General features: G+C 34.8%; 1 protein-coding gene across 1 annotated transcript; it reads left to right on the top strand.

The window, feature by feature from the left end:
• Positions 1-60581: 60581 nt before the first annotated feature.
• Positions 60582-128081, top strand: JAK2 (Janus kinase 2). Its single transcript, XM_044656661.1, has 22 exons — positions 60582-60671; positions 62346-62463; positions 64308-64453; positions 70786-71107; positions 72030-72149; positions 86905-87062; positions 87885-87996; positions 90828-91014; positions 92712-92839; positions 95324-95458; positions 98230-98317; positions 103402-103529; positions 105610-105748; positions 107654-107805; positions 107963-108113; positions 108976-109112; positions 118339-118528; positions 120613-120737; positions 122692-122864; positions 125721-125838; positions 126398-126511; positions 126784-128081. Exons 1-22 carry the CDS (start codon positions 60583-60585, stop codon positions 126889-126891), a joined length of 3138 nt encoding a protein of 1045 aa, XP_044512596.1. The 5' UTR covers position 60582; the 3' UTR covers positions 126892-128081.
• The last annotated feature ends 16098 nt before the right edge of the window (positions 128082-144179 follow it).

Raw genomic sequence — 144179 nt, 5'->3', positions numbered from 1 at the left:
CAGCTCCACCAACAGTGTATTCATGTACCTCTCTACTTGCTTTCCCTCGAGCAATTATTCTTTTTTTCTTTTTTTGGGTCATCTTTGATGATAGAATAGGTATGAAGTGTAATCTCAGAGTTCTTTAAATTTGCTTTTCTCTTATAGTGATTTGGTTTATCTTGTTTTCATGTCTTTTGATAGCTTGCTTTTCTTCTTTTCAGAAACTGCCTATTCATATTTTAACCATTTATTTGTCTATTTGGGAATGGCTCTTGTTCCCATATACTTGAATAATGTGTTAGTGGATATATATATATATATATATATGTGTATATACATATACATATATATATGTATGTGTGTATCTTGGATTTAGGACTTTTATCAGAGAAATCAAATACAAAAATGTTTTCCCCAGTTAACTATTTCCTTTCTAATTTTTAATGCATTGATTTTACTTTACAAAAGCCTTTTCCATTTTCTGTAACCAAAGTTGTCCATTTTATTTTCTTTGGCCCTCTCAATTCCTTGTTTGGTCATAAACTTTCCATTTGGAAAGGTATTTCCTTTTCCAACCTTCTAATTTATTTGGGGTGTGGCTTTTTATTCTTAGGCCATATATTCAATTAGGGCCTATGGAAGAGATGATAGTCCAAATCTAATTTCTGTCAGGTTGATTTTCAGTTTTTCTTATAAATTTTTGTTGAATAGAGTTTTCCAGTAGTTTGTTCTTTGGGTTTACCAACCACTATTCTACTATGCTCACATGCTTTAGAATATTCTGTTCCTGATCTGTACCACTGATTAGATTTGCCATCTAATGAGAACCTCTAGTACAATCAATTTATTTTTATTCTTATAAAACTTTCTAACATACTTTATTAACAAGAAATTAGAAATAGATAGCAGGATCTTTCATGAACCTTTTCTCTAGAAAAATAAGTACTTTTTCCCTCTTACTTTAAAGAGGGAAGTACCAAAATGTACACCATTTCCCATGGAGTTATGGAAAGTCTATATTATGTTATATAAATGTTATGTTATATATGTTATATAAAGAGAAAAGTTATATAAAGAGAAAAGTCCAATCAATCAGTTAATCAATAATTATTTATTAGGCACCTACCATATATGTTCCAGGAACTGTGCTGAAAAGCTGAAAATATGGTGACAAAAGTGATACAACACTTGCTCTCAAGAGGCTTGCATTTTCCTAGGAGAGACACTATATACATACATACATACATACATACATATATGTAAATACAGGGGTTTTAGGGAGAAAGATCCAATCTTCTGGGGGGGATCAGGAAAGACCACCATGGTGGGGGGAGCAGTATAGGAGACAATGCTTGAGCTGAACATTGAAGGAGGAGATTTAGGAGACAAAGTTGAGTAGGGAATGCATTCCACATATGGAAGAGGAATGGGAGACTCTATCCTAGGATCTCTTCTCTCTAGTTTCTCTTTAGTGAGCTGATCAATTCTTGTGAATTCAATTTTTTCTTAGATCTTGATATTCAGCTCTAATCTCTTTTTTACAACATCATTCATGTTATATAGCTCCATCTGAATGCCTCATAAGCATCTCAAAATCATGGATATTCAAAATGGAACTCATTATCTTCCTCTATTCTAAAACCAACCCCTTTGCTAAACTTTCCTATTGTTTTTTACTCCTTGTGCCTAGCATAGTGTCCTGTACACAGCAGATGCTTAGTACTTATTGGATTGGAAGTTTCCCTCTTGTACATTTAGATTTCATTAAATTTCTTGCTCAATGCCATGACTTATAAAGGAATAAAAAACAAACTTGCACCTATTAAAGTTTCATCAGTCCTACAATCGAACATAAGGGACTTCTCTACTAGCAGCAATGCAAGGATCCAGGGCAAGGCTGAAGGACTTATGAGAAAGAAAACTAGCCACATTCAGGGGAAGATCTATGGGAGTAAAAACACAGAAGAAAAACAACTGCTTGAACACGTGGGCTGATGGGGATATTATTGGGGATGTAGACACTAAATGATAACTCTAGTCCATCCATCAATAAATGGAATTAGGTCTTAATCAATGATACATGTAAAACCCAGTGGATTTGTGCGTCAGCTACAGGGGGGAAAGGGGGGGTTTGGGGGAGAGGGAAAGAACATGAAAAATGTAACTATGGGAAAATATTCAAAATAAAATTAAAATAAAAAAAGTTTCACCAGTCCTACCCACACTTAGGAATGCCTGAATATTGATATAACTGATGCAGCAGTGAATATCTAGAGTATGACTACTTGAACATCCTTCTCTTCTCTGGATTAGTCTTTCAATTTTCTCACCTATACCTAGGCTTTTTTTTTTTTTATTTGTTTGGTATTGATATAAACTAATTTTCACTCTTTGCATTTTCAGCCAGGAAGACTTGGGTTCAAGTCCTGTCTTCCACACAGACTGACCTATGTGAGCCTAGGCATGCCACTTAATCTATCAATGCAACTCTCTAAGATTATATATTACAGAAAATGTCCCGAGTTGCATGGCTGGAGTTTTCCCAAGTGAGAGTTTCTCGTACTAATGAAATCACAGGTCTAGTCCTTGATAGTTATACTTTCAATAGAAGGCTGTGAAATTTTGCTAATTTCCCTTGTTGTTTAACTTTTGGAGACTATATTTCTTCTGTTCTACTTTTTGGGCAGTGGAAAGGCATATGCGCATATTGGAACTGAAATAATAATTAGTTTTTTATTGTAATTAGAAAATTTGTTATGTATGCAGACATGGGGTACAGCTTGTACAAAGACTGGAGGACTGGAGATGGAATATTATGCACAGAGAACATCAAATAAGTCAATCTGGCTGGAATGTAAAGTGCATGAAGAAAGTTATTATTGCATAATAAACCTGGAACAGCTGTGAAGGCCATGAAAGGTCAAACAGAAGAGCTATAATTTTATCGTAGTGAAAAGAGGGAGCCAAAGGAGTTTCTTGAGTAGAAGAGCATCATGATCAGCTCTGTGCTTGAGGAATATCACTTTAGCAGTTGTATGGCAGATGGATTGGAGAGGAAAGGGACTGGAGGCAAGAGCACAACTTTCTTTAGACAGTTGATGTGGGAGATGATTTCAAGGTAGACAAGATAGACTAAATCTACACACACACACACACACACACACACACACACACACACACACACACACACACACACACGGGAGTTTCTATCTAACCTCTCCCTCTCCCTGTCCAACTCCCTCTCCTTCCAACCTTCCTTCCCTCCCTCCTCCTCCCCCCCAGAGATTGAGATGAAAGAGGGAGAAAAGTAGTAAGAACAGAACCTTAGGGTTGTTGATCAGGATCAGGATGTTGATCCAACAGAGGAACTTGAGAAGGAAAGCCCAGAGAAGTTGGGGAAGAATTAAGAGTCTACAGGGTCACAAAAACATGGGAAAGAGAACTCCATCAACAGTGTGAAACACAGCTGAATCATGAGGACTAGAAAAGGCCATTGGATTTGGTAATTGAGATCACTGGTCACTTTGAAAGTTTAAGGGTTGGTTAGAAGAAAGTCCTGGGACTTAGAACGAGAAAGGTTAATAGGGATTAATAATACTGAATTAATATCATGTTTATATAATACTTTAAGTTTGTAAAGAACTTTATATACATTGTTTGTTTGATCTTTACAGCAACTCTATGAAGTTGGTGCTATGAATTCCCCCATTTTACAGACAAGAAAATTGTGACTCAGAAAAATTAAGTGATTTGCCCAGGGTCACATTAACTGAGCTGAATTTGAACTCGGGTTCTCCTCTTGACTCCAAGTCTCTAGTTCCTAGTTCCGACCCCGTCGCGCCATCTAGCAGCCTATCTAGTATGGAACAAGGCTGAGATTCAAACATGTCTCTAACTTGCTTTGTTTTACAAAGCAAGTATTAATGCATCCCAGCTTGAAGCATTTGTGTGCATCTCTAAGTGCTTAATAAATGCCTGTTAACTGATGCAACTTCTACTAGAGAAGCCTATTTCGATGTTTGTCAGGAAGCACTGTTATCCGATTGTTGCTGTTGTGTAATGAACAGCGTCTGACCACTGGGGATGGCAGAAGCTACCTTCATTATTTTCCAGCCAATTTTCCAGGGTTTCACAGTCCCTCACTCTCCCGCCTCCCTCTTCCCTTCCCCCACCCGCGCCTACACTCTGGTGCCGATCTGGAGGTGGCTAAATGATATGAAGAGCTCTTTGCACCCTGGCAGGAAAATACATGTGCCTGCTTGTATCCCTGGCACAAAGTACCCTTTGCTCCCCTTACTGCCAAGATGCCTAGGGTGGGGAAGCGCAAGGGAGAGGCCGCTGGCACAAGATGGCACTGTGTGGAAGTGAAAGCAACAGGACCAGAAGTAAGAAACAAGTGGGAGGGAAAAGGAAGGGAGGAAGTCTCCCCTGTAGTCGCAGCTGGATCTCCTCCTGTGCCAGGTGACGCCCCGCGCTTCCCCAGCCTACTCGACGCCTTGCTTTTCCTCTCTCGGCTGCAGGGAGAGGGTGGAAACACAACTAGAGAGGAACAAATGAATGCCTACCACACCATAGCTCTATACCAGGCCCAATTTCCTCCTTCCCCCCCCTCCTCCTCCTCCTAGCGTTCTTGCTGCCAACTTGGGGTGGCTGGAAACTACGCTTCCTTCTAGCTCTCCCCTCCCCCAGCTTCTAAGGCCAGAGCTAGCTGGTCTCGCTCCTTCTCTTTCCCAACGAGCGGGCCAGGAAATCCCGGTTTGCTTTTCTCGAGCTTTTTGGTCGGCCTATCTGTTTGTCTGATAGACACGCGTCCAGCATCCGGCTGCTCTTCTACCCTCTCCCTCTCGTTTCCCGCGTCTCTGCTTCCCCAATCCTTCCCTTGTTCGTGAGGTCCTCCTGTTTTACTTTGGAACCCCATTTGCCCACACCCTCCTTTCCCTCCCGCAGTCTTCTCCCAGCCACCCTAGCTAGCGCTACGCCGAACTCCAGAGCCCAGGCGAACTCGCCCATTAGCTGTCCCTAGACGCGCACGCGCGAGCTCTTACGGGAGCGAGCCCGGCTGAGGTGGGAGGGAGGTGGGGGAGGCACGCGCGCGTCCGCCTGCTCACTGCCTCTCTCTTTCGCTTCTCTCTCGGTCGGCCCTCGCTCCTGGAAGCGGAGGCAGGAGTTCTTAGCGCGGCGCTGGAGAAGCTGGGGGGAGAGGAGGACGAGGAGGAAGAGGAAGAGTCTGAAGAGGGGTGGAGGTGACGACGGCGATGGGCTCCCTTCTTCCTGCTGCGCTCGCCTGAGAGGGAGCTCGAAAGAAGGACTTAGCCTGCGTTGTGGCGAGGGAACGAGGAGCGGACTGGGAGCGGCCTCAGCTGAGGGCGCCCGTCCGCCTGGACCCTTAGGCGCCGGGCTCGGGAGGCGCGTCTGGCCCTCTCCCCCTCACCCTCCCGCCTCCTCCGCTCAGGCTCTAGGTCCGTCCAGCCTGGGAACGGGGACACGAGCTGGGACAGGCCTGGGGTGAGGGGGGGGGGGCGGGGTGGACGGCGCCAGGCTTGTAGCTGCTGTCCCTGGAGCGGGACAGAACCAGGGGATGTGACTGGGGCCAACAGAGAGAGAGAGAGAGGTGGACCCCACCACAGCTGTCCCAACCCCAGGAACTCCCTCTGCCAAGCTCCCTAGGAGGGGAGGGGTCGGCCAGCCCCTCCCCTCCCTCCGCTCCTCTCCCCTAGGTCTTTCCTTCCTGCCCTACCTCCCTTTCTCGGAGGACCCAGTGACAGGCGGACCCACGGAAACGGACAGCCAGCTGGAGACTGCGGGTGAGTAAGCGGCCTCCCACGGGGGAACCGTATACCCCTGGTTGGCCACCCCTTCCCCCACCCTGTCAGGTCTTGTCGACCCCATCCTGGGGCTGATTTTCCAGTGACAGAGTAGGGGAAGAATTTTTCCTCTATTCTTCGGATCCCCACCTTGCTGTCTTTATGACCACAGTTAACTTCTGACCCCGGGGGTGGGGTGGTGGTGATGGTGGTGGAATAAAATCTTGTTACCCAGATGAAAACCTAGGGTATTCTTTATTTCTTTTTCTTTTTTTCTTTTTTTAAACTTACTGCATCCCTATTTGCATTCTGCTTCTTACTTCCTTACCTGCGTTTTTCTCTTTCTTTTTTTTTTGGGGGGGGGCAGTAAGTATTTTAAAATATGGAAACAGTTGGGAAATTGTCAGTTATCATACCTAGTGTTCTTCTGTAGTAACTGTTGCTTCTTTGTTTAGGATCCAGAATTAGAGAGAAAGAAAGAGATGTGAACTGTTTCTCTTGGGCAGAGGAGGCCCTTCCCTCTTTTTTTTTTACCCAAGACGGTATGTATAAACTTAACTGTGGGTGTCCTTTGAATTTACAGCATATGTTTAAAATGTAGACAGAGATAGTTGTGTCGTAAGGTAGTAGAAGCAACAGTTGCTTTCTAAGTAGAAATATGCTTTTGCTCTGAGCTTTGGAAAATTATTTTGTCTAGACTTTTATTATTGCCTTTCCATCCCTTTTGAAACATTTACTGCTGGTTTTTACAAGTATAGGTTTAGAGAGAAAAGCAAATGTTTTCTCCTATCTTTCCCTCCCAAACTCTGAGGCTTTATAAATTTGCAGGGTTATCTTGCAGAGTGGAATGTTTTCAAGAAAGGAAAGATAATTATTTGCAAACATGTTCATCTTGCTTCTATTGAGGTTTCTTGTTGTTATTAGAAGACTTTTTGATGATTTTGTCCCATTTTGTTTGGTTGGTTGTATTTTTAAAGACAGGGGTGTATTTACTCTTAGGTTCTTTCTCTTCCCCTATGCTAGCTGGTTACTAAGCTGTCAGGCTCCTAGGCATCATTTATTTTGTTTGGGAGGGTGGGCTTTGTAGGGGAGGTAGAATATGGAAAAAGGAAGTTGGAAGTGAGTGGGTAAAAGCCACTAATGAGGATCACTTGTGGTTTTAGAATTGTTTTTATAGACAAGTTGATTGTCCAGTCAATAAGTTTTCTAATGTGACACCTTAGTATTTTGTGTTTCTTCTAGTTCCATTTCTAAAATTTAAACTCGGTTGTACAATGACTTTGGTGAAGTCATATTGGAGAGCTTCAGTTTGCAGGCCTACTTAAAATTAGAAAAGTTTGTTCAGCTTTCTAAGTTCATTATATGTATTTGCATTTATAGGCAAACAAAATATCTTTTTTATAGACAATATGATCATCCACTGTTATGGTGATATGCAGTTTTGGGGAAAATAGATCAGAGTATAATTACTTAATTCTCTTTTTACTTCGTTTCAGTGGTATTTCCCCTGGTGGTGTTGAAGGATGGGCTGTGCATAAAAGGAGATGTAAAAGAGACTTGGTGGGGGTAGTTAAGTGGCACAGTGGATAGAGCATCAGGTCTGGAGTCTGGAGGAGCTGGGTTCAAATATGACCATAGACGTCTATTTCCTAGCTCTGTGACCCTGTGCAAGTCACTTAAACCCCATTTGACCTTGTATCTTAAAGTTGTTATCAAGACAAAAAGTAAGGGTTTTAAAAAAAGAGACCCATTGAATGACAGGATAATTTAAGGTGAAGAACTATTAGGCATTATTTCTTTTTCCCTGGGGAGTGGAAGGGAAAGAGACTTTTAGGTTTCAACTTTTTGAGGAGTTTTAATAAATACTTTAAAAAATTGACTGTTATCTCATTAGTATAAGGAACTCTCCATAAAGAAATCCTTCTACTTTCTCTGAACCTTACAATCTTAGTGAGTTGCCTGGAACATAGAGAGGTTGTGACTTGTTCAAGGTTGCACAGCCAATTTGTATCAAAGATTAAACTTGAACTCAGGATTTCTTGATACTGAGATTAACTCTATAAAGTGCTTGCTTGGTTGTATAATTGAGTAGAAGAGTAAGGATTATTTTGAAGCTCAGATACCCTTTTCAAAATGATTAATGTAAATAAAAGCAAAAGTACTGCATAAATATAAGTTATTAGTATTATCCCCTAGGGTCATTACTTTCTTCAGCCACTCAGCCTTGTACCTTTATGATGTGACAGTTGAAATGAACCTACCTTCACAACTTATCTTTTCCTACTCTCTTATACAAGTTCTCCATTTCAATCAAATTGTTTTATTCATTGACCCCCCAAATGCTTCTTCCATACTAGGAAGAACAGTGAAGGCAGTTTAGGACTAAATTGTGAAGAACTTTGAATGCCAGTCTTTGTAATTTGATCTTTATATTATAGGCTCTGGGAAACCATTGAAAGCTTTTTTAGTGGGGGAATAAGATAATAAAAATGTCTTAGGGAGATTGATTTTATACTGGTGCTAGGTATGAGGTAAGATTTCAAGGAGCAGTGATATGGAGACAGTTATTTAGGTAATGAGGATCAAACCAAGATCATGGAAATAGGAATTTAAAAAGGGAAAAGATTTAAGAGATAATTACAAAGGAAGAAGATGAGATGGAGAGGAGGTATCAGTGGTTGAAACTTAAGATTTTGACCCTGAGAACAGCATCATATTCATAGTGTCCTACTCAGTAAATTTTTGAATAAATAAATATACTTTTTGACAGGATTAAGGAGATTAAGGCCAGTTGGAGGAAGATTTAGTTGAATTTAAGAGAAGTTATGTTTTAAGTGATAATGAGATATCCAGTGGAAACTTATAGTAGGCAATTGGAGATATGCAACTATAGAGTTAAGGAGAGAGATTTAAGGCTAGAGATAGAACATAAGATGAGAAAGCTATAAAATTTGAAGAATAAATGATAGAAAGAGAAGATAGATAAGTGGATGGCTGAAGCATCTAGTTCAGTGATCGAAAATCTTTGACACACATGCCAAAAAGGACACACAGAGCCCTCTCTGTGGGCATGCCTGTAGTCACCCTCCAGAGTTCGTTACTAGAAAACCAGAGGGACTCAGAGCGCAGCTGTTCCCCTTCCCCTTTCCATGTGCCTGAAGACATTCCTCACTTCACCCACACCTCTGCCCAGCAGCCCAGTGCTTCCTCTCTCCCCTGTCTGGGATAAGGTATTAGGGCTCACATGCTGCTTGAGAGTGTGGTGCAATGGCAGCCTGTTGAGTCAACAGTGAAGATGATTCCTGTGGTGGGGTTGAAGAGGAGCTAGGTTTGAGGGAAGTATATATGGCATATAGCTCACAGGAGAGCAGAGTGCTGGGGTCACTCCTCTCCTCTAGACATGCTCCTCTCATCACCCGCCCCTCTGCCCAGCAGCCCAATGGAATTGTTTCCTCCCTCCTTCTGGGGTAAGCTGGGGGGTGTGGGGCTGGAGAGGGGCATTATGTCAGGGGTGGGGTGGAGGGAACAGGCACAGTACTTCATCTGTGGGTGGGTGGTGTGGGTATGAGGCCAAGCACTCCATCTCTAAAAGTTCACCATCACTGGTCTAGTTGGTACCCTTGCGATATTAGGAATAATCTAAGAAAGCCTCCAGCATGTTGAATGTAGTGAAATTTTGGGAGGACATGGATGAGAGGTGCATGTGAATGGATAGGCATGGATTGATGGATTACAATCTGCATTGTTTCAGGGAACTCTTAAGATCAATGAGATCACAAATTCATTTGAATATCGAGAGTACCTTAGAGACCATCTAGTCCAGACTTCATTTTGCTACAGATGACTTAGTCATGGGAAATGTTTATACTTAAGGAGTAAGGGGAGGAAAATGTGCAAGGGAAGAAGAGAGATAGCTGCTGAGTGAAGAGCCAGGAAAGTATGATGTCAGGAAAATCAAGAAAAGAAAGAAAAATCAATAATATGTTAAAGGAGAGACCTAAGGAAAGGAATACTGAGAATAAACTATGGCATAACCTGTGTTCAAGGTTTTCTATTCAAGTTATTAATGATGAAATTTTCAGGCATAGTGAAAGTGAGGCATTTTTGATCCAAGCTATTTGATTTTTTTATTTTAATCATTTAATCATCCTAAAAATCATATTATGTCCTACTCACTATGTTTATTGCCATTATGTATGTGTATTGCTGTATGTTCAGGTGACAGCAACTTAAGGTTTTGCAGCAACTTAAGCATTTGTCTCACAGGGGAAATCTAAAGAAAATTATTAAGTCTTACTTGTTGAAAAGCAAAGGAGACCAATGGTAGGCCACTATATAAATCTGAAGCAGAGTAAATTGTCAGTAAGTTTATGGGTCTGGAGATGTAGAAAGATGAAATGTGACATTGCCTTTTTTTGGGTGCTTGTATTACCTATTAACAACCAGGAAAGAATATGATTTGGTGGAATATCTTCCACCTACCATTGGTTTTCCTTGATTATTTTTTTCTTCCCCTAATTACATCCTTTTCCTTATACCTCTTGCTATAAATCTTTCGGATTAGAGAATTCATTGTTATAAAGACGTTTAGGGTATTTTATTTTCATAATGGAAAATATGAAGTCATCAGGTAATACTTGATCAAATAAATAGAGGCAACATGACATGGCAGGAGGAGCACTGAACTAGGAATCAGAAAACCTGGAACTTAGGACATATTCTGCTACTAACTAACCATGTGACTATAGGCAAATTATTCTACTCCTTTGGGCCTCAGTGTCCTCACATATAGAAGTTGAACTAAATGATTTCTAAAGAAGTTTAATACTTAAAATTTTTTTTTCATGAACTTGACAAATGTCAAACTTGGACATTTCCATATAAAAAGAAGTCTAGAAACAGAAGATTATATATGAAGTCAAGAATATGACCTTAAAGCTTGCTTTTAAAAGCATATTACATTTTAAATAGCAGTACTAACACTATAAAAATAATTACAGTTATGTACCATCATTCATGCTGAGGAGAAAATGGTAGAGAAATTCTATGAAGAATTGAATAAGATTTTCAAAATAAGACCAACATATGTTCCAAGAACTTGGTGACTTCAGTGTAAAGGTAGAAAAAAGTGAGAATGGGGAGAAATATATAGAAAAGTATGATTCAGGAGAAAGAAATGAGAGAAACTAAAGACTTATAGATTATATAGAAGCCTGAGACCTTTATATTATGAATATTTAAAAAAAAGAATTGGTAGGTGCTGTATATCATGATGCGCTAAATAACATCACAAAGAATGAAATTGACTATATTTTAACAATCTGGAAAAGATTTCTTATGGACATGGAAGTTATTCCATGGAGTCATCAGAGCTAGGATTGGGATTTATAATAAACAAGAACAAAAACTAGTATTAGAGAAAATATAGTATATAATTAAGATTTAACCCTGAATTATTTAAACAAGATATTGAAAATAAAAAATTGGAAATGGACAGCTGAATTGACATTGACACAGATTATAATAATTTATCTAAAACTTAAACCACTGTAAATTAATTGCTACAACAAGGAAACCAAAAGAACCTAGAAAGCACCTTAGCCAACAAATATTTGACTTATCAGCTGGGAAGAAACAGTTACCAGAAACAATACTTGGTAAGACTATAACAGTGGTTCCCAAACATTTTTGGCCTACTGCCCCCTTTCCAGAAAAAATATTACTTAGCCCCCTGGAAATTAATTTTAAGAAAATTTTAATAGCAATTAATAGGAAAGATAAATGCACCTGTGGCCATCACTGCCCCCCTGGATCACTACACACCTACCTACCAGGGGGTGGTGGCATCCACTTTGGGAATTACTGGACTATAATCTTGTCAGTAAACTCTTACTACAAATGATAATGGATAATTATGAGCAATGTAATCTCATAAATTGGAAAGAAATAGAAGATAAGGATAGTCTACCAAATGGTTGGCAAGATATACAGCTAAGCAAAATCATTCCAGGGGCATTCCATGATGAAAATGGAGAGGACTACAAAGAGAAGAAAAATGGAAAAGACTTGCAAAAATTATTGTGACAAACATCAAAGATAATGGGACCACCATACTTGTACGCTATAGAGCAGTGATGGGCAAACTATTGCCCGTGGGCCAGATGAGGCCCCCTGAAATGTTCTATCCAGCTGCACAACATTATTCCTAATCTGATGAATTCAATGAGTAGGATACAATACAATGAAACTTCGAAAGAGTTGCCTTAGAAACAGACTGACAGATGAGCACATCCTTTGACCCCTTCTTTAGAAAGTTTGCCTATCATTGCTATAGAGTATAATAGTCTCTGAAGTGCTTATAAGAGAGCAAAAATGACCATAAAGATAGAAAAAGCAGTTGAATTGGATCAAATAGAGAGGAAATCTTTGTGGAGGTAAGGAATCGAGGAATTGATTGACAAGGTACCCAAAGGTACAGAAGAAACCAAAGGCATGGAAAAAATTTCAGACCTAACTGACACACCAAAAAAAAGGTGACTGAAAAAATGTTAACTACAGATCCATTTGCCAACTTTATCTATATGTTATTGAGAGACATCCTCCACAAAGGTATTAGTGGGGAACAAGCAGGCTTTTGCAAACAATATGCAACTGTGAACCACAACTTTACCATCTCACAATTGCCCTGAAAGATATAGTGGATATAAGATTCAATTGTGCTTTATTGTTTACTGATTATAAAAAAAAAGTTGGCATGGTTGAACCAGTGCTGCTTTGTGGACACTTTTACAACTAGGTGTCTCCCATCCAAATATCAAATTCATTCCAGATTACTTGGAGGACTTAAAAACAAAAATAACTTGTGACTTCATTGATATATGGAATTCGAAATGAGGAAATTCCCTCTACCAGTGAAGGCCAAAATCTGCTGAGAGGTTCCTGTCTTTCTCACTTTCAAATAGCCAGTATGTATCAGAGGCAGAATTGGAACCTAGATCTTCCTAGTTGAGGATGGCACTCTACCTCTGATGCTATGCTTCAAGCATTCATCTGAGTATTAATTGATAAAACTTATTTTAATGTTTTTGCATTTAATTACTTTTTAGTTGAAAATAAAAGATCATGTTAAAAATAACTATTGAATTGTCTGTATGAAGAAGTGTTTCTAAAGAAATGAAATTGCATGGTGTTTAATTTCATGATACTTTATTGCATATTACCCTAATATTTCAAAGACCTTTTTATCCATTCTGATTTGTATCCTCATGATAAATCATATTTCATGTAAGTAATATTGTTTCTTTTGAAAAATTTCTAGTAATTTATTTGTTTGTTGGTTATATTAAAATTCTCAGATATCTCCTTTCTTCCCTTCACCTCACTAGAGAAGATATCACTTGACAAAAATAAGTATATATAAACTATGTCTTTTGAATTTCTGTTTATTAGTTCGTATTCTGGAGGTAGACATATACAAGTTACTCTTCAAACATTAGTTCTGTAGCTCTATATAATGTTCATTTAGTTCCATTCATTTTTTAAAAGTTTTCATAATTTCATGTAGGTTTTTATGCTTTAAAAAATAACTTGTTTATCATTTCTTATAGCACAGTAGTATTCCATCACAATCATATGCCACAACTTCAACCATTCACCAGTTGATGGACATCCCCTCAGTTTCCAGTTCCTTGTCACCAAAAAGCGAGCCGCTATAAATATTTTGGAACATACAGGTTAATTTTCTTTTTCTCTGATCTCCTTAGAAAACAGACCCAAAGTGGTACCTACTGGATCTAAGGGTATACACAATTTTATAACTCTCTGGGTGTATTCCAGATTGCTTTCCAAAATGGTTGAATCAGTTTACAGTTCCACCAACAGTGTATTAGTGTTCCCATTTTTCTATATCCCCTCTAACATTTATCATTTTCCCCTTTTATTGAATAATATTATTTCTATCTTGTTTAAATGATTTAGAATAATAGAATTTTAGTATTAGAAGGAACTCTAAAGAACAAGTTTACACAATTCATCAGTGACTACAATGAGATTAGAATCCAATTCTTCTGAATCTGAGGCAGTGGGTTTTTGGGATAATAACTGCTTCCAAATATTATTTAAAAAAAACAACAACAACAAACCCTTACCTTCTGTCTTGGAATCAATACTGAGTATCAGTTACAAGGCAGAAGAATGATAAGGGGTAGGCAATTGGGGATAAGTGACTTACCCAGGGTCACACAGCTAAGAAGTGTCTGAGGTCAGATTTGAACCCAAGACCTTCCGTCTCCAGACCTGGCTCTTTATCCACTGAGCCACCTAGCTGTTCCTCCAAATATGAGTCTTAAACTCAATAGAAAAACTTGCAGTATGATAAGCTTTTTATTCCAAATTAATGGGAAAATTCCAGCAATATAATTTGTTGCCTTGAATTCCCAATAAGAGGTGGTTTTGTTTTTTTTTTGCAAAATTTTATTTTTTTTGCAAAGTTTATCAGAATTGTTATTAGAAGCAGATACATTAGGTGATTTTTAAAAATCAATTAATTTATTTAGAATATTTTTCCATGGTTCCATGATTGATTTTTAATCTCCTCTTCCCTCCCTCCTCCCAGAGCTGACAAGCAGTTCCACTGGGTTTTACATGTATTCTTGTTCAAAACCTATTTCCATTTTATTCATATTTGTAGTAGAGTGATCTTCTAATGGCAAAACCCCAATCATATACCCATTGAACCACGTGACCAATCATATGTTTTTCTTCTGCATTTCTGCTCCCACAGTTCTTTCTCTAGATGTGGATAGCATTCTTTCTCTTAAGTTCCTTTGGATTGTCCTGGGTCATTGCATTGCTGCTAGTAGAAAAGTCTTATATTTGTTATATTTGATTGTATCACAGTGTATCAGTCTCTGTACAATGTTCTCCTGGTTCTGCTACTTTCACTCTGCATCGGTTCCTGGAGGTCTTTCCAGTTCACATGGAATTCCTCCAGTTCATTATTCCTTTCAACACAATAGTATTCCAAGGTTATTGTGTTTTTTTTTTTAATAGGTCATTTTATTTCAATAGCAAGCTTCTTCTAGAGTGTTTAAAATACTAGATTTACAAAAATTTGTCTTATGTAGGCCTAACTTTTAGAAAAAGTTGCCAATACTTGTTATCTTTGTTTTTCCTTTTTTAACCTCATGTTTTAGCCCAAAACTGTTTTCTTTTAAGTTTATGAGTGATCCTTTCCTTGTTAAATATGATGGCTTTCTTATGGTCCTTATCCTTGATCTCTCTTTAACATTTGATGCTATTGGCCACCTCTGTCTCTGCCCCCTCTCCCAATTCCTTCAAACCTATCCTTTTGACAGATTTATTTATAGTCAGTGAGGGCAATATCATTCTTTCACTTGCCAAGTTTTCAACCTTATCATCCTCTTTCATCCACCCCCATCTTCTAATCAGTTATCCATAACTGATCGAATCAACCTCCACCTATTATATTTCACATATAGTTTTTATTCTTCCTGCATATGGCCACAACTCAAATTTAGCTTTTCAACACCTCTTGCTTAGACTTTTACAGTGCCACTTAACTATATTCCAGGCTTCTAATATTGACTTCCCAATCCATTTTCCATACAGCTGCCAAAATAATTTTCTTATGGTGTATCTCATTCTTCTTCCTTATTATGTATATACAGTTCAGGGTAACTAAAAGGCCTCAAACCTGTCACTGAGTTTGGAGGTTGTCTGCCCCAGTCATATAAGAACTTTCCCCAGCAGAAGGCGCAGATGAGAACAGATCGTTCTAGTGATCACTAGGGTGGTGGAAACGTGATATGGAGCACTAAGAGTTTAGATAGACATCAATGAAGCCAGGGTCATCCACTGCATCCTGAGCCATCACTAGTCATCCTGACTTCTGTCTGAATTTCAATGACTTTGGAAGAGACAGTGAGGCCTATGACTTTGTGGAACTCTGCCTCACTTAAATCCAGTTTAAGCTAGGCAAAAGACACTATTAATGATGTCATTTTTGTCCTCTTCAGTATGAAGGACAACAACAAATTTACAGTTGTCCTTTTGTCCTTCTGTAGTAGAATGTAGGCCTTTGAGGGTGAATACTTTTTGTCTTTGTGTCCCCTGTGTCTAGCATAGTGCCTTACATAGAGGAGTTGCTTAATAAGCACCAATTGGATTAATACTTTCTCATACCTTTAGATAGAACCCAATTTCTTGTGCAATGACATTACTTAAAAATAAAAAAAAAACCTACCAAACCCAAACATGTAGCCTATTAAACTCTCACCAATCCTACCCACACTTAGTGTCAGAATACTGCTGTAACTGATGACAATAAATAGCTATGGCATGAATTTCCAAATATCTATTCTACAGATTGTTGTTTCAACTTTCTTACCTATAATTTAGCTTATTTTAGATAGGACCTAATTTTCATTCTTTGCATTTACAGGAGAAGGCAGGGTGGTATAGTGGACAGAGTTCTAGGAAGACCTGGGTTCAAGTCCTGCTTTTGACACATACTGACCTGTGTGACCCTAGGCAAGTTACTTAACCTATCAGTCCTATAACTTTTTCAAGACTTTTAAGTGGCAGAGAAAGTGCTGAACTGCATTGGTAGAGGTTTCCTCATCCGGGAATTTCTTATACTAATGAAATCACAGTTGAGGAAACTCGTACCAGTGCAGATGGTTCTGCAGCCCCTAGTCTCAATATTTTCAATAGAAGCCTGTAAAATCTTCCTAATTTGCCTTGTTTCACATTTTAAGATCATATTCTTTCTGTTTTTCTTTAAAGAACATATGTGTATTGGAGTTTTAATTGTAACTTTAAATTTAGTTTTGTATTGCAGTGTAAAACTTACTTTTTTAAGAATATATTAAAGTCATTACTTTAACATTTGTTTTGTTGACTAAAGAAATTACTACAATGATATGTAGGAATTGATTTTAAGGGGAAAATGAAAAAACACAACTTTTAGCTCTCCTATTTTTCCTTTCACATTTCATGATTCCTTTTAGATGACTTTTAACTGTGTGCATAAATTAAGTTAACTAGTATTGACACTTACTAAATGTTGTGTGTTGTTTTTATTCACACTTGCAGTTTAATTTTTAGGACTCTTTTTTTACTGACTTACATAAAAAAATTGAAGAATTATGTGTTTTGTTAATAAGCAAATAAAAACTGATGGCTTCCTAATCAGTGCTATTCTAAAATTTCCTTCATTTTTATAATTTGTTTTTCCAGTATTCATACAAAATTCAACTTACATTTCTTATATATAAAAATAGATGTTTTTATTGCTTTTCATGAGAAACTTAACTTTTTATTTGTTTCCCTAGCTTTTTTTCAGCCTCTCATTCACTAATAGAGTATTTTAGCTTCACATTGTTTCTACCCCACTCCTACCCCACCCCACCTCCAGGAGTTACTCATTTTATTTTTTTAAAGGACAATTTTAGAGCTAAAAGAAATATTAGAGGCAAGAATGTGCTGACCAGTGTTTAACAAATGCCCCCCACCTAAGAAAAGGACCAAGATACACTTTTAAGTTTAATCTACATTGTTAATATTTTCTTCATTAATAAATCAAAAGCTGATTGTAGTATTTGCCTATTTAAATGTTTACCCTGAATGCAATTAGAGCTGACTCTAGCACACCCTTGAGTAGAAATTATTTATTCCAACCTTTTCATTTTTCAGATGAAGAAACTGAGACTTAGAGAAGTTAAAGACCTAGGACATTCAGGTAGTAAGTAGCCAAGCCAGAATTTGAACATAGATCATCATTTTACTTAAAGTCAAGTTTTCTTCCCACTGTGCCCTATGAAGGTATCTAGAATACCTTTGCTTCTGTGGGATTATTTAAGAAGCTTTAAAACAACCTTTAACTTAGAATTGAGATATACTGTCGTGTTCATTTTGAAATCTAAGATTGATTTTTACTTAAAATGTTGCCTATTTTATATATCTTTCTAAAAAATCAAGCAGATGGGGCCTTCTAATTTGACTGGAAAATGTAACCTCTGTTTCTTTTCCCTCATCAGAATGACCATCTTTAAAGTTCATTACATCTTTAAGATTTTATGAATTTTCTCTAATGAAAAACTATGAAATACTTGAGACTAAGAAAAAAACAGGCAGGGGAGATAGAGGAATAATACTTAGATTTGGGTAAGAGAATTGAAAGTGTGGCAGTGAATTTAACCTATAGTATGGCAATTTCTCTTACTAGTTCTTAGGATTTAATTTGGTGGTTGTGTTTAATTTTCAACTCCAAATTTATTCAATTAACTTTCAGCAAGAGTTATCAAATTATCAGCTTCAGTATTTAATGAAAAGAAAAATTGTGGACTCTAAATTTGACTGTATATCATTTTAATGCACCATTGCTAACTTTTGAGTCAAGATGTTACCTATCTCTTTTAGGCTTTAAGTCACTTAAAAATTGACAATTGATGCTCATCATTGCCAAGACTTTGCTTGTACTATACCCAGAGAAAGAAATAAACTTAACCACTTCTAAGGCTTTTTAGAATGGGGACCAATGAAAGGTAGAATTTGAGGATGATTTGTCAAGTGTTTGTGTGGTCTAGAACAGTGATGGGCAAACTACAGCCCATGGGCCAGATACAGCCCTCTGAAATGTTCTATCCGGCCCCACAACATTATTCCTAATCTGACGAATACAATGAGTAGGATACAATACAATGAAACTTTGAAAGAGTGGCCTTAGAAATAAACTGACAGATGAGCATTTCCTTTTCTTTGGCCCCCTCTTTAAAATGTTTGCCCATCACTGGTCTAGAAGAAGTCCTATTAGTGGTTTGTGTAAGAGAAAAAAATTAAAATATGAGCTAAGTATCATCAGATATTTTAAACCTAAAAGAAAACGTAGAATGATTATATAATCTGACTCCTTCATTTTACATATGAGGAGGCTAAATTGTAATGGACTTAACCCAACATTATCCATCTAGTCCAGTGATTCCCAAAGTGGGCACCACCGTGCCCTGGTGGGTGCTGCAGTGATCCAGGGGGGCGGTGATGGCCACAGGTGCATTTGGGGGTGGTGAATAAGGGGGGCTGTGATAGTATGTGACAGGGGGCGCTAAGTAATATTTTTTCTGGAAAGGGGGCAGTAGGCCAAAAAAGTTTGGGAACCACTGATCTAGTCAGTAGCAGTCAGATTTAGAACTCGCTATCTTGATTTTCAGGTTCAGTGTTCTTCCTACTATTCCATGCTACATCTTAAGGGAGACTATAGATAGGATCTTTCTGTAATAGAATTCTTCGGGATAAAAAGTATATTCCAGAACAAGTAGGTGACTTAGTTGACTTGGATTGAGAGCCAAGCCCAGAGTTGGAAGGTAGGTCCTGGGTTTAAATTTGGCTTAGGACACTTACTAACTGTGTGACCCTGGGCAAGTCACTTTAAACCAATTGCCTAGCCGTTGGTACTCTTCTGCCTTGGAACCAACCACTAAGGTGGAAGGTAGGGTTTATTTTTATGTATATATTCTTCAGTTTTTCTGTGTTAGATGAATGAATAAGACATTTATTAAGTGTTTACAATATACAAAGCATTGTGATAAATGATAGGGATACAAATAGAAAAGTAAGATAGTTTCTACTTAACCTCAAAGGATTGTTGTGTTGCTCAAATGAGATGTCTATAAGTACTTTGTAAAGCTTAAAGTACTATGTAAATATCAGTTATATTTACAGTAACATGTTTCAAAATTTATAGCTGTTTCCCTAGCACAGTTTCTTAAGCATAGTAGGTACCTAATAAATAAGTTGAATTGGATTATCTGTTTTTTCTCTTGGTAAATTATTGGATTTTCCCAACTAGTTAAATTAGAAGTCTATTTTTCCTCTCAATTATTCTTATTTAATCCAGGATACTAAAAGGGGAGTAATGTGAAATGATGTGGGAAAGGGGAATTTTAAGTACTGAAGCAATGATAATGTATAAAATCACTTAAAGAGAAGCATTTTTCTCATCTAAAAAGTAAACAAAATATAATTTTGATTTAACAAATATTTATGGAACAAGAAATTATGCTAAGCACAGCAAAGATTCAAAGATGAATAAATTGTTGCTCTTACTCTTATGTATCATGGGAGCCTAGTGGGTGGAGGAAAGAGGCAGTTACCTAAGGCAGAAAATGATCATCTCAGCTCTGACATTTATTGCCTAAATCATGGCAAGTCAGTCTATTAACAGCTTTTATTAAGGGCCTATTATGTGTCAGGCCCTGTGCTAAGTGTAGTAAGTCCTTTAGTCTTTTTTTGGCCTCAGTTTCCTCATTGGAAAGTGACAGCTTCATTAGATGAGCATTTGCTCTGTAAATGTTTAATTAAGGGTTTAATATTTGCATGATTCTTTTTTCTGAATATTGAAAGATTTTACTCACTTTACTTTCTTACAAGGCTTTAGTTACCATTGGTACATTAAGGAAACTTTCTTTAGGGAAAAACTCAAAAACATTTAGTGGTTGACATAGTTACAAACAATTGTTCTTAAAACCAAAATTTTTCTTTGGGTAGTGCTTATATGTTAATAGCATACATTTAGTATGATTTAACTATCACTTTCAAAAGCCTCTGGTATAAAAAAACTTTTTTGATCTACTATTTACAAGGAGTTACACAGGATCAAGAATCAAGAATGTCATCAGAAAGATGGGCCACTAGGAAAGGAAGGAAAGCTGTTAAGTACCAAGCGAGGTAATGAATATCTTTCATGAGTCATTGGCATCCATATGAAGTCAGCATATCGAGAGGTTCCTCCCAGCACATTTTATGGATTCTCATGGATAATTTGTGATAGGACATGGATAAGATTTGCATTGGACAAAGAAGATATTTGTAGATGTCATAAAAATCTGCAAAAAAGAGAAACTGAAGCACAAAGTTCTGAGCATGATCAATTTATTAATATGGCTAGCAAATTCCAATAAATTGGATCCTAAACCTCTCAATAGTCAAGGATGCATTTGACAGTAAGAGCAACTCTTTTACAACATTTACACAGTAACCATACAGATACATTTCATTCCTGATTAGTTGGTATTGCTTATATCATTTCCTCACCAAGTAGACCAACATCCCATGGTTAACATCCTTTGGAAAGTATCATGATGGGCAAACATCCTATCACCAGATTGACTCAATTCCCTGCCATGAACAGCAAAAGCTCACAGATGAGAGTTTTGGGGTTTGGACTTTAGCCCATAGGAATAGGGAAGTTAATCTCTTACAAGTTTTACTAATAGGGCCAATATAATTAACTCTGATTTTTATTCGCAAATATTGATTCCAATCAGATATAATTCTTTTTTTTTTTTTTAACCCTTGTACTTCAGTGCATTGTCTCATAGGTGAAAGATTGGTAAGGGTGGGCAATGGGGGTCAAGTGACTTGCCCAGGGTCACACAGCTGGGAAGTGGCTGAGGCCGGGTTTGAACCTAGGACCTCCTGTCTCTAGGCCTGACTCTCACTCCACTGAGCTACCCAGCTGCCCCCCAGATATAATTCTTAACTAACAACTTATCAATTTTCAAGTTTCATAATAGGTAACTGAAGTTACATACTTAAGAGAGTTCAAACTTATACAATGAGAGGAACAACATAATGAACTAATCAATAATACATAGTAAATTAGTTAATTCTTATTAAAATAATACACAATAATATAAAGTATCAATTTTTGATTTCACAAGTTACACTTTGTGCTATTAAGAGGAATACTTACCCTTAGAATAAAAACATTGAGCCTTGAATATGAATAACTCATAAAGTGCTTTAAAATATACAAAAGGTTTTCCTCCCAGCAATCTTGTATGAGAGTGGTGGTACCAAAAATACCACTCCCATTTTATAGTTGATAAATCTAAAGTGAAAGGCAGGTTAAGTGACTTATCTGTCGTCACATTGTTAATAAATGTTGGAAATGGGAAACAAACTCAGGTACTTTGTCCTTAAAATGAGCATTCATGCCCCCTACATAATAATATGTAATTTAAACATGATCAAACATAATTTTTTTATTTAAATATGACAGTGAAAAGTTAATGTGAATATCATGGAAGGGGAAAATGTTCTGGAATTATGAATTTCATTTAAGAGGGAGATGCATTGACTTTTATGTCATTAGAAAATAGTGAAAAGTTTAAAGTAATTTCATCAGAATTGTGAGTAGATTTTATGAATCAGTGATTTCAGAATTTTCAACTACTTCTGCTTATATAATAATTCATGACTATAATACTTAGTAAATAAATTACTTTTTAATAATTATTAAAGTAAAAGTTAAGTTAAAATGTGTTGAATTGATGAACTATTAGGGCATAATTGAGTGAATAAGGAAAAAGGCAAGAAATATAAACAGTGAAAGAAATTATGTCAAGAAGTGATAGAATTCTCACAAATTTATGTGTTTTTTCAGTCTCATCTGTATCTGCCTTTTGGAGGATATGGTGGTATGTCTTATAGAATATTCAAATGAATCTGTGATCTCCCTAATTCAAGATTTCCCTCTAGTAATGCAAACTACAGCCTATCCACAACTGTTCATCCTGTTTGACTTTTGTTCATATCTTATTGGTTTGCCACTGAGACTCTATCTAACCTATTAGAAGTCATCTTTACCTTCTGACATTAGGAAGGAGACAGTGGGATTCTTTGGTTATAACACTTGCCGTCCCTTGCTCTCAATATGTGATTAGCTCATTTTCTCTTTCTGTCATACAGTTGCTTGACAGTATCTTCAGTATCTTTTACTCTTGGTTTTTTAGAGTTTGTATCCTTTATCTTGTTGCCATATGGTGATAGTAGAAGAATGCTGGTATTAAAAAGATGAATCTTTGCTTCCATTGGAAACTAGGAGCTATTTGAGCAGGTTGGCAGTTTCTTGAAGGCAATCTAGACCTCTTTCCTTCTCCTGTTTTAAGTCTGGTCATAAACTTATTTTTTTCCCAGATATGCATACTGATTGACAAGCTCTATAAATTGTGCCATGGCAGTATCCAAATACTTGGTGAAATATTGCCAGCAGATATTTTTCATCCACTTGGTATTTCTTGTCCTAATGATGTTAGCAAACTTTTTTGAATCATAAATATTTTCCAAGTGGCTCTGCAGTTTTCCAGTGCTTAATGCACCAGCACATTATCATTTGCAAATTAGAATATATGGAAGATCTTACCATTGATAGAGAATCCTTCTAAAGTTTTCACTTTGTGCCAGATCTTTTCCATTATAGTGGCAATCACCTTTAGTACAGCATGCATTTCCTTGTTTTATACTTTGTAGATGGCACTAAATAATCAGCAAGCAACTGTGAAGCACCTTCTATAAATCAGGCACCATGCTGGTGTTCAGGATACAAATACAATGATTAAAACAGTCCTTTTTTGGAAAAAATCTTATATTCTAATGGAGAAAGACAATCCAATATACATATAAGTATATACAGACTAAATATAAAAGGACTATAATCCTTTTCCAAACCAACAGATTAGGTAATTATGTGATAGCTTGGGAGGGAGAATGTTAACAGTTGGAGGATCATGAAAGGCTTTGTGCAAAAGGTAATACTTGAGCTGCATCTTGAAAGGAAAGAGGAATTCTTTGAGGTGGCCATGGGAAGGAAGTACATTATTGTCATGGAAGTTTTGCCAATGCAAAGGCTGGAAGAAAAGAAGTGTTAGGGTATTGAGTCTGAGAAAGAGAAGGCCAATTTGATTGGATTTTAGAATCTAGAAAAAAGAGTAGTGATGCCTAATGAGAAGGTATGTCAAGATCAAATTGTAAAGGGCTTTAGAAGGTAAACAGAGGAGTTTATGTTTGATTCTAGAGATATAATAGCCTCTGGAGTTGACTATTATTTTGGAAAGTGAGTAGAGAATGCATTGGAGAAGGGAAGAGACTGGAAACAGGGTGACCAAATTGGAGGTTATTATTATAGTCCAGATGAGAAGTGATGAAACTGTGAAATAGGGTGGTAGCTGTGTTAGTAGATAAAAGGGAATAAATGTAAGAGATGGCATAAAAATAGCATTAACAAAACTTGGCAGCTGATTGGTTAAGTTAGGAAAAGGAGAAGAGAGAGTCAGAGATGGTTCAAAGGTTGAGAACTTGAGTGACTTGGAGAAAAATAGTATCTTTAACAAAATTGGGAAGTTTGAAGGGGGAGGAAGGCTTTGGTCTGTCATTATTCTTTGTACTCAAAGGACCAAAATAACATCACAATGTTGAGGTCAGTGTACATTGAGTCTGACTGTGGCTGATCAGACCAAATGTGAGTTCAGAAGGCTTTACCACAGGTGAGGCACATATTCTGTATAAACATTTGGAGTGTAGATATTTGCAAGTTTGCAAATTTCACATTTCTTTTGAGCTACTACAATTCTGTTTTACTCATAGGGCACAGCTCCTTCTCTGAGGCAGGCATTTCTGTGCTAGATGATCTTGTGCCAGTGTGTCATGTTTTACAATCAGTACCAAACGTTTTCAGAGAAATCTTTAGGGTATTCTTGCATTGTTTCTTCTGACCTCCATGCGAGCACTTGCTTTGTGCCAGTGCTCTGTAAAATAGTCTTAGGCAAATGTATGCATGTTTGGCATTAGAACAACTTGGCCAACCCATCAGAGTTATGCTCTTTGCAGTAGAGTTTGAATGCTTGACAGTTCATCTTGAGAAAGTACCTCAGTGTTTGGTACCTTATCTTGCCAGGTAATCTTCAGAATCTTCCTAAGACAATTCAGCTTGAAGCAATTCAATTTTCTGGCATGGTGTTGGTATACTGTCTTATATTTCATAGCCATACAATAATGAAGTCAGCACAATGACTGTAGACCTTCAGTTTTGTAGACATCCTGATACCTCTTCTCTCCTATATATTCCTTCTGAGCCTCCCAAACATTGAGCTAGCTCTGGCAGTGTTTGTGTCAACCTCCTCATATAAGTGTACATCTCAGGAAAGTATATTACCAAGGTAAGTGAACAACTCCATAGCATTCAGAATTTCTCTTTTTGCTATAACTGATGGTCTCATGTATGGAAGGTATGATATAGGTTGGTGGAGGATCTCTGTTTTTTTTGATGTTGTCAGGCCAAAGTTAGCACAAGTGGCAAAGATGCAATCCATATTCTGTTGCATATCAGATTCAGAGACCATGTTGAGTATGGTCATTTTTGAACAAAAGGTCTCTCACCCACTCTCCCTCCGCTTTTGTTTTGGGGCAGGCCTAGAAGAGGTAATATAGAACAAAATCCTCTAGGAGCAATTCATTCCATTTTATGTGATTCTTCTAAGACTTAACCTTAATTTTCTATTCATGTTTATCCAGATATGCAAATCTTCTTTCTTAATAAGCCCTCTGTGAAAAGGGAATTATACTCTGTTTGTTTTCTTTAATGTAATCAGTCAGAAACTTAAAGATCCTTTAGCATTGATTACAAGTACAGACACACCCTCAGAGAAAGGAAGTTGAAACCAACGAGGCAGGAAATTGATCCCACGTGCTCCCCTGGGCAGTGCCAGACAAGTTAAGAAACTATGATTGGTTCCTGAGATGTGATGTGGGAGAACTAGTGGATGGAGGAAAATGTTTATAAGGTGAGACCCAGCACGAAGTGGGACATTCAGATTCAGATTCACCCTCGCTCTCTGGAGATTTGGATTCCTGCATTGGTGACTCGGTCAGATTCATTCCTGTGCTGGTGGCTCTTGCTGAAAGGACATTTGGATTCCCATTCAGATTCTGGTGGAACAGAGATTCAGATTCTCATTTTTATTCTGGAGGGACTCGGATTTGGACTCTGGAGCTGACTGAAGACTCTTGCTGAGGAGACTTACTCTGAACACTTACTGATGGGACTCTCCAGCTCTTCTGGTTAGAGATTGGACCTCTGTCAGAGGGGTGAGCTGGATCTCATCAGAACAGCACTTATTGTGGTAGTCTAGGCAACCCTCTACCTCCTTCCTTCATTTTCCTCTTTTAACTATCTCTAATTTGCTATAATAAAGCTACTAAAGCTACTAACAGACTCATAATTTAATTGTAATTGTAATTATTAAAGTTTGGCAACCACCCTTTTTAACTATTACAATTTGGCAACCTTTTTTTAACTCTTACACCTCTGTGTATCTACTTAGCAGACGGCCTCCTCTTTGTTTATTAAGAAAAATAGAGATCATCTGTCATAATAAAAAGTTCCTGCTTCTCTCCTATTCCACATCTCAGAAGCATTCTAGACTTTATACTTACTCTCCTTTAATCTTGTCTTTAAGGAATAGTGTTTTCCTTGCCAAAGCAAACCCTTTACTTAAGTCCTTGATCTGTATTCTCTCTAGTTTCTTCCAGGTGGTTTTCCTTTAAAATTTTCCCTTTTTCTCATCTTCATTCTCTTTATCTACTTACTCCTTCCCTATTGAATGTAAAAATGTTTAACACTTCTTTTTAAAATATATATATTTTATTCATTTTAAACTTTTTTTAAAATTCCAAATTCTCTCTTTCCTTCCTATGGAGTAATTAGTTTCCACTTGCCCAATTCAATTTATTTCCTTCAATGAACTTTTGTACCTCTTTTTTCCATTTGGCCAATTCTGAATTTTAAGGAGTTTTTTTCTTCCAATGAATTTTTGTACCTTTTTTTTTTAAACCCTTACCTTCCATCTTGGAATCAATACTGTGTATTGGCTCCAAGGAAGAAGAGTGGTAAGGGCTAGGCAATGGGGGTCAAGTGACTTCCCCAGAGTCACACAGCTGGGAAGTATCTGAGGCCAGATTTGAACCTAGGACCTCCTGTCTCTAGGCCTGGTTCTCAATCCACTGAACCACTCAGATGCCCTTTGTACCTCCTTTTTGACTTAGCCTGTTCTGCTTTTTAGGAAGTACTTTTCTTCAGTGGATTTTTATGACTCTTTTTTCCATTTGGCCAATTTTGTTTTTTAGAACATCATTTTCTTCAATATTTTTAATGCTTCTTTAACCAAGCTTTTAAATCTCTTTTCATAATTTTCTTGCATCACTCCTATTTCTTCCTCTAGTTTTTCCTTTACTTCTCTTATTTCTTTCTTTAACTTTTCTAGGAATTCTTGTTGGGCTTAGTTTCAATTAGCATTTTTCTTTGAGGCTTTGTAGCTGTTTTCACATTGTGAAATTTGAACTTTATGTTTAAGTTGGGCTCTGCTCATCTGGGGATGGGGAGGTACTGTCCTAGGCATTAGGCATTTTTCTGCTGTATTCTCTGACTTAAATCTGGGGGTCTGCAAGTTTTTGGTGCTTCCCGAGGTGGTATGGTCTGGGAAGAGGTATGGTCACAGTTTTCCTGGACTATGCTCTGGACTTTATTCATGAGGGTCCCTTGTTCTCCTGTAGCTGCAAAGTGCTAGTACTCCACTTGGTTTGTGACCAGGGCCCCTGTTCTTTTGCTTCTGCTAGTGCTATACCTCTTTTCTGCTTTGGAACTATGACCAGAGCCTGTGCTCCCTTGTGTGCAACCAAAAGTATACTTCTCTACCCTGGAATTACAACCTAGAACTGCATATGAGCAATCAAGTTGCCAGTCAGCTGTACCCAAAACCTCCAAAGGGTCCCTTGTAATCTCTTTTTGACTAGTTCACTGACCTGCCTATTACCTCTAGCCTGAGAGCTCCTGAAGCTATTGCTGGTACCACCACTGCTGCATGCATATGTTCTGGACAGGCTTGTACCCTGGTATCACAGATCTCTCCTGCTGAATTTCTAAGCTTTCTTAATTCTGTTTAACTTTGGCCTTTTGTAGGCTATACCACTCCAAAATTTGATTTGAGACATTATTTTAAAGTTATTTGTAGGACAATGTTGAAAGAATTCATTTGGGTTGCTACTTCTAATCCTCCATCTTGACTTAGCCAGCTCTTCATTCTAAAAAAAAATGATACTGCCATTCCCTCAAGCTATCATCTTGTATCTCCTATTTCTTTCCCCATCAAACTTTTGGAAGGGTTTTCTACTTTTTTTTACATTACTTCCCCCACACATACACACATACTTCTTTCTTGCTCCTCAATTCCTTGGAATCTAACTTCTGAACTCACAATTTCATTGGAACTACTTTTTCACCAAAGAAAAGATAGAGAGCATTATGGAATGTAAGATGGGTGATTTTAATTGCATCAAATTAAAAAGGTTTTACACAAACAAAACCAATGTAGCCAAGATTAGAATGGAAATAAGAAACTAGAAAAAAATTGCAGCAAGTTTCTCTGATAAAGGACTTATTTTTCCACTATACAGAGAGCTGTGTCAAATTTACAAGAACATAAGTCATTCGCCAATAGTTAAATGATTCAAAATTATAAACGAGCAATTTTTAAATGAAGAAATCAAAGCTATCTAGAGGCATATGAAAAAATGCCCTGAATTACTATTGGTTAGAGATATGCAAATTAAAATAATTCTGAGATATTCCCTTACACCCATCAGGAGTGCATTGAGGGCTGAGCCAAGATGGTGGCTTAGTAGCAGTGAAAGCTGAAACTGCTCTGAGAATCCTTCCAAACCAATCTTTAAAAAGTACCTCAAAATGAGAGGAGTCAAAAACCAACAGAAAAATGAGTAAGGACTCTCTCCTGCTGAACACAACTTGAAAGGTAGGCAGCCACAGGATAAGAGGAAACTGGAAGCAAAACTATACACAGAGGAAGGCTGGCTGACCAACCAGGTGCAGCACCTATTGCACCGGGTTCCAGACCTGGGCATAGGCCAACTTTGGGATACAAGGACCCTAACTACACCAACAACAGAACATTCCACAACCCATACCCACCCCTTGGAGTTCCAGACTGTGGCACCATTTTGCAGTGAGGCTCAGAAGTCTGTAGCACTTGGCCCTTTCAAGTTTCCTGGGTATGGTGAATATTTAGCCCCAGGGAAAAAGAGATCAGTGTTGAGTTCTGCAAGCCAAAAGCAGAGGAGACAGAATCAGCAGCTTTCAGAATTCCCATTCAGCTGGCAAAAAAAGGCTGGGAAAATGAGCAAACAGCAAAAGACCTTACCATAGAAAATTAATATGGTGACAAAGATCAAGGTACTGTGTCATTTAAAATCACTTGGGATACTTGGAACTACATTTCCCGTGATCCCTAATGGGTTTCCTGTTTTGGATGACATATTCAAGGTGAGGGACTGTTTGAAATTAGGGGGAAGTGACTTGGAACTTCCTCTTGAGTTACCTGAGCTGGAGGAGAGAGGAAGGTAAATGGCTGAGGTGAGGTTGGAATAGGTTTTTCTTACAGGTGCGCGGTCAGTTTATCTCTATCAGCATGGCTTTTATTAAAATACTATTCTCCCTTTTGATCTTGGCCCTCATCATTTTTAATCATAACAGTACAGAGTCAATAGGGGAAAATGAGATCCAAGCAACCACATGAAAACTTCAAAGAAAAGTGGAAATTGGTCTCAGGCTCCAGAAGGACTAAAAAAGGAATTAAAAAATCAAATGACAAGTGGAACAAAAATGGGAAAAAGAAATGAAAGTAATGTAAAAAGAAAATAACATTTTAAAAAGCAAAATTGGTCAACTGGAAAAAGGCACAAAAATCCAATGGGAAAAAAAGAATTCCATGAAAAGTAGAATGGACTAAAAGGAAAAGGAGGATCAAAAGGTCATGGAAGAAATTCATTCTTTAAAAATTAGAATTGGGCAAAAGAAGGTAATGACTTCATGAGACATCAAGAAACAATAAAACAAAATCAAAAGAATGAACAAATAGAAGAAAGCATGGCATATCTCATTGAAAAAATAACTGACCTGGAAAATAGAGCCAGGAGAGACAATTTAAAAATTATTAAACTACCTGAAAGTCATGATAAAAAAAGCCTAGACATCATATTATAAGAAATTATCAAAGAAAACTACCCTTATATTTTTGAACAAGAGGGTAAAATAGAAATAGAAAGGATCCACAGATCACCTCATGCAATAAATCCCCAAATAATAAATCCCAAGAATGTTATAGCCAAGTTCAAGAGCTCCCAGGGCCAGGAGAAAATATTGCAAGCAGCCAGAAAGAAACAATTTAAATATCATGGAGCCCCAGCCAGGATTACACATGCCCTGGCAATTTCCCTATTGAAAGACAAGAAGGCTTGGAATATGACATTCCAGAAGGCAAGGGAACTGGGTTTACCAAGAGTCACCTATCCATCAAAATTGACTATATTCTTTCAGGGGAAATATTGGTATTTAATAAAATAGAAGATTTTCAAGTATTTCTGAAGAAAAGACCAGATTTAAACAGAAATTTTGATGTCCAAATGTAAAATACAAAAAGGTAAATAAGAAAAAGAAAAAATTTAAGGGCCTCAATAAAGTCGAATTGTTTATATTCCTGTATGGAAAGATGATATTTGTAACTATTAAAAACTATTATCATTATCATTGTAATTAGAAGAAGTATATTTAGACAGAGGGTATGGTAGTAATTTTATGATATATGTTTATGATAATATGCAAGAAAATTTAGGGATGAAAAAGAGGATTGCAGAAAGAGAAGTAAAATGGGATAAAATATTACATAAAGAGGCATGGGTGGTGGGGAAACTATTACAGTGGAAGGGGAGATGAGGGTGGTGATGAGTAATACTTAAACCTTACTCTCATTGGAATTGACTCAGAGAGGGAAGAACAGCGAGATTCATTGAGGTATTGAGTCCTATCTTACCCCATAGAGAAGTAGTAGGAGAATAAGAAAGGGGGTAGAGGGGAAGGGAGTAATATAAGGAAAGGAAAAGTTGGGAATGTGATTAAAAGCAAAACTGGTGTGATGAGAAAGAGTGAAAGGAGAAAGTGCATGATTAAAAGAGGAAATCAAGATGGAGGGGAATACACAGATGGTTATCATAACTGTGAATGTAAATGGGATGAACTCACCCATAAAATGGAAATGGATGATAGCAGAGTGAATTAAAAACATCAGGGGGCAGCTGGGTAGCTCAGTGGAGTGAGAGTCAGGCCTAGAGACAGGAGGTCCTAGGTTCAAACTTGGCCTCAGCCACTTCCCAGCTGTGTGACCCTGGGCAAGCCACTTGACCCCCATTGCCCACCCTTACCACTCTTCCACCTATGAGACAATACACTAAAATTAAGGGTTTATAAAAAAAAAAACATCACACCCATCAGATTGGCTAATATGACAAAAGAAAATGATGAATGTTGGAAGGGAAGTGTAAAAATAGGGACACTAAAGCTCCATTGTTGGCATTGTAGAACACTGACCCTACAAATCTGTAGAGTAATTGCCCAAAATGTTAGAAAGTTGCGCATACAATTTTACCACTTATTAATGCCACTACTGCATTTATATTTTCAAGAGATCAAAAAAGAAAGGAGATATATATATGTATATATATATATCTCCTTTCCTTTTTGTTTGTGTATATATATATATATATATATACACACAAAAATATTTCCGGCAGCTCTTTTTGTGGTGGCAAAGAATTGTGATGGAATGCTCATCAATTGGGGAATGGTTGAATAAGTTATGGTTTATAATTGTGATAGAATTCTACAGTGTAGTAAAGAAATAATGAGCAAGAAAATCTAACATGCAATACTGTATGATAATCAACTGTGAATGACTTAGTTATTCTTGTTATACAATGATCCAGAACAATTCCAAGGGACTTATGTTGAAAAATGCTATCTACTTCTAGAACTAAAACTTATGGTATATAAACACAAATCAAAGCATTTTTTTTTTTTGCTTTTTATTACTCTTATTTTTTTGGTCTGTGTTTTCTTTTACAATATAGCTAATATAGAACAGTTTTGCATGGCTACACATGTACAATCTATATCAACTTTTTTTACCATCTCAGTTAGAGGAGAGAGAATGGAGAGAGAGTTTTTGGAACTCAAACTTTTTAAAAATGAATATAAAATTTAAAATAATTATTTGTAATTGGAAAAAATAGAATAAAAATTAAATGAGAAAAAGAAACTATTCTCTCCAAGATAATTTTCCCTTATTGCTAAAATCACATTTCTTAAGTCCTCATCCTTAACAAAGAGGTTAATAATCTCTCTATTTTTTTTTTAATTTAAAATTTTTTTATTTTTTAGAAAAATTTTCCATGGTTCCATGATTCATGTTTTTACTTTCCCCTTCACCCCCCCCCCATAGCTGACATGCATTTCCACTGGTTTTAACATGTGTCATCAATCAAGACATATTTCCATATTATTGATAGTTGCATTGGTGTGGTCATTTTGAGTCTACATCTTCAATCATGTCCAAATCAACCCATGTGTTCAAGCAGTTGTTTTTCTTCTGTGTTTCCACTCCTATAGTTCTTCCTCTGAATGTGGAGAGTGTCCTTTTCCATAAATCCCTCAGAATTGTCCTGGGTCATTGCATTGCTACTAGTACAGAAGTCCATTACATCCAATTTTACCACAGTGTATCAGTCTCTGTGTACAATGTTCTTCTGGCTCTGCTCCTTTCACTCTGCATTAATTCCTGGAGGTCATTCCAGTTCACATGGAATTCTTCCAGTTTATTATTCCTTTGAGCCTAATAGTATTCCATCACCAGCATATACCACAATTTGTTCAGCCATTCCCCAATTGGAGGGCATCCCCTCGTTTTCTAGTTTTTGCCACCACAAAAAGCGCGGCTATAAATATTTTTGTACAAGTCTTTTTATCTATGATCTCTTTGGGTTACAAACCCAGCAATGGCATGGTTGGATCGAAGGGCAGGCAGACTCTATCTTTTTGATGTTGCATTCAACCCCCTATTTAAGCATACTTTCTCTTCCTTTAGCTTCTTTCTTGGTTTTCTTTTTTTTTTTTTTTCCTTCTTTTTTTTGTTTCTTTTTCTGGAGCATCATCCTTCAAGCCTTTAAACTGAATTTTTCCGCTTCTCTCTTGGTAATCCCATTAGGCCCCAATACATATATTTATCTCAAAGATTATGCCATACAAGCCTACCCTGGACCAGAAGAGCTTCAATTAACCCTTTAAAGAAGACATAGTTCCCCTAATTAAAACATAAGCTCCTTGAGAATAGGAACTTTTTTTTTTTCATTTTTGTGTGTCCAGAGCTTAGCACTTTACTTGGCACATAGTCGGTGCTTAATAAATCTTTTCCATTCTAATAAGTTGTAAGTATTCTTTCCCTCCTCATATCACCCAGTATTTCTTTATCTTTGTGCTTGTTGTATTCCCTCAATAGAATTTAAGTTTGTTGTTTTGTCTTTGTAATCACAGTGCTCATCATAGTTCTTTCTGTATGCCACTTCCCTTGAAGTTTTTCCCAGGTCTCAAATATTCTGTCCTCATCCTTCCTCACCCTCCCTTGTGACTTGTAGATAGGAATGACATCTGCTGATCCAGAACACCTTCAGCTGATTTTTATATATCTATTTAGATACACAATCCCAGACTCTCTTTCAGCTTTTTAAGTAATGACCAATTGCATGGTGGGCTTCTGGAGACAATCACTTGTTTTCTAAATTCCCTTCTCTCTTCTTTACCCTTTTCTACTTAAAAAATCAAAATAATTAATTCCCCTGCCCCCTCCTAAGACAGACAAAATACAAAAACATTAAAAAAAAACCCAAAGGGTTTCTATCACTTTAAAAATGCAAATTATTGTGCTTGCTTAGGTAGTACATATACTATAAATGCAAATTATTGAAATAGGAACATTGGCCAACTCAACATTTGTTTTTAAAAAATCACTTTGTTTATATTTACTTGAGGACTATTGTCAGTAATAATAATAATAATAACTAGCATTTATATAGTGCTTTAAGTTTAGATAGTACCTTTCAAAATATTATTTAATTTTCCCAGCTACATTGTAAAGTAGATACTATTATTGACCCCATTTTATAGATGAGGAAGCAGGCAGTAATTAAATGACTTGCCCAGATAGGAAATGTCATACAGCTAGGAAGGATCCAAAGCCAGGTTTGAAATTAGGTCTTTCTTATTCCGGGGCCAGGTTTCCATCTATTGTACAACTTAAGCTGCCCCTAAAAAAGGGCTCATATGTTTTAAGGAATTATATAAAAATGAATGATTCATTATTATTTACTCAGGTGAACTTGTGGGTGAAATGAGTGCTTCAAACCTAGGCTCTAAGGCCCCTTTTCAGCTATCTAGTGATTCTGTTTCAAGACCTTAGTACATCTCTGACCTTTTTAGGGTCTTCTGCCTTCTGTGAAATGAAGCTATCAGACACTGAAAGAAAGGAGGTTACTTGTTCTAGGTAAGAGAGACCTGGGGTAGAGATTTTGAGTGAGATAATTGTCTTCAAGTATTTGAACGACTTTCACTAAACATACCGAGTCCTGGAGTTCAGAACAAAGTAATGGAGTGAGAAAAATTCTATGATGGCAGAATTCTATTCCACAAAAGGAAAAAAACTTCATAATATTTAGAGTTGTTCAGAAGTAGAATGGGCAGCGTTGAGCAGTAATGGATTCTACCTCACTCTAGGTTTTGAATGTCCTTTTGCAGGGATATTATATGGAGGATTCTTGAACAAATACAGGTTAGAGACTGGCTTCTGTGGTCTCTTTCAGCTCTGAGATTCTGTGACTCTTTCCTTAATACAAGGACCTTAGCTATAATATTTAGTGATTATCTTAAGCTTCCTATATTTCCTCACCCCATCCCCAACTTAGAAACCTCTTGTTTTATATACTGACATTATGCATGCTATCATTTGTACTTTGCACACAATCCCAACAGTATCTTGGCATTATTACAAGGTACAGTTATTAGTCTGGATGGGTAGCAGAACAAAAATATTTCAGTGGAATATGTTGCAAAAATAAACCATTTTTCTTTGTGTAGTATCTTTTATGTAAAATTCTTTGAATAAACAGCTTTATTAAATTGCACAATGTCCTTGCAAAAGCAGCAAACTTCATTCTTATTTTAAACATGAAGGAATTCAAAGTATGTTTGAAAGAGAGGAATAGAAAAAAAAAGGAATGAATATATCCAAAACAAACATTCAGCACAGGCAATAAACAAAATCTATAAGACCCCATAGTAAGTAAGATATATGCCCCATGCCACCCCCACTCCAAGGATAAGGTCAGAACAAGCAAATATTAATCATACTTGCTTTATTTCTCAATCAACAAACATTTATTAAGTACTTACTATATGCTGGGTAGAAGAGAGTATGATGGTTCCTGTCAAAGAGCTTCTGTGTTCTTCCAGGAGGATACAACATGCATTGATCAATGTACTGATTGAGATACATGTTTATTTATATAAGCACAAGCTTAGGATATCTATAGTCACGGAGTAATTGGAAGTACTAATAACAAGGGGAATCAGCAAAGACCTTTAAGTGGCATTTAAATGGTGTCAGGAATTCTAAGAAACAAAGTGAGAAAGAAGAGACTTCCAGGTAGAGAGAGGGACAAATGGAATGGAGTAGGGGGACTGGGAATGTTGTATGGCTAACAGCAGGCTAGGTTGGCTGGTGCATACAGGAAATGTGGGAATATGATATGTAAATCAGCTTGGGAAAGACAGGCTAGAGCCAATTTGTAGAGGGCTTTAAGTACCCTCCCGAGAAATAGCTTATCCTACATTGTGATTTGGAGGCAGTTTACTGTTGAGAGCATGATAATTTTCTAGGTCATCAGAATGTAATTAATAAAACATAAACTGTAATCTTGGAATATGTTGAAATGAGAAAAGGTGGTGCTATAATGACAAATATTAACAGCAACTTATACTTTATGCTAGAGGCAAAGGATAGACTCTAAACTTTAGAACTTTAAACTTTTTTTTGATTCCCAAAGTGGGCGCCACTGCCCCCTGGTAGGTGCTGCAGCTATCCAGGGGAGCAGTGATGGCCATAGGTGCATTTATCTTTCCTATTAATTGCTATTAAAATTTTAAAAAATAATTTCCAGGGGGCTAAGTAATATTTTTTCTGGAAAGGGGGCAGCAGGCCAAAAAAGTTTGGGAACCACTGCTCTAAAGCTTCTTGAGCAAAGGAGAGACACAGTCAAACTTGTGCTTTAGGAATATTAATTTGGCAACTGTATGGAGGATAGGTTGGACAGGGAGAGGTTGGATGCAGGGAGAACAATGAGGAGGCTATAGTAAAATCTGGTAAAAGGTAAGAGCCTGAACTATTGTGGGAACTTTTTGTGTCAGGAAGAGAACTTCAGATAAAGATATTGAAGAGGTAGAATCAATAAGATGTTGCCACTAATTGGATATGGAGAATGGTTTTTGGTTTAAAACCTGGGGAAGTAGGAAAATAGTGATGTCTTCCACAGAAATTGAGAAATTAGGAGGGGACAGAGGTAGGGAGAAATGTGAGTTTTGTTTTGGTCATGTTGTTTGAAATGTTTATGGGACATTCCATTGGTAAATCAGGCAGTTAGAGATGAAATAGACCTCAGGAAATCAAGAAGATTTAAAAGATATCTGCATAGAGATGATAGTTGAACACAACAGTACTGATAGACTAAAGGAGAAAGAGTAGAAAAAAAGAGGGTAGACAGTGGTTTTGTTTGCAAACACTAGTCTGTTTATTCGTAGTTTACTTCTAATTTTGGAGAGAACAAAATTGTTTTTAAGAGACAGCATGGTATAGTGGACAAAGGTCCAACCTTTAGAATCAGTACAACTTATATTCCAGCCTCTCATCTGACACAAACTGGCTTTGTTAGCTTAGGCAAATAATTTCACCTCTCAGTCCTTCAGGCTTCCCTTTAAAATTTTTAGGTTGTTGTTCAGTCAGTTCAGTTGTTTCTGACTCTTTTGATCCCATTCGAGATTTTCTTATTAGAAAATTATTAGAAATTTATTAGAATTTATTATTAGAAAACCCCCTTATTAGAGGGGTTTGACATTTTCTTCTCCAATTCATTTTACAGATGAGGAAACTGAGGCAAGAAGAAGCAAGTGACTTGCTAGGGTCAGTTGGTTGGTTCTTTTTCTTTGTACTTCAAGAGGACCAAAGTGACATCATTTGGTGATATTCTTTGACTTGTGCATAAATTGTATTTCAGTGAGATGGAGTTGCACAAAGTTGTGGGTCTCATTGTACCTTCCAGTCATTGAAGCCCAGTTACCAGACAAAAATTGAGATATCTGGTGATGGCCTAGGATGAAGTGGATGACCTTGGCTTCTTTGATGTCTAACCAAGCTCTAAGCATTCCATAGTGCTTGTTTCTGCTGCCTTCATGGCACGAATTTGTAAAATTTTTTTCTAATCTACCCCTTCTGCCTGGGGAAGTAGACATCCTTCTATCTCACTTATGGAGTTTGAGGCCTCTGGGTTTCCCACAACCTGGTTTAGATCACCTACTGACATAGTTTACTAGTGTGTGACCACTGGGTATGCTACAGATTCTTGGAACCATAGGGGAAAGCTAGGTGGCAGGTGGACACCAAAGGAAGAAAGTAATCCTAAAAAGGGCTTGGCAAGCCCTCACACCAGAGGTACTAGTCTTTCTTGAACATCCTGTATGCCCTGTGTGCTCAATGACATGCAACTAGTAAGTGTCTGAGACTTGATTTGAACTCGGGTCTTTCTGACTCTAGTCTGGCACTCAATCCATAGTGCCAACTAATTGCCCCCCAAATGTAGAAATACCATTAATTTGCATTAGTAGAAAGTCTTACCTTTTGGGGAGAGAAGAGTTTCCTAACTACAGTCTATGAAATCACCAAAAAAAATCCCAACAAATATCAAGTAGCCAAAAAAACACAATTTGACTTGAATAAACAAATATATTGTTTGAAGGGTGCAGATCATATATAAAGTTAATTTTGTAATATATGGGAGGGTTAGAATTTTAACATTTATTAGTTGCATGATCTTGACAATAATGCCCTTTTAATTTTATTTTAAAATGTTTATTACCAATTACGTTATAATAAATTTCCACACAAGTTTTCCTAAGTTATGTGATTAAACTTATCTCCCTCCTTCCCTTCCTTTTCCTTTCCTGGTGCTGGCAGGAAATTTGATCTGGGTTATACACATATCTATATTGTTCATTTTTTATAAATAAGTAATCTTATAAAACCAAAGCCCCAAAACATAAACCCAAATAAACAATTGAGAAATCATATGCTTTTATCTGAATATTTTATCTTCTATCTGAAAAAGGATCAGCCTTTGTTAAAACTTATAAGAGTCTGCATTGCCTGACTGGGATTATTTACTTATAAGGAATTCTTCTCAAAAGGACCTTATTCGGAAGTACTTTACTTTTGGTACAGTGATGACTCTTTATAGATTGTCAGAATCCAACCAATGTAACATAAACCATAATGTTGCAAATTATAACATGTTATTTGTGTATGTTGAAATGAGGAATAGTAGTGCTATAGTGATAAATATCAGAGGGTGATGAATGGATGGTCTCCGTAAGTTCTATAATTTATTTCTCTAGAATTAGAGACTGTTAAGATCCTTGATGACAGGAACTGGTTGTTTAAAAAAGCTTCTCTTGATGCTTTTTGTTATTACAAGTTATTTCAAGATAATTGTCTTCCTTTGAAACTGAGGAAAATGGTTCAACTAGTCTGCTTACTAGTTGAAGGAGTAAACATAATCCTCCATTTCTCCAAAGAAAGTAGGCCATGATTGGTCATTCTAACTATATGTAATGTTCAGATTTTCTTTGTTGTTATCTTTGTTTACATCACTGTTGTCATTGTGCATATCAATTTTCTGGTTGTGACTACTTACTTGTCTGCATTCTACCACATTCATAAGTCACAATTTGTTCAGTCCTTCTACAGATGATAGACAATTACTTTGTTTCCATTTTTTATCATAAAAAGTGCTGTAAATATTTTAATATAGATTAGAGTCTTTATTTTTGTCTTCAATCTCTTGTTGTATATACCTAGTACTAGGATTTCTGGGTAAAATTATATGAACAATTTAGTCATTTTTCTTGTATGGAATTGTTTTTTTAATTTTTTAAATTTAATTTTAAAAATTTAATAACAATTTTCCACATGGGTTTTCTGAAGCTATATAATCCAAATTGTCTCCTTCCCTTCTTCCCTCCTACCTCCCAGAGTTGGCAAGCAATTCAGTCTGAGTTATACATGTATTATCACACAAAACATGTTTCCATATTTTTCATTTCTGTAAGTGAATAATCTTATAAAACCAAAACCCTAAAACATATACCCAAATAAACAAGTGATAAATCATATGCTTTCATCTGTATTCTTACTCTAACAATTCTTCTGGAGGTGGATTGCATTCTTTTTCATGGGTCCCTCAGGAATTGTTCTGGATCATTGTATTGCTGTTAGTAGAAATCACATTTGATTGTTCCACAGTATTGCTGTTACTGTGTATAATGTTTTCCTGGTTATTCTCATTTCACTCTGCATCAGTTCATGTAGATCTTTCCAGCTCTTTCTGAAATTATCCTGTTCATCATTCCTTATAGCACAATGGTATTCCATCACCATCATTTACCACAATTTGTTCAGCCATTTCCCAACTGAGGGGCATCCCTTTAGTTTCCAATTCTTTGCCACTACAAAGAACAGCTATAAATATTTTTGTACAAACAGGTCCTTTCCCATTTAAAAAAATCTCTTTGGAATACAGACCTAATAGTGGTCTGGATCTATGGAATGCATTCTTTTATAGCCCTTTGGGCATAATGGAATTGGATCTTTATCTATTATGTTCATTTCATTTCAGCTTTCTTCCATCTTAGTTTAGAGAGGATTTGCTAGATGAATCCAAAAATTCTGAAAACAGTAGACTTTTTTTTTTTTTTTTTTTACATTTTCATTTGTAGGAGGGAAGAATTAAGGCCTAATATGAGATGCTTAGGGATAGGAAAACTAACACGAATTAAGAGGGTCCCAATCAGTGGAGGAAGGGTACAACCCAGTTCTTAGTCACTATGTTTTAGTTATAGTGACAATAGGAGGAAGAACAAGATTCAGATTTTGAGACTGCCCTCAAAATTAGCACCCCTGGGTTATCCCAAGTTCTTGTCCCTCCTACGCAATGGACAAGTCACTTAAGTCCTTCATCACTTCCATATCAAGATAGCTAGATGATGCATTTGAAATCCATGACTTTTAAGAAGGAAAGATATTTTCGTTGTTTTTTTTTTCTCCTCAGGAAAATCATTTTTCTTTGTCATGTCATACACAGGTAGGTACTAGGAAATAATTGGTAATCATGGGTCATGAAGATTTCTAGGAAGAAATAGATGTTTCCAAAATGTTTATAAATGTATTTTTTTTAGAATAGGGTCAGCATGACCATAATGTAAGCCAAGTTAAAAAAAAAACCTATAGGATATTTCAAACTATCACTCAGAGCTCTATAGAAATATCCTTTTAAAAGTATAATATACTTTACTCAGTTTTTCTGCCCTTGAAGCTATCCTCTGATTGATATTTTGATGTCCTTGATAGGCAGGCCTACCAGCAAATATACAGATGTGCAAATGATCAACCCTGTTTTGAGGGCAGTTATCTCCCATGATAAATTAATAAAATACTATTTTATTTTATTTTGATTTCTTTTAATAATAATAATAGCATTTATATAGTGCTTACTATGTGCCAGGCACTATGCTAAGTGCATTGTAAATCTTTTTTTAAAAATTTGTTTCTTACAACTCTGTGAAGTAGAGTTGTTATCCTCATTTTATAGTTAAGGAAAGTGAGGCAAACAAGGTTAAATAACTTTCCCAAGGCCACATAACTAGTAAGCATCTGAGGCCAGATTGAAATTCAGGTCTACTTCTCTAGCTACTTCACCTAGCTATTGGTTTATAAATCAGTTTCTTGTAAATTTGGTTAATGTGAATTTCTGAATTTACATAACTGAAGTTCATACCCTTTGGTAATTTTATAGAGGTGTATTAACTCTGAGGCTTACCTTGAAAGATGCAATTGTTTTTACCAGTTTTATGGAAATAAAGATTACAAAATCTAAGAAGCAAAAAGTGACTGTTATAAGCAAATGGTTATGTAAAATTAGGATATGATGATAATGATAAAATCATAAGATTTCATTGAGCTACTCTGACAAAGTAAATTGATGATTTTTTACCAAAATTCTAAACCTGAGACTATGGATAACAATAATGCAACAAAACCTAATCTATGTACCTGGGCATCTATCCTATTTGGTAAAACTCAAAATATAGTAGATTTTTAAAAATAATTAAGCTTTTTTTTTTAAGAAAGGGTATGCAAATCTGTGCTATAAAAAGAATAAACAGTTTACTTCAGATGGGAGCTCCAAAACAAATGAGGTATCAAGGAGAATAAAAGTAAAGCAATTGTATTTTCTAGACCATTCTCCTTTATTTGGAGACTATACCACTCTTATTTGGAGTGATAAAATATAAGAGAATGAAGGGGAAATTATGCAAGTAACTGTGGTCTAAATTTGACAACTCGACTGACTTCATGTACACTAGTTGGATATCTTATAGAAATGGGGTTTTGGCACCAATTCAGAAAGCAGTATTTTTAGATATATGCTATATCCCCAGGAAGTTTCTATGCCAACAACTGATTATAATAATATTGTTGCTCAGTTTGGTCCACACTTTTATAATGAGTTAATTCTAGCTTTATCTTAGTTATTAAAGAAATAATAGCTTTAATATTATAGCAACACTTATTGCTCTTTTTTATAATGATAAGAGAGGAGAAAGAAAGGGAATTTATTACCTCAAGACAGCATAGCTAAATCTAACGATAGAAAAAGGAAACATTATTAGAATGTTGCAAAAAGCTTATTATAGGTCTGGCCTGATGGTTAAGCAATCCTATGACATGCTGTAAAGCTAGCAAGAGATTTTCAGAAGTATATTGATAAATTTCTGATCCATTGTGAGGGAAAAACTTCACAGTTGCTTCTCCTTTGTAATTTAATTAACTTGTAGTTTAAAATTTAAGCAGTCTTTTCTAGTCTGCAGTCTCTTTCATTTGGTTGATAGGAACCCTGAGATAATGTTGATTTTTTGCAAAGAAATTTAAAGATGTATATATGTATGTACATTTATGTATTTGTATATGTCTGAAGTCAGTAAAATCAGATTCATAAAATAAAGTTTAAAATCAGATTCATAAAATGAAGTTTCTCTAGAAGCAAGCTAAGTCTACAGGGAAAAATCCATCAAAGACAAAGGAGTTGTTTTTATGTGATGTAAATATACTTGCAACTTCTTAAGCTGGTAGATTTAGAATTATGTGGGGTCAAAAAAACAAACAAACCCCAGTGCCTATTTTCTGACTGCCATTTTCTCTGGAAGCAGCTTTGCCTTTCTGGTATGTATATAAGGATAAATAGAATACCACTAAACCCAGACTGTAGTATGCCAGATCTCATATCTAAGGTTTATTTTATCATCACATTTTGAAATTATTCTTTATAAAGAATTTTAAAAAATATGTTGAAAAACAGATCCTAATCAATTCACTCTGGTGGATTCCATTAGAGACAGAGTGTTTTCCTGACTCCTAGAAGCAAGAAGCTCAATTTGGACTGTTTGTGGCCTTGTGCAATTTATGTTATGTAATTTTTCTTGGCTGTTTTCCATCCTGGAGTGTTTGATTTCTGTGCTGGAAAGTATTGCAATAGAACTAGTTCAAATATAATTGGCCAGAAGTGAACTTAAAAGAATATTTGTTCGTCTGAACCTCTTATTGAAACAAAATCACAGAACCCAGCCATTGAAAATGATCTTGGAAAACATTTGGTCCAACTCATACCTGTATATGAATAACCTCTACAACTCCCATGAATTGGGGAAGGAGGGAGTGGTCAATAGTAACAAATTGTGAGGACTGAGAAAAGGATACTGTATTGACACCATTCACAGACATTTTATACTACTTCATTCACATGGAATTCATGAAAAATACTGCCTGAGAGCCCATGAGTCAGCATTTCAAAGAATCAGTCTAGAAGCATTTCTTAAAAGCCATTTGTGTTCTTCTAGGGTTATATCTAGCTTTCAAGGATTCAAAGACAAAAAATAGTTCCTGATCTCAAGGAATTTACGTTTTGTAAGGGGAGAGAGCATGTTCTTCACACTAAACTATATGCTAATAGATGCATACACATGCACTCTCTTGTGTATTTCTCTCTCAGCTATGTTTGAAACCTATATCATCTCCAGGTATATCAATTAGCTATTCATATAGTGCCATTCTGACATTGTCTACCATGTGTGATCATGGACAAATCATTTAACCTTTCTCAGCCTCAGTTTATGTGTCTATAAAATGGAGATAATAATACCTGAAGTATTCATCTCATAGGGTGTTTGTGAAGATCAGATGAGATAATGAATATATAACACTGTGGTTTGATTTTGGTAGCAAAATTCCATTTAAAGTTAACAAACTTCTAGAAACAATATGATTTTATTTTTCTTAAGGTGGTTAGGATGTAATGGCAGCTGTTCCCATTTTAATCAGTAGAGGGATTAATTTCCATTTTTTTAACCTTCTACATTTGCCAGATATAGGAAATTATTACTAATTTCCTAAAACTAGAACCATGTTACAAGTGCCTATAAATCTTATTCAATTAATTTTTATTAATATTTCATATCTCTTGTCTTCATAGCATGACATCTGTCATTAAACATTTGCCCCCACCATCCTCTGAATTTAGCATCTTTACCACTGGTTCCATTTTGATCCTAATCATTGATCTTTTTTTAGTTTTAGTTTTTCTTTTCTGATATCTTGAACCTGTCAGCCCTTTTGCCAATTGTTTCTTCCTTTTACTTTGAATCCTAAAGGTTGAGATGAAGGTAAAACTTAATTTAAATTTGAGGAGCAGTTTTCTTCTTGATTTTTAAAAATCACCTATAGCATTTTGTAATATGTTGCTAAGGGACACAGGTTTTATGACATAAGGTGACTTATTTCTCTTTCATTTTATAGGTAGCCTAGGTGGCACATTCCATAAACATAATAGTTCCTACTATCCTTGGGTTGTCGTAAGGACCAAATGAGATAATAATCGTAAAGCTTTTAGCAAATGCCTGGTATATAGTTAGTGGCATATAAGTGTTAGTTATTATTACTATTATTATTAACCTTTCCCTATCTATCATAAAGTGTTTTCTTGGCTTCCCCAATGACTTTGCTAGTATGTATTCAATAGTAATATTACTTAACAACAATAAATAGAATTTCTATAGCACTTTAAAATGTGCAAAACACTTTACGTATTTTTTCCTCACCACAAGCTTGTGGGGTGTTTGCTTTTGTTAATTTAATTTTACAGATTAGGAAACTGCAGCTGAGAAAGACTGAGTGATTTATCTTGGGTCACATAGCTAAGAAGTGTCTGAGGTAGTCTTCTACCTCAGATCATCCTGATTTCAAGTACAGCACCTAGCCACTGTGCCATCTAGCTGGCAAAAATAATACAATACATAATACAAACTAATTTTAATTGAAACAAAACAAGTGACCATTAGATTATCTGTTGTAGTGGGTTATTTGTGACACACTACCTACCACTGGCATTAAAAATTGAGATTTGGTTTATTTGTTTGATATTTCTAATGTAAAATACCAGCTGTATCTTATATTTTTCCCTAGTTTCACCTGTTACATATTAAAATTAGAGCTTATGGAAATGCTGGGTAGTGTAGATGATCTATAATTAAGTCATATTTTTATAAGACAATAATAAAAATTGTTGTATTATAGTATAGACACTAAATGTCATAGGAAATCATAGAAGGGACAAATAATTGTTGATGTGACTGAGAGAAGTTTTATTGAAAAATCACCTTTTCCTGGACTTTGAAGGATTGAGTGGGAAAGAAGAGGCAGCAAATAGACAAGTACAGAAGTGTTCCTGAACATGCATTGAGAACAGTGAAGACACTGGCAGATGGGAATGAGGAGTTTCATATTAAAGAATATCGAGAAGTAAAATTTTATAGATGGATAGCTATAAAATATAGGTAGAATTTGTATAGCAGAAAAAGATAAAAAGTTACACTGTGGCTATAATAATTCTCAAGATTTTGGGGGGTTCTTCAAATAATTTTTAGGGATTCATGTGACACTTCTTCTCCCATCCCTCCTGTCTTCCCATTCTCAATATAGTTTCGAAAACAAAAGTAAAGGAGTTGTCCTGCTTGAAAGTTATCCAAATTTGAGTAGGTTCTGCAGTCATTGTAATTCTATCATTATATCTATCCAAATCTTAACTATCCCATCAGTCAATATAGGTTCATTGTCATCAAAGTTGCTAATGATAGGAAATCTAAGTTCAAATGATTGTATAATCATTTATGACAGTGAAATAACTAATTAGTACCACAGCATGTACCCAGGATATAGTTAGCCATGTAATTCTTTTTTCACATTTTGCAGGAATTTAAGCCTTCTGTTATCCCTTCTTGCTGTTGACTAGTTGCTTTCTTTTTTTGATCATGTTTTTCTCTCTCTGGTGGTTTTGGTTTGACTATTAGATGATGAATTATTTGTCCATGGCATTCCATGATGCAAAGAAAAAAGAAACAATGAAAAAAAATTAAAATTGCTCTATGTAGTTTCCCATCCTGATCATACAGTGGAGGACTGAATGTGAAAAATGTAGAATGTGTAAGAATCACTTTTTAGACCTGTAAACATTAACTGTTGGTTCTCTACTAGTGTGTATGTAGGAATCTAAAAAGTAGTTTGTGCTAAATTGGACTATTTATAAATATTCTTGAGTATATAAAACAATACAGAACTCTAGAGTGGTATATAAATGTCAATTGCTTACTATTATCTTGTTTTCATCTGTTTTTTAAAAATGAGATTCAGCTAGAAATGATCTCAGGACAAATTACTATCTTGCGATCATTTTTTCATATTTAATAATACATTTGTTATATTGGTTTGATCAAACCATAAGCATTTACTGTCTTTCCAATTATGTAGGTAACCTAGTGGATAGAGCACCAGATCTGGAATTAGGAAGATCTGAGTTTAAATCCTGTCTCAGATGTTTGCTAACTGTGACCCCAGGCAAATCACTTAAGCATGTTTGCCTCAGTTTCCTCATCTGTCAGATGACTTAGAGAAGGAAATGATAAACCACTCAAGTATCTTTGCCAATGTTATAATTAAAATTGTTTCAAGAAACGGATTTTGAGGTAAGAATATAAGTTTATTGATTATTTCAAGTTTATTGGTTAGGCCAACATCATAACCAATAAAGTAATATGGGTTCCCATGGCCCACTAGCAACCAGGGAATGACCCAAATTGCGTCAGGTAGTCCAGTAAATAGATTTTTAGGAGCTCATTATTCGGTTGCTCCTTTGAAAATACGAAGATATTTTTAATTGATAACTAATTAAGAGGTGTTCCATCAACCTATTCACCCCTCCTCATCCACACAGGTGGATGGGTCAAGTCCACAGGAAAAGAAACTTTGTCTCCTTTATTTGTTAACTAAATCCTGTTAAAAAGGAAAACATTCTTTGGGATTTCCCAGGACAAAGACAATGCAAAAAGTAGCAGACTAGATAGTTTCTCTGACCCACATATCTGTAATAGGAATATACAGTAATTCTCCTATATACAGGAACTAATATAGTATATGAAAAATAAATTCTCACACCAAGAAAACCATGAATGAGATCCTAAAGAGTCAGACATGACTGAAATGACTGAATAAGTACATCAATTTTTTTCTAAGTTCTATAATTACATTAGTATAGTTTTGGTAGCTGGTCTCCCAAACATTTTCTACATTCTATAGTTCTTTGGAGTGGAATTTCTTTCTCTTTGTCTTCCTTTTGGGTTTGATTGGCAGCATATAGAAAATATGATAGCTTTGCTGTGTGCACACATGTGCATGGGGGCTTAATAACCTGCAGCTTTGCTGATGTTATTGTTTCAATTGATTTTAGTTAAATCTCTAAGGTTTCTTGAATCATCATTTGCAGAATGATAGGTTCCTTTTCATCTTTGGCTATGCTTATCTAATTTTCCTAATATTAAATTAACCCTGCCTTCCTGATATGTATGTGTATCTTTCTCTTTCTCTCTCTAGATATATTATATACATATATAAAAGAAAAACTTAACATAATCATAATACATAATTTAAAAAATATATTGTATAAGTCTGGTAATATTTTTAAAATAATTTGCATAAATATTCATTAGTTAATTGCTAATAATAGCTAAATTATGTATTGTTTACTATGTGCTAGACACTGTGCCAAGCATTTTATGATTATTATCTCATTATTTATCATATAATATATCAGTTATTATTACATTATTATTTCATATATCCCACAGCAACCCCAATGCCTTCATTTTACAGATGAGGCACATTATAATCTATAAAAATTACTCTGAACAAAGGGCTAGAGAAAAAGATAATAACAATTAATTAGAAACTAAATAACTATATCTTAAGGAATGAATAAGTTAAATAACAAATCATAAGAACAATCAACAATTTCATTAAAGAGAACAAGAAGACAACATATCAGAATTTTTGGATGCAATCAAAGCAAGACTTGGGGGGAATTTTTATCTCTAAATGTTTATATCAGTAAAATAGAAGGAAAAAGGCAGATCAGTGAATCAGGTATGCAACTAAAAAAACTAGGAAAAGAACAAATTAAAAATCTCCAATTAAACATAAAGTTAGAAATCCTGAAAATCAAAGGAGAGATTAGTAAAACTGAAAGAAAATCAATGAACTAATAAGACAAGGAGTTGGTTTTATGAAAGAAAAAAAACCATTGGATAATTTGATTTTAAAAAAAGAAAACAAAATTACTAGTATCAAAACAAAAAAAGCAAAGTTCATACCAACAAAGAGGAAAATTAAAACAATTACTAGGGGTTATTTTGCCCATTATATGTCAATAAATATGATAATCTAAGTGAAATAGATGAATAGTTAAAAAAATATAACTTACCCAGATTAAAAGAAGAGGAAATTGAATATTTATACAATTCTATCTCAGAAAAAGAAATTGAACAGAAAAAAAATCCCTAAGGCCATATGGTTTCACAAGTGAATTCTAGCAAATATTTCAAGAATAATTCATTGCAGTACTTATAAACTATTTGGAAAAATAGCTGAGGAAGGAATTCTATCAGATTTCTTTTATGACACAAATGATGGTGTTGATACCTTAACTAGGAAGAGAAAAAAAAGAAAAGTATAGCTCAAAATCCCTAATGAATATTGATGCAAAAATTTTAAACATTTAAACATGAGCAGATGTTATGTGCAATCTAATAGAACTATTAAAAATATAAATGAAGTTTTAGTCAGAGCTGTTCCATGGTTTGCATTTACCAAATATAATCCTTCACTCCAGCCTGTCTTCCAACAAAATATTACCGCACTATATTTGTAGCTCAAAAATTTCACTTTAAAAAAATTAAAATAATCAATTTTTTTTGTAAACAAGAGGTGATTCATGTGTGTTTCACTTTATAACTTAGACTTAAAAAGCAAATATTAAATCCATTTAGCATTCTTCAAAATTTTTAATTTATCCTCAATTAATTTGTCATAATATATTTTTAGAAAATTTTAGAAACTATCAAAAAAGAACCAAATAATTATGAAAACAAAAATTTAGAAAAATTGTTTCACCATGAGTTTAGGAAATAATTTATGTAGAATATATATTTTATTTGCATAACAATTATATGACATTTGTTAGTATAAGTTATAACTTTTATGTTATTCCAATCACCTGCCTAGAATCATGTAAGAATGACTTATAGAATATCTTTTTGTCCTTTAATATTATTTACAATTGCTTTTCTTTTTATAATGAGTTGATTTTTCTCTGGAAACTTGTCAGTAATCTTGTTTTAAATGCATTTAGCTGTTCCATTTGTCTCTAGAAATAATGGAACCATGAAATTTGCTTTTTTAACTTTTTATAAACAAGATTTGTAGAATTGAATTTTCTTTTAAGCCTTAGTTTACTTTTGTATAGCTTAGGCATGTTTTTGTAGGATTCTCTTTTTCTTAAGAGTTGTGTTCATAGAGATAAAATGATCTTTGTTTCACATATTGTGGTCTCAGTTTGCATCTTGGTGCTTCAGATAGCAATTCTCACAGGCCATTGTAGATGTAAGAAGGCAAAATAAACTTAAACCCTAATGAAATGTAATTAGTTCCATTAGGTAAATTCACTATTTTGACAATCAGAGCAGTAAATAGATATTAAAATTTTTTTATTTAATATGATTTTTCAAAAGGTGTTGCAATATCATAAAATAGCTAAGATACCAATAAATTAACTGTTGTTTAAAATACTCAAATTTGCAATGTTTTTGTTTCTTATGAGATTGGTTACCAAAATAGCATTTTTAGGCTTCAGAACACAGTTTCCTTTACACATTAGAAAAGTAAATTGATTATTTTAAATCTTTTCAAAATAAATTTTATGCAAGCTATGTTAATTTTACTTATAAATGCTGACAATTTTGTTGATAATTTTGGAAAATATGTTGATCCAGAGTCTTTTTCAAATTACCTACTTTATCAAAGGAAGAATAATCCATATTTTAAAAAAATAAATATTTACTGAAGATTTACCAAGGGTTGAAATTTTAAATAATATAACTTCAAAATGTTAGTTTTAGTTTCATAGAATAAAAGGAATAGTCCATCACAAGCCTTTTTGAAGTAAATTTTAAGGATGAAAAACATAATTGCATAATCTTTACATCTGAGGAATTTGCAGATATATGTGTCAATAATATCTTTGCTGAATTAAATTATGCTATATTCATTAGACACCCTCTCATACATGTTACATTCCTAAAATGAGATCTATTCAAAGGAGAAGAACTATATAGGCATGCCTTAAAAATAGCACTAATTATAAATGACACTTGTTTTCATATAAACCAGATTTGGGGGGGAAAGTTTGGCTTCTATTTAGAAGAATCTGGCACAATATTTTAAAAAAAACCTTTGCTCTCTGGCATATTTTCCACCAATGTGTTGTAAATATTGTTATGTAGGTAATTTGAGGAAAGGTGTTTGGGATAAGGGAAATTGAAAGGAGGATGTTGGAGACTTGCTAAGTGGGTAATCTCGGTTTCAGGTAGGCTGGGATTAAAGGAGATTCAGGGTATAATAGGACTGAAGTCAGGAGTATAACACAGAAGGGAAACAGAGATCTTTTAGGGAGAAGAGAAATTAAACTAAACAGACAAACACAGCAGGCTTACAGACTGGGACTTAGACTCAAACACAAGCTGAGGGAAATAGACTAGACTGAAATTAACAAACAGGCTTTAGTTAATTTCACAGGAAGGGACTTGTTTTGAAGTAACATCTTCCTTCAAGATGGATGCCTCAGCTTCCCTCTAAGCCCAGAGTATGTTGTCTCTTTCCCTCTTCTTCCCTCTTAATAACTAACAGATAAATTACACTAATAGGGCTGTTGAAACAAAAGGGTTTATTTTCTTTGAAAGGATGTTTGTTAGGAAGGTGGATCAAAGGAAAGCCCTATCAGTTGTCTCAGGAACCTCAGGTGGGGGAAGGGAAGCAAAGATGGAGTCTGAGTAAGGACCTGCCTTTAAACTCAGCTTTACTAAGTACTATTGCTATCTAAAGGGAATAAATGATGACTGACTAACTATAACTAATGCTGTCAATCAGGTAACTTCACAGATTTAACTCCTCTCTAATTACTCTCCTTATTAACTCCACAGACATATAAGGTAAGGGAGGGAAGGCAGGGTGGTATTAGGAAAGGAAGATATAAAGGGTTTATCTAAAATAATAATTTCTTAAGTAAATATATCAAAGCTAGGCTAAATTTCAATATTAAAGCTAGGTAATCAAAGCAGCTCGCTCATTGACCACCTCCCTCTACAGAAGATCCAGTCAACTGCTTTTCCTCAAGATTCTAAACCTCTGACAGCTTTTGGAACTCGGCCAAATCTAGAAAAAAACTATATCCCCCAATTCTGTATACTACAATATCTGTTTAGATATTTACTAAATTGTTGCATTCATAAGTGAATACTGAAGATTGGAGCGGTTTGTTTGCTCCAAAGAAAGCTGAATGTAGTATAATAAAAAAAAATAAATATGCTTTTGGACTTTGAACTTTTAACAATGAAATAAATGCAATGTGACCCAACAGTTTTGAAATTATTAATGCTTGAATTCTTTTACTACCTTTTTTTTTTTAATTTTAAACCCTTAACTTCTGTGTATTGACTTATAGGTGGAAGAGTGGTAAGGGTAGGCAATGGGGGTCAAGTGACTTGCCCAGGGTCACACAGCTGGGAAGTGTCTGAGGCCGGATTTGAACCTAGGACCTCCCGTCTCTAGGCCTGGCTCTCAATCCACTGAGCTACCCAGCTGCCCCTTTTACTACCTTTTAATTTTGTAAAATATTAAATGCTTTGAAAACCTATTATGTTTATAGAACTTTACTGGATTTTATATTCCCTATTTACTTGATATGTTTCTTATCATCTCCCTTCTCCCCTTCTCCTCATCCCCAACAACTATTTTGAATATAATGCCTTACTACTCATCTTTGTGTTTGTCTTTGTGATGTAACATATTGCTTATTAGAAATATAAGTATTGAATTGATTTGAATTATCATTTTTCTAGTTATTGTGCATAGATACACCCTCTTAGCAAGTAATACCTGAAAGATAACTTTAGTATACATGCGTAGCTTTCTTATATCTGCACAGATTGTATTTTGCTGCAGCAAACTAATTTATATTTATAAAAAATAGGAATAGAATTTTGAAATGACTATAAACTTTCACAACTTTCATTTGTTCTGTTTCTTTAGTCTTTTGTGAGCAGATTAGCTGTGTGCATCTATGTTATATTGAATGGTCTAACTTACCAGTTCCAAGAGAAACTTTAGATTCAACAATAAAATTCCTCGTAAAACTCACACAGTTCTGTGCACACAATGGAATCTCAATACTAGATGAATTTTTGAGGAATAACGGAGTTTTGATCTTCTAAGATGTTCTATAAAGACAGGTACTTCTTTAATAAATGTTATAGGATGATAAGATGGCTTAGGCCAAAAGTTTATGCTATTGCCCTTTTGGAGAAAGCTGTATATAATAAAGCCCAGGAACTCCTGTTTTGGATATAGTACTGTTTATGGTAATCTAGATAGTTAAAAAGTAGTTTGTGATTTTCTGGCCAATAATATACATAGTATCGACTTGTTGACAAGCCTTTAAAGGATAGGAAAATAAGTCAGAAAATTAATCTGATTGTTTTTACGTAGTTGTTTTCTTCTTTGTTTATAAGTCAAAAGATTATTTATTATAAAGTTGGATCTTTTGTGTGATGGAATTTAACAGAAAGTTTGAAGTCAAACAGTGCTATTTCTTTTAAATAATTTCACCTCTCAATTGCATAAAAAGAGGAAGAATTGGATGTGTGTATAAGAGTTTTGCTATGATTTTTGATGAGCTATTGGGCCAAGAGAAAATAAACTCCATTTTTTAATTTAAAAATTACTGATATATTTTATATTTTTATATCATCTACATTTCCCAATATTTTCCCCTCTCTCCTTTGTCCTATAGAGCCATCCTATATTAAAAAGGATTTTAAAAAGAGACAGCAAAAGATAGAAACAGTTCAACAAAATACATCAGCAAAGTTTGACATTTTATGTAGTATTGTTCCACATTTATGGCCCTTGACCTCTGCAAGAAAAACAAGAAGGACTTCATATCCCATAGAATGACTATAAATAGCTTATATGGGACCTCTTTAATCACTGATTTCTTTGGGATAGATGCCTAGCACTGATATCTGTGTGTCAAATATAATGTACCTTTTGGCCTTTTCGTCATGTAATTCTAAATAGCATTCTAGAATTTTCTAACCATTTCACAGCCACTCTAACACTGACTGCTGCTTTGTCTTGATTATTACAGATTATGAAACCCATGGAGTGGTCACATTATTCAAATTTGCATGCATATTTCAACTGAGTGTGGAACCAATTACATTTTATATAATTATAACTTTGAATAGTGGAAATATATTCAACTACTCTAAAGGATCAATTATTTATAATTGGGACTTAGCTGCAGTTCCCATATTTTCTCATCTTTGTTCTTTTGCTAGGTGTGAAGTGAAAGATCAGCAGTTCTTTGATTTCTTTTTTTTTCTTATTTTTAGGAATTTTGAGCAGTCATTTAGTCATCAATAACTTTAACTATTTTCTATACGGGAATGGCTTTAAGTGTTATGTATTTGGATATCAGAACTTTAAAAAGATATTTGATACAGAGATTTTTTTGGAAGTCAACCACTTTCCTTCCTTTCTTAGTTATACTATTTCATTCTTGCAAAAGTGTTTCAATTACATGTAATAAAATTATTTTTAGTGTTTGTATCAATCCCGTGTTTGATTAAAAATTCACCCTTTAGTCATCCATAGTTTGAAAAAAATACAAAATATGATCGTTTTCTATTTTTTATAGTGTGACCTTTAATATTCAGATCACATATATAATTTAACTTATTGTGATATATGATGTAGGAGCTCTTTCTAAAGCAGAGGATCTTAACTTTTTTTGTGTTGTGGACTCCTTTGATAGTCCGGTGAAGCCTATGGACTCCTCAGAATAGTTTTAAATGCATAAAATATAATACTAAGTATTTATAAAGGAAACCATACAGTTATTTTTTAATTCATGAATTAAGGTTAAGAACTCTTACCCTAATTTCTGTCAAACTGCTTATCAGTTTTCTCAATAAATTTTGTGAGAAAAGGTTTTCCTGAGTAATTTATGTTCTTGAGTTTATTGAATACTATTCGGCTTTTGAGTTCCATTGTTTCTGATCTTTATTTACTATGTTTCTATTGTGCTACTTTTCTATTTTTTAAACTGCTACTAAATGGGTTTGTGTTATTTCTACTTTACAGTATAATTTGACATCTGAAAGTGCTATTCCCCTGGTATTCCAATTTTATTTCAGTTTCATTTAATATTTTAGGTCTTTTGTTCCTCCAGATAAATATATAGCTTAATACTATGAAATAAATCCCATTGTTGGATTAGTATAATACTGAATCTGTAAATTCATTTAGGTAGTATTGTAATTTTTATATTGACAGAGCCCACCCTTGAAACTTAAATATCCCTCCAGTTATTTGAATTATTCTTTATTTCCTTAAAGAACATTTTATGATTGAACCTATTCAAGTCCTAAGTGACTGAGCCCAAGATTTCAAGCATTTGTTGGTTATTTTGAGTGTGACTTGCTTTTGTCTTATTTCTTCCAAAATTTTAAAAATTGCTATATAGAAATACATTAAGATTTTGAGACTTTATTTTGTATACTGCTACTTTACTGAAATTGTCTCAATTTTTCTCAATCACCTAAGATCTTTTAAAAGTAAATCATCATGTATATGTTATCAGCAAATGTAGATAATATTGTCTATAAATTTTATATTTTTAAATCAGAAATTGATTTTTGGCTCTAATGAGTAACTATGGAAAACAGAATTAACGAGCCATAGAATAAAAGCCAGAAAAGATCTTAGAAACTATTTAGTCCAATCCCTTCTTTATATAGATCAGCAAACTGAAACTCTGAGAAGTTAATTAATCTGAGGTTGTCTGACTGAATTGAGTAGAAGATTCAGGTCACCTGACTAAATCCAGGTTCTTTTTTGTTTTATCTATTATTTTACTGGCATTAAAAAAAAAGAGAATAAAGTATTGCTTGTTATTTCCCAGTCTCTCTCCATTAAACCTTTTCTTTTAACAAAGTAACAAAATATATCTCTTGATCATGCCATGAGAGGTACTAGTGAAGAAATTTACCTTTCTTGATCCAGTCTCAAATGTGTACTATAACAGTTTTATGAGGAGAGTTTTGATTCTTCATTTGCCTTCTCAAGTCAAAATTAATCAATACATCAGTCATAATTATTATCTTCTAAAAAACCCTTACCATCTTTCTTAGAATTGCTAGGCAACTGGGCTCTAGTGACTTAGGGTTACACAGCTATGAAGTATCTGAAGTTAGATTTAAAACCAAGACCTCCCATCTCCAGGCCTGGCTCTCTATCCACTAAGCCACACTTAGCTGCCCCATAATATTAATTAAAAAAAAAAAACTTTAACCTTCTGCCTTAGAATTGATACAAGTATCAGTTTCAAGACAGAATAGTGGTAAGGACTAGGCAGTTAGAGTTATATGACTTGCCCAGGGTAACAGTCTAAAATCGAATTTGAGCCTAGGTCTTCTCAACTTCAGGCCTAATGCTTTATACATTGTGCTATCTAGCTGCCCTGACATCTTTTATTGTCATTTCCTTTGCAGCATTGTGCTTTTTTGTATAAATCTTGCTTCTGCCTATCTTACTCTTCATCACTTTATATCTGTCTTCTAAGTTTCTTCTTAATCTTCATATTTATACTTTCTTATACCAGAACAATATTTAGTTACTTTATATATTTGTCTGTTGAGACAAATGAGTACTCATTGTCTCTAGTTTCTTCAGAGCACAAAAAAGTGCTGATGTAAATGTTTCTGTCTAAATGGGAACTTTCCCTTTCTCTTTGGTCTCCTTTGGGTAAAAGCTTGGAAACGGTAGGTCACTGTGTCTGAAATAGTTATTTTTCTAGTATAGTTCTGCATTTTCTTTCAGAATGTTTGAAATAATTTATGTTTCTTCAAGAGATATTGATATCTCTTTCTTCTCACAGTGATTATAGACATTTATTTTCTTTTTTGCTAATTTTGGGTAATGGGAGATTAAAACTCAGAATTATTTTAATTCATATTTATCTTCTTAGTGATTTGGTACATTTTGTGTGATTTTTGATGATTTGCATTTCTATTGAAAGATCTCTGATGATATTCTTTGATCTATTACAGAAAGGTTCCTGGTTCTATAAATTTATGACAATTCTTTATTTTATATACCAGATTTTAATCAAGGATATTTGATGTTGAGATTTTTATCCAACTGAAAACTTCTCTTCTTGTCTTAGCTGCATTGATTTTATTTGTATAAAAACTTTAATTTTACTTAGACCATATTGGCTACTTTATCTTTTATGATCACTTTTAAATGTAACTATATTCTTTCTGTTTAATACATGACCTTTTGAGCTTTGTGTTTTAAAAGTTTATTCTTTTCCCCTTTTATACCTTTTGGATCAGGAAGAAAGACTGACTTTGAATGTTCTCAAATATCCTCTACTTTTTAAAATTGCTTGCAGACATAGGAAAGAATCCCAACATGAAATTATTTTCCTCCTCTAACCCTCCACAGTTATTGTATAGTTGGAAGTTAGACACAACCAGTCTTTATAATATTTCTTGTATTACTGTTCCATTTATTATTACATTTTTTCCCTATTTTAACATATTTATATCTCTTCATCTAGAAAGTAAGCCCCTTGAGGGTAGGTTAAAGATAAAGTATAGTTGTTCTTCATTAATTCCTCCCAGTGCTTGCTAACTAAGTGTTAATGATTTGATTTTTGACACTAGATTGTCTTCAAGAAGTTTCTGTTTAGCTGTATTAGTTTCATTTGTGATTTTAAATTTTTTCTTATAGGCAAATGCACTAAAGAAAATTCAGCACTGGAATGGCTTGCCTCACCATGACAGAAATGGAGGGATCTGCCACATCTTCTACCCACCAAAATGGAGATATTCCTGGAAATGAGGATACTTTGAAACAGATAGAGCCAGTTCTTCAGGTCTATCTTTACCACTCTCTTGGAAAGACTGAGGGAGATTATCTGCAGTTTCCAATTGGGGAATATATTGCTGAGGAAATTTGTATTGCTGCTTGTAAAGCTTGTGGTAAGTTTAAAAAAGACAGTTGATAGCAACCACCTTAGGTCTTATATTCAAATCCCTGTGATGTTAGGCAAGTCACTTAATCTCTAGGGGGTCTTACTTTCATTTTATAGAAGAAAACTTCCTTACCCCAGATTTGGAGGTGTGCAGGAGAGGGACTGTTAGAACCAGCTATGCTGATAACAGTAAGATGTAGTGACATTTATTAAACATTTCAGCAGCCCTATATTAAATGGCTATATAGGTAACCATATAGTAAAAACAGTCATTACAATACAGAATAGAAAATAATGATAATAGTCCACTTTTATGTAGCTCATTAAGGTTTGCAAAACACTTTTCATATTATCTCATTTGTTCCTCATTACCTTATATAATGATATAAGATAGGTTTAAGTTATACAAAGTCTATGGAAGGAAAGATAATTTTCAACTGAGATTGGGATATGAGGAAAGGGAATCATGAAATTTTATGACAGAGATGGTTATGAGGAACTTTTTGCTGTCATGGAACTGATAGTTCAGGGCTCAGGAAAGGCAATACATATAGAAATAATATCCTCTACAATAGACTTTGGCACTGTAATGAATAAAAGAGGTAGCATTTTATTTTAGAGGTAGTATTCCTTAATTTTAAGTTAATTTGTTAATTGACCACTTAAGAAAATCTAAAATGTCCAGTAGACTCCCTCCACAATCTGAATGTCAATAGGCACCAGCAAGAGCAAGTGGTGCAAAAGAAAGAGAATTCTTCGGGTTCACATTTTATATGCCCCTGTGACTTCACCACTCAGTCTCTCCCCTGGACATCTCAAGACATCTCTGACAGGCAAATAGCCATTGAAGAGGTGGACTTTGAGACTCTAACTCAGTGATTCCCAAAGTGGGCACTACCACCCCCTGGTGGGTGCTGCAGCAATCCAGGGAGGCGGTGATGGCCATAGGTTTATTTATCTTTCCTATTAATTGCTATTAAAATTTAAAAAAATTAATTTCCAGTGGGCTAAGTAATATTTTTTCTGGAAATGGGGCAGTAGGCCAAAAAAGTTTGGGAACCACTGCTCTAACTCCTCCCTCATTCATATACTTCCCCTCCCTACTTAGAAAATATCCAAAAAAAAAAAAAAAGAAAAGAAAATATCCACTTAAATTTACTGTTGAATATTAATGACTTATTCACAAATCTGTATTCAGTTAACCACAATTTATTCTACAATATTCATTACATCATTATTTTGCTTAGTAAACCTGCTCTCTCATCAATGATCTTAATTCCTAACTAATGAAACACAAACTAGAGGATTTTTTGGTAGATTTAATTTGCAGACTTATTTAAAACAAAAATTCTTTTGAGGATGAACTATGGTAAGTATAAAGCTCCCATGAATGCATTAAATACTTTCTCTTCAGGAAAATCTTTAGCAGAAACTTCTGAAGCAGAAAATGCCCCCCAGCAAAGTACACTATTCTCCAATGTGCCCTTTCAGAATAAATAATATATAGAAATAAAGCTCTGATTTGTAGTTTTGAAAACTGCCTGAGGAACTAAATTTTAAGGAGCAGAACATGCAGAGAACCATCTTCTGGACAAATATAGCAAGAGTCTCTATTTTTTTTGAAACATTATTTATCCTAAATTTAACAAACACAAAATAAAACAGCCATGCATAGAACAGAAAAACAGGATGTACATGAAACTGTAGTTCTCTCTTTTGTACCATCTGCTTTTCCTTCTTTCTTTTTTAAAACCCTTACCTTCTGTCAGTATCCATTCTAAGACAGAAGAGGGGCAAGGGGTAGGTAATTGGTGTTAAGTGACTTTCCCAGGAAGTATTTGAAGCCAGATTTTAGCCTAGTATTTCTTTTTAATTATAAAATAGATAGTTTAATCATTTATTATGTGCCAGGCACTATCATCTTGCTTCTTGAGGGTAGGAACTGTTTTTGCATTTCTTTGTATTCTTACAAAAAGTTAGGAAACATAGTACACATAATAAAGGCTTAATAAAGGCTTGCTGACTTGACTCAACTGAATGTAAATATTACTACCTTTAAGTTTTTATTCTAATGGAGAAGACAAAATAATAAAAGAACTAGAAGTGGGTGGGTGGGGATGGAGGGAACAATTTGCAGGAAAGAAGGGAGGGTAAGGAAAAGAGGAGGAGTCTGGTGAGAGTCAAGGCATGGATAGTTACATGTGAGCCACGGTTATCTTTTGGGGCTGCAAGGAGAAAACATGACCCACAAAGTTTTATTTCTAGTTGCCTTTAGATATATGATAAAGCCAACACTATTTCCCTGTCTGTCTTAGGCAAACCAGGATACTTTCCTTCAAGCATTTACCAGCTACTTGTTTATGTCATAGATTTTATTTTTTGACAAGAGTCTTGACATAGATATGTTTTCTTCAGTAGAGTGCTAACTTGTTCATTAGGCAAAGAAGGCATATTGGCTACCAATAAATAAATTAATATTTGTAGATGAACTGCTAAATTTATGTTTCTTAGAACCTTTTGATCTTTTTTATGCCACTTCACAGTCACTTCCAGAATAAGGAGAGTCTCACAAAACTAAAGGCCATTTAATATTTTCACCTGTTTCATGAATCTTCACAATCACAAAGTTGATAACCTAATGTTTAGCTTCTAGTGAGAAACCTCTCTGCATATCTCTGGGCTGGCCCTCAAAAAATATTCTCTTGTTTGAGCCTTATTTAAAGACTTTTTAGAACATACCAGATTTTGTATTCAACTGTCATGGCCTTTGGGAACCCACGGGCATCTCCACCTTTCCTTAATTCAAAGGCAAGTCATTTAACTTCTTAACACTGTAAGATGAGGATAGTAAAACTTCTATTAACCAGCTTCAAAGGATTTCTGTGAGGAAAATGTATTACAATCCTTAAAGGTATAAACAAATTTGTGGTGGTGTTGGTAATTAGTAGTATTTTGTTGAGTTATCTATCATAGTAAGTTAAATAGATATATATGCCTCCCTGTCCTACCCCACCCCCATTATTTATATTTATATTTAGAATAGGCTTTATTTTACCAAGTTACATCAGTTATATACTCACATCTTAAAACATATCACCTCTCATTTTGGAACCTTATTGGAAAAATTAATTACATTGATAATATATATTTAAAGTAATTTGACTATCTACTTATAAAGCAATTTTAATGTACATTAATAATAAGCAAAAATGTTTTTCTATCCAGTTTTTAAATTATATTCTTAAATCTATATGACAGTCATATCTTCCTTGATTGTGATTTTGTGGTTTTGTATTTATATTTCTTAAGTAATTATCCTTCAATATATTGTATCTATTATAGGATTAAGCAGAATTTAAAAGACTATTTTGTTTCTGGATATATTAAGCAGATTATGATTTATGTTAATAAAATGAAGCAATGTTATTCATGTTTTGTCATTATTGTAATTTACTAGTAATTGATTATAAAATATTTTATTGCCTTTTCATATCTTTTCTTATTAAAACAATATGTCCTTCATTCTAGGGGTTTTTTAATTTATATCAAAAACATTGTCACTTGAAGAGAAGAAAAATCAACACCTGACCATTATTTTATCCAATTTTGAATGCAGCCATAGCCAAATCTTTGCTTCCCATTCCTGTGTTTTCACTTATATTCTGTAGAATGCAGGAAACTAATGGTATTTGAAGCAACTCGAGCTGCTATTGACTATCATGCTAGTTTTCTAAAAAAGGAATGTTTGGTATATGCAAATTTCTTGTTGTATGTACATTTCACCAATGCCAATTGGAAATTTAAAATATGTATGCTTTTAAATTTCACATTTATATTTACTAACAGCTTTGATAATTTTTCTGTTTTCGTAGGCATCACACCTGTCTATCATAATATGTTTGCTTTAATGAGTGAAGCTGAGAGGATCTGGTATCCTCCCAATCATGTCTTCCATGTAGATGAGGCAACCAGGTACAACGTACTCTACCGAATAAGGTACTTTTCCAAATAAGGTAGTAAAATATTTTATCTGAGGAAGAGGAGAAAAGGGCAGGTGGATGACATTTTTTCAAGTTAATTACAAAAATTAAGATATTAAAACCAACAGAGGAAAAATCAGAACTTAATCCCCCTTGTGTAAAACAGTAAAAGGTTGGTTAATCAAAATGCTCTAGGAATAAAATTTTGTGGCTAATTGCATTTTGGAAGTGACTAAGAGTTCAACATTTATGGCTGTAATTGTGGAAACACAACCTAGTGAGGACAGTTAATGTTCTTGAAAATTTACGAGATAAAGAACTTTTCTCATTAAAATGTGCTCTTTATATTATAAAACAAAATTCCAAATGGATAGCCCCCCTTCAGAACAAGTAATTTTTTGTCCTTTATTTCTGAGGAAAAGATGGGTTTTTGCAAATATATATATCTTAAATTCAAGTAAGATTCATTACATACCTATTTTACAAAATCTTGCATTTTTAGCTATGACTCCTAGATCTGCATTTTCAGCTGTAGTTTCTATCCTGAGTTTATAGACCCATGTCAACAACTACCTAATGTACTTCTCCACTTGATGTCTTCTAGACATCTCAGTTCAAATTAGCAAGCATTTATTTATGCCTACTTTGCACCAGGAGCTGGGGATTCAGATTTTTTTTTTAAAAAGGAAACACACTGATCTCATCTAGCTTACATTCTTTTGGAGAGTGAGAGGACAGGCAACATGGAATCAATAATTCCATATTGGATTGCCATGTTTAGGAATCTGGCTAGGCACTGGGGACACAAAGACAAACATTAAACAACCCTGGTTTTCATGGAGCTTATATTCTATTTGGAGAGGTGTAATAAATTAGAGTAGTGATGGGCAAATTATGGTCCATGGGCCAGATGCGGCCCCCTGAAATGTTCTATCCAGCTACAGGACATTATTCCTAATCTGACGAATACAATGAGTAGGATACAGTACAATGAAACTTCGAAAGAGTTGCCTTAGAAACAGACTGACAGATGAGCATTTCCTTTCCTTTGGCCCCCTCTTTAAAAAGTTTGTCCATCACTGAACTAGAGAATTCCAGAAGGGAGGAGGTGGTCAGGCAATGAAAATGAAACATAAGTTGTGTTTGTATCAGGAATCTTTTTTTAGGAGCAAAGGTTTGCTCTCTGGAGATGGGAAACCTCTGATGTTTCAGAAGAATAATTTTATTGTTAGATCAGATTAAGTTTTTGATTACTCATTAAAATTGGCTTAATTGTTTCATATTTTGGAGTGAAAAGAAGGCCAGTAGTGAGATATTGAGGAAGGGTTGTGGGGTTAGCAACCACCTTTAAAAGGCTTTTTTGTATTTTTTTTTTCAGTACTGCTAAGTCTGACTGGAAAAAGAGATCGGTGGTATTCATGCTCATAAATGTTTCTCAAGTTTTCTGACTAGATTGACATTTTCTCATTCCTCCCTTCTTCCTGTCAGATATCCTCTTAAAAGACACAGCTTTAAAACTAGGATTAAAATGATCATTATTATTCATAATATATGATCATCTAATCTACTTGTGTCAATTGCTGGCATGGCCATTTATCTTTACAAGATTTAATCCTTCAAAGATTTAGATACTGGGTGTCATTGTATTAGTTGAAAATGAACTTAGTACTATTAATTGTCTTTTTCCTAGGTTTTATTTTCCTCATTGGTATTGTAATGGAAGTAATAGAACTTATCGGTATGGAATATCTCGAGGTTCAGAGGCCCCTCTTCTTGATGATTTTGTCATGTCTTACCTTTTTGCTCAGGTATGCTTTGTTCCCTTTATATTTGTTTTTTTTTTTAAGTTTTTTCTTTTGTATGTTTTTTAATCAGAGCCAATTTCATACAGAAGCAAAACTGATACCTGTCTTGGTCAGCAGGTGCAGAAGAACACATTATTAGGGGTTTTTTGTCTTAAGGCTATAGAAGGTAGAATATAGTTTCATGTATGCTACTAGATTCCTTAAACTGGTCCTGCTTCTAATTTCCTGGTTTCTTTACTTTTTTACCCCAGGACCTCTTAATATACATAGGATATATTTAAGAAGAGTCTCATGAAAGGTGATCTGAATTTTTTATAGGGATCTATAAATTCATGTAGCAGATTCATATAGTTATTTTCTAAATGGTTGGAAGTAAGACAATGAAACATTTTAGGAACTTTGTTTTTTTGCCTAGATAATTCCTTAGACACTTTAAAAATAGATAGTAAAATCTAAGACATAAAATTATGAGTTATATGAAAATTCATGAAAGGCCATGTGGTGGCCATTTCATGTTTTTTGAAAGCTGTGTCTATTACATTTATTAATAATAGCTCAAAGGCTATCTAGCCCAAGACCTTCATTTTATAGATGAAGGAATTGAGGTCCATTGAGGTTAAATGTCAATTAAGGTCATTCATTTAGGTAATGTGAGAGGTGGGATTTTAGCCCAAGTCCTCTGACTCTAGGACCAGTGTTTTTTTTCCTCTACTATCTATTTAGTACTTTTAGCATTTGTGTTTATCTACTGTCTTGAACTAATTCACATATTTTTGTTTAAAGAGATTAACTTTATTTTAGTACCTACTAAACTAGTAGTGTGAATGAAAGCAAAATTAAATAGACTAAGAAAAACTATTAGATTAACTTGGGCTTAATAGTATATTTCTGGCAGATTACCAAAGTGGCACAAGTGAAAAGCCAAGGAGTTAACAAAGATTTACACCCCTTCCCTCAGTTCCAGTGGTTGTCTTTGTTTTAGTTTTTGGTAATGGCTTATAGCAAAGATATTGTTCTTCATGGTTCTTTTCCTGGCAGTTACTGGCAGCTGAGAGACAAGGAAAAGAAAAGAAAACAAGCATTTATAGAAGGCCTACTGTGTGCCAGGCATAGTGTTGAGCTCTTTTTACAAATATCATCTCATTTATTTTTTACAACCACCCCACAGTATAGATGCCATTATTATCCTTGTTTTATAATTGAAGAAACAGGCAAACAGAGGTCAGGTGATTTGCCCAGGGTCCCACAGCAAGGAAATGTCTGACCAGATCTGAGCCTAGGTCTTCCTGCTTCCAAGCCCAGTGCTTTATCTGCTGTGCCACTAGCTGCAGTAGTCAATCAATATTAGACTTACATTCAGATACTGCTTTGAAGCATTTGCAAACTGTGGACCCAGGCAAGTCACCAACTCTCTTCACCTCACCTATAAAATAGGTCTATTCATAATACCTACCACCCAGATTTTGAGGATGAAATGAGAAAATATATGGAAAGAGCAAATCTTAATGCTCTGTATAACTGTTAGAGGCTATTATTCTTTAGAATAGTGCCTTGTACATAGTAGGTATCCATTAAATATTTAGTGAATGCATAGCCATTTCAACATCACAAATGTACAGACTGAAATAAGTTATTTCCATATCTTTTTGTAGAAGCCTAGTTAAAACCAGATGTTTTTCTGCTGAAGTAAAAGACATTTCACTGGAGCTTTATGGCAAAATTTCACAAATCACTGTGACTGATTTTCCCCTCACAGAGGCATAGATTTTGGAAAATGTATTTTAGCTAACAATGTGATGCTGAAACTAATGAAAAAATTTTCCTCTTAACTTCCTATTCACCTTTAGTGGCGGGATGACTTTGTGCATGGATGGATCAAAGTGCCTGTGACTCATGAAACACAGGAAGAATGTCTTGGGATGGCTGTCCTAGATATTATGAGAATAGCTAAAGAAAAGGATCAGACCCCACTGGCTGTCTATAACTCTACCAGGTATTTTTTTTTTTTAGCTCTTCAGTACCATACATAAATAACAACAGTAAAGTTTTTAGTTTTTTAATTCTTATATTTAAGAAGATTTTTAACAATTTTTATGCCTGTACCTATGACCTGTTCTCAGTAACATTTATAACATAGGATATCCTTTAGGAAATCATAAAAAGAACTTAAGTGATTTTTTAAAACTTAGCTAGTTTAATTCTTTAGTTCTCTGTAATTTAATCAATGTAATTACTCCATCAAAATAGTTTGCCACTCCTCTATAACATGGAAGATTTGCTTTAATAAAAAAAATATACAACCTCTGGAACTTGATGGTGAACCTCTTCAGACATTAGAGTAGTTCTCTCTAATTACAAGTATTTAATCCATATTTGAAGCCTTTCTACTTTGGTAAGACCAAACACAACTTATATTTTGTTGACATCGTTTTCAAAAAAGCAATGTTACCAAGAGACATAATTTACATGTATATATTTGTCACATGATGTCTTCCTGGGGCAGGTAGGTGGCTCACTGGATAGAGTGCTAGGCCTGGAGTTGGGGAGACCTGAGTCCAAATCTGGCCTCAAACATTTCCTAGCTATGTGACTCTGGACAAATGGCTTAACCCCAATGCCTAGCCTTTACTACTCTTCTGTCTTAGAAATGATACTTAGTATTAATTCTAAGACAGAAGGAAAGGGTTAAAATTTTTTTTCTCAACAAATGGTGCCTTCTTTAGAGTGAGGAGGGGAGGAAAGGAGCGAGATACCTAGGAATTTTAATATAACAAACAAATTAAGAAGAATAAAGAAAAAAAATCATTGTTACCTCTGTACCTCAAGTGGAAACCAGACTAGTGAAAACATTTTTATTAGATTTTTAAAATAATAAGTCTGCATCAGAGCATTTTTATGTGCTCATTGGATATTTGTTAATCAATTAATATTAGAGCAGCTATACTTTCCTATCAAGCCAGGAAGAACATGAAGAGAGAATTTCTCAAGATGAAATTTTAAATACCCTATATAAGTAGGATATAGCTTATATAAATCTACTTTGAAGCAAGCCCAAGATATGAATGAATAGCTGTTATTATCCTACCCTTATTTTTATTAATGTGACTTTTCTTCTTTCAAGTTTAGAGACCACAGTAAGCTGAAATGACTCATACCTCACAAAGCATAAAAAAATCATATACAGGCTTGAATGAATTTCATTTTATTCCCTGAATATTTGACTTTATAACCTCTATTCCTTCAGTAACATCTTTCTACCATACCCTTTCATTCATAGTTTTCTCCATGTCTATTTGTATTATTTCTTTTTAAGTATTCTTAGGCCTTTTTGATATGTATTGTTTTGATTTGAGAGGGCTAGAAAGCTGCTTTTTCTTTAAAAAAATTCTCATCCAGTGGTGCTTCATTTGTCTAGTTAGTAGTTTATGACTTTCATCCATATTAAAATGTAAATACTCTAGAGATGAATTTTTTTTCTTCATATGAATATGGTATTTGGAACCAGATTTAGATAAGGAGATAGAGAGATTGGCCAAGTACCTTAAGCCTACAAAGAGAGGAATGAAAGGAGTAGTAGAGGAAAGCTTTAGAAGTGGAGGTAGAAGCCATGAGCAACAAGATGGAGGGCTATATGTTTTCTCTGAATTCCAGGACCTCTCAGATGTCTTCACATAATGCATAAATTTTTGTACCAGAAATAAAGCAACTTTATCTGTCTTCATGGCCTAGGATATCCAGAATCCAAAAGAAAGTTTAAAAAAATCTAAAAATGCACAACTAATGCTTGTTAACCCTGAGCTCACTCAGCACCTCTCCCCCCCCCCCCCTTCTATGCTACTAATATAGCAAGACTGAACTAGCAGACCCCTGGAGTCTACCCACAAAACCCACCTCCATGCCCCGGACCTAATTCCTTCTTTCCATTTCCATGGCAACCCCCAGTTACAAGCTGCAGAAGTTTGCTTGGGTTGTGAAAGACAACTAGCACTGTGGCAGACATTCTTATAGCACTAGCATTGTAAAGCTCTGAACTGCTAGTGCCAAGTGCTTGTAGCATCAGCATGGTAGTCTCCTCTGAAATACAAATAATGGCCCAAAGATACCAAACTGGGACAGCATACCAGTATGGGAGAAGGCTGAGATGCTTTAAGATCCAGTCCTTAAGAAAACCACCTTCAGGAAGGGCAGCATCAGAAAGTAAATAGGGGGAAAAAACAAATTATCAAAGATTTCAAGAGGAAAAAAACTCAGAGACCATAAACAGATCAGTCAACAAGGAGAACATTAAAAACAGAAGGAAACATGGCCTTCAGATCTAGTTAACAAGGTCAGACATTTATGAATAAATACTGAGAAACAAAGGAAAATAATTCATTACTTGTTAAGACAAAGGTCCTTGTGGAATGTGAGAACATGGAATCACAACATGCTATTTCTAAATGGTCCAAAAGAGAAATACAAATTATTAGAGCAGATTTTATGTTCTGTTCAGCAAAAACAATAGGCAGAATAGAAAAACTGGAATCTTCAATGGCAAGTCTCACCAAAGAACAGTAGATTGAGAATATAATATTTAGATGTGAAGGACAATATAGATGAAGAGAAGCAAAAAAAGAATATTAGAAGAAAATAATCTCACTATGCACCAAACATACTGATCTTGAAGACAGGATGAGTAGAGACAACCTAAATATCATAGATCTCCCAGAAGAGAGTAAAATGCAAGAAATAATAAAAGAGAGGACTGCCTAGTAATTCTAGACCAAGAGCATATAACAATTGAAAGTATTCACAGATCACATTGGAAGGGAAAAAGAAACCCAAAGCTGCAAGTATCAAGACAAATAATGATTAAACTTAACAATTCACTTCAGAGACAAGTTCTGCAAATGATGCAAGAGGACCTTCAAATATAAAGTAAAGGAAATTTAAATAATGTAAGACTCTTCTACACTCATCAGAAAATATGTGAGGGAATGGAAAATTGCACTTTGAAGAGTAATGGAATTCAGGATGCTACCCAAGGTGACCTATCCTACAAATCTGAGCTTAATCATAAATGAAAAAAGATGGATGTTCAAGAACAAAGAAGTATTTGAAAAATTTTAGGAAAGAAAACTAAAGCTGAAGATATTATTTGTTTCTTAACCATCCTAAGTAACAGGTATGTAGGAAGAATAAATAAATGTAGCCGCCAAAGAAAGCAAGAACAACAGAGTGGCAGTAGAGTGACCAATAAGAAACTTTTCCCTAAAGGTGCAGAAGGAGCGATGAAGGGATGAAGATGGAAATCTGGTGGAGGTAACAGCAAAGAGAGAGGACATTATGAATAGGACCTGGCATTAACCTACCTATAGATGAATCAATGTTTTTATTTTTGTGACACTACATTAAAACATGGAGGGAATGTGAAAGGAAGTATCAATGAGAAGAAAGGAATGAGTAGAAAGGGGAAGATGACTTGCAATCTCAGAAAGAGAAAAGCATAGAGGTAATTGGATGAGAAGTAGGAAGGAAGGGTTGCAAAAGAGGAGAAAGGAAGGAGGCCTTACTTTGGTAGTGAGAGGGAATTATTCAGATGAATGTTCCTTTGGGTGAAGAGAGATTGTCTTTGAAGGGAGATCAGGACCCTGTGCTGGATATGGCCTGAGAGATTTGGTGCTTGAAAAGCCTACTCATTGTACTTTCATAGAAGGGAGTTGGAACTCCTAGTGGGCAATTGGTACCTGGGAGAGTGAGAGAGTATGGCCCCAAGGAGGAGCTTTTGAGGGAAATGTGGAAAAAATGGTAATAAGGGGAGACTATAGATCAGTAGTGGGCTACATAATTGAGGATGTGTTGGGGGAGGAACCCTACAATGAAGTAGTAGTGTTCTTTCTGACACCTAACAATAATGACATTGTTCTGGGAATGAGGAATTATATAATTTTTGGAGTTATATTTTATGTTATACTTGTAGCTAATACAACCTTTACAGATCAAAATACAATAAAAATAACAATTGCTTCAGAAATCACAAACAAAAGATATAAACCCAAATGGAGACTTTATAATGAAATCCCAAGTAACGAGTAGATCAAAGAAAAAAATCTTAGAAACAGTAACTATGGAAAAGAAAATGATAATGATGAAATAACATACTAAAAACTCTGAGATACAGCTAAAGCAGACTTCAGGGGAAAAATTATATCCTTACAACTACAATCATATATATTCACAAACCAATCTAAAATAAACACAAAAGAGGAGATATTAACAATAAGAGGAGAAATGAATACATTTAAAATAAAAAACAGAAATAATACTAAAAGCTGGTTCTTTGAGAAATCTAATGAAGTCATTAATCTTTAGATAATCTGATTAAATAGAAAAGAGCAGAAAATCAATGAAATAGCAAATGAGCAAAGTGAAACCACAACAAAACCAGAAGAAATAAAAAGAATAATCAGAACATATGCCCAGTTATATACTAACAAAATTGGAAATACAAAAGAAATAGAGAATAGAGAAAAAGAAATTTAAAAAACTCAAACCATCAGAAAGTTAGCGTAGAGATCTTGAATAACCCAGTCTCAGAAAAGGAAATAGATCTAGGTGTAAAGGAACTATACAAATACCACAAGGTGGGGAGACCTGGACCTGATGGATTCACAGAATTCTATCAGACTTTTAAAGAACAATTTGTTTCTATACTTAACAAATTATTTTCAAAAATTGAGAAAGAACCTTACCAGAATCCATTTGTGAGACAAATATAGCCCTAATGTCTGAACTAGACTGAACACAGAAAGAAAACTAAAGACCAATATCATTAATAAACATTGACTCAAAAATTTTAAATATAATCCTGTCAAACTGATTACAGTAATTCATTACAAAAATTCTTCATTATAACCAAATAGGTTTTATGTAAAGGATTCAAGGATGGTTCAAAATAGGAAAATAATCAACAGAATTGTCTTAAAAACTAAAGCATCCCCAAATCACATGATCATCTTAATAGATACAAATGTCTTTGACAGAGGATAGCATTCTTTTATGCTAAAAAACTTACAAAATTAAGGCATAGAGGGACTTTTTTTGATACCATCAAACCCATCTATCTACAACCAAAAGCAAACATTGTGTGCCATGGGATTGCAGAACTTTCCCCAGTAAATAAGGGAGTACCTACTCTCTCTACTGTTATTTATTTGATATAACTATAATAGCAATCTCAGTAAGAAAAGAGAAAGAAGTTAAATGCATAAAGATAGATAAAAACAGAGATGAAACTGTGCCTATTTACAGATGATATGATGGTTTGCTTAGAAAATCTATAGAATCAACAGAGATACTAATTGAGGCAATTAGTATTTTCAGCCAAGTTGTAGGTTCCAAAATAGATCCCCAAATATCAATAGCATTTCTATATAGTAATAACACACAAGATATACTAAAATAAAATCCCTTTCCACACAATAACAAAAATGAATAAAATACAATGAGGATTGGCCACCATAGTCCATCAAGAGGCCACAGCCCTCATTTTGAAGACCACAGATGTAGAATAGGAATGTCCATGTTGGCAAGTCTGATTTGGAGAAATATCAAGATGCTTTCATATCCCAACAAGCCATAAGGTTTCTATGTCATTCCCAAAGTAATCTGTCTCTCTTTTCTGACCCTGAGGTATGACATATTTTTTATAATTAAGATACCATTTTAGCCTCCCCTTTTCTTCTCCAAATAAATTATACAAAGTCCTCTTATGTCAACTCTCCATTCTCACTTATGTAAATAAAATTTCAGATTTAGTGAATCCCTTGGTAATCTATATAAGGACTAGATTTTAAGGATCAGGGAGAGAAATGTGGTGGTTACTCTTTATACTAATTGTTAAAAGCATTCATTTTTCTTAATGTGACTATTCACAATGACATTTCTATTGTTTATCCACCTCTCCAGTTAAAATTAATTTGTCCCTGCATGGGTGCAGCAAACAATAGAACAGGAATTGTATGTATTTTGTTGCCATCAGTGAGGAAATATATATTGCATGTTATCATTATAACTTTCTTTGGCAATGCCATTCATCTGGTTTTGGGTCCTCATAGATATTAAACTTATCCACTTAACATAATTTGGTTTTGCAGCTTTTTTTTAATATTAGAAAAATCAAAGTAGAAAAGGATAGTTTCTACTATAAATTTGAGATTATCCTGTGCTTACATTGCAATCTGCATATACATATATGCATTGCTTTGTGTGTAAGACAGCTGTTAGCTATTTCAATTTAGATTTACTAGTCCTAATTAAATATTTCTTGTGTTCTTGTGTCACTAGCTACAAGACCTTTTTACCAAAATGTGTTCGAGCAAAGATCCAAGATTATCATATTTTGACTCGAAAGCGAATAAGGTACAGATTCCGCAGATTTATTCAACAGTTCAGCCAATGCAAAGCTACTGCCAGAAACTTGAAACTTAAATATCTTATAAATCTGGAAACTCTTCAGTCTGCCTTCTACTCAGAACAATTTGAAGTAAAAGAACCTAGCAGAGGTCCTTCAGGTGAGGAGATTTTTGCAACCATTATAATAACTGGAAACGGTGGAATTCAGTGGTCACGAGGGAAACATAAAGACAGTGAGACCCTGACAGAACAGGTAATCCTTAATAATATGTTCCTATTCTTTTATTATTTTAAATTGAATGACAGTGAAAAAAAGTAATTCTGATATTTTAGGCATCTGCATTTCTTACTCAGGTAGACTCCCATTGATGTCAATGGAAGTTTTACTTTAATAAACCTACAACAGCAGGGTCTATTGCTGTGGGGATTTTTTTATTGTTTCAGAATGGTTTTTAATTAGTTGTGTATTACAAAGTACTTGTTTGCTATAATAATTTGGTTATAATTACTTTGAGAAAAAACTCAATTATATTAGGATTGATTAAAACCTTAAATGCAAAAGCATGAACTAGTTACTGTCTTTGGCTCTCTTTTTTTTCATCATTCCTTATTGATGCCAGAAGGGGCAAGAGTTAAACAAAGTAGAATAGAGAAAAAGGGTAAATGAAACCAGACAATTTTTATTTTTAATTTGTTTTATAGGAAAGAGTACTTGTTTAACAACTAGGAGCAATGTAGTTATTTATTAATGTTCCTTGTAGAATTTTTACTTGTTCATATTCTGGCTGCCATTTGTTATTAGAGGATTATAATGAGTAAGAAAGGAGATATCTTATATCTTAATCTCTAATATCTTAATGCTTTGGGAATTAAATTTCTAATTAATGATATCTGTTGATTCTACCTATAGTGCTGACTTGCATTCAGAATGTTGTGCTTAATGGTACAATAAAGTCAGAAAACTTTTTTCCTCAAACAAGAAAGTACATTATAATTTTGAAACTGCTATAGGTTAGAAAAAATATTTACGTTAATGTTGAGGCGATTTCATTTTAACCTCTTCTATTTAATAAAAAAATGAAAGTTGAGATGTTATCATCTTCCTAAGTTCTATTTTTGAATTAGTTCAATAAAATAAACTTAATTTTAAAAGTATCACTCAATGTTAATTGTAGGATTTACAGATGTACTGTGACTTTCCTGATATTATTGATGTCAGCATTAAACAAGCAAATCAAGAAGGTTCAAATGAGAATAGAGTGGTGACTATTCATAAGCAAGATGGCAAGAATTTGGTAAGTGTTATTCTGATAACTTATAATTATATGTTACTTATGTAATTGATTCAGTTAACAAACTAAAAACTATCAGAAAAAGGTAATCATTTGAAGCTTTTTTGAAATATAGATCTATGATCTCATTTAATCTAAGATGTATCCAGTTCAGTAATACTTACTTCATGCTATCAAAATATTTCACATCTTATATAAATGCAAAGCAAAAACAATTTTCGTGGTACCTAGCTCAATACCAGGCACAAATAGGCATTTTAATATCCAAAGAAGAGAAAATATGAACTTATGTGAAACCTCAAACTTTTAATAGTTTTTTTTAAAGTGTATATATATTTTAACAAGGTAGTAATAAAGTATGCATTTACTTATCATTTAAATGTTAAATCTTTGTGGGCTGATACCTCTAATTTAGATCTTCTTACCTGTCCCCATTTGTAACTTATTGTAATGCAGGGTTTTTGCATTGCAGTATTAGCCTAGGCTAAGCTGTCAGTTACCCTGAATGGAATCTTGACGATGACATGTGCCATGGGCAGATGCCAACTGGAAGTTGGGCTGAGACTATAAAAGCCCTTGCAAACCCAAGCCTGGGTTCTGCTTTCCCTTGACTTCACCCTGCTCACCTATTTACCTCTGACCTTCCCCCTTGGGCCCCGGATGGTGAAGGGTGGTGGAATTGTGGGTAGGAAAATAGGATAGTCTAGATCTTAGGACCTTCTTTAAGAGCAACCCAACTACATCTATTTCCTTTACAACTGATTAGCTAGTGAATCAAATTAATTTCTAACCAGAGACCGTTTAGCTCTGGCCGAGGGCAGCCAGCCCTAGGCCTGCCAAGATCTTCTTAGGACCTTAGCCAGCACCAGTCAGCTGACTATAGCAACAGCTTAGTAACACCAAGCCCTCTTATCTTTGGTCATTCCTTCCCCAGTTTCAATAAACCCCTTAGTCTTTAATCTGAGAATCTTGTGATTATTCCTATACCACCAAGGCTAAGGAGATTGGGGAAGAGGAGAGAATACTGAGCAGTTTGAGGTTCAGACTGAGGTTGAACCAAACCTCTATTGCTGGGACAGGAAGTTCAGTCAGCCACTTCCTGCCAGTCTGCCATCATCCAATAAGAGGCAGTTACCCCAGCAGGGATGGGCCACCCACCAGACATCATAAAGGAGCCTAATAGCTAGCAGTGAAGATTCACTGGGCACTTAGCTTCCAGGGTTTGAATTTATACCTATACCAAATTCATTCCCAGCTGAGGAATACTCAACCTTGATAACATCCATCCCAATCACCTGCAAGACTAATTACTGGCTCCAAGGCCCTAGTAGTAACTTTACCACCTGCATAACACTATGCCACTCTTTTTCTAGTTAGTGCCCAGAGTGATCCTCAAGGAGTAGAGGATATAGTATTCTCATGGAAAAATGTTAACAATATATTTTGTATACTTAGTCTTTCATTCCTAAATGTTAAAAAGAAATGAGTTGTTGATATAATATATTTATATCTATATATCTCTCTATCTCCTGGATCTTCTTGAGGATAGATTGTATATATGGATTTCAGAGATAGTATGAATAGAGGAGGGGTTATCTGCCCAGGCCTAGGCTGGCTATAGTTGGTGAGGGAGAAACAAACACTCCTCTCACAATTGTTGTTGATATAATTTATGCCTCTCCTCCCTGACAGGCTTGATTGATTAAGCCTGTTAGTTGTTCCCTTCTAACAGTTTGCCCAGGCAGGGAACCCCTGAGAGATTGGGTGGATGGTTAACCTCTCTAGGTCCCAACCTGAGGTTGGATTAGATGTTGATAAGGGCTATTGATTGGCTATTGGAAATGTTGTTATCTGACTGTGTATTGATCTCCCTTTCCCAAGGGCTTTGGTATAATAACCACTCAGGAAAGGTACTTGTTGGTAAAACACTATATTGAATTTATTGATGGGGTAAGAAAAACAAGGTAACAGGATTGAGGACCTAGGAACCCTATTGCTAATTGATTGGCTATTAATCTAATTATTAATCAAGTCTGGAGATTAATCAAGGCTTGTAGAAACTGTAGGTTCTTCACCCTCTCTCTAACTCTGACCTGACTTGGCCACAGCCAAGCCAGAGATTAGGGAAGGCTATTGATGATGTTGATAGATGAATCAGTATCCTCTTCAGCTCTAATATTAATAGTGTTGATTGATCACTAGCTCTCTCTCAGTAGGATAACAGGTCACAGGTTTCAGGCCTACCCTTTTTCTCTTCACCTCCCTCCTTCCCAAATCCTTGCTCCAAAATGAGCCAACATGACTTGTTCCTTGGGGGTATTTATAGGGCTGGGGCTTTTTGCCCTTGGCTCATGGCACCTGGGAACATTCCAAGCCTCTCAACTGCCTGTGCTGTCATTCAAAGCGGCATTCATCTTGTCCCAGATAATGATTTTAACATAAATAAGGTCACTATGGATTATTCGTTAAACTGAACCTGATATGTTTTGTGTGATAGTCCTAAATATCTTTATACTTCCTGAATGTCTCCACCTAAATGAACTGAACTTCAGACTAGAAATTTCTAAAGTGCAATTAATGCTTTTCCACAGACCAGCTCCCTTACAGGATTCTTTACTTCTGTCATTGGTACAGCCATTCTCCTATTCCCTTGACTTGAAATTTTCCCTTTTCCCTACATTCAGTCATTTACTAAATGTTACTGATTCTTGGTGATATCTCTTAAATTTGTCCTTGTACTTTTCATTTTCACTGGCAGGGCTGCAATCTGGGGCTTCTTTGCTTTACAGTTAGACTATCCATGTAGTCTCCTAAATTATCTCTTTATCTCTAGCCCTCCCTGATTCAGTCTCTCTTATAAGTTCCAACATCATCATCCCCAAATACTGTTTTTTTTTTTTTGTTTTTTTTTTAAACCCTTGTACTTCGGTGTATTGTCTCATAGGTGGAAGATTGGTAAGGGTGGGCAATGGGGGTCAAGTGACTTGCCCAGGGTCACACAGCTGGGAAGTGGCTGAGGCCGAGTTTGAACCTAGGACCTCCTGTCTCTAGGCCTGACTCTCACTCCACTGAGCTACCCAGCTGCCCCCCCAAATACTGTTTTGTCATTCCCTTTTTTCAGAATCCTTAAGCCATTCATTATTTGAACAGGCTTGTTTTTGTTTCCCACTATTCCTCTTTAAGAACCCCACTTTAACCAAATTCTTATGTTCTTTGTTATCTGTACAGTGTTTCCCTTCAGCCTCAGTTGATTGCTGACTCTCCTGACTTTCTAAAGTAACTATTTTTAAAAATCTTTAATTGCCCATAAGGCACTGGATTCATCCCTGTGACAGTTAGAATGTTACTTTGTATGATTATTTGCTTTTTTTAATATCATGCTTACCACTAATACTAGATTATAAACTCCCTGAGGGTAATGGCATTGGGGATGCCTCTTCATTAACACTACACATGGTAACTTTCATAAATTAAAATGATCATATTTCAAAATTGGATTTAATTACACAATTAGTGTAATGAAATAATGCTTGTTGATTGATTAGGAGTGAGGCAACTAGGTGGCATAATGGATCTAGAGTCAGGAATTGTTGAATTCAAATGGGGATTCAAACATTTCATGGCTCTGGGACCCCAAGTAAGTCATTTAACCTCTGCATGAGTTTCTTCATCTGTAAAATGGGGATAATAATAGCACCTACCTCCTAAGGTTGTTTTGAAGAGAGATTGAGATAGTATTTTTAAAGCCCTTTGAAAGTTGTAAATTACTATAGAAATGCTAGCATTTATATCTAATAATGGTATCCTTTCCCTTTTCATTTGGTAAAATAACAAGTGTACTCTTGCCCATAGAGATTAAGCCATAATATATGAAAATGATGAACAAAACTGAACAACATATTGAAAAACACCTAACATGTTAATGTTTGATGTTATCTACCAGTAGACTCTCATGCCTGCAAGGGTACATTATGGTACATTTTTATATCTCTTCTTTGAGGCCAAGTGGTAGTTCCCCACCTTCCCACTCCCATCAGGATTATTACAGTTGTATATTTTATTTGCCTGGCTCTGCTTACTTCACTTTGTATTAGTTCGTGCAGGTCTTTCCATTCTTCTCTATATTCATCATGTTTGTTTCTTACAGCACTATAATATTCCATTACATTCATTTACCACAATTTGTTTAACCATTCCCTCAATAATGGACATCTTCTTTGGTTCCATTTCTTTGCTACCACCAAAAATGCTAACATAAAATATTTTAGCTCATATGGAACCTTTTTTTTGGTAAGTGAACCTCCTTGGTGGTTATGCCTAGAAAAATGAAGTGTCTGAGTTAGAAAGTATTTTAGTCACTTTATTTCCATAATTCCTTATTGCTCTCAAGAAGCATGTAGGAATTAAGTTGACTTGCTTAGAGTTACATAGCTATTAATAGATTAATAGTCAGGCATGGAATTTCAATCTAGGTCTTCTGGACTCTAAGCCCAGCAAATTCTCCACAATACCAGGCTTCCAATTCAACTTTTTATTCAACTGACCTCATGGGAAATGGAGGGGTATATGATAGGGTCAAAGTAGACTATAGTTTATTTCCTGTGAATATCTATATTCAGTGAGTGGCATAAGAAATAGATTATCATGGAAATATATAATAAAAAAACTATGAACTGGTGGTATGGTGAAAACTAGGAATAACAGATAGGTAACCAGAATGATGCTCTCCTATCATCAAAATGCGAGAATATTTAGTGAAAGGCCCCTAACACATGGAGTATTTCTTTTCTGAAAATTTGGTCAAGAATCACACAAGAAATGAAGAGTCATGGATGAGTTTCATTTGAAACTGAAGGAAGGAAAAAATCCTATAATGTTAGGTTATAAAAATAATTTCTAGCAGATCATGGGTTTTAAAATTAGAAGATTGGGATCTCAAATCATTTCATAAATTCAATCACATTGTTCTCAGTGAATGTAAAACTTTTTGTTTACCATTAATAAATAAAATAGTATAAAATATAGCTTATTTCATTGTTTAATAATTTCAATTCAATAATATATTATAATGTACATAATATGTGTGCAATAATCCAAATATATTAGCTTATAAGTAAATATACATATATCATAGGCACGTATTCAATTTACTTTTTCTGATAAAGGTGTGAGATCAAAAAAGGAATGGAGACCACTGATCTGATGGAATTTTCAAAACTCAACAAGTTTAAGACAACTGGGAAAATCATTTTTGAGATGAGGAACTGAGTCTCAGTGAGTTGAGGTGACTTTTAAGAGGTTGTTTGGGATATAGGAAGCAGAGCTGACATTGAGACACTTAGCTTTTGTGAGATAAAAATGAGAAAATGTCTATAAAACCCCTTGAAAGTGCTATGTAAATGCCAATTGTTAATTCTAATGATAATAAATATCTCTGACTTTCTTCATGTCAAAAATTAAGGAGTTAGCTTCATGATCTCTCTAAAGCCCTTTGTAATTCAACTAAATTCAACAAATATTTATAAAAGACTTAATAAATACAAGGCACTAGAGAGAGACAAAGAAAAGGAAGCAATCTATGCCTTCACAGAACTCATCTTATACTATGGAAATTTAATATGTACATAAGTATTAAATATAAAATGTCTGAAGAGAGAATATTAAGAAAAGGCCTTAAGCCAGGCCTCCTCCTGTCCCTGAAAGTCTCACTTTTTTGTCCTAAAATTTTCAGCTTTGATATAAATTATAATCATATAGTTTAGTGCTTTTTCTATTATAAGCTCTTTGTGGAGAAAGATCATGTCTCATTCTTCTCTATATTGCTTTTCTCCCAATTAAGTATTAAGGAGTATAAGGATAGGCTTTATAAGTAAGTGGCATCTGCACTGAATCTTAAAGGAATATAAAAATTTTCAACTCTAAAATTCTGTGATTGTATGAAATAATTACATATAGTTTGTAATTGTAAACTAATTTGTTCATGCAATAGTTGGGAATATTTTGTGAATATAAGTACTAGCTACCATTGATTCTCTGAACCTTTTAGAAAGACAACAAAACATAACCAAATGATTTAATCATGTGTCATAATGAGTGACGTTTTTCTCCTCATTACTGATCTGTAGAACTTCAGGTTTCTTTTTTTCTAACACTTTCCTGTGAAATAAGTGATAGGTCATGCTCAAATGGCAGAAGATTGTAGTTGTACAATTAAAACAACTCTTCCTTCCTGAGCAAAATGGGTACAGCTTTTTAAAAAATAAGTATTTCACAAGACTTAACTGATTCCTCTTAAATATATGTTTTCCTTTTTGAAAAGCATATATTTTGCCCCCTCTTTCTCTAAATTTAGAAAGGCTAAATTGAGGTGAATCTGTGTAGCTAATTTGTCACTAGACAAGTGGTTTGTAAAGCTCTTTCTTTGTTACTACTGAAAATTATTTTTTAGTTCTTTTCTTCTTCTAAGCACAGTTAAACTTATTGTAGGTATCTGCTATTTTCTGTTCTCTGAGCTTACATGGATACTTGGTAAATGCTAATTTTTTGACGCTACAACAATTAACATTTATCTCTTGTCCCTTGGAAGATGTAATAGAAAACCTGATAACATATTTTAGTCCAAAAAGAAATGAAAGAACTGTTATATTTACCAATGTCTTATTTAGTCTTGGAACCTTGTCAAGTTTTGTGAATTTTTCCAGACCACTAGACCAGTATTCTCTAAACAGTTTTGATCATGTGCTCCTTGTTGAACATATACTCCAATATATGTGTAGTTGTTTGGAGATTATGTACCTAGACTACTGTACTTAAATACATTATAAAACATTCAATAGAAACTTAAAAGGAAGAGAAAAAGATAAAATAAATTATATTTTAAAAAATTTTATTAGTAGTACACAAACCTTTGCTCATTAAGAGCAATATGATTTTTTAAAAATCTTGGTTAACATTTTGGGATTCAGCAATTTGAAAATCCGAATCTAAGTTTAGCTTATTTTGACTTATTTTTAATGACTTTTATGGTAAAAAAAGAAAACTCAAAAAATTAAATAGCTCCGGTCAGAAGCACAACATCGACAGAACTTAATCATACTCATTTTTCAATCCCATCCAGCAATAAAATAGATTTTTGTTAAAATTCAGCTAGCAAAATTGCATATTCTCTGATGTCACAGAGAAGTTAATGAAGATGCCCAAATGGGTCTTGGTTTCCTTGGAATGGACAGCCTTCATTTCCTCCTAATGAAGATTGAGGAGTCAGGGAAAGGAGGTAGTCTTGGAATTAGGATTATACATCTTTCTGTTCTGTGTTTAGTTATTTAAGCCCTAGCCCAGTGGCAGCATCAACTTCTCCTGTGTCTATTTTTTTTGCTAACTGCTTGCTCCTGCTCCAGATGCTATACTGTCAGCTATTCTCAGGCTATCCTTACTGAAAATAGCTAAGTCATTCACTATTGGGAGGAAAGAGAAGCCACAACTATCAGCAAAGTGCTCTTGTTGTCTGGAAAGTAGTTTGTAGAAACTAGTATAGACCAACATCGATGTTTCACACTGAATCCTAAGATAAGTCAAAATAGGTACATGCTTTAGACCCAAATGCTAATGCCATAAGCAAATTAAGGGATTATTAGGATTAATTAAACCATAGGGATAATGAGGACCATTTGGAATAATTGGGATTTTAGCAGCTAAGGACAGGGTAAAGAACAGTGAGTAAGGTTTCTTTAACGCCAGACAGGATCTTGGGAAGGGTGCCTGTTGGAATTCTGGGGTAGCCGGAGTCATTTGGTTTCCCAACTGCTGACCTGCACAGCTTGGGGTCACCAGGAGAGTTTTTCCTTAGGAGAAGGCTGGTGTTTCTGTTCTCTGGAACACTGAGAAATAAGTGGCAGGTGAAGGAGGAGAACAGGTTGGAGTTTCTGGAATAAGTTTGTGGAGGTAATCAATAGGAAAGAGAGAGAGAGAGAGACTGTTTTTCCTCTGTGGTGACTGAGAGGGCCAAGCCATTTTGAGGCCTGCTTAGGCCAAAAAGCCTAGCTAGGCCTAGAAGGGCTGGCAATTGGCACAGAGCGTGATTAACCGAACTGGTTTAAAGCTGAAAGAGATCTAAGGAGACAGTAAACTTACTTATATAAGAAAGAGAGAGGCAGCTTTTTTCCCCTCTATGTGACTGCAGAGTGGGCAGGGCCTTTGAGGCCTACCAAAGGCCCAGAAGCCTTACTAGGCCAAGAAAGTACTGACAGTTGGGGGAGTGATCTGAAGGCATACAAGGAGGCAGTGAATTTATATATATATATATATATTTTTTTAGAATAGGTTTTTTAGCATAGATTCTGGGGATTCAGTTTAGTGATAAGGAGTTGTAAGTTAGGCTCAGAGAAACCTGAGCAAGAAGCAAGTTCTTGCAAACTAGACGGAAATGGGTAAAAACTTAGCTCCCTGTTAGATTTAGGGTTCCTAATTCTCAATCTTCATTACCTTTCCTCAAACCTTTTCCAATATTTATTAAATAGAGGCTTTCTTACATTTGTCTACAGTCGTTATCCATTGTGCAGGCCCAGTTACATGGAGTTCCCCCCACTTAACATTCCTATATTAACATTCCTGGCTGTTCTTATTTGCAACATTATTGTGATAAATTGTATTAACAGGATCATGGACTATTTTGTCTGCCAGATCTGTGGATATGGGAAGAATTTATGACTAAAAAAGAGATAAAGAGCATCATGGGATATAAAAATGTATACTTTTGATTACATTAAATTTAAAATATTTTACACAAACAAAACCAATACAACCAAGGTTAGAAGAAAGCAGAAAGGTGGGGAACCTTTTTTACAGCAAATTTCTCTGATAAATCTTCATTTCTCAAATATATATAGAGAACTGAGTCAAATTTTTAAGAACTCAAGTCATCCTCCAGTTGATAGTCAAAGGATGTGAACAGGCAGTTTTCAGAGGAAGAAATCCAAGTTGTCTATAGTCAAATGGAAAAATGCTCTAAATCACTATTGAATAAAGGAATGCAAATTAAATCAATTGTGAAGTACCACCTCACATTTATCAGATTGGCTAATATGATAGAAAAAGGAAATGACAAATGTTGGAGGGGAAATGGGAAAACTGAGACACTAAAGCATTATTGGTGAAGTTTAAACTGATCCAACCATTCTGTAGGGCAATTTGGTACTATACTCAAAGGGTTTTAAAACTGTGTATAACTTTCTGATGCAGCATACTAGATCTGTATCCCAAAGGGATCAAAGAAAAGAAAAAAGAACCAATTTGTATAAAAATATTTATAGCGGCTCTTTCTGTGGTAGAAAAGAATTGGAAACTTGGAGTATCCCCATCAATTGGAGAATGGCCAAATAAGTTGTGGTAGATGGTTGTGATAGAATACTCTTATGCTATAAGAAATGATGGGCAGGATGCTTTCAGAAGAAAATTGGAAAGATTTGAATGAACTGATGCAAAGTGAACTGAGTGAACCAGAAGAGCAGTGTACAATATACTAATACAGTTTACAGAAATATTGAATAATGAGCAAGTATGAATGAATTAGCTATTCTTAGCAATATAATGATCTAAGACATTCCCAAACAACTCATGATGAAAATGCCTTCTGCCTCTAGAGAAAGAATTGATGGAGTCTTGAATATGGATTGAAGCAAACTATTTTTCATTTTCTTTCCTTTTTTGTTTGAGTTTTATTTCACAAAATGAATAATATAGAAATATGTTTTACATGATTGCATGTGTATAACCTAAATCAGATTGCTTACCATTTCAAATAGTGGGAAGGGAGAATCTGTTAAATGAACAATAGAGAAAACAGAGGAAGACTTAAGGAGAAGCTTGTTTCTTGTGAGAATTAACTTATTTAATCAAGAAATATTTTTTTAAAAGATAATTTTATAAGGAGTGAATCTGTAGAGAGATTACTTAAAATGATTAGTATCAGAGCCTGAAGATTATTATTTTACTGCCATGGCTGGAGAGAAGCAAGAGAAGAATAAAAGGAAGTTGAAAGATCCTTTCTGATAAGTCTGTTTTCACCTTCATTTTGTGAAAAAGAATTTTAGAGAAGAGACTTTCCTTGGTTTCATGAGAGAAGCTGAATGGTATGAGACTTTGTTTCTATAAGTAAAGAGATACCATCCACCATCATAATGGAAATTCTAGGTGGCTCTGAATATAACATAGCCAAAATATTCAAAATAATTATTTCTCAGCTTATTATTGAATTCATTGACTAACAAATTGTGCTTTTAGTAATTTTTAACATTTATTCATTGATATTTAAGATATTAAATATGTAGAAATGTGAGTGGTTATTGTTAAAAAGAAAGTTACTTTAATTTATTCTCTAAATAATATTTATTGAAATAGAGTGGGGCTCAAGCCAACTTATTAATAAAAAGGTTGCAATTTGATTAATTATTAAGATTCCAAAAATACCTCTGGCCTTTCCTAGAGCTCAAGGTAATAAGATTAAGCATGAGAACAAGTCAAATAGTTTGAGGAATGACCTATAAATGACGGTTGGTTGACCCATGTAACCTCCCTGCACATGTATATTACTTTACAAAGATTTTAGGTTCTTGAGCTGACCTGATGTGAGAATGCTGCAATATAATTTTTGAACCTTTGTTTCTTTCACATTAGTGCCTTTGTTTTTAAAGCATCAGATAATGAACTCTGAAATATTTTATTGTTGCCTAAAACGAAAATGTAGAACCTGAGCCATTGTTTAGCTTCTCTAATATACTATGCTTTCACACATGGTGTGCTTTCTGTGAAAACAGTATCATCCAAGTTTCTGAAAGGTAAATCAGCCTAGAAAAGATGAGATTTTTCTGCTGATGAAAATATACAAAAATGTTTTCAAGGATAACCACATTTTTTAAATTAAGGTATAATTTCCTGAGGATACTTTCTAATGGAGCTGTGCAGTTTTTATATATTTGTTAAAAGAATCCATCTCCTTGACATATATTGAAAAGCCACATTTTAAAAAAACAAACAGGGATTGTATTTTGCCTTTATATTTTCAGTGCTTATTATGATGCCTTGCTCATAAAAGCTTAATAGTTGTTTTTTTGACTGGCTGAATTCTTTTTGTTTTGACATTTTATTAAGTTGCTGTTTGTAACAAAATGAAAAATATGGGCTAATATATGTAGATTGAGAGATAAAGTATTTCTTAAGCTCTTGCTGTGAGCCTACATATTGTTAAGCATTGAAAATACAAATACATTGCAATATGGAATTCCTCCAGTTCTTTATTCCTTTGAGCACAATAGTATTCCATCACCAACAGATACCACAATTTGTTCAGCCATTCCCCAATAGAAGGACATTCTCTCATTTTCCAATTTTTTGCCACCACAAAGAGCATAGCTATAATTATATGAATATCTTAATAATTGTGTGTGTAATGGCAATGTTTAAGAGTAGATCCAAAATATATGGTTAAAAGACAAAACAATTGTGCTGATCTTTTTCAATTTCAAAGGAGTTCTTTATTTTTTTTTAGCATTCAACCAGAGCCAAGTTTTATTGTTTTTAATTCTGCCAAGAATTGTGTATACTGAATAACTCTCAACTTCTTCAGTAGTACAATATTTTGAGACAGGAAAGTTGAATGTTTTGCATTCTTTTTTAAATTTAGTTTAAGGCATGAACTTGAAATTCTAGCACTTTGCACAAAATTTTATAAAAATTTCCTTCCAGCTTGTGTACTTGGTAGAGGTAATGCTTTTCATTGAAACAAAAATGAGAAATGTTATTTCTATTAGAAACATCTGTAAGATTCTAGAAAGTTGAATCTTAAAAAAAATCACAGTATAAATCACTAAAGAATATCATTGGATCATTTTAAAAAGTATTTATGAAGCATCTATTATGTATCAGATATTGGAGATACAGGTACAAAGAATAGAATAATCCCTACTTGTACTGAGATTGCATTCTAATGATATATAGTAAGTACATATAAAAATGTATACAGCATAAATATAAAATTAATGAATAACTATCAGCATACATTCTGAAAGTAAATAGGTGGTATGAGAACTAGGTCACTAGCTATAGCAGGAATCAAGAAAAACTCCCGGCAAAAGATGTTACCTAAGCTACATCTTAGAGGAAGAGATTCTATGACTGTCGTGGTGAACCTTTTAGAGATGGAGTGCCGGGGCCTGGCGCTACCCCACCCCCTCATATCAAGTGCCATGCTGCTCCCCCCCCCCCAACACCATGTGCTGTGCTTCCCTACCCCCTTACTCTATACAGGGTAGGGAGTAAGTGCTTCCATTGGACTGCTGGGTGGAGGGGCAGGTGAAGTGAGAAATGCCCTTAGAAAGTGTAGAGAAGGGGAGGGGAGTGGCCTGAGCGCTCAGCTCCCCTCCAAATGTGCTACCTGTGAGCTGCCTGCTTAACCCTCTGTGTGCTCCCTTTGGGCTACTGGGTAGAGGGGCAGGTGGTGTGAAAAGTGTTGTCAGGCATGGTGGAGAGGGGGAAGGGAGCAGCTGTCTGAGTCCCTCTGCCTTTCTAGTAATGAACTCTGGGAGTTGAGGGAGAGCAGCCGAGTACCCACAGAGAGCACTCTACATGCCATCTTTGGCACCCATTTAAGATTCCCCATCCTCATCAGAGAACATACTGCAGACAACATTTTGAAAGTAGGAATTCTTATGCCAATATCATTTTTAAAAATTGTGTTTTCTTTCCCCAATTAGATTATAATCTTGAAGGCAATAATTGATTCTTCAATTTATTTTGGATCTTCATAATGCCTAATGTGTTGCTTTCTACATACACACTAGGCACTCAAATGTTGAAATTTTAACTGAAATCACGAGGTACTTTTTTTGTTCTGGTACATTATCGGTAATACAAGTAATGAGTGCTCTTGTACTAGAGTTTATATGGTTAGTGTGAGTGTCATGACAGTCTGAAATGGTCAGGAACCTATACAGTTGCTACATCTCACACAAACTAGAAACTAGAAACTGAAATCACGAGGTACTTTTTTTGTTCTGGTACATTATCGGTAATACAAGTAATGAGTGCTCTTGTACTAGAGTTTATATGGTTAGTGTGAGTGTCATGACAGTCTGAAATGGTCAGGAACCTATACAGTTGCTACATCTCACACAAACTAGAAACTTGAGGGAATTTCCCCAGTGTAGTGTGTTAGACATGGCTCAGAAATACCATTAGGTGCATTCTGTAAAAATCCTTTGAGATTTAGTCATTTATGTCTTGATAATTTTTTCTACTCATTCATTCACTTACAGAACATTTACTCTGTGGAACCTGTTAGATTAGCACCTTGTAGATTAAATAAAAACAGACCTATAAAAGATTTAGTAAGTACTTTAACTGTTCATAAGAAGCATAAAATTAAGTTTGGGTGATATACTTATCTGATAATATACTTGTTACTATGTGCCTAAGAAGCACATAGTCAGAATTGTGGGGGTAGTTTTGTCAAGATTGTTTTTAAAGGAGACAGGGGACATGGGGAGAGGAAAGTGGAACACCTCCTGGGAAAGAACTTTGTGTAAATAAAATAAACAAGTCATGGACAAATAATGGTAAGCAAATTAGCCTGACTAGAGCTGGCAGAATATATTGGAAAGGTACTAAGAGATAAAGTGGGAATATGTTATTAGACACAGCATCATTGCAGAGCTGGCACTTGGGTTACTCTGTAACCCCTCTTCCTAGCACCCAAAGACATTTTTTGCATGCTCCAGCCCTCTGTCCCCACCACCCATAGCAAGCACTTTCTCCCTCAATTCTCCACAATAATGAGGGCTCTGGGACAGTTTGCATTTGCCCTATGGGCACTTGAACTCAGGGAAAAGGTTCACCAAAGAGGGCTAGCATATTCTCAGTGAGGAACTTTCTCTACCAATTTAGGTTGAAACTTCTTTATACCTTAGCTTTAGAGAGTTTCCTAGCAGTATTAAGAGATTGTCACTTGCCCAAAGACACCCAGCCAGCATATGTTTGAAGAGAGTCATAACTGCAATTATATAATGACATACCAAAATGTTCAAAAATTTATCAAATGTCTACTTTGTGTGAGACATACAGGAGAAAATTTTTATGAAATAAAGTCCTTACTTTCATAGAATTTCTTTCAAGTAGGAGGAAATGAAGTATGCACACATTATTAACTTTAAAACAGGAAATAATAACTGATAAGTATATTAGAGATGTGTGGAACAATGTGTATTGTTTACAAAGAATATATAAGACCTAAGAATTGAAATTGGAGACAGGATAAAAGTGTTTGTAATATAAGAAAGCCATGTTTGGTGATGCTTCCTATTATTAGTGTTAAAGAAAAACTTTTAATTTTGTCTTTCCAAGCCATGTGGAGTGGAGGTAGGGTATTATTATTGCTACTGACATAATGAAAGGAACTAATGAAAGGAACTTTAGTTAGTTTTCATAGAAAGATTTCAATATTTTATTTGAAATATATTTCTATATACATCATAGAATGTAAATTCTTATATACATTAAGAAGCAGGTAACCTTTTGAATTATCTTTGCCTTCATTATTAACATTTGATGCTACAAGAAATCTAAATATGTACAACTTAAATCATAACATTTTATATAGTTATTAAGATGAATTATCTTTGTATAAAATAACTAGTACACAGTTGGTATTTATTAGATGGTTCTTGAACATTATTAGTAGATATTCTCTTTTCTACCTCATTGCCTTCAGGAAATTGAATTTCACTCATTGAGAGAAGCTCTGTCTTTTGTATCATTAATTGATGGATACTATAGATTAACAGCAGATGCACACCATTACCTCTGTAAAGAAGTAGCACCCCCAACAGTCCTTGAAAATATCCAAAGCAACTGTCATGGCCCAATTTCGTAAGTAATGCACACTTTAAAAAAGGGAGTGGGGGGAAGACGCACCAAGATACTTTGTACAGCAGAAATGTTTTGTTATAGTAACCCCAGTCATTATACCCATAAAATTTTGTCAACTGTCTAAATACCCTTAAAGATATCCAACCTATATGTCATACATAAATTTTCAAAATCAATTTTTTTCTGGCAGTGTGAATTTGGTCTTTTCTAAGACTTAGATGCTATTTGAAATATTACAATTATATGCATATATTAGTAAATTGCATGCCTTAGAATAGTTGTACAAATAGAGTTTTATGACATCTTGACTTTCAAGGTAATCAAAAATAGATGTGGTATTTTGAAAGAGAATGCTCATTTTAAAAATTGAATTATGATTAAAAGACAGAATATTTCAAAAAAATAAAATCATTGCTGTTGTCTCTGGGAGACTTTTTCCACCACAAAAGCCATCAGTATCCTTTGTGGGATTCCAAAACAATTGGGACATCCTCAAGATATCTTTAATATAAATAGTCAATAATTTTTTTTACCTAGAAAAATTGCCTACAAACGTAAAGAATGAAGTCTCAATTTTTTGTAATCTTCAATGTTATTTTAATTATATTTTGATGATAAATATCCATCTATTTGAAATTTTTGTTGCATACATAAATGTGACATCTTGACAAAGTCTGGTTTTGAAATGTAAATATGTATTTAAATTCATATGCATATATATTTCTATTTGTGTGTATTGTAGTAGCAGTGATCATTGTTGGCAGAATTAATTGTACTCATATCATTTTCCTAGTAAATAGATAACTTCTTCTTTACCCTTAGGATGGATTTTGCCATAAGTAAACTGAAGAAAGCAGGTAATCAGACTGGCCTCTATGTCCTTCGACGTAGCCCTAAGGACTTTAATACATATTTCCTCACTTTTGCTATTGAGGTGAGTAGACTATGATGGTGAATTATACTGCTTACCAGAACAAGAAAGAGCTTATCTAGTCCAAAGATTTTTGCACATTTAACATTATTCCTTAGTCTATAGTCAGAATGATAGCTATCCTTTGGGTGTGGTGATGCACATATTACTTAAACTCCCACTTTTAGTCTGTAGGAATGGTAATACTTTTAGTCTTCTTCCAAGATTGAATTTAAACACCTAAAAGATTTGTGATTTTTGACCACGTGAATAACTTACTTCTTCTCAATTTATTTGATGCTTTAGTCAGTAATCTTTGTTATTTGATACCACTTCTAGTGACCAGCCCTCTTTTGATGAAACTCTCCAGCCCTGGCTAGGCTGTTCCTTAGACAACAAACATATGGTCAGTCCATTGTTTGCCCCATATTCAAAACCTTTCTAAATTAGTAGCGTCCTATATGATTTTCCATTTCCAGGCATAGATTTTATCAGTATGCCATGATGAGTTATTGTATTATTTGGATAATTAATGAAAAATTGAAGAAATAAGCTATAATAAATTTATTTTATTATCTCACCTTGCAATTTTTCTGTGCTCATTGTCTCATCAGTTGGGTAAACAGTATTTTGGCCAATCCAATTCAACCCTTGGATATTTTTTGTTTTAATTTTACTTGGGGAACTTTGCCAAATGAGGAAGAACAAAATAGGTCATAAGCAATTTGATTCATTTTTAAAACACAGAGGTATAAAGAGAAATAAGAAAATCAAAAGGAAATAAAAGCACTCTAATTATAGTAGGCATGTTCATAGTTTTAAAAATTTTCAAAGTGCCCTTTATAAGCCTTGATCTCATTTAATTCCTGAGTTAAATACTATAGATTATCCCCATTTTACAGATGAGGAAACTGAAGCTCAGAGAAACTGAAGCACAATTTTTGTTGTGGAAGAAGCATTTAAACTCAGGTCTCTTTTGCCTCCAGACATCCTCCTCTTTCCACCACACAGCCCTGATGCTCATAGTCTTTAAAAACCATAATCTCTTTTAAAAGAATGGCTTTCAGCAGGATGCACTAGTGAAATGCAATTTGTATCTTTTAAAGCATAAAACTGTTAAAACTTCACTACAATGAAGATTTTGGAATAAGAAAGATCTTTGTTAGACTCTGTCCAAGAAAGAAATTAACTAAAGAAATGTGCTTAAATGAAATTTCCATAAACTCTGAAAGTACATTTTTGCTAAAGAAATAGCAAACTGAGAATCGAGGATTAGAATGGGAACCAGGAGAGTTGGGTCATAGTTCTTCTTATAGCCATGTGTTAGTTATGTAGCCTGTAGTAAGTAATTTCACTTTTTTTGGTCGTATTTAAAACAGTGATAATAATATTTACCCATGTTACCTACCTCATATTGTATGGTTTGAGTGAGATGTGAAAGTGATGTCAACTTTTTTTAAAAATTGTCCCTGTAATTTCACAACTTCTAATGTGGTTCTTCCTCTACTAATGCAAATTGGCATCTTCTCTGCAAATTATAATCTTAGTCAGTTGCCAACATGGGGAAGAGGGGGTAGTCCCTGAGAGAGTTCAGTGATTTGCCCAGTCACACAGCCAGTATATGCCAGAGGTGGGATTTGGACTCAGATCTTACTGACTCTAAGGTTAGCATTCTATCCATTATACTGCACTTTTACTTGTCAACTATGTTATTTTGTGACAAATACTTATAGCAGCTTAGATATAATTCATATAAATAGAACACAATTTGCTTTTTACAATTATAACCATTCTTATTTTTAAAACATCTTTGATTCCCAATTCAAATGAGAAAATTTCTTTACAAATCTGACTATTTTAATGTTAGCATTTGGGGTTAAAATTTGGTCAAAATATGCTCCTTCCATGAGTATTCTAAAATGGGTAACCCAAGATCATGTGAGCATGTCATAAGCAACAAATTGATACATATGAAATAATTAGTAGATCTTAATTTTTATTCTTAGTATATTAGTGACATTTTACCAAAATAATCATACTATGTTTCATGTCTTACGTTTCTCTGAAATTAAGCAAGTATTAATTGAGTGCTTGCTACTACATACCTAACAGTACTGGTTGCTTCGAAGGTTACAGAAGAACTATGATATAGTTCTTAACCTCAAGAAACTTAAAAGATTTTAGGTAAAGCAAAGATTAAGCACATGTAACTCTAAGATAATATTACAAGGTAGGATGCAAAAAAAATGTTATGCCATACTGACCTGCTGAGGTGACTTGTGAAGTGATTTGCAAACCTTAAAGCTCTATTTAGTTATTATTTTACATAAGCCTTATAACTATTTGAAAATATGATCATGGATTTTATAGATCTATAGATAATATAGAATATATATATATATATATATATATATACATACATACATATACAGAGGATAATGGGCTGAGGCATAATTTCCCCCGTCTATTCTCTTAAATTATTTATTAAGGTACAAGTAAAGAGAGTGGAAACAGAAAAGTTGGAAGAGAACCTATAAACCCTTTATCATAGCTATTTTATTTAGTAGATAACTTCTCGTTTTTAGAAAGATATTCAGAATGATTCAGAATACAAATCAGTTGTATTGTTTATTTGTTGTTAAGACTCATTACTAAGGCACTACTATTATATAATTTCATGGTTCCCTTTGACCAAAAACTGCATACATAATAATACATAATGGCAGTACATTAGATATCAGAGTTTAAATTCCCAGATTGACCCTCGTAGATTGTTTTTTCTCCCTCTTTCCAATTTAATCATTGTGACAGTTATTATGATGTATTTTTTCCTCTATATAATTAAACTCATACAGCGAGAAAGTGCCACTGATTATAAGCACTGTTTGATTACAAAAAATGAGAATGGGGAATTCAACCTTAGTGGGACTAAGAAGAGCTTCACTAATCTTAAGGATCTTTTGAATTGCTACCAAATGGAAACTGTCCGCTCAGATAGTATCATTTTCCAGTTTACCAAGTGCTGCCCTCCAAAGCCCAAAGGTAAGACTTTCTAGTCATTCTCCATTTGCTATCATAAGGATATCTTACACATATATCATTTATTTTGCTTCCTGAAATCTTAAACTTCTTTTTAAGAATTTTTAACATTTTATTTTTTCCAATTACATATAAATAATTTTTAATCAAAATTTTTCTTACATTGGTGAGACAGACCTTTCTTGTCAACTTTCTAAGTAGGCTTGGGTTGGAAAATTGTTTCATTGTATCCTTTTACTGTTTCTACTGCTCCAGAATTTGTTTTGAGGCATTATTTTAAAGTGGCTTGGAGGAGAATTTGGAAGAACTGAGGCAAATCCCTGTCTTTACTTGACCATCTTGGCTCTACTTCTCTTACACATATTTCAGGATAAAAGAGTTGTAGACTGACTTATTCTCATATTAATGGGGAACTATCAATCCATCCAAAACAGGCAGCTATCAATCCATGCATTTGGAAAAGGGCAAGTTTTGTTTTTTGTTTTTTGTTTTACTCTAAGAAAGACCCTAATATGGTGAGATTCCATAATGACAAGTACTCTTGGCATACTATAGTAATATATCAAATATGTATATACTGAGCTGATGAGAAGTACTACTGACATTTGTACATTGCTAAAATCAAATGTGTTTGTATTTAGTTTTTCAGTGCCTCATTTTCTTTAGCCCTGAATGAGAAAAATATAAACTAAAATAAAAATACATGAGAACAAATGAATCAAGCAAATGAAGATAAATGTAATGAAGATCAGTGAACAGGGTGGAGGACAAAGAGAAAGCAAGAGGGAGTCAGTAATTAAGATAGATTTATCAGGACTGACAATTTTCAAAATGGTGGATCCTCTTTCAGATTGCACTGCAGTTGAACAGTGAAGTATCACCTAGTTCTTACTATTAGAAAGGGTCAGTCCTAGTGAAACTTGTCATTAAAAATGTGTATAGTTTGGGAATCATTAATTATCAAACTATATGTTCAAGTCTTGAACTATTTCTGAAATGTAGGTATGTTATGTCTCCCAAAGCAAAAACAAAATAAACAATAGAAGTAAACAAATGCTCTTACAAAAAAACAAAGTTTAAAACCTAGCCATTTCTGGGAAGATAATAATAACTAGGTATCAAAAACAACAATGAATTGCCCCTGGGAATTTAAATTTGAAATCTTTCTACTTTCCCCTTGAAAAACTGATTTTGTGACCTTCTGATTCTTAACATGTTTTTAGGACTTAAGATGTACTAGTCCGTTAAAAGTTCAGGAATAATTAAAACATTCAAAATATGGCACATTCTTTACCATATTTTTCCCTCTGGAGTAAAAAAGCTTGCCATTTGCTGAAGTAAACATTTTGAGAAATAGACAGTAATTACATTGAAAAAGTAGTATATTTTTCTATTCTGGATGAAATTACTTTTATTCTTTATTTAATCATGTTTTATTTATTCATTTCCCTGGGAATATATCCCCAGTTCAAATATTTGAAGATCAAAATTTAATGAATAACTTCAGATACAGTAATTTTTAAAAGAAATATATCAATAAGGAACTGGTAATCATTTTGAGTGCCTACTATATTATTGTACTATATAAAATTTATCTATAATTCACTTCAAATATTTATTAGGCACTGTGCTAGACTACCAGTTCATTTATATTGTTGACAAATACATGTTCTCTTCCCTTTTGACTCTGTGTTCTCTAGATAAATCGAATCTTCTAGTCTTCAGGAGTAATGGTATTTCTGATGTCCCCACATCACCAACATTGCAGAGGCACAATAATGTGAACCAAATGGTATTTCATAAAATCAGAAATGAAGATTTAATATTTGTAAGTTATTTGATATGGACAATTTTCCATTTAAAACTGTAAGACTTAAATGTAGCACTTTGAAACAATATCTTCTTTCAGCTTCCATCATTTGTTTTATTCGTATTATAGAAGAGACATAGAAGCAAGTACTTTATTAAACTTGGATTAGGAATGAGAAAATATGCTAGTAGTTTTAATAGTAAACTATGATATTAAACTTAGATGTTACTAGGGGAATTATTAAAGAAGTAGTAAGTATAAGTTATTAGATCCCTTTCCCTTTGGGGCCTGAAAAGGAACCTTTTATTCTCTTCTACAATTAGAAAATTTACTTCTGTATAGCAGGCATCATAAGATAGTAGAAGTAGTACTAAATTGGAAGCCAGATATGTAAGTAAGCTATGTAACCATTTCTATGGGTTTCAGCTTACTTTTCTAACAATTATGAGGAGTTTGAATTAATTAAAGTCCAAGACCCCTTCTTACTTAAACATTCCTTGATGATGTCGCATATTTCAGAATTTTAGAATTCAGAAATTTAGATATTTAGATTTGAAAGAGATCTCAGTTGCCGTCTGTCTAACCCATCCCCCAAAGGAATCACCACTGCCACACTCCTTGACAAGTGGTTATCCAGCCTGTCCTTAGACTTCTCCAGGTTAATTAGAGCACCAGTTCATTCAGTTGGCATTATGGCATGGACTTCCCACTGACTGCCTTTTCCTTTAAACTATTGTGTTATGTCTCCTTCCCCTTCACTTAAGACACTTTGCTGTCCTGGATGCCTTCCTTTGTGCCCACTCCATTGTGTCAGTAGCCCTAAATTGTGGCACCCAGAATTGAACACAGTATCCTAGAAATGCAGAACTGAATACAGGATCTCTGCCATCCCTTTCCTGGAAGCAGTGCCTTATTTAATGTTTCCCAAGATCACATTAGCTTTTTTGATCCTTAGATTACAATGCTGATTCATATTTTCCTATGCCTGAGTTGGAGTTCTCCAGATCAATGTGGAGAGGAAGGTACAATATTCCCCCGAGACATCTCTTCCCTTTTATAAAGACTGAAGTGTTGGCATCCTTGCTCTTTCTCTCATTTTATAATCAGGGCACTTGTGGACACAAAAGTGTCTTTAGACCATAAGCTTCTCAAAGGCACAGACTGTCTTTTGCCTCTTTTTATGTCCCTATTGCTTAGCATAGTGCCTCACACATAGTAGATGCTTAATAAATGTTGATTGTCTGATGTACTGTCAGATAGTCATTGCATTACTTTTATGCTTTCAACATGCTTGGTTCCAGTCAGATTTGGTGAGCTCAAGATTACCCTGGAGAGACAGGTTGCCTGCCAGAAGGATTCTTTATAACATTGATTCCAAAAGTTTTTGGCTTTTCCCAGGATCTTGGGATAATAGAACTAGTCCCAGGTGCTCTCCAGATTTTAGTTCACTCTGCCATAATCTACTTTTTCCCTAAGTTGAATCAACTAACTTCTTGACACAGCCTAAAAATGATTAATTTCAGCATTTTAACCTTTAAAGTTGGATGTAGAAACTCCTGGATCAATCAGGTCTAGTATCACTTATATACTGATTCTGCTCTAAATTTTATAATTCAACTAAAACTTGACTAATCTCAAATATAAAGTAATTTAAGAATTATTCAGCCAGTCATAGTGTTTTCCTCTATAGTAAGACTACTATTGTCTCTCCTCTTCTTGCTCTCCAAATCAAAGCCCACCGATTGCCAGAGAAAGGTCCTTTTTCTTTCTAGGTCCTTTGCCTTTTGAAGACCATGAAACAAAAAACTAAGCTAAATTACAGAAAGCAGAAATCTTTTCAGAAGTTGGGATGTAGAGTTCATCTGCTTTAGTTGCAATATGTCTTAGTCTAGAAATTTTAAAAGGTTATAGATGATATTGTTATTTCTGAATATGAGAAAAAAGGTAGATTGAAAAAACAAAATGAGGTGAAAACCCTGTGGTCAAAAACTTGACTTAAAGTTGAATAAAAAGAATGGCCACATAACAGCTGTTGTAAGTATCTTTCTTATTTTTATTATTAAGTAGACACACAATTATGAACAATTAGTCACCTTTAAAAGCAATTGGAAAAAATTCTCATTAGTCATTTTCAAAATGAAACTACCATTACCTTTGGGGACTTGTTATGTTTTTATTTAATTGTAGTAAGTGTTATGTTAAATGAATCAGAGGTAGTATATTAGCATATTAAACTCTAAGACAATTATAAATTCCATAGATCATAGGACATTGAAGTATTGCTTTCAGCATCACATGTGCTATTATTGTTCTTGTTTTCAGTCTTATGTTATTTAAAGGAATGGAAGAATCACTTGATAGACCCCTAAGTTTCCCAGTTTAGCTTGCAAGTATAGATGTCATATGTTCATATTTGACTTATTTTTTTATTGATTTCCAACATTTTTTCCTTTCTACATTTCATCTTTCTCTAATGTTTTTTTATTTTTATTTTTTTTTAAGAATGAAAGCCTTGGGCAAGGCACTTTTACCAAGATTTTTAAAGGTGTAAGAAGAGAAATAGGAGACTATGGGCAGCTCCATGAAACAGAAGTCCTTTTAAAAGTTCTGGATAAAGCACATAGAAATTATTCAGAGGTTTGTATCCTCTTTTAAGTAGTTAATAGGGTTGAAAGAATAATTTTATTTTTCAACTCATTTGATTTGTTTTTGTTGTGGAATTATGTAGTAATTATAATATTTTGTTAACAGTTCTATTTCCTGATTTTTTTCAGCTTACAATCATTCTTTTTTCTTCACTCATTTCTTCCCCTGACTGGAAGAAAGAAAAAAAGAAAATCAAAGCCCTTATTAAAAATATACATAGTCAAGTAAAATAAATTCCCATATTGGACACATCCAAAAATGTATCTTATTTTGCAGATTAATCTGTTACCCCACTGCCAATAGATAGGTAGCATTCTTCATCATTGGTTCTCTTAAAGGGTAATGATTTAAATATGCATACATAGAAATCCTATTTCTAGCATATAGTATCCCTTTATTTTTTTAAGGAAAAAAAATCCCTAAAAATCAGCAATTTTTCTCATCAAGATTAAAGTAAGGATGGGCTTTTATTAAAGAAATGTATTTTCAAACTAATTAATATTAGCCTTTCCCTCTGAGTATTGAGATACTTCATATGAGATACTTCGATAGGCCAGAAATATTAGGCCCCACAAGTATTAGAGTACTAGGAACCCAAAAGCTCCAAGAATGATAAGGTAAAGTACAGCCATCCTCCTCTATCTGAGTTATCATCAAGTTTTCCACTTGTATCAGAATGAATCTTTCTTGTTAATTTTTATTTTTTATGGAGGTCTTCTATCACTATCTCCCTCCCCTACTGCTTTGTCCATAACTCAGACTATTAATCTTTGAGATTCTCCAAAATAAAACTTTACCTTAAGGGTAAACTCCTATGGCTTTTATTTAGTGAAAACGGGAGAAGAGGGAAAGCCTGCATCCTAAAAAAACTATTTATTAACCCTGTGTGCCCCCAAAGCTCACACCTTCTTCTTTCTTCTTCCCCTGGATTCTTAACTGGGGTTCCGGAAGATGTTTTAATGTTTTGATAACTATTTTGATATAATTTATTTCTTTTATAATTTATAAGTAATTAGAATATGTTATTTATGATTCCTTTATAATATTATAAAATCATATATTTTATGTATTTAAAAACATTCTGTTTTTTGTTGTTTTTTTTTAAACCCTTAACTTCTGTGTATTGGCTCATAGGTGGAAGAGTGGTAAGGGTGGGCAATGGGGGTCAAGTGACTTGCCCAGGGTCACACAGCTGGGAAGTGTCCGAGGTCAAATTGGAACCTAGGACCTCCTGTCTCTAGGCCTGACTCTTAATCCACTGAGCTGCCCAGCTGCCCCTTTAAAAACATTCTGAATAAGTTTTATAATTTTGCCAGACTACCAAAGGGGTTACCCATGATGCTAAAAAGGTTAGACACTCTAGCCCTGTCCCATCTTATTTGGTGATCTCATCAGCTCCCATGGATTCAACTGTCATTTTTATGCAAGTGATTCTCACTTTATCCATGTCATGCCCATTGCCCCTCTAAGCTCTGTCCTAGACCTTTTCCTCTTTTCCCTCTATATTCTTTTAGTGATCGTATCAACTCCCATAGATTTGATTGTTATCTCTCTATAAATGAGAATTCTCATGCTATTAATTATCTATCTTCAGGACATATTGAACTAGATGTCCTTTAGATATCTAAAACTCAACATGTTCAAAACATAATTCATCTTTCTCCTCAGTCTCCCCTCTTTTGAACTTGCATATTAATGTTGAGGCAACCACCATTCTTTCACCAGTTCACAACTTTAGTGTGACTTATCACTTGTCCCCACATATCCAATCTGTTTTCAAATCTTGACATTTCTATCTTCATAAAATCTCTAATATATGCCCCCTTCTCTCCATTTACACAGCCAGGTTCTCATCACTTCTTTCCTGAACTACTACAACAGCCTTCGAATTGGTTTTTCTTTCTCAAATCTCTGCTTCAATTCATCCACTCAGCTCCTAAAATGATTTTCCTCAGAATAGGTCTGCTTATGCTACCCCCATCCAAACTGAGTAAGCTTCAGTAGCTCCCTCTGACCTCCAGGATCAAATATAAAGTTTTGTATTTTCATTTAAATCCCTTCATGACCTGAGCCCTTCCTATCTTTTCAGTCTTTGTACTCTTGACTCTTTTTTATGAACTCTGATCCAGCTACACTGGCCTGCTTGCTGTTCTTTGCATGTAGCACACTACCTCCTGTCCCCATTCCTAGAATGTTTTCTCTTCTCTTCCTTCTCTCTATTTCCCTGGCTTCTCAAGACTTAAGTCAAATCCCACCTTTTGCAAGAGACTTTTTTCAATCCCCCTCGTTGCTAGCATCTCCCTTCTGAGATTACCTTCCACCTACTATGTATATATTTTATATGCATATTCAATATAAAATAATACATACATGTGCATATGTGTGTATATGTATATACTATGGATATATGTAATATTATGTCCATATATAAATATAAAATACATTATTATTTATCTGTTGTTTCCCCCATTAGAATGTGAGCTCTTTGAAGGCAGGTACCTTTTTCACCTTTCTTTGTATCTTCAGAGTTCCTGGTACAGAGTAAGTACTTAATAAATACTTGTTGACCAACTGACTAACTTGTTTATCTTCTGAGATAGCAGGAGATTGTTGTTATTGCTCTTGGTAGATGTCACAGCTGTTGACTCCCAGTCAAAAATCTCTGACCTATAAATCCTATAGACATATAATTATATATTACATCATAGCACCCATTTGTCACTTAGTAATCTTCCTTCTCTTACTTTTTTTATTCTTTCTAGTCTTTTTTTGAAGCAGCAAGCATGATGAGCCAGCTTTCTTACAAGCATCTGGTTTTAAATTATGGGGTCTGTGTCTGTGGAGAAGAGAGTAAGTTAAATGTTTAGTCATTTTTATGTGGATTTCATTCTTTTCCCATTGGGGGGTCCAGCCTGCTGATAGAGGAAGGTCTTTTTCAGAAGCATAGCTAAAATGTATAGAAACTGTAATTTGCCAAACCCCAGATGATGTAGGAATTTTCAGTACAACCTTTTAAATGGAAAATTAAAGTTATTGAAGAATAGGTCACATATTATTGTGCAGCTGATTAAAAATGCCAGAACCATAGAGTGCTATTCAAAACTGTCTACTTTTGCTTGTGATTGCATTTGTTTAAATATCAGCTATGCCTTTACATTATCTGGTCATGTCAGTTAAAAAAAAGTTCAATCATCAGTTCTTTGGATTCAGTAGAAAAAGACATTTAAGTAATTGTATTTTAACAAAACTAGTTATATTGGATACTTGTATGTACCCTCTTACTCATCTAGACCTTACAATGATACAGTTTATAAAAGAACATCACCCAAAAAAGGAATTCCACAATATCCTTTAGTAATACATTTCAGAACTTTTTTCATGTGTAACTTAAGCTCTTAATATTCAAATTTAAGCTCAACTTAAACAATAGCTGAAATAAGTCTGCCTGCTCAGAAATCTCTTTTTGGACTCAGGAGATTAGAGGTGTCCAGTGGAAGGATGTAGTACAGAAGACTCTCTAAGCCAGTGATGGACAACCTTTTGAGCTTGGTGTGTCAAATTTTGCCAAAAAATCGAGCATAACTTGGGTGGTGTGTCACTGTGAGAAAATTTCACAATATTTATAGTTTAAATAACAAAAATGTATAATTGTAATATATAACTGTACTTAATAAACCAAAATAGGTAAATTGATATAAGTAGAATTGTCATCTATAGTGCACAGAGTCTCTACACTACACTAAAGCAAATGTTTCATCCTCAGCATGCAGCCCCATACTTCTCTGTATGCAGCCTCGTGTCATCGAAAATGACTACGCATGTCAGTGTTGACACACATGTGATAGGTTTGCTATCACCACTCTAAGCTCAACAGGCAACCTTTTATGTGGAAATGACTACCACTGAGAACAGCTTCATTTCTTTTTTCCCCAATTCCAGACCTAGTACCATTTCAGTGCACAACTGGTCCCATATTTTAAAAAGCTTATTTCTTCAGTGGATGTGGAGAATGGTCATTCTTACCACCTGTTTTGTTTTTTTAAAATACATAAGGCCTTTATTCATTATATTTGTTAGGATAAATAGATCACATATTATAGCAGTTGCATAGAGCCTATAATTTTGCATTCCTCCTATCACTTAATTAACTATTCTGGTTAAAACATTGATGGCAAACATTTTCGAGACCAAGTGCCCAAACTGCAACCCTCTTACAGAATGTGAGCCCCCACCTTACCACAGACAGGGGAAGGAGGAAGCACTCCCATTGGGCTACTGGGGAGAGGGGTGGGTCATGTAAAAAATGTCCTCTGGCATGTGTGGAAAGGGGAAGGGAGCAGCCTTTCCTCCAGCATGCTCCAGCACACATGCCCTAGGTTTGCCAAAGTAGCATTAAATCATGATAGAGATTTGAGAAGTAGTAAATATTTTGGGAGTGTATTTTATGATTTCCTCATTCTCTGGTACTCTTTGTATGTTCATTCTTGAAAATGGTAATAGATTGCTTATTCTATTTTAGCTTGTCTCTACCCTAATTCTTTCATCTTTTTACTTGACATTTAAACTAGCTAACATAGATAGAGATGGAGCTTTATATACTCTACTGACTATTATCTGCATATGGACTATGTGCAACAAATTGTAAAATCTAAAGTTTATCTCCGTTTCACTCAGCTTGCCTTTCATTTTCCTTCCCTTGATGACAGTATGTGCTCAGTAGATGCTAAATACTTTTAGAATTAGAATAAACAAGATATAATTAGGAATTCCAGGCCAAATTTTCTTTTTTTAATTTTTTTAAACCCTTACCTTCCATCTTGGAGTCATTACTGTGTATTGGCTCCAAGGCAGAAGAGTGGTAAGGGCTTAGGCAATGGGGGTTAAGTGACTTGCCCAGGGTGACACAGCTAGGAAGTGTCTGAGGCCAGATTTGAACCTCCTGTCTCTAGACCTGGCTCTCAATCTACTGAGCCACCCAGCTGCCCCCCCACCCCGGTCAAATTTTCAAAAGTCAAATGCAAATATATTTTTATTATTCAACATTTCTTTATTAAAAGTACCTTACCTCCATTTCATTAGCATAAGAAAATGGGAGTTACCTTTTTTTTTAAGTGCAAGGATGCAAGTCCATTTAAAAACATATAACAGAATCAGTTTTTTCACTCTTTGTATAATAGCTTGCCATGGCCAAATTAGGTCACCACTTAATCATATTGATGATGAACCACCATAGGTTGGTCCCTTAATAGCAAACTCAGTATATTGGTTATTATCAAAACAGGTCAACAAGTATTTATTAAGTGACTGCTATGTGTCCAGGGGATACATATAAAGGCAAAAGATAGCCCCTGATCTGCAGAGGCTCAGAATAATGGGGGAGGCATCATCCAAACAACTATAAACAAGCAAAATATAGATTGGATAAATTATTTTCTTCTAAGAGACATCACTAACATTAATATGGTTTGGAAAAGGCTTCTTGCCAAAGGCAGGATTTTAACTAGGGTATGAAGGAAGTCACGGAAGCCAAGAAGTAGAGATGAAGAGGGAGAATAAAATGCTTAGATGGACTGTTGTGTGTGAGGAACAGGCAGAAGGCCAGTTTCATTAGATTGTAGAAATGTCAGGGAATACACATATCAGTAAGATCATAGCATCATTGAAATATTTAATTTCAATGTAACAAATACAAATAAGTTCATTTCAGATTATTTTAAAAACTATTACCTTTATTCATGATACAGTGTTCAAAGCTATAAGGCAAACTAGCATCTTTCATTTTTTAAAATATAATCTTTATATAGAATAAGCTCTATCATTTTCATGGATTTTTTTCTTTTTTAATTAATTATTTCAGGTATATATAGAAGCAGTTTTTCTCAATTGTTTCCTGACATTTTAGGATTCAGATTTTCTCTTTCTTCACTCCCCTCCCCACAGTGGTAACTAATCTGATATAGGTTTTACCAGTGCTTTCATGCACTACATAATTTCATATTGCTCATTTCTTATTTTATTTTGACATTTAAACATATTTTGTTAAATATTTACTATGTGTAATTCATTGTATTAGACAGCCAAGTTAATATGAAATATAAACAAGATGTAATTCTAGCTCTCAAGGAGTTTGTAATCTAATATAATGTTTCTCATAATTCCAGAGAAGACCCTTAAGACCCATTTCAGGGTGTCTGAAATCTTTTATTTTTTTTCATACCATAAATATTTATAGATGTAACTTATCTTAACAAAAACTCTTTAGGAGGTCTTCCTAATTTTTTTTAAACCCTTGTACTTCAGTGTATTGTCTCATAGGTGGAAGAGTGGTAAGGGTGGGCAATGGGGGTCAAGTGATTTGCCCAGGGTCACACAGCTGGGAAGTGGCTGAGGCCGGGTTTGAACCTAGGACCTCCCGTCTCTAGGCCTGACTCTCACTCCACTGAGCTACCCAGCTGCCCCCATCTTCCTAATTTTTAAAAGTGCAAAAGAATCCTGAGACCATAAAGTATGGTCTAAGAAATGTAATGTGTGTAAGGCAGTGTAGTTATTTAATAAGAGCTTATTATGAAAGTCATTAAAGCATTTTATTTAGCTTCTTCTATGTGCTAGGCACCGTGCTAAGTTCTGGAGATAACAAATGAGGAGCTCATACTCTGATGAAGAAAACACGCAAACAGATATTCATTAACAAGATTTATACAGGATAATTGGGAAATAATCAACACAGAGAAGGTATTAAGATGAGAGATTGGAAAAGGCTCCCTCTAGTGAGTGGAATTTTAACTGGGACCTGAAGGAAGCCAGGGAAGCCAAGAGCAGAGATGAAGGGAAAGCATTCTAAGCATAAGGAATAATCAGAGAAAATGCCTAGAAGCCAAGACTTAAAGTGTCTTGTTCAGAGGAATCTCCAAAGGAAGCCAGTGTTTAAGAAGACTAGAAAGGTGGGAAGGAGCCAGGCTATAAATGCCAAAATGAGGAGTTTGTCTTTAATCTGTGAGGTGATAGGGAGGACTGGAGTTTGTTGAGGAGGTGATGGCCTGATCAGGTCTGTGCTTTAGGAAAATCATTTTTTGCAGCTGCACAAAGAAGAACCTGGAGGAGGGAGAAACTGGTCACAGGAAGACCAGCAAGAAGGCTATTGAAATAGTCTGTGTATGATGAGATGGGGGCCTGCACTAGAGTGGTAGCAGTATCAGAGGAAAGAAAGGAACATGTTCAAGAGATGTTGCAATCACACTCAAACTTGAAATCCTAGTCTTAGTTCAAAATACTATATCATTATAAATAAGTTCTGGAACCATGTAGCAACAAATAAGGTTTAATGCACACATAGATTTAGAAATAGTCATGGCATTGTGAACCTTTGACCTTGGTAACAAACATTGCTTAGGTGACATTCATCTCCCAATACAAACCCGTGGCTTTATTTTTGAAAGAAAAGATGTTTTTCTGAGAAAAGATTGTTAACTTGACTAAAAAAATAAATGGATAAGGAATTTCCATGTCATTTCATGGCATTATATCTTTATGTAGTAGCTAAAAATAATAAATGAGACACTTGGGCTTCTTTATAGCTATAGTATTTTTCATCTATTTTTAGAAAGATATTTACATAATTTTTTGAGTCTTTAACTGCTCATCCTATTTTAAAAAAGACTGAATTATTATAGAAAACTTTCAACCAGAATCAGAGCAGTGGAACAGTTTTCTTACTAGTAATGTTAGGAATTGTTATATAATAAAATAAGCATCTTGCATATATCATAATTTAGACTTTATTGTACATCCAGGTAAAATAAAATACAATTTTTAAATTCTTTTTTTAGTGTGATTTAATTTTGTCTTAATTTATATATAATACCAGTGTATAGCTATAATCTATAAATATCTTAATAGTATTTTTCAAGAACATGTCCATACTTTTTGCTTTTTAGATATTCTTGTTCAAGAATTTGTGAAATTTGGATCGTTAGACACATACCTGAAAAAGAACAAAAATTCTATAAATATATTATGGAAGCTTGAAGTAGCCAAACAATTGGCATGGGCCATGCATTTTCTTGTAAGTAAACAAATAGAACCTCCTTTTGTCTTTTACTGTGGTGTTTAGAAATCTTTGCCTAGAAACAGGAGATGAAAATTATAAATAGGTGACATAGAATCTAAAAAACCTTGACAGGGTAGAATTGTTCATTCTAGGCACTTTTATAGGGTATTTATAGAGTTGCATAGACTAACTGACATACTGTTTCCTCCTGTCTTTAATAGGTAAACTCAAAGTATGCCTTTTCCAGAAATTTGGATATGTTATAGTAAAAGAATTTTGCCACCCTTTTCTCATTCATTTCTCATAAGACTTTAGAACAAAGAAGAACTTTTGACATTATCTAGTTTAAACTTTTCATTGAAAATATAGAAACTGAGGCTTCAAAGAGAGGAAGAGATTTATTCAAGATCTCATATCTAGCTTGTGTATTCATTTCATATTAGAGGTTTTAAACCTAAATTAACTAAACACATTTTATTACTATAACAATTTGTGATAGCAAAAGCTTTTCACAATATCTTCAGATAGGTATAAGGAAAAATAGCTTGATTATTAGAATGCAAGCAATTTCCATTAATGCATACTGACCCAGTCATAGGGCTACTACTAGTACAACAACAAGACAAATAAATGCCTCTTGAACGAGCAAGATTCTCATTCAGATAAATGATAATGTTTTTCTACTGTGTCAGTTTCAATTAAAAAGATGACTAAGAATAGACATACTCTCATTTTGTCAAACTTCCCTGCTCCAAGAATGGTGGCAAAGGGATACTCTTTTGACCCCTAATGAATCATTTAAACTAATATGACGGATGATCTGGTGATGTTCTCACCACTTAGTACAGTAAAGATAGCAATATGTGTAGCATGACTCAATCCTCTTTGTTTACTTCCTGGGCTTTCCTGGAACACAAATTTAACCAAATATATCTTCCCAAGTTGTCACACGATGCTATTTTTCTATACAGTTTGTGCTAAGGCATGACAGAGTACCATCAAAGATTTCTTCAGAAGATTGACTCCAAATTGAATACAATTAATATTATGGACTAAGCAAAACAAATTGGTTGAAAGGCTTTGGTTACACTGATTTTGCAAAACTTAAATTCTTTGCTTAATACTTTGTGAGGCCTAATGAAAAATCTCTAGACAACAGTAGAACTTGAATAGATGCTGCTAATAAAAGACAAAATAAAGATGGTGGGATCTCTTGACAAAAATCAGGATCTAAATAGGGACAAACAGAACTAAAAAGCACTAAGGGATTTGTCCCATCACTTTTTCTTTTGGAAAGAGAACACAGGCAAGGCAAAGCTCAAACTCCAATCTCATAAAGTAGACTCTTCAGAGAGGCAGTTTTCTATACATGCTTAACAAAAAAGATAGCTTAGGCTACCTCTGAGGAAGAATCAGCCACAATTTTGAGGAAAAACGAGAATTAAATGGGTTAAGACAAGTGTTCTGAGAGGCAAAAGTGGAAACTCAGTGGAGAAAAAGACCACTAAAATTTATGATAGGAAAGAAAGGTAAAAAAAGAATCAGGAATCAAAATTTGCAAATGTGTTGAAAAAGGTGAGAAAACTCAACTTTTTAATTCAACTCTGCAAGTGGTTACATTACTGTTTGATTAGCAAAGATGAAAATGGAAGATAGCAAAGATGAAAATGGAAGAAGAGTACATGGCATAAACATTCTGTGATTTCTCCCAATATCCCAGTCTACAGTACTTGAGAGCAAGTAGAACAAAATAAGGCTCATCATATCCAAAGAAGAAAAAAAGAAAAAAAGAGCCACAAGCCTAAAATGCATTGGTTCTAAAGAAAAATCACATTCTCATATCTTTAAAAGACAGTGTTTTATCCAATATTTTCATTGTTAACTCAGATTTAAAGAGGATTAACAAATAATTACTAAAATTTTATTTTAATGTAACAGTTTGGGGAACAGAGATACATATTTTCCCCTTAACTTTCCAAATAAATATTTATCATGTTCATATATGTTTCTCAATTAAATCTAATAGTTCTTCACATATCATAGACAATCAAAATGTTGTCATTAAAATTAATGTATGTGTTTGCTCTTTTAATAGGAAGAAAAAAGCCTCACTCATGGTAATGTGTGTACTAAGAACATTTTACTGATCAGAGAAGAGGACAGAAAGACAGGAAATCCTCCTTTCATCAAACTCAGTGATCCTGGCATTAGTATTACAGTTCTGCCAAAAGACAGTAAGTTCTCCAATGATCTAACTTAGCTTTCTAGGTGTTTTATTTTAAGATAGCTTGAAAATAGTTTGTTGGGGTTTAAACATTTAATTATTAAATTAAACAAATTATTATAAGATCACAAAAAAGCAAATAATTAAATAATTAAACATTAAAAATGTAAACATTAAAACATGCTGTTCATTTTGTTATTGTGATCTTGATTATTAGTAAAATCTAGACTATGTAGCAAGTTTGTAGTAAAATATGAATTAAGTGAAAATTGCATATCTGTGGCAACAAACTAAACTGATCTGTAACCTTTGTTTTAATAATAAGCAAGAGTCATATTCATTTTTATTTAATTTAATTAGAAATTCTCTAATGTTCTTATGGTTATACCAAGGTGCTATATTTCAGATATTTTTCCTATTTTCATTATAAATGTAAGAAAATATGCAGGATTCCTGAGATTTTTACCAGTCTTCAGTTGTCTTTTCATATTATTCTAGAGTTTTTTCTCTCTTTCTCTTCTCTTTTGCCTATTGAAAGCATAAGTAATTTCTATATAATATAGTTAACTGAAATATTAAAATATCAGGCAGGATTATTTTTTATCTACCTCACCCAAATAATTCCCCTGGGTATTTTTATATTGTTTTTGCTTTAAGTCAATTGAATGTTTAGATTAATTTAAATCACCATTTTGGGAACTTTTATAGACAAAACCCCCAGATTCTTAAACTTGGTAGTTTTATGACTATGAGTAGTACTTAAATTGGGCAAGAGAGTATGGGGCCTGACCCTCATAGATAGTGGCTGTTATATGATTATCTGGCCAATAGCAAAGGGATCATTTAATTCCTACTTTAAATCATTAACTATAAGGCCAAAACAGACTTCTATACATATCAGTCAAAAGCCAAGAGACCATTTCATCTATTTCATAAAGTTTTTTATACTGCATGTAAAATGCCATATCATTTCTCTGTTTAAGAATTTTGAATGTTCTAATCCGAAATCAGCAAGTTCAATTCTATAAAAGGTGTTGGGGATACAGAGATAAAAATAAAACAGTCCCTGCCTTCAACATGCTTATAGTTTATCAGATAGTATGGGAAAAGATACAAAATTCTATGCCTTTCTTTCTTTGGCATAATTCTGATGGAGCTGTAGGCCCCAGACTCTTGCTACTTGGAATTATTATGACTAGAGAAAACAAACTATGTAAAGAATATTTCTCTGATAGTCCAAAGCTCCAGAGTTCATGTCATTTTATATATATAACTTATCTCTTTAATGTATGTACTGTGGACCTGAAAAAAGAAGAATTATCATTAATGTTGAGACATTGGAACAGTATGGCTCAGTTAATGGATAATATGACAAAAGCAAAAAAAAATGTATTAAAAAAAAACATTTCATTCTAATCTGCTTAGAAAATGTTGCTTTTCTTGCAAATTTTTTTAAACCTCTAAACTATTTAGAGTTACTAGGTGGATAGAGTACTGTGCCCGGAGTCAGAAGACCTGAGTTCAACTTCAGCCTTAGCCACTTACTAGCTGGATGACCCTGAGCAAGTCACTTAACTTCTGTTGCCTCAATTTTCTCAACTGTGAAATGGGGATAATAATATCACCAACTTTGAAAAGATGGTTGTGAAGATCAAATGAGATAATATTTGTAAAAGTGCTTAGCCTGGTGAATAGTTAGTGCTATATAAATGTTTATTCTTGTCCCTTCCCTCTCCCAATAGTTCTATTAAATATGGTAAAGATGACATAGCGTGTTGTAAGAAAATTCTCATATCTTCCAGCTCTAAAAAATTCAGTGATTCTAATCATTTAAAAAAAAACTTGCGTTTCAGAATAAATTTTAAATATAAAGTTCATTTAGCCTTACCACATATTTTGTGATATGATTTAACAGTTCTTCAGGAGAGGATACCATGGGTTCCACCTGAATGTATTGAAAATGCTAAGAACCTAAGTTTGGCAGCAGATAAGTGGAGTTTTGGTACCACTTTGTGGGAAATCTGCAGTGGAGGAGACAAACCTCTGAGTGCATTAGATTCTCAAAGAGTAAGTTTATGTGTCATAAATTAGAATTTTTTAATCTGTGACCCTTTGCATTTTCTTTTCATTGTTAGCTTAATTTTTTGACAGTTATTTAATTTTGTTTTTGTTAATAAGTTTTATGGCATCACAATGATTTTAGCATTTGGTTTGTTAATTACAGAAACTGCAGTTCTATGAAGATAGACATCAGCTCCCTGCACCAAAGTGGACAGAACTGGCAAATCTTATCAATAACTGTATGGATTATGAGCCAGATTTCAGGCCTTCTTTCCGGGCCATCATACGAGACCTTAACAGCTTATTCACTCCAGGTATGTTAATGCCAAGTGGCCATTCTTCTCTAGACTATTTCTGATAATGAACTTCTTATTAACTTTGAGGTCTTTTAAAAAGGGACCTTTTTTTTTTTTTTTTTTGGCTAGCCCAGCTTCTAATTTGTCATTTACCTGACACTTTTTGCATATTTCATATTCTCTGAGACTTAAGTAGACTTCTATTTAAAAAGAAAAAAATCTTTTTCTATCAATGGCTTGTTTTCTAAGTAGTCATGCAGAGGATCTATCTGATCTCTTTGATCTGTGATATATATTTATCTTGTATTTCCATTTTCCCCTAACTAATGACTACATTTTGTCATTGTACCCTTTAGGCAAATATAGGAAGCTTTTTGTTTTTCCTTTCCCCTTTAGAATGCTGGACTGAGGCATAATATGATTGATCAATAAATGAATAAAAAAACCATTTATTTTGTTTATTCTTTCACAAAAACTATACTAAATTCTTGGATTACTTAAATATGATTTACCAACAGGCAATTCCTGTGCCAGTTTGTGCTCTCTGCTTGCTCATGCCCAAATTTAATATAAAACATTTCCTAATAGATTGTGCCAAACTGCCCAGTGCCAGAAATGCATTTTCCTATTCTAAAATCATAACCTACAAAGTTTGTTTGATTAAGAGGTTCTACCATTCTTTGTGTGGAAAACTGAAAATACTTTTTATAAAAAAAACTTTTACAACTAATTTTGTAGCTTCCACAGTCTAGTTGACTATTTCCAGTTTAATCTTATCTTCTAGGTCATGATTATGTTTCTATTATTTGTTTATAACCACCCCACCCCAAATGCCAGTAGTCATGGTGGTGAAATTTTACCTAATTCTTGATTCCCTCAGATTATGAACTACTAACCGAAAATGACATGTTGCCAAATATGAGAAATGGTGCCCTAGGATTTTCTTGTGCTTTTGAAGACAGAGATCCCACCCAGTTTGAAGAGAGACACCTTAAATTCCTACAGCAACTTGGCAAGGTAATGAGAAATGTTTTCATAGAAAGAACACACAGTCATAAAATTTTAAAACTAGAGATTTCAGTATTTATCTAGACCAACACCATATTATTTTGCAGATGAGCAAAAGCTCAAAGAAATTGACTTAGCATCAGACAGCTACTTAGTAACAGTCCCAGGATTCTTTTGATTCCTAATTATATTCTTCCCATTGTATTTAACTGTATTTGATTTAATAGACCATATCTTATTTGATGTTTTTAATGTTCTAGAAGCTATGTTTGCATTGTAGGCTTTTATTATTTTTGTTTCTTGGTGAATTGTTCCATCAAGTCACAGTATAGATATATTAGTTACAGATAATAAATACTTTAACCCTCTTCTACACCAGTTTCCCAATAGGAATCCTCAGCTTTGACCATGTAGTCTCCTCAAAGCTTCAGTGATAATTGTCCCTGGGTCTTTCCTCATTCTTAGAAGATCTCCTACTTCTCTTCTACTTACCTCAATTATATTTATCCTTAAAAGTTCAACCCATCCTTGTAATAAAGACTTATTTGATTATTCCATCAGTTTCTCATCTCCCTTTTTAAAAACTATCTAATGCTCTTATCTGTACTAAAGGTAATCAACAATTATTTATTGAAATACTTTCTTTGTGCCAGGCATTCTGCTAAGCAATAATAATATTTTAAAATGCCTTTAAGAATGTTAGACTATGATTCTGAGGAGAGAACTCATCCTAAGCATGGAAGACAGACCATTCAAAGAGACAGGTGGGAAACTGAAAGTTTTGTGTGAGCTGCTATAAATAAATCAAAGAGTTCATGGAGGAGAATAAATTTCAAAAAGACAAGAAAAATAGAAACAGGTCAGGTAAAGAGCTTTGTATTCCGAAGAAAAGACTTTATATTTGAACCTGGAAGGAATGGGAAATTACTGGAGTTTATTAAAGAGAGGTATGACATAATTAGATTTACCCTTTAGGAAAATCACTTTCACAGCTCAGTGGAGAATGGATCTGAAAGGGAAAATTCTTGAGGGAGGAATCACAGTTAGCTGTTGCAGTAGTTTAGATGAATGCTTGAACTAAGGTAATGGCAGTGTGAGGGGAGAAAATAGATGTAGCAATGTCATCATATGGCAACATATTGGATATGTAGGGTAGAAGAGTTAAGGATGACTAAAACTGTGATTTTGAGTGAGTGGGAAGATGGCAAACCCCTTAACAGTGATAGCGAAATTTGAAAGAGGTAAGAGTTTTGGGAAAAGATACTGAGTTCTCTTTTTGCCTTGTAGGTTTTTAGCTGCCTATGGATATCCATTTAATTTCCCAATAGGTGATGGGTGTTACATACTGCAACTCAAGAGAGAGACTTAGAGCTGAAATATATAGCTGGGAAACATCTATATAGAAATTATAGCCAACCCCATAGGAACTAATAATAGGATCATTAATTAAAAAGAAGGCTTAGGACAGGGCCTTGGGGGTTAATAGGTGTGTTGTAGATTAAAAATCAGCAAAGGAGACTAAAAAGAAAAGGTCAGACAGGCAGAAGGAAAACCCTGTAGGATAGAACAGTGAGGAGAGAGTATCCAGGAAGCTGGTCAACAGTGTCAAGATATTTCAAACTTGTCAAAAAGAAAGACCAAGAAGAGGCTGCTAAATTCAATTATTAAGAAATCATTGGTAAGTTTGGAGGGGAGTAGTTTCAGTTGAAGGTAATACAGAAAGCCATGTTGCAGAGGGTTTAGAAAAAGAATGAGAGGAAAGCAAGTAGAGACATTTAGACAGCTTTTCCAGTATAATAGAAATGTTGTACAATGTATCAGTTCAATATATATATATTCTTGTATTGCTTATTGATTATGTTAGGCGTGTTAAGCTTTGTCTTCAGTTCTTACACTTCTTAAAGGCATACCATGTCCCTAATTTATTTCTCTCTCACTATACCACAGAATAGCCAAGTGCTCAACAAATCCTTGATGGAAGGTCTCTGTGTTACTTAAGTCTTATTACTTAATTTCCTTTTAAACTTTGGCAAACATGTTGATTTTTCTGAATAGTCCTATAGTTCAAAGAGCTTTTATTTCAGTAATTAACAGTCTTCAAAACCCATGAAAACCTATGAAATCCATGGCACTCTGTTTTACATCCCAAAGGAAAAGTCTTTAGAAAGATTCTGAAACTCAGCTAGTATCTTTAAAAATTGCAATGGATTTGGGGTTTAAACCAATAAGACATCATTATTTTTTTTTTTTGCTTTTATATTCCAGTAGGCAAGTTTAGTCTGCCTTAATCTAGTGAATATGGCAGTCTTATGATACCAAACTATTGGATGATTCTTCTAGGGGTAGATTTTGGTACAGATAAAATTGGCCCTTGAATGCTGTTGCCACATCATAAACTCAAAACTCTTTGGGAAAATGAAAGCTATTTTCCCCAAAGAGAAGTAAAATATTCTAGTATTCTCTAGAATAATCCAACCCTGTCAAGGCAAGAGTTGAGTGCTAGAGAGCCTTAGTAATAGAAAACTACTCTCTTGTTATTTCCTCCTCTAGGTTCCTTAGCATTGAGGTCATAGGATTCCCAGAGAGGACAAAGGGGAAAAAAGAATGGTTGGAAGAGGAGAGAAAAGCGAGGATGATAAAGAGAGAGATGATTAAACACTATGTGCTAAGCACTAGGGATACAAATAAAAGCAAGTAAGACAGTGCCTTTTCTCAAAGAACATCCTAATGGGCAAAGATGACATATAAACGGGTACAGAAAGGGGATTGGTGGGTACCCACAGAGAAGCATGATGAGGAAACAAAAAAGAAGTGGCATTCAGTCTTTGACCCCCAAAAGATAATCTGGAAGCTCCTGTTGGAGCCAGGGGCCCTGGAGTGTGAAAATGATTGGAGTATAAGGGTCATGTTGAGAAGATGTTGGGGATATAGTGTAAAGACCTGGGTTCTGATAAGATAAGGCAAAAAGCTCTCCTGTCAGAACCAGGGTATTGAAGGGCAGAGTCCAAATTTCCTTAAGCCATCACTGCTTCTTATAAGTTACTTTCTGCTAAAATCCTCTTTAGTTAATTCAAGGAGACCTTTTTGTCATGTCATTAACATTGTTGTATTTTCTTTACTTTTTATTTAATAATTCTCCTTTGGGGCCAGGGGAGTCTTATTTTTGCATTTGATCAGCAAAATTCTGAATGTAAAATGTAAATTCAAGGAAATTTGGAAGATGGCAAGGTTGGCATTTTCTAATATGTTTACAGTTAAATACAGTTTTTAGTAATTTGTTTTATAGAAGATAGAAAACAAATCATTACAATTGGAATGTTTTTTAATAGCAATTAAAACTTTCCTAACTGTGGAAATGCCTAGTTAAATTATTATTTTGCATGCTTAAAGGCAAAGCCCTTTTGTCTAGTCTGCTTATTTTTGTTACTTTATTGGGACATTCCATTTATTAGTCTTGGAAAATGTAATTACGTATACAATGAAATACACATCATTACATTTCACAGAAGAATCAGTGGGTTTACCCTCATAATGTGGACTTTTAAACTCTACAGTTCAACTTCACTGACCTGCTTACCATTCCTTGTTTTGGGGCCATTGTACTGGCTCTCCCTCATGCCTGCATCGTTCTCTTCCTCTAAGTATCTTTGACCTACTTCAAGACTGAGGTCAATTTCCCATTTTCTGCAGGAGTCCTTTCCTTGTCCCTACCAACTGCTAAGTCTAACCTTTGAGATTACCTTGCATTTTTTCTCTTTGTATATCTTAAATGTACATTATGAGCTCCTGAAAGGCAGAGATTGTTGTTTGTTTTTTTAATTTTCTTTATATCCCCAGTGCTGGGTACATAGGTAGTGGTTAACAAATATTTGTTAACTGACTATTTTATTCCATTCAGTTAGCTCAATATTGAAAATAATCTAGGGAACTTTTTATATGTAAAATATTTTTCATTTAATTACTCAACAAAAATATTTGCATATTGCTGCTGATAATCTTCATTATTCAAATTTTTTAAAAGATATAAAAGAAACTACATAGTTCTAAAAGATGTTAAGATTTACAAAGTGATCATGAGTTTAAAAAGAATATTTTTTAGAATAAAAGCAGGGTAAAGGCAGAGTTTTAGGATTTAGAGCAGCAGATGAAGAGACAGGTCTGGAGAGTAGCAGTGGCACCCACGATCATATAGCATTGCCAGAATTTGAACTCTAGACTTTTGACTCTTAATTCAGTATTCATTCAATTGCTCCACGCTTTTCTGGTGATTAAGCATTTTTATTCTCCTTTTACCAACTATGAAAAATGGTACTCAAAGAGATTAAATGGTTACATAGCTAATAAGTGTTAGAGTTTGTGATTTGAATACAGGGCTCCTGACTAAATCCAATGCCTTTTGCATTACACTATGCTGCTTCTCAATAATAAGATAGCCCTTGTATCTCACATAAAAGATATTAAAAATGAGGTAGTGCATATAGTAGAAAAGGCGTCTATCTTTTTTTGTTTGTTTGTTTGTTTGTTTATTTTTAAGCCCAGTGACTTGCCCAGGGTCACACAGCTGGGAAGTGTCTGAGGCCAGATTCGAACCTCGGACCTCCCACCTCTAGGCCTGGCTCTCAATCCACTGAGCTACCTAGCTGCCCTGAAAAGGTGTTTATCTTGAATTACAATCTAAACTCTGCCTCCAGTTTTTGAACTGTCAGGATCATGCCTCAGTTTCTCTTTATCAGTCAAATAAGAATTATAATTTAGTTTTAAATCTTAAAGGAGCCTTAGAGATCATCTGTTCAAATTTCTTTGCAAATGAAAAGAAGTTAAATGACTTCCCCCAAATCATACATAATTCTAATCCTAATTCTAACTTCTAGGTCAGTATTTTTTTCTCTACAGCATTAATTACCTCTATGTCTAAAAAAGGACATCAGGATAAATGAGTCAGTGAAAAAATATTTATTAAAGGACTGCTAATCTGCCAGGCACTGTGCTAGTTTCTGGGAAGAAAAATACAAAAATTATACAGTCCCTGCCCTTAAGTAATGAAATAAAAGTGAACAACAAGAAATTACCTAACTTTGAACAAAGTCACATGGCAAGCACTAAGTCACAAATGTCATAGTACTTCTTATAGTATCTGACTCCTTGGCATAGACAGAATTAGATGAAGGATTTATACCCAGAAGAGAATTCCCCAACACTTACATTTTCCAAAATTCACTTTATTTATTTATTTTTTTAGTGATAGTTCTTCAAATATTTGAAGTCACCAATCATATCCTCCCTTAAGCCATCTCATTTATAGGATAAAGATTGTTTCTTCATCCAGCTGGACTGACCATGATTATGATTATCCTCTCTAATCAAGGTTCAGTTCTTTCAAGTATACGGTCAGGGACAGATAGAATGTCTCTGGCTTATAGGAGAGCCTATGATCAGAGAAATTTGTGAACAGGTTGGGTGTAGGGTACCACATTTTTCAACTTCAGTAATTGAAGGATACCATCCTCTAAAGCAGGAGTCAGCAACGTATGGCTCTCGAGCCATATCTGGCTCTTTTGAGGGCCAGATATGGCTCTTTCTGCAGGAGCCATAAAGTCAATTTTTTTCAGGCACTGTTACAGGAGCGCATTGTGAGCACTGTACGGCTCTCATGAAATTACATTTTAAAAAATGTGGTGTTTATGGCTCTCACGGCCAAAAAGGTGGCAGACCCCTGCTCTAAAGATACAGAGGTGTTAAAATCCACACTCATGAGAGGAAGTAACACTGATTAAATCTGTGATCCTTCATATATTTATAGCTTTTATAGATGAAGTAATAGAGGCTTAGAGAGGTCATGTGATTTATTAAGCAAAATTAACTTTAAACACTCAATTATATGCAATCATGTAATTTATAACAATAATTCTTCCCCTAAATCTTTATTCTAATGATTCATCATGGCATGGAGATAACCCAAAGTTCTCATAGATTATGCCACTTGAGCATAAGCTGCCTCGTTCTACCAAGCTGGAAAGGCTTTCATTTGTGGAGCCCATCCATATGAATTATATGTCTGTCATCCAAGGTGTTGAGAGAGTTTCTTCTCAGTGTTGGCCACAATAAGATACATTTTTTTAGCCACAGCAACTCTAGAAGATTGCTATTAAATCATGGTGGGATTGCAGTCTATGGCAAAGAAAGATCTTTGTCTTCATTGACAAAAGACACATTTTTAAATCTTGACGTATCGAAATATTAAAAAATAATTACAAGAATAAAGAATACAAAATTATATGAAAATACTTTTATGAAACAAAGTTAAATGAAGAGAGCAGATATTGACTATGACTGTCAAAGGGAAATGAAACCTATGACTAAGGGCTCCTGACCTATTGCAGTCTAACTTTTGACCTCTTACTGAAACTGCTCTCTACAAAATTCCTAATAATCTTTTAATTGCTAGAGTTTATTTTTACAGACATTATCCTTCTTGCCCCCTCTATAGCATATTGCCCTGTTGACTACCTCCTACTCTTAGATACTTATTTCTTTTCTGGATTTTTAAAGACATCCTTGTTGTCTCCCTCTTGCTCATCTGGCCATTTCTATATCTCCTTTGCTGGATCATCATCTCTATTCCATTCCCAAATCATAGATGTTCCTCAACATTCTGTTCTGAGCCTTCTTTTCCCTTTCCATCTTTTCTTAGTACTCTCAGTACCATGGGTTGATGATCCTATAGATCATCCCAATGCAAATGATTCCCAGAATTCTCTATTCAACCCTAGTCTTTCTCTCTTGAGCTCCAGTCCAACATGACCAACTTATCTATTACACATTTCCAATCAGATGTTCCATAGACATTTCAAACTTGGCATGCCCAAAACAACTCATTATTGTTCCTTTGCACAGTCCCAGTCCTACTCTTAACTTCCCTATAACAAGGTGTCCATAACCTCCAAGTCATCTTTAATTTTTCCTTCTTTCTCAGCTGCTTTATCTAGTCTCTTGCCAAACTGTGTAATTTCTACCTCCATAACATCACTTAAATCTTTCTCCTTTCCACTTAAAAGGTCACAACAATAATTATTATTTGTTCCCTGGACTATTGTAACAGTTTGATCTGCCTACCCTATCTCAGCTGCCCAAACAGCTGCCAAAACCATAGCATACAAACTCCTCTTTTTGTCACCTGTGACCTTTCACAGTCTACAGCCATTTGTTAAGCCTATTACATATTACTCCTCTTCCCATGCTTCACATGCCAAAGTAGCCTATTGTTGTTTCTCATCTTTCTCTTATGTGTCATTTGAAATTGTTGTAAGCCCTGGAAGACTACTGTAAACTCCCAGGGCTCTCTGCTACAACTTCCCCTAACAACTCCCACTTCCTTTGTGGGAGGTGTCAGAGAAAGTATAAAAGAGAAAGTTTGGCGCCTTTTTTCTGCTCTCTACCCTGAAGGGTCTCAAACCTTGATCTCTCTCTTGGCACCATTTTCCCTTTCTATCTACCTCCTAGTTTTTCCTAGACCTTCCCCTTTCTAATTTAAATAAAACCCAGCTATTCTAAACCCTAAAGTTGCTCTCTGATCTTTTATTTGAGCCCAGAAGGGCTCTGATCAATTTCCCCCTGCTGGGGCTGGGACCGCTGCCTTCCTTTCCCTTCCTCTACCTTCCTCTCTCCTTTCTCCCATTCCTCCAATCATCCTACCTTCATCCCTTCACCCCCCTCACACTTATCTTCATGAAGATCAGATGAAGTAACAGTTGTAAAGCACTTAGCACAGTGCCTGGCATATAATAAGTGCTATATAAATATAACCAATTTTGTTATTTGTTGTTGTTATTATTATTATTATTATTATTATTATTATTACTATTACTATTATTATTACTATTATTGTTATGCTATCATGGATTCCTGGAATGGACTCCTTCCATAACTCTGCCTCTTGGATCCTTGACTCCTTCCTAAGCCCAGCTTTTATATATAATTTTATATATTAGGCCTTTCTAGATCATCTCCAGTTCCTGGTGCCATCCTTCACTTCAAAATTACTCTGTATTATGTCTTTCATATCTACATATGTATTTTCTTACCCATATAATTTAAACTTTCAATTTATTTTTTTCCTGTATCTGCACCTTATTAGGATAAAATTAGATTTGGGGTCTGTTAAGTAAGTGAGAGACAGGAGAGAATTCCATAAAAGCTGACCTCCTAACACAATGCCTATATTTAGTAGGTGCTTAATAAATGTTTGGTGAACAAATAAAACAATGGAAAAATCATGCTGGTAGGAGAGAACATAAAAGGAGTGACTAAAAAAAATTTAAGCTAATGTAGGTGTTTAAAAGAATGCAATAAAAGAGATGATGAATAAAGCTCAAAACTTTTGTTGAAAATGTAGTACCTACCAACTTACTAATATTATATATGTAGAGATTCTTTATTTTAAAAAGAAGAGACCTTTAACTGATGTTGTCCTAGGCTTAGGGGAAAAAAAGAAATATTATTACCAGTTTAAAATTTCCATTTTGTCATTTAAGAATAAACTTATTAGATTAGACTTGTGATCTATAGCCCAGAATTCTTTCAAGAAGTTATTACGGAAATGTATGGTTGCCTTTTAAATCAATCTCAAAAATTCCATATTTGTTTTCTTGTCTTTGTTTTTATTTTCCTTGATCTAAATTGTTTTATCATCCCAAAATCTTTTTTCTTATCTCAAATTTTAATAATGAAAAAAATTTAACTAAATTTAAATTTAATTTAAAAAATTTTCAGTCATAATACCTTTGGGTTAATACATTCTATAAGTTTACTCTCTTTTTAAGTGAAGTAATAACCCTTTTTTGTTGATCTAAAATTCTCATTTTTAAATCTCAATGGTTTCTTCCTAAGATTATCTATATAATTTAAATCTAAACTAAGATTGAGATCTTACCAAAGATCTGAAACAAGTTAAAGCTATATATAGACTAGTTTTGTTTATATTACAAAATGACCTGAAAAAAAACTCAAAAGGTTTAATATATTTTAAATTTTTTCTTTATTTTATCCTAGTAAGAAATCTACACAGAAATTTTCCAAAGTTACATTGATTCATGTTGTCTCTCTTCTGTCTTCTTTCCCCTTTCCCATAGTTGACAAGCAATTCCACTGGGTTTTACATGTATTATCACTCAAAATCTATTTCCACATTGTTCATTTTAAAAGATTAAATATTAATGTAAACATTTTTACTGTTTAGGGTAATTTTGGAAGTGTGGAAATGTGCCGATATGACCCCCTACAAGACAACACTGGTGAAGTGGTGGCCGTGAAAAAGTTACAACACAGTACTGAGGAACACCTGAGAGACTTTGAAAGAGAAATTGAAATTCTTAAATCTTTGCAACATGACAACATTGTCAAATACAAAGGAGTGTGCTACAGTGCTGGTATGAGGCATATCAAAACTTACATTCTAATTCAAGTATGCCTTCAGTAGCTCCAAGAATAAACTGATATCTGCAATAAACCTGCAGCAGATTTGAATTAACCGCAGTCATTACCTGAAAGAGAAATTATGCCTAGTTAAGATTATGTATGGTAGCTATAGAAAATCTTTGCCTAGTTCTTTGTTTTTTCCTCTTTAGATTTGGTCAGCCCATCCATGCTTAAAGTTCATTCATGGGCATAATCCTACTACTAATTAGCACAGTTTTTACATGTCCTCTTTCTAAAGACTAGTTCCTGTTCCTTTATCAGCCTGTCACCCCTCTAGCTTCTAGGGAGCCTTCCATATTGGTGCCAGACTTAGTGTAGACACTTAATTAGCTTTAGCACTGCTGCAGCTCAGAATCCCAAGTAAAGGAACCTCTTCTTCCCAAGTAGTAGGGATTATAGGTGTGCACCTATAATGTACTAGCTTTGCTCTCTGTTGAGGAATTACCCTTATCAATGAAAGATATTAATGTAAGTTAGTAGGTAAGCAGCAGAGATTATTAAGAGAATGGGAAAGAAATAGATGCTTCTCTTCTGCTCTGTATTTTGAAATACCTATTATATTTGGTATTGGTTAAATCCAGAATAAAACTCCTTGAGGTCAGCTGTTTCATTTTTATTTTTGTATCCTCAATATCTAATGCATTCTCGGGGGTATGAAAAGTGCTTAATAAATACTAGTTGAATTAAATTTTACTAGTTGTGACATTGTGAAGGAGGAGACCCACCTGAAGTAGATGAGTACTGGAAGGCTCGAACATTTCTTCCACATTTAGATTACCAATATTTTGTGAATTGATAAGCTCCTCTTTTAGAATGCCAGTACTTCCCTGAAATGGTTAATCTTTCCAAGGCCATTTGTAGTTTTCATCATTGTATTCAAAACCTAGTTCAGATCATCTATGGTGGTTGGAAACTTCCATTTTGAGTAGCAGATAAGAAATAAGCTAGCATAGGTCCCATAAGTTCTTTCATATTTCAACCTTTTGTTGTTTCCTTACAACACTTCCCTCTCCATCTTTATTTTAGTTACCTATGGGGAAAGTTGAGCCCTATCTTTTGTAAATTCTGAGTGCCTCTTATACTCTCTGTTCAACTACTAAAATGATTTTTATCCTGGCCAAGTATTTTTCCTTTTTTTTAATAGAAGACACTATTTCTAATATATATGGGCTAGAGATTACTCTCAGTACTCTCAGATCATTAATTATAAAGAATTCACATTGGCAGAGAAGGAGTTTCTTCAATAGGATTCCCTTTTATCACCGAAATGACACATCTAGTGATATAGATAGATAGATAGTCAGTTGTAATGCAGAGATGCAATCAAGGCATTTTACCCTTGCAAAACCTAAATGTAGAATTTCTGGCAGTTAGCCAGCCTTAGAACTCTGACAAAAGTCAGTTGGTCCCAGAAGCTTGTGAAGATCAGAGGGGCGAACTGGGCTCTGCCTTCGGGCCGAAACCTTGCCTTGAATCTATGCTTTTGTCTTTGGACATTTGGAGCTTAGCTAACTTCTCTGGACCTTTCCTAATCTTCCCTATATCATTCTCCTATTACCTTCCTGATTTTCCTGTAGGCTATGGGAGAAGGGTGGATTTTTGGGTTGTAGCAATTAGACTTTGAGGATTTAGTTCCCCATAGACAAGTAGGGCTTACCCTTGAAACAAACTATCCCCTGCTTTATTGTTTTAGTTCTCCCTAACCTCAAAGGCAGCCAAACTTCCCTGGCTGAGAGAGAGCAGGCAAATTTACACAGTGCATCTACTTAGAACTTAATAGCAGTTACCCCTGCTGCTGGGATGTATGATTTAGATAGTTATTATGTAGAAATTGAAAACTAGCACTCAGATTTTAAAATAGAGTTGAGACTTAAAATATTCAAGTGAATAGAAGACCCTCAATCATAAGTGTTATTTTTCTTATAATTGTTTTATGATTTGTCTCAGATTTTATGTATTTGACCCCTAGTTGAGGTGAGAAAAAAATTTTAATCAGGATAATGAAAACCATAATTTTTCATTTTTAAATTCCAAGGCCGTCGTAATCTGAGATTAATTATGGAATATTTACCTTATGGAAGTTTACGTGATTATCTCCAGAAACATAAGGAAAGGCTGGATCATAAGAAACTTCTGCAATACACATCTCAGATCTGCAAGGTAACATCTTAATCCCATTTTAATGCATTCACTGTATCTGGGTATAGTGGTGTTTATTCCTTTGAAATACTAACCTACTAATGTAAATGTCCATGTCCAAAAATACCTGGAAATTTTTCAGCTTTCATTTCTGAAAATAAGGCAGGTATATGGTATTGTAGATATACTGTTGAGCTCTTGAGTTAGGAAAAACTAAGTTCAAATTAGACACTTAATAACCTATTTTCTCTGGGCAAGTAACTTTCCTTCTCTTGCAACCTCTTCTGTAGTATGTGGATAATAATAGCACCTATCTTCTATGATATTTGTAAGGATCAAATTAAATTTATATAAAACGCTTTGAAAATCTTAAAAATATTATTTAATTAGAAACTATCCCTTATGGTATTTCTTTGGAAGGAATAGGAATTTTGAAATTTACTCTAATGTAGTGTAGCAAGAATGCTCAAAAAGTGAATATGCTAGTGTACTCTGATGGGTTTGAGGATGTCTCTCCTCTTTACTGCCATCTGCTTGAGTCTATGCCAGCTGTGTCCCCCTCACTCTTAGGTGCCTGAAAGGGGTAGCACTTCACCTCCTTTTTACCACTTAACACCAATTAGCTTTTACAAAGGTGTATTTATTTAGAAGACATGACAAGAAAAAAATTAACATTTTCCTCCAACACCTCAGGGACACAGTCTTTTTTTAGTTCCTCCCATAACATTAGTTCTACCAAATTCACATCTGGGCATTTTCTGACTGCCAGATGGGTCCTGTCAAATACCTTTGTCCTAAAAACATCACTTCTTGCTTCAGAGGTCATCAGTGCTTTCTTGGTTGCAAAACTTAGCTTTATCTGTAACTTCTAAATTCCTGTGACTTCCTCTCTTAACCTTTTTATACTCATAAGAGCAGAGACTTCCTTTTCTCCATCTAGAATGAATGAAAAAATGCACACAAAGGCCAGGAACCAAGGCCTGTTTCTTGGAGTCATATGGCCTTGATGGGGAGAAAGCCCCAAGGCTCGCCCCAACAGCATTCTTTCTCACCAGATGCCAAGAGAGAAAACAGAACATTCCAAAGGACTGAGACAAGAAAGTTGGTGGAAGTCAACTAAGGACTTCTAAAAGCTTCCACAACCACTCAAAGAGTTTCCCATTCACCCCATGGCTAGCCTGCTGGAACCAGTTAAATTATCTACACATATGTCATAGTTTTCTCCAGTGTAATTTCCTTCCATGTCATCATGATTCTCCCAGAAACAATCCTCACCCAAGAGGAGACACAGTACTGGGAGCTCTGTGCACATACTAGGCCCCCATTATACCAATTTATTAAAATTTGTACTCAGAAGTATTTTTAAGATTTACCAAGTACTCCTTACAAGATAAAGTAGTTCAAAGATCTCCATTTTAGATGAAGGAACAGCCTAAGAGAGGTAGTAAGGATTTGAACCCTGTTTACCCTATTTTAAGTCCAATACTTATTGCACTGTATCATGCTGCCAATCCAATATTAATAGGTTTAGAATGTAATGGCGTTAGATAGGGTAAAGATCACCATATATTAAAATTTGATGTTATTCCGTCACGTCAGTCATGTCCAATTCTTAATGACCTCATTTGGGTTTTCTTGGCAAAGATACTGTAGTGGTTTTCCACTTGTTCTCCAGTTCATTTTATAGATGAAGAAATGGAAGCAAACAAGGTTAAGTGACTTATCCAGAGTCATACAGCCAGTAAGTGTCTGAAACTGGTTTTGAACTAAGGTCTTCCTGACTCTAGGCCCAGTGCTCTATCCACTGCATCATCTACTGGTCTTACTTTAGCACCTTATTTATCAATGGCAAAATTGCACTTTTGAAATAATTCCCAAGAATTACAGTGAATATTTGAAGGGCAAAATTATTGGTAAGGATTTTGTTTCTATTTCATTAAATTAGTTAAATGAACAGTATGTTCTTTATCCAAAGGGAATGGAGTATCTTGGTACAAAAAGATATATTCATAGAGATCTGGCCACAAGAAATATCTTAGTGGAGAATGAGAATAGAGTTAAAATTGGAGATTTTGGATTGACAAAAGTCTTGCCACAAGACAAAGAATACTACAAAGTGAAAGAACCTGGTGAAAGCCCCATATTCTGGTAAGTTATATTTTTTAAGAATAATTAACATTTGTGAAGGCAAACTTCTATATTTTGAGAATTTGTCATTTCAATTATTTATAAAGCATTTTACATTTCAAGTCATTCTTAAGCAAAAATGTTTTTCCTTTAAAAACAATTATGTGATTTCTCTCTGATATGTAGATAATTGGGGAATAACACAGTAGGTGCCATGTTGTATATATTGTCTGATAGAGTTGCTGCTTTGTTTGGATTCACTTAAATGTTTTTCTTTTTACAACAAAGGGTTTAGTAGTTGGATAAGGAAGTGAGGCAGGATTTAAGGGGGACTGGTATATTTTTAAAGAAACAGAAGGGAACAATAAAACTTAAAAATAAAGTAATTGGAGACAGCTGGGTGGATCAGTGGATTGAGAGCCAGGCCTAGAGACAAGAGGTCCTGTGTTCAAATATGGCCTCAGAATCTTCCTACCTATATGTCCCTGGGCAAGTCACTTAACCTCTATTACCTATACCTTAACACTCTTCTGCCTTGGAACTAATACACAGTATTGATTTGAAGGTAAAGGTTAAGGGAAAAAAACCCAATTATTTAAGTGGATAAATAAATAAAAAAGCATTTGTCAAGTGCTTACTATATTCAAAGCACTGTGTTCAACACTGAGGACACAATCAGAAAAGCAGGATAGAGCCTTTTCTCAAAAAAATTACATTGTCAGGATGTTTTAGGTGCAAGCCAGATGGAGAGGCCCTGTTACCTTTTAGGGTTTGGTGGCAAAACATGGTAATACATCTTTAATGTCATTTCCACTAGTATACCCAAAGTGGGTTTTTTTTATGTTTATATTTGATGAAGCCAAGGCTATGAATGAATGAAATGAGGATACAAATACAAAAGTAAAGGTAGTCAAGACATTTGCTTAAATCTTAATGTGAGAGATGAACCATCAAGGGGAGTGATGGTGAGGGAAGGGGTTTTGGACTAAAAGGCTACTGAGATGATAAATGGGACCATGTCAGAAAGTTGGTTAGACATGCACTATCCAGGAATTAAAGCAGAGTTAATTTGATCTTGGCTCATTGTTCTAGAACTGGGGAGAGGGTCTGGAGTAGGAGGAATAAATGATGTGAAGCATTTCTAGGACTTTCCTGAATTATTTGTCTGGGAGAGGTAGTTGCCAATTGGAAGAACAAAGCCCAGGGACAGAAGTTCCTCCCAAGCTTTGTCTATGATGAGGGCAGTATTGTGAGGGTTTATTTAGCAATTAATTAAGTAATAGTGTTGGACCTAGCAGGAAGGGCTGGAGGATTCCAAGATGGAATGAAGGAGCAGGAAGTGGGCTTGTGAGAGACTCCATTAGTGGTTGGACATAAAGGGTTGCTATCCCTGGGAGATCTCAGAATTAGGTTGGACATAAAGGGTTGCTATCCCTGGGAGATCTCAGAATTAGGGAAAAACTGCATCCAGATTCCCTGGGATCCTGAGAGGTGGAGGCTTTCAGCAAGTGGACAAGACCTGCAGAGCTGCACCAAGTGGGGAAGTGGTTTGGGATCTGGTGGACAGCATTTCAAACTCACTCTCCCTACTTGGGTACCTTGGATCACCTGGCAGAGCTGGCTCTTGGCATCCTGTGACCATCCTTGGATTACCATGAGACCCCAAAGCCACCCTGAGGCCCTTTAGCTGAGCTGACCAAACCTGGCTGGAACCAGGTTTGAAGAAGCTTTCCCTGTGACTTCAGTATTGCTCCCTTGGGCCCTGCCTGGCTTTGGTCAATAGGATAGTGTAGCTTAGTCCTTCCCTGCCCCCTGTGGTTTGCCCTTAGGTTTTCAAGTGTAGAATCCCCTATCCCATCCTTTATTTAGTTACCCACAATTAAACTGTATGAACTTTTACCTTTGCCTGCTGATTCCATAGACCCTGGCCTAGGGTGAGCTGGGTGACCGTTGGGCCAAATGCCATTCCTGTGTCAGTTAAAACAGTGAACCTGGTCTCCCTATCCTGGTTGGTCCTGTCTCTCCTTCAACCCAGTGTGGACCCACAAACATTTAGGGTACATTTTAATAATAATAACAACATCCCTGTGCCTCACTATTACAGCAGCTAGGAGATGGTTCCCAAGGAGGCTGTGGAGAGATTAACCAAGGAGAAGGAGATGAGTGAATTCAATATTTTCTTTTCCCAGTTGTTAAAAGATGTGGATGCCAAGAAGTGTAGGACTGCAACATCTGCAGGGGAAGTTGCTGGATTGTATCTCCATAAGAGTTTTGTCGTTGGGCCAGCATCTTGGGAAAGGTGGTATTGGAAGTGGTTTGACCCACTTAGCACATACTGTCTCCTTTCTCTCCTTAGTTAGACAACTTGCCTGACCCATCAGTGGCAGTTGGGGATGGAAGCGAGTTTCCCACAACTGCTACTCCTCTGAATAATGGCTGCCAGGAAGCCACTGCCATTCCTGAAGCTCTTTGGCTTAAAGAGCATCCAAAACCAAACCAGCCACTCTATTTAAAAAAACAAAAAACCTGTCTTCCATCTTAGAATCAATACTGTGTATTAGTTTCAAGTCAGAAGAGCAATGCATTATTCTTTTGCATCTATTTGTTGATTGTGAAAGGTATGGAAATTTTCAGGAATGGCTTAGTGACCATATATTTTTAGATAATTCTCAAATACATTTTAATTCTGCCATGTTTGTTCATTTACTTCATATCATGAGGGTTATATTTCCTTTACAAATTTAGTTTTTATTTTCTTACTAGTTTGGATGTTGGTTTGAGAATAAAAAGTTGAATTTGCTTTTGAAAATAAGTTTGAGTCTTTTAATGTCAGCATGCATCTGGCCTAAGATCTTAACTAATTTCTATATGATCTAGGTATGCTCCAGAATCACTCACAGAAAGCAAGTTCTCTGTAGCCTCAGATGTATGGAGTTTTGGAGTAGTTCTGTATGAACTTTTCACATATATTGAGAAAAGCAAAAGCCCACCAGCGGTTAGTATGGAATTTATTTTACCTGTTGGTTTGTTTTTTTTCCTAAAGGGGCAACAGAAAAGTTATGATGGAAAAATTAAGTAATTTAAGTCCATTTTGTAGATCCCTTTGGATAATACCCAAGATGGCCCTAACCTCTTTGTTCCACTATATCTACTTAAAAAAATAGCAATAAAGCTATTTTATAAAGTATTGGTTTTAATCTTTTTTTGAGTATCACATTTGGAAAGCTCATTCAGTGTAATGAATGTTACACTAGCATAACTTTTTGATGTTAGGTAATTGGGAAGTTATTTCATTGTTCTTTCAGGAAGTTTGCATGGACTATATAGAAATGTAGGTATGCGGTTTCTATTTATAGAGAAAAGGTATGATGGAGATTTGGCAATTTCATTTGAAACATTTATTTTTTCAGTGTATAAATAATTTTGATTCTTAACAAAATGTATTATGGAATACACACATTTTGTTTTTCAATCTGTCATGATATTAAGGAATTCTACATAAAATTAGCTTTGTAAAGCAATATTTTATCATTGAAATTGGCATTTTATTTCAGGAATTTATGCGTATGATTGGCAATGACAAACAAGGGCAAATGATTGTATTCCATCTAATAGAACTTTTGAAAAATAATGGAAGATTGCCAAGACCAGATGGATGTCCTGATGAGGTAATAAAATGAACAATATTTTATCCATTGTCCTTAGTTTATAATAAAAATCCATATTTCCCCATCTTCTTTAACCCAAGGATTTCAAAACTATAAAATTTAATTAGTTGAACTTTTAGATAAAAGTTAGCATAATTAAATATATGACCAGGGACCCAAGGCAAAGCAGTGATAAATAAAGCATACCTTTAATTCCTGAAGTTCTTATTCCATTTAAAAAATGACATTTTTATGTGTGCATGTGTATCTTTGATTTCTTCTCTCTTCTCCAGATTTATACTATCATGACAGAATGTTGGAACAATAATGTAAGCTTACGGCCTGCCTTTAGGGACCTTGCACTTCGAGTGGATCAGATAAGAGATGACATGGGTGGATGAAAGAACCGAACTTCATTTTATTACTACGGAATTAAATTTTGCCCTTCAGGACTATTCTCACACTGGTCATGGTGATGAACAGAACAGAAATGCAAATATCTCATTAGAACTTGCAGGCACAAACCTCCCATCAAAACTTGCAGACTTCATCAAATGTTTGTTTTCTCCACGAAGGTGTATTTGCACTTGAGAACATGTCTGTGAAATCCATTAATAGGGAATTTTCTTTGTGTTAAGATACTGAAAATATTCCTGGGTGTAGTCAGTGTCACTTGACAAAGCAAAAAAAGAAAAGAAAAAGACTGCTTTCTTGACTCAGTTAAATTTTTGAGAGGTGAAAACATTTAATGCTTTTTCTCTTTTGGCAAAGTTAAAGATGCAGAGAATATATTTGTACGGTCTTTTCCATAGTGAATGTATAAAGAACTTGGCCTCTTGTGTAATGTTTTGCACAAAGGTTTACAATCATTGGTATTGTTTTCTAATTTTTCCAGTGTTGTTCCACACGTTTGCTTCACATTAGAACCAAAATAAGATGTTTAGATTACTTAATAAGTTACTGTTTGTGTGCCTGTTCAGCTTTGTCATTGGCCAGCAATATAAGCAGGTTTGCATTTTTTAGCATGTTGTTTTGTGTATTGTAAATATTTTTCAAGGCAAAGGGAACAAGCATATACTTTTACTTGTACAGGATAACCTCAGTCCCTTCCCTATCCACTTAAGAATACATTTTGAAATGGAACAAGCATACAAAGATATAGCACAATATATTTTCCTACTTGGTTTTCTTGTATCAGTTGTGGTGGAAGCATATATTAAATAGAATTCCCTCTATATGTATTTTTTTGGCATGATTGAACAACAAGATGTACTTGAAGCTTCTTCACACTAATTAGTAGTCTTATTTTAAGACTTTTTTGAGAATAAGAATATTTTCATCCCCTGAGTTATTCTATTCAGTATGTTCCTTCATTCCTTGGAAATATGACACTGTTAAATTGAATGAGTGAAGGAAACAAACACATAAATAGCTTTCTAACCTGAAACTGTATAAACATACTTATAGGTTATGGAATGGGTTGTGAAGACAACCAAGAAAAGTTCAATTCTTGGTCCACCTTTTATTTCCTAAATATATTTGTATTTCTTGAAGAATATATTTAAGCGGTAGTAAAATTTTCTTTTTCTGTAAGATGATTTCCTGTCTGTTAGAGATTTTCATCTTACACAGCACAAAAGTAAATTGAAAATAGTGAAAGCAGGAAATTTCTATTCTTAGTTTTTAAAATGACAGTTTAAGAACATTAAGAATATACATTTTTATTGTGATGCATTGAATATGAATCATTTCAAAAGATACAATTCGTATATCCTGTTCTATGTAGATTATCATGAATTAGATAAAAAGAAATTTTTGTTACTGCATTCCAGATATTTCATTTTAATAATATTTTGGGCTCATTTGCACAAAGTTTAAAGCATGTAGGATCTTGCCTCAAAATAATAGCACATTCTTAATTGAACAAGTTGTCTTTTTTTTAAAACTATGCACCTTTCTTCAAACCAAGTCCCACTATCATTCTTTTCTAAATACTCCTTTGGAGCTGACTTAAATCAGAAATTTAAATGATGTTTTAAAATTTTTCATTTATAAAAGAATTAGCCTATGTAGTTTTTCCTATTCATTTTATTTTATTTTTTAAATTACACAATACCATCATAGCTTAAAAAAATTTAGCTAGGCTATTGAATGCAGAAGTAATATAAAAGGACAAAATATTATATTTGTATTAAGATTTATAATGTATATTTTAGAGAAAGCCGAATATAATTTCTGTTTATTTAAAAAAATCTCAGGGATGTCTGTATCATAATGCAATTATGAAATCTTCCATATCGCTAATTTTCAAGTGAAAGGTAAGCCCTTATTTTGTTTTAATACAGTATGCTTGTTTTGTACCTGATACTAAAACTCAGGTACCAAAGGAGATGATGATTCTTCTATTGCTATAACATTTTGTTTTATGCTTTTGTTTTTTTTAAAGGTATTAGCTAGTTTTTTTAACTTTTATAATGTTTAAATTTTAAGTATTAGGTAAAGGGATGCAATTCAAGCAAACACCCTTTATTGTATTAGAGACAATTTACCTACTGAAAAACTCCAGGTTGTTTTTTTGTTTGTTTGTTTGTTTGTTTTTTATTGAGGATTTGTATTGTGCTTTTTTTTATTCTGACCATACATAGAAATGACAGTTTTCGACAACTTTGTAACTTTTGTTCAATGGTTGTATACAAGAAACAGGTAAGTAACCTCTACCCTTTTTCATTCCAAACATAATCCCCTCAAATGAAGGCTCTTCAGAACTAAGGCTAGAAGTCTTGTTAAGATTTTCAACAAATCTGTAAATACTCCAGTTTACTTATTTACTTCTTACAGTATTTGCATTGAGAAACAAATTTATTTCCTCAGTTGCCATTTGCTTTGGGAAAGTCACTTTTTCCACATTATTTATATATGCTACCAAAAGTTTGCTGTGTAAAAGTTTGCCTTACCTACATATACCTAACCAGCTGTTATGAAGTTACATGAAACTTTTTATCACAGCTACAGATTTCCTGATGCTCCAAAATCATCTAAACAGCTATTTTAATAATATATTATAGTTCATTATAAAACCCTACAGTTGCACATTTGTGTTTTTCTCCCCATAAAGTACCATTTTGAGGTATGTTTATTAATTGGTGCAATTTGTTTTCTCAAATTTTAATCTTCTGCATATTCCCTAAAGTTGTAAGCATCATTCATGTAGTAAGCGATATAGACATGAGTTTCCACTGCATGGAAGTGGGGAAACTCATTCATTGACTTAGATGTTGGCAAATCATAGTTATTAATAGGGGAAATTCACATGCTGGTTTAGGTATAGACAGATCAAAGTATCTATTAAATGCTTCCATAGCTCTCTGACACCAATCACTGTACTATCCTCCTGAACATTGCTGTACCCAACTTAGTTCAAATTATTAAAATTATTTTTTAAAATGAAGGCTTCCTCTAGTTTTTCAGGGTAAGTTTATAAAACTCTCATATTACCCATAATCCATTCTGTTGAAATATTCTTTGCCAAATAAATATGCTCAAATATGTATGATGAATATTGAAAAATTGGTTGTTAAATTTTAAAATGTGTGTCTTCATTTATGCCCATGTTTCTAATGTTATTAAGAACTCTGGATCTAGTGTCCAAGAACTGCATTCAAATCTAGACTTTTTCACTTTGGACTCGGGTCCCCTTCAACATTTTACTTTAGCCTCTCTAAAACTTATTTTCCACTTTTATAAAAGGAGAGGTTGAGCTACATAATCTTCAAGGTCCCTTTCAGCTCTAAATCTATGGTATTCTTCCCTGTTTGCCCTTATCCTTAATAGAGTAGTTAAGCTTATTAACTATTGAGCTTATACCAGAGGGCACTCTACATCTGGGGATAACCTTTTTTTTTTTTAATCCTTATCTTCTGTCTTAGAAGTAATACTGTGTATTGGCACTGTGTAAGAGATCTTGCATAAATCCTGCATTACAGGTCCCAAGGCAGAAGAGAGTAGTAAGGGCTAGGCAATTGGGAGTTAAGTGACTTGCCTGGGATTACACAGCTAGGAAGTAAATGAGGCCAGATTTGAACCCAGGATTCCTTTTTCTAAGCCTGACTCTCAATTCAGTGAGTCACCACAACTTAGTTGCCCCCTGAGGCTGACTTTTAAAATATGGTAAAAGATCACTTCCTCCAACACTCATTTTACAGATGAGAAAACTGATGGCTAGAGAAGTTAAGAGTCTCATCATAAGTTACCCAGGTAGAAAGTAACAGAGCTGAGGCTCAAATCAGAATACTCTAGAACAGTGATGGGCAGACTATTTCCCGAGGGCCAGATTCAAGCCATAGTTTGCCCATCACTGCCTTAAGCAATTCCCTAATCACTACACCCCCCCACATCCAGATGTAGTGATGAGGAAATTAGTTTGCCCATCACTGCTCTAGAAGACTCCAAATCAAGGATCTTTAACTGCACCAAATTTGTTTCTGCTAAAATTGTGAGGATTGTTAAACATATTTTCATGTTTATCAGAGAAAAGTGTTAGAAAATTCATTTTGATCAATTATTGCAACAAACCCATTAAAAAAATAACGGCAAAGAATTGGAGGCTCCAAAACTGGGGTACTTAACCTGAGGTCCGTGAACTTCATGACAAGATCTCAGATAGTTTGTGACTTGGATGGAGGGGGGGGGGGCAGGAAACGTTACTTTCATTAACCTCTAACTGATATTTAACATTATCTTCTATTGTGATTTTTTTAAAGTAAAAATCTCACTTCAGACTGCCACAGGGATCCATGGCTCAAAAAAAAGATGAAGAACTCCTGCTGTTTTCCTTTCAAACTCTAAAATTCTATGATCCTGTAAATATTGCTTTGTATTAGAATATATATATATATATATATATATATATATATATATATATATATATATATATATATTACAAATAGCTAAAATGACCAACTCTTGCCTTTGGAGATACAAACCCCCTTTTCATATTCTCATCCCTGTGGAACTCATTCCTTCCCTAGTCACTACTATTATTGGTACATACTTTCTATAATATAATAGTAGCTAGTATTTTTGTAGTGCTTACTTTATGCCTGTCAATGTGCTAAGTGCTTTACAAATAATCTCATTTGATCCTCACAACAACCTGGAAGGTAGATACTATCATTATTCCCCTTTTACAGAGGAGGAAACTAAGGCAGACAGTTAAGTGACTTGCCAAGATTCCTAGGTAGTACCCTCTAGAACCTGGTTGTTTGAGCTCTTCACTGTAAAGCCAGTTAACTCCTGGAGAGGACCATTGGGGGATAGATGGTTAAAAAATAAAGTTGAGTACTTCCTTTACCATATGCTAAGACTGATTCTCCCTTCCCTTTTAGATAGATAATACTATTTCAGATAGCTTCCTGAAGTTTGTTGTGACAGGAAAGAAAAGTTAGCCTAGAAGTGAGGCTACCTTCTCTAAAAGCAAAACCCTTAGTCTGTCTACTTCAGAGTTCAAAGACCTTGAGGTGTGTATCAAAGAAGATTCCTGTTATGACCAGCATCTCGCCAGAACAAAGGAAGGGAAGTGGGGAGGAGGGGAGTGTCTATAATTAGAAGACTCTATAAATTGGGTATTTGAACTCAAATCTTGGACATTTGTCAAGCATCCAAAGCAGGGATTTCCCTTTCGTGAAAGAATAAAATACTCTTATACTCTGGGCTCTCATCTCCATGTTTGTGAACTTATTATAGTGGTGGGGGTCCACTGCTCATGACCCTGTTCCACTCAATGATACTGCTTTCCTTACCACTACATACAATATTGCCTATATTTTCATTCATTCATACCTCAGACTTGCTAATCATGGTGGAATTGGAGTATTCCTTGTTCTCTATAACTGCTTCTAGATTCTCCATCACCCAACACCATCACTCCCTTTTAGGTTTATTAAATCCCACTTTATTATCACCTTTTCTGAGTTTTCATGAATCAATTTGATTCTCTTAGTGAGAGCCGTACAGTGCTCACAGTGCGTGCTCCTTTAACAGTGCTCGATCCTGTAACAGCACCTGAAAAAAAAATTGACTTTATGGCTCCTGCAGAAAGAGCCATACGTTGCTGACCCCTGGTCTAGACAGAGCTACTTCCTCCTCTGATGTCTGGAAAGATGTTCCCCTTTTCTAGAACTGTTTCCTTGAGTGTAAAAAGGGAGGGCTGAGGTAGCTGGTTTCTTCTTTTTTTTTTTTTTAATTTAAATTTTTTTTAGAAAAATTTTTCCATAGTTACATGATTCATGTTCTTTCTCTCCCCCCAACTACCCCCCAGTCAACATTTCCACTGGTTTCTTCATGTGTCATGGATCAAGACCTATTTCCATATTATTGATAGTTGTACTAGGGTGGTCATTTAGAGTTTACTTCCCAAATCATGCCCACATCAACCCATGTGTTCAAGCAGTTGTTTTTCTTCTGTGTTTCCTCTCCTGTAGTTCTTCCTCTAAATGTGGGTAGCATTCTTTTCCATAAATCCCTCAGAATTGTCCTGGGTCATTTCATCGCTGCTAGTACAGAAGTCCATTACATTCTATTTTACCATGGTGTATCAGACTGATGTCTCTGTGTACAATGTTCTCCTGGTTCTGCTCCTTTCACTGTACATCAATTCCTGAAGGTCATTCCCGTTCACATGGAATTCCTCCAGTTCATTATTCCTTTGAGCACAATAGTATTCCATCACCAGTAGATACCACAATTTGTTTAGCCATTCCCCAATTGACGAGCATACCTTCATTTTCCAGTTTTTTTGAGGTAGCTGGTTTCTTAAGGACCCTCCAGTTCTGTCAAGGTGCTCTTCTGGTCTCTCTGGGAGCAGAATTGGGAGCTTTGTTGGTGCAAGAGTGAACTTCTTCACTCCAACTGTCTTGCCTATGTTACCTGGAACTTCCAGCTGGTAGGGGATTGACATTAGCAGAAGTTGTAGCCCCAGCTGTCAGGGGATAGGATCTAAGAACATATATATTCCATTCCTGCCACAAACACACCAGTGATACTTGCCAGCTGGCCTTGAGCTCCCCAACTGCTTCCAATCAAGGGAAAGTAGGTCAGGCTCTTTTCAAATGACTCTTCTCGACCATTCTTCCTTGCCTTTCTCTATACTTCTTTATTAAGCTTACTTGATCCTCTAAACTCTAGCAAAAATATCTCAATTCTCCTTATTAACTGTAGGTAATGACCTGTAATTAAATACTTTTAAAAATCCTTAATTCTATGATATGGCTAGTAAAGAGAGAAAAATCAAAGAATGAAAAAGTAGGGAAGAGGGAAAAAGAAGAGGAAGAGAATCAGTTACAGAGAGTAAAAGAAGTAGAAAGGTGAAGGGGGTAGGGAATGGTAGATAGAGACTAAGGAACTTGTTTCTACTGAAGTACAGAAGCATATAAACAATTTTTATAAATGACAGGTTCCCAGAATAGTCCATTAAAGTCTGTCTAATTCACTTTGAAGCTAGAATATAGTATCTGCTGGAAAGAATAGTAGAAAGTAATTAATGCAATGATAATAAAAAAACCCAAAATGATCTTTTTCTTATTTTTAAATTGGAGATTGAGGGGAATGTAGGTTTAATGAGAGGTGGGAAAGGAGCTTTTGAGATTGATAACACATTCAGTTGTGAGCTCCCTGAAGACAGAGACTGGTTTTTTATATTACTTTGTATCCCCAGTGCTTAACCCAATGCCTGGCACAGTTAATAACATATAGGGCTTTAAAATTTATGAGGTGCTTTACAAATATTTTATCATCTTAACATCACAACAATCCTGGATGGTAGGCACTGTTGACCACATTTACACATAAGGAAATTGGGATAGAACATGGTTAAATGACTATAACTAAGCATTTCCTGGATTTTAATTCAGGTCACTATGCTGTCCACTAAATCACCTAAATGTCCTTAGAACTGGTACTCATTCTGGATTATGGTATTGGACTTTATTTTAAAATCTATGGCACTCTTTTCTTTTATGTGGTTATATCCTTAACATTGTTCTTATGCTAATCAGACAGTTTGGGTCCTCTTGTGATTCATAAATGAAAGAGAAGGGACAAGGGAATAAGTTGTGTGTTTTTTTTTCCTTTCCAAAACAAGATAGAAGCTAAATGATAAAGGGAAAAGAGGAACAAGGTTAAGAACAATTTTGTTTTATATTTATAAGATATCACCTGAATAACTGGACTTACAGCTGTGACAGAGGAAAAATGAAGGATGGAGGGGTGGAATAATATGTACAGAAGTCAACATGAAAGGAAAAAATAGAAGATCATTGGGAAGAAGGATAAGAACTAATGAATATTTCAAGATTTGCCAAAGTTTTACATCCATTTTCAGTTTATCTTCAAAACTATATTATGGTGGGAGGGGATAAGGGTAGGGGTAAAGTCCAGGTATTATTATCCCCTTTGTTTCTAAGATTCAGAGCCACATGACTGGCAAGTTTAAGGGAAAGGGATTTGAATCCAGTTGTCTTCTAATTCCAGAGTCCAGTGTTTACTCCACTTTAACTTCACTGCCAATCTGTATTTCGACCATTCTACCTAGAAAGCCACTATCATCAACCCCTTTTGCCTGGACCAGTTAGCCTTCTAATTGATTATAGTACTTCAATCCATCCTCCACAAAACTGCTAAATTGATTTTCCTAAAGTTCAGGTCTAAACATGTCACTCCTCTATTCATTGAAATCTACTGCCTCCCTTTTATCTGTGGTATCAAATATCAGCTCCACAATCTGGCCCCAAACCGCATTTCCACGTTTATTGCTCATTGATCACCCCAACATGCACCCCAGTCCAGCCAAACTGGCCTTCTTGTTCCTCTAAAGGTCTAACCTGAGGCCCTGTTCTCTTTTCCCTCTATACTCCATCTCCTATCTCCTTGTTCTTGGACGGGCTTCCCCCCATGCTTGGAGTGCACAATCTCCTCATTTCTACTTCACAGAAATCCCTACTTTCTTTCAAAACTCAACTCAGATGCCACCATCTACATGAAGCCTTTTTGCTCCCTGTATAATTCCCTATTGTTTCCCAGAAGAGTTTTGTTTTACTTGACTGTGCGTATCATATTACAAGGAATTTGCTTTTCTCCTTTATTCCAATGGGATAAGAAGGAAATTCATGCTTTTAAATTCTAGAGATATGAGAGACAATAGGTATGAAATATTTCTAGTGTTTTCAGATCAAGTCACTGTAATGTTAATTTTGCTTAATTATTTTACTTTTTTACAAGAGAGTTCACATGGAATAATGGTAATCTGGACATGTTTGTCATGTAAATAAAATAGATAAAAAAAACTTAGGAGAAGAAAAAAAGAAAAGTAGGTATTAAAATCCATCTCTGAAAAATCAATTTATGAACTAAGATACCAGTAACCAGATCAATAGCTTCTGGAAGGTCAGATTAAATCAAAATGAGGATAGTAATAATATTAGTAATGATAAATAACCCTAAGTACCGGGAATAGTGCTAAACTCTAAATAATTATAATTTCAACTGATCCTCACAACAATCCTGAGCAGTAAGTGCTATAATTATCCTCATTTTACAGATAGGGAAGCTAAGGCAAGCAAGTTAAGGAATTTGCCCAGGGCCCCGTAGCTAATGTGTCTGAAGCTAGATTTGAAATTAGGTTTTCTTGACTCTAGGCTGGCCATATTCCTCTAGCCTGGTCTCATAAATCTCTTTTAGGAGATGGATGAAGATATATTCACTTTCTAATAGAGATAGTGAGATATCTTGGAAAGCATGTTGAATATAGAGTCAGCAGCTGAGGGTCAGGTTCTGCTGATTACTACCAATGCGGCCTCAAACAAGTCTCTTTACTTCTCTGAATTCTTACCTCTCTCTTTGTTTCCTCACCTGTAAAAGGAGGCAATTGCTTCTCTAAACTATCATGATCCTATAAATTGATGGGTAGAGTGGGACTCTTAAGTCACAATGATAGCAGGTCAATGACTAATAGTTGTTCCATTTCCTTCTAGAGAAGAAATTGAGTAACATTGATGGGTTCTTATGTCCTTGAAAAGGAAAAATAACTTTTTATTAGTGTTATGTAGACTCTTGACATATATGGAAGATAGTGGATTAGGAATGGAAAGAGTAGTGGAGAAAGCTTCTATTATCCTTTGAGCCAAAGAGATGGTGAGGAAATAAATGTTTTGGTACTAATTTTAGAGCTGGAATAAAATTTTAAATTATTTAATTTTTAAAAACTTAATAGAGGATTTCTGGGAAGATAGGAAAAAGAAAGAAGTTGGGAGATCCAAATCCTTCAATAATCACTTCAAAACTAGCAAGAATCAACACTCCCAAAAACCCTCAAAAGAAACTGAGTTTTCAGCAAAGGAACACTGACTAAATACAGGAAAAAATGCAACACAGGATAAATATTCTGGTCTTTTCCCCCATTGGTACAGGTCATCACAATCCCTCTATATCTACCTATCCTGCTGTTCATGTCCATGTTCATCTTGTTCATGTCCTTGCATATGTTCCCCAGGTTTCCACTAGAAGGGGATAGGGGCCTTTCTTGAATTCTCTTTCCATTTCTAATGGAGGATAGAGGCTATCTTTCCATTATCCTTTATTTTTACTATGTAACTGTCATTCTTCTTTTCATACCATACCTTCCTTTGATGGCATTTCCTCATCCTACTTTCTCTCTGGTTGCAGGATTGTACTTTACCTTCCTCTTTCCTTTCACATTGTCTCTTACCCTGGTTCAGGCTGGCTCATCCCTACCTCTTCATTGTCCTTTAAGAATTTCTCATTTCAAAATGACCACAAACTCATGGGAGTGGAAAGAGAATCTCTCAGTAACCTTTCATTGCCTTCTAATCCCATAAAGACATTTGACTTTATAAACCAATGAAAGTTACCTATGGGGAAAGCCAAAGGAATGACCTTCCCATAGCTAACTTTGCAGGAATTTGGAGGCTTTGTAAAGTCACTGATGAAAGCCATTCTATTCTAGTATACTAGTCCCTCTAGGCTTGGATTCTTACACTTACTCCTTTGCTGGTAGAAGGTGCAGCCACAACCACCCTGTTAACTGCTTGGGTCAGTGAAAGCAGTGCTAAAATTTAAAACCATAACTCCCTCTGATTTTATTTTTAAAAATTTCAAGATGTAACCACTACCATGCAATAAATTAAAATATGTTAGAGACCTAATAAAATCTGACTGAAATAGGAGTATTGGTATTTGGGAACAAATCATTTCATATTTTATGAAACAACCAGTACGAAAACGCTTTATGATAAATCTCTTTCAGAGACACAAAGTACCACTGTAGAGAGCCCTCAGCTTACTAAGCCTCTAAGCCTTAGAGTAAGAAACATCTGGGTTCTGATCCAGATTTAGACACTTGATTAGACAGATTTAGACACTTGATGTCAGCCTCTCTAAGCTTCCATGTCTTCACTTGTAAAATGAAGATAGTAAAAGCACTTACTCCCCAGTTTGTTGTGAAGCTCAAATGAGATAATGTATATAAATACTTTGCAAACTTCAAGTGCTGCATGAATGTGAGCTTTTATTACTACTTCTGACCTTATCTGTCTGTCATTGAACATTTATTAAACACCTACTATATTCCAGGCACTGTACTAGGTGAGAGAGATTCATATAAAAGCAAAAGACCTTGCCCTCTAAGAGCTTACAATCTAAAGGAGTAGATAACATTAGATAGATTATGTCAAATGGGCTACACAATGGAAATTATCGAGTCAAAAGGCCCTAGAATTAAAGAGTATGAGTAGTCTCCAGGGGAAAACTACTTCCAGTAGAGATGAGGTTAAGGGGAAAAACTGATTCACTTCTACAAGAAAAGGGAACACAAAGCGACTAATGTGATATCATAAGTGTAAGACATTTCTCCCTTATTCCCATTAACTGTGGAGTGAGGGGCTGTGGTGAATGGCATTAGGGGAGTAAAGATTCAATTATGTTACTTATTCATATTGTTAGCATGTATTTTTAAAAAATCATTTAAAAGATCTTTAATGCTTTTGGCATTGTATGGTGAAAAGAGTATAAAACTTGGAATTTGAGGAGCTGAATTTGAATTCCAGCTTTGCTATCATTATTTATTTGTGATTTATCATTACCTGCATGATCCTGGACAAATTACTTAACTCCATTTTTCAATTTCTTCATCTGTGAAATAAAGGTATTAACACTTGATGATTCTTTTCTTTATGAGTTTTAAATTTTTTATTGATATCTTTTTATATCATTTTGATTTTTTACTTCGATGTTACTCCCTACTTCCCACTCTTCCACTTAGTGAACTATCTCCTTTAAATAATAAAAAGAGGGAGAAAAATAATTTAGTAAAATTAATCACAATTCATCAGTTATATCTGACAATATATCCAATATTCAGAACCATCACCACCATCCCACTAAAGTAGGGATGAATTCACTATTTTGATTTTTTTTAATGTTGGGAAAACTGAACAGAATTTAGTCTAGGAAAAAAATAGGTATAGACCAGTGATGGGCAACCTATGACCCAAGGGCCAGATGGGGGCGGGGGTGGAGGGGGGAGCCTAAAATGTTCTATCTGGCCATGTGGCATTATTCCTAATCTGAAGAATACAACGAGTAGGATACAATACAATGAAACTTCAAAGAGTTGCCTTAGGAACAGACTGACAAATGAGCATTTCTTTTCCTTTGGCCCTCTTTAAAAAGTTTGCCCATCACTGGCATAGACCATACTACAAAGAGACCAAAGAAAGGACCCATTTGTACAAAAATATTTACATTAGCTCTTTTGTAGTGGCGAAGAACTGGAATCTGAAAGGGTATCCATGGGTTGGGGAATGGCTATACAAGTTATAGTATATGAATGTGATGAGATGCTATTGTGCTGTAAGAAATAATAAAGGGGAAGGGTTCAGAGAAACTTGGAAAGTCTAGTATGAACTGATGCAGAATGAAGTAAAGAGGGGGCAGCCGGGTGGCTCAATGAATTGAGAGCCAGGCCTACAGACAGGAGGTCCTACGTTCAAATCTGGCCTCAGATATTTCCCAGCTGTGTGACCCTGGGCAAGTCACTTGACCCCCATTGCCTAGCCCTTACCACCCTTCTGCCTTGGAGCCAATACACAGTATTGACTCCAAGATGGAAGGTAAGGGTTAAAAAAATAAATAGAACCAGAAAAATAAGTAAATAAAAAAAAGTAAATAGAACCAGAGGGACAATTTATACAATAACAGCATTGTTAAAGCAAAAACTTTGAAAGACTCAAGAACTTTAATCAATACAATGACCAAATACAATGACCAAATACAATTCTATAGGACTCTTGATGAAACATATTACCTTCTGATAGAGAGGTGACAGTCACAGGGTGCAGACTGAGAAATGTATTTTTATGATATTTATTTTGATTGATGCATATAAAGATTTGTTAAAAGGGCTTCACTTTTCTCTTTCATGTAGGAAGAGTGGAAAGGATGGAAAGCAAAAGTTTTTTTGTGTTAATTGAAAAAATTTAATTAAAAAAATTTGGAATGGACCAGGGGCTTATGTCAGATACTAAAATAGATTTTAAATACAAAATTTGGATACAAAAGGCTACATCACAAACTAATTTGAAGAGTAAAGAAGAAAGCATCCTTCTTATATGTAAAAAGAAAAAGAATGCATAACTAAGCAAGGGATTTTTTTTTGGTGCTTGTATTTTATTTTGTTTTTCCCCAATTACATGCAAAAACAGTTTCCAACATTTTCCAAAGAATATTGAGTCTTGAATTCTCTCCCTTCCTCCTTCTCCTTCAACCCCTCTTCACTGAGATAGTAAGCAATCCCATAGATTTCACACATGTAATCATGTAAAACATTTTTCCATATTAATTCTTTTGTAGAAGGAAGCTTGAATTTAAAAAAAAATTAAGAAAGGAAGCAAAAAAAAGTTTACTTTGGTCTGGATTCAGACTCTGTTAGTTCTTTCTCTGGAAGCAGATAACATCTTTTATCATGAATCCTTTGGGATAGTTTTGGTTCCTTGTATTACTGAGACTAGCTAAGCTATTCACAATTGTTCATTATACAGTATTCTTATCATTTTGTATCAATGTTCTCCTGGTTCTGCTTATTTCACTTTGCTTCAGTTCATGTAAGTCTTTCCAGACTTTTCTGAGCTTCTCCTGCTTGTCATTTCTTATAGCACAATAGTATTCCTTTATATAATATAAAGGAAAGCATATTCCTTTATACCATAACTTAGCCACTCCCCAGTTGATAAACATCCCTTCTCTTTCCAATTCTTGCCTCCACCAAAAAAATGCTTTAAATATTTTTGTGTTTATAGGTCCTTCCCTTTTTTTTTTATCTCTTTGGGATATGAACCTATTAATAGTGCTGGGTCAGTCAAAGGGTATGTACTCTTTTCTAGCCCTTTGGGCATAGGTCAAAGTTGCTCTGTAGAATGATCAAATCAGTTCACAGCTCCCCCAACAGTGCATTCGTGTCTCAATTTCCCCACATCCCCTTCAAGTTTTGTCATTTTCCTTTTCTGTCATAATAGCCAATCTGATGGTATGGGATGGTACCTCAGAGTTGTTTTAATTTACATTTCTCTAATTAATAGTAATTTAGAGTATTTTTGCATGGTTTTGCATGACTATAGAGCTTTAATTACTTTGAGAATTGCCTATTCATATACTTTGACAACTTATCAATTGGGGAATGACTGGTATTCTTTATATATATGTAATATATGTATATTTGCATACACATATATTCTTATATGTTTGAATGAAAGCTGAATAATTTTAAACTTTTGAACTTCTACTTGAATTATAAAATTGAATTTGTCTATTATTGTTTCATTTTTCAATTTGAAAAGAAAGTATACTAGGTGGCCATGTTAAGCATTTCACAATTGTCATTACTTAAGAGGCAGAATGGCATATTGGATCATATTTACTGAGTTAGCAAAAAGGAATCCCTTAAACTCTTGACTTCCATCATTCTCATATCTAATCATATCATTATTTCAAATTTGTTTGTCTCACCTATACAATGAGGACATTGACATTAAATGCCCACTATACAGAGAAGCATAAGCAGCCCAGTGGGTATTTAGGCATAGTTACTGATTGGACAAGGGGGGCATCAATGGACAGAGGGAGAGAGGGGAGAATTGAAGTTGGCTTCAAGGTTCTGAAGCAGAAAGAATGGAAGGATAATAGTACCCTGAACAAAAATAGAGAAATTTGCATGGATTTAGAGGAAAAAATAATGAGTTATGGTTTCGCTAGTTTGAAAGTTAAGATAATTAAATATTGATTGATTAATAGTTAAGAGTTTTTAGTTAGTTACTGAAATAATATCTATAAATCAAATTTGGATCTAATTATATAGGTCTCAGTAGTAGAGTGTGTAAGAGTTTAGGTACCCTAATCTTAAGGGCTGCAAGCTGGTCCTGTATCATGATGTCGGTAAGGAAGATGATTAGTAGATGAAGCAACCTGTTTAGGAGATGTTTTTCCTAAGCACTGGATTTCTCTGATATTGAGAGGCATCTGGCAAGGAACTCTCCAGAGAATGTTTCTAAACTCTGTGTTTTCCCTGTTGCTATGGACTCTGGAAATGCAGTTCATCTCATAGATAGCCCACCCTTTCCCTTTCATATAGAACAATCCCAGTCTTGGTTTGGTTCACATCACTGGACCTTCTGTAACCAGCAACCCATGCAAAAAAACCCATGTAAAAAACGCTCTGATTGTCAAGTGTGTCTCTGCTCACTGAGGGGCCATTGACCTCTAGTATTGGCAATTATTAGCTTTGCTAATAAAAAAGATTATGCTTGGAACTTTGTGCTTTAGTTTCTCTTCATTGCAGGATTTTTATTGGGACCCTTTATTAAATTCATACGTCATTATGATATTAGTCATTTTACTCATGCTTGCTCAGGTGGGTGTATGTTTTTCATTTGTTCATTTGTTTTGCTTTTTTGTGGGTCCTTGATTCTATAGGACAAAGGCCATGGATTTGAAAAATTGCTCAACTTGTGTTTGGGGGTATCACACATCATCTCTATAACCAATCAGATGGACTCCCCAGAAATATCTAATTTCAACAGTCTGAAATACTGAATGAACTGAAAAAAAAATACTCAACTTGATTTATTCTATCTGGATACGACCAAAGAAAATTATAGCATTAAAAACCATTTTTAGAAGGAGCTAGGTGGTTCAGGGGACCAGATCTGGAGATGGGTTCAAATGTGGCTGCAGAAACCTCCTAGCTGTATGATTCTAGACAAGTCACTTAACCCCAATTGCCTGCCCCTTATTGCTCTTCTTACCTATATATGTATTCATTTTTAATTTTTAAAAACACTTTCTGTCTTAGATTCAATACTAAGTATGGGTTCCAAATGTAGTAAGGGCTAGGTAATTGGGATTAAGTAACTTGCCCAGGGTCACATAGCTAGGAACCATCTGGCATCACATTTGAACCCAGAACCTCTCATCTCTAGGTCTGGCTCCCTATCCACTGAGCCACCCTTAGAATCAATTCTAAGACAGAAGGCAGAGGTTTTATAAAAAAAAATATTATCTATTAGTACATGGTATGAAATTAGTTGCTATGTGAAATAAATTAACAAGAATGGTTGAAGTGATACTTTATTTACTACAACAAAATATTGGCAATAAAATGAAAAGGCTATTCATGTAATTGTACTGGGTAGTAGGAGAAAGAGAACCATTTAAGAGATTAACAATTAACAACCAAAAAAAGCTTCAGTCACACAAACTACCATATTCTTGCAGACTACTGGGAGGAAAAAAGCAAACTAAAGTGATGATTCAGGTTAATCCAACATTTTGTGCTTTTCCAAAGCATCAGTGAACTTGACACCAAGAATACACATTTAAAAGTAGAGATACACGATTGTCTCCTCTCAGCACACTTTAGCAATATCATTTTTGGTACAAGACATTTCACAACAATACTTTGATATTGTAAGATAGCTGGCTCTCTTTTTCCGGGAATGTGTCACCCACAAGAAGCCATAGTTTTCAAAAGGATCAAAAGGTTCGATGACTTGGTTTTCATTGTTTTCCTCAGTAGCTTCCTTGAATTCATCATAACTCATCAGGAATTCCTCCATGGTGGGGATGGAATCTTCGTTGTGATCATGTTGATGAAGCATATTCCTCAGGGAGTCCCAGTCTTGGTTTGCCAGGGGAATCTGTCCCTCTTTCCAACCAGGAATGAACTCTGGATCCAACTTTACTTTTTCCACATCTGTATAAACAAAAAATGAGAAAGATTCTGTTAGGTTAAAGAGAGGGGGAAATTTTTTTACATCAACTTAAATCAAAGTTTTAAAAACCTTCCCAAGGAGAGAAAAATATTTTTGTTAGCCAGAATAATAAGTGAGTAAAATGAAAGGAGTGCCATTTTGTCAAATTTTAAATTAGGCACCTCCAGGTACTGTAGATAATAATGCCCTTGGTAGAACTGGTTCTTTTTTCATCTTCTTCTGTGTCTTCTTTTACCCTCCCATTTCTCTCATGCTACTTCCCATATGGTTTTCTGAATGAGTGCTTTTTAGAAGTCAGAAATAGCCTGTACAAAACTGGTCTTTTGGGGGTGGGGGGAAATAACAAGGTACATCCT

This window comes from Gracilinanus agilis, chromosome 1 (assembly GCF_016433145.1).
Source record: "Gracilinanus agilis isolate LMUSP501 chromosome 1, AgileGrace, whole genome shotgun sequence".
Classification (NCBI taxonomy): Eukaryota; Metazoa; Chordata; class Mammalia; order Didelphimorphia; family Didelphidae; genus Gracilinanus; species Gracilinanus agilis.
This window is presented reverse-complemented; position numbering and strand designations above follow the sequence as displayed.

Coding starts and splice junctions, on each gene's coding strand:
- JAK2 (XM_044656661.1), top strand. CDS start 60,583: ATGAGTGAAGCTGAGAGGATCTGGTATCCTCCCAATCATGTCTTCCAT. Junction 60,672..62,345: donor AACGTACTCTACCGAATAAG/GTACTTTTCCAA, acceptor TCTTTTTCCTAG/GTTTTATTTTCCTCATTGGT. Junction 91,015..92,711: donor CTGCCCTCCAAAGCCCAAAG/GTAAGACTTTCT, acceptor TGTGTTCTCTAG/ATAAATCGAATCTTCTAGTC.